Source organism: Mixophyes fleayi, chromosome 3 (assembly GCF_038048845.1).
Source record: "Mixophyes fleayi isolate aMixFle1 chromosome 3, aMixFle1.hap1, whole genome shotgun sequence".
NCBI lineage: Eukaryota > Metazoa > Chordata > Amphibia > Anura > Limnodynastidae > Mixophyes > Mixophyes fleayi.
In genome coordinates this window covers 179,050,367-179,194,545 of record NC_134404.1, presented here as the reverse complement: position 1 = coordinate 179,194,545, position 144,179 = coordinate 179,050,367, and the positions used below count along the sequence as shown (strand labels likewise).

General features: G+C 39.9%; 1 protein-coding gene across 1 annotated transcript; it reads left to right on the top strand.

Annotated features, from left to right (window-relative positions):
• Positions 1-41,920: 41,920 nt before the first annotated feature.
• On the top strand, positions 41,921-139,914 carry MCHR2 (melanin concentrating hormone receptor 2). The gene is made up of 5 exons (XM_075200633.1): positions 41,921-42,123; positions 59,487-59,696; positions 100,791-100,985; positions 113,840-113,959; positions 139,360-139,914. The coding sequence occupies exons 1-5, from the start codon at positions 41,942-41,944 to the stop codon at positions 139,682-139,684; spliced, it is 1,032 nt and encodes a 343-aa protein (XP_075056734.1). The 5' UTR covers positions 41,921-41,941; the 3' UTR covers positions 139,685-139,914.
• The last annotated feature ends 4,265 nt before the right edge of the window (positions 139,915-144,179 follow it).

The following is a 144,179-nucleotide window of genomic DNA, read 5'->3' as shown; positions in this document are numbered from 1 at the left end:
TAAAAAGCAGCTATTAGCCAGTCCAGAATTTTGGCAACCCAAATGTATTTGGACACTTCTAGGTGGTGGAGATTGACCCTGTTTTGGCTCCATAGTTGGGGCCCGCTTGGAAAGTCAATGTCCTATAATTACCCAAGGGAAGTGTTACTAAATGAACCTCCCTCTTAAGGGAGAGTGCCCAGCCTCCACCCGATATGTCATTATGGTTGCTGATTGGCATGCTTTGCCAGCAAAAATAGGTTCCTAATGAAGGAATCGAAGCCTGTCACCCACAGTGATCTCTCAAAGACAAACAAGAACCGGAAAAAGCTGTTTCACAAAGCTAACTAAACCTTCATTCGCAAGCAGCATTCCATCAAACCTGTACAAATTAAGAAAATTAAACTTACTGCCTGGATGGCCCACCACCGAACTCCTTATTCCCATCATAAATTTCCCAAACGCCAGGTTCACCCTAGAACGGGCCCTATCGTGGCGAACCTCTCGACATCCTCCTGGGGTAATATCTGACCAAACTAAAATGTATTCCAGGCCAGTAACACAGAATCAAGTCAAAATACTGATGAACACCAAACCCTTCAATTTTCCCAGGTCATTAGCACCCATCTGAGCCACCACTATTCCAGGGCACCAAAACTATTCTTCATTCAGGGACAGGGTATTTAATAAAGAAGCCCAACAAAGCCCCCTATCTTATCAACCGAACTTGCTAACATATTCTTTATAACACCCAAACTTTGATATACCCAATACCATAGTGGAACAACCCTCCTCAGCTTCCACCTCCATCTTAACTCTGAGGCCACTCGTGTTATTGACACAATCCCAAGCCTAAAGGCCTCCCTGTACTTTTACAAAGTCGTTGGGCCACATATTGTATGCCAGCCTGATAATCTGCCAAAAATAAGCGGGTAATGACATACCCAGATCATTAGCTGCAGGCACAAAAGCACAATCAAAAAGTAACAATGAATCAGCAGTGTATCAAGGATATCCCGAGTTATTAAAACAATATTGGGGCACAAGCATCTGAGGACCAGATTTCTAAACAATATAAGTACAGGAGGGGCTGAGTCCCTCTGATTATTAAAGTCCTGTACCACCCACACAATTCAACAGGCACAATGATCGGAAATTACTCTAAAAGAAGCAGATTGCTTGTGATTCCCTTCTCATGCCCGTCAAAGGGCTAGGGCACAGCTCACCACTCACCATCCAGGTAAGCCCCAAAGCTGCGTCAGTGAACAGCTGTCCCCATTAGCTGCGAGAGGAGGAACCCACAAATAAAAAATGTTGTAAGAAAATACCCCACATCTCCAGAGCATCCCTGATCTCGCTAGAAAGACTAACAAAATAATGACCAGCCGAGCCCTTTTAAGATTACTACAAAAATCTGCCCCATCGGGATCACCTGACTTCCAAAAGTCAACAGCCACCTTGGCTCACTTTTTCAGCGTGACTTTACTAACCGTATCAAATTAAATTAGCATGCCCTTAAATTTAGCCACCTTGGCTGCTCCAAACTGTGACAACCCACCAATGTATCAATCTCAGTGCCCAATGCAACAACTTGACCATCAGCCCCTCAGTTTTTTCAACGGCAACCAGTACCCCTAGCTCCTCAAACAAGGCATGTGCTGGAAAGTTGACAACCAGGAAACCTGGACCTACAACAACAAATCATGCAAATAATGCGCCACACCACAGTGGCCCATCCCAGCAGTGAAGGAATGAACAAAAGACTCAAAAAAGGCACATGACACCACACAAGCCATGGGCAAGCATTTATTCACATAAAGCCTGTCATCCAACTTCAAACCCATATACTGAATAGAATCGTGGTGTAGAAGGGGGAGACTGAAAAATCAATTTTACATCTAGCTGCACCAGCAACGTATCTGACCTATGTTTTTGAACTAAAGCCAATACTCAAATGATTGATATACCAGCGTGCAAACATCCCCAGCAATTGCGTCATTCACCGACAGCCTAGGAGGGTGGGACAATTGTTACATTAAACAGAACTTAACCAGTCCCTTTTTGGGTACTACCAACCACTGGGGACAAAATCAAACCAGGTATGGAAGAGGAAGGGAAAAGACAACACATTCTCCCCAAACACAATTCTCTGGCCACGTTCTCTTGCACAACTTGAGGCATCTCCCGAACAGACTTTAAATTACAGGGAGAACCACCCCAAACAGTCCCATTAATATATAGCCGGAACCAGAACAGAGCAAAATGACTATGGGGGTACCAGCCCAACCATTTATGCAAATCACCCAAAACCACTGAGCTAAAAGACATAGCCTGACCTGGAACTCTCAGAGAATGGTTGACCCAGGTATCTAGTACACTCTCTGTCTGCCATTGGTCAATTAATGAGTTTAAAGTACAGTAGCAGAAGATAGTTGTGCATTTTCTAAACATACTGTACTTTGCAGCTGTGCTGTAATCATTTAATGTCGTAAAGACTTTTACCTCACAAGGGAATTCTGTCATTGGTCAGTTTACATGACAGAAATCTGAGTGTAAAGAGGAGCAGTAGAAGATAATTGTGCAGTGAATAAGCATGCTGTACTAGTAAGCTGTGCTGGAATCATTTGATGTCATCAAGATTTAAACCTCACAATGGATTTCTGCCATTGGTCAATTTACATGACAAAAATATGTGTCTCAGTTATGGTAGTAGAAGATAGCTGTGAAATCTATAAGCATACTGCACTTGGACGCTTTGCTGGAACCATATGGTGTCAAAAGGACTTATACCTCACAAGGGAATTCTGTTGTTGTTCAATTTACAGTAGTAGAAGATAGTTGTGCAGTTTATAAGCATATTGTACTTGGAAGCTGTGCTGAAATCAGTTGATGTCATAAAGACTTATACCTCAGAAGAGAATTCTGTCATTGGTCAATTTACATGACAGAAATCTGTGTTTCAAGTATAGTGGCAGAAGATAATTGTGCAGACCATAACATATTGTGCTTGGCAGCTTTGCTGGGACTATATGATGTCAAAAAAATTCTACCTCACAAGGGAATTCTGTCATTGTTCAATTTATTTGACAGAAATATGAGTTTAAAGTAGAATAGTAGAGTAGTAGTAAATAGATTTTAAAGCTATAAGCATACAATTGTACATCTGTCATTGGTAAGTTTACATGACATAAATCTGAGATTAAAGAGTAGTAGTAGAAGACTGTTGTGCAGTAAATAGGCATAGTGTACTAGAATCATTTGACATCATAAAGACTTAAACCTCACAAGGGAATTCTGTCATTAGTCAATTTACATGACTGAAAGATGAGTTTAAAGTATAGTAGTAGTATATGTTTGTGCAGTCTTCAAGCATACTGTGCATGGCAGCTTCTCTGAAACCATATGATGTCATAAAAACTTATACAAAACAAGGCACATCTGTCATTGGTTAGTTTACATGACATAAAATCTGAGTTTAATGAGTAGTAGTAGAACATAGTTGTGCTGTATTTGGAAGTTGTGATGGAATCATTTGATGTCAAAAAGACTTATACAGTACCTCACAAGGGAATTCTGACATTGGGAATATGTCATTGGTCAATTTACATGACAGAAATATAAGTTTAAGGTAGAGTAGCAGAAGATAGTTGTGCAGTCTATAACATACTTGCCAACTCTCCCGGAATGTCCGGGAGACTCCCGAAATTCGGTTCAGTCTCCCAGGCTCGTTGGCATTTATCCCGCGTCCTGGATTTCACCGAGAATCGCGTCAAATGACGCGATTCTTGGTGATTGACGCCATTTTGGAGCGCAGGAGGGGGCGGGACGAGGCCAATCACGTAATTTTGGCCCCGCCCCCTGCAACGTAAATTATATTTTCGCGGGGGGTGGGACCAAAATGACACGTTTGGCCTCATCCCACCCCCTCCCGCTCTCCAGTCACGCCCCCTCTCCCGGAAACTTGTTTCCGAGAGTTGGCAAGTATGGTCTATAAGCATTACTGTACTTGGCAGCTTTTCTGTAACCATATGATGTGAAAAAGACTTATATCTCAGTTACAGTTCTGCATATCATGAGCAGTTTATTGAAAAGACATTTAACCTGCCTGTATGTTTCTGGACCATGGGAGAAAAGCACCTGGAAGAAACCCACATTAACACAGGGAGAAAGTATAAACTTCAAGGTCCCAACATTTTGAGGCAACAACGCTCACCACGGTGCAACCATGCTGCTCCTAAATACCTCTCATTAAAATTAATAGGGGAGAAACTGTATAAAATGAGTCTGTTGGCCAAAATATTGCAACATAAAAAACATAATACATAAAAAAGGTGCATTATACAGACTAATGAATCTTACATCTCATTAGTCAGTGACTTAAATTCTCCAGATTAAAATCAGAAAAACCTTCCAGGTGTTAATAACATTATGAATATGGCCCCCACAAGGTGCCTTATGTTGTAAGTGGGACCAAATTGTTAGTAGGTGGGGCAAAGCAACAAAGGGCAGGGCAATGCATGTGCCATTGTGTAACAGTGATGCACCAATGTTGTGGATGCCACCATACAGCAGTAGTGGGTGTGCTTATTACTTTAGATAGTGTTAGCCTGTGTGCACCACTAGAAAAGCTGCATAAAGATGGACAGTAAGGTGAACCCATTACCCATAATTAGACATTACCCATAAATTATGTGTATGCTTTTTTTTTTAAGTATATAAAACAATAAAGTAAGGTAGCATAACCTTGTTGGTTTATGCATAATTCACTATAAGTAAATTTATAAAAACACAAAAATAATGCCTGAAAACATTGCATGCATTATGAAATCTGCATTATGCTCCTAGTGAATTATTTGCTATATAAACTAAAAATAATACGCAATAACATTCTGTTAGGAAAGGAAACACCTGCTACTCATCAAGCTCAAGTAAATCATCTGCACATACTTCAGTAAACTGCACATATTATTATAATCAAAATCAATCAAGCCTACACATGAAGGAAGGCAGGAATTGGTTGGTGAATAAATGTGTGTATAAATCCAAATTCACTTATTTATAGGTTGTATGAAGCCCCAGAAATTCTATTTCTTCCGATCCAACTGAATTTTGACTTTTTTCATTTTTCAAATGTTTTGCTTTTTGAAAACTGATTATGCAGCAGGTACAGGTCCGGCCTGTCCCATGCAAATCCTATCAGCCACTTACAACTAGGGATGAGCGCACTCGGATTTTTGAAATCCGAGCCCACCCGAACGTTGCGGATCCGAGTCGGATCCGAGACAGATCCGGGTATTGGCGCCAAATTCAAAAGTGAAACTGAGGCTCTGACTCATAATCCCGTTGTCGGATCTCGCGATACTCGGATCCTATAAATTCCCCGCTAGTCGCCGCCATCTTCACTCGGGCATTGATCAGGGTAGAGGGAGGGTGTGTTAGGTGGTCCTCTGTGCTGTTTAGTTCTGTGCTGTTTAGTTCTGTGCTGTTTAGTTCTGTGCTGTTTAGTTCTGTGCTGTTTAGTTCTGTGCTGTTTAGTTCTGTGCTGTGCTGTGCTGTGCTGTGCTGTGCTGTGCTGTGTTCTGCGTTCTGCAGTATCAGTCCAGTGGTGCTGTGTGCTGTGCTCTGTCCTTCTGAGGTCAGTGGTGCTGCTGGGTCCTGTGCTGTGTCCTGTTCAGTCCAGTGGTGCTGTGTCCTGTGCTCTGTGCTTCTAAGGGCATAGTTATTTCCCAAATATTCCCCTGTGTTTAAAAAAATAAAAAAAAGTTTTTTAAAAAAATACCAAAAACTACTTTAATTTTTTTTAATTACCACAAAATTTGCACAACCAATCCTGCAGTATAAGCCCATTGGTACTGCAATATTACCAAGTTCACACATTCAGCAGTAAAAGTCCAGTGGTATTGCAATATTACAAAGTTTACACATTCTGCAGTATCAGTCCAGTGGTGCTGTGTCCTGTGCTCTGTCCTGCTGAGTTCCGTAGTGCTGCTGGGTCCTGTGCCGTGTCCTGTTCAGTCCAGTGGTGCTGTGTCCTGTGCTCTGTGCTTCTAAGGGCATAGTTATTTCCCCACTATTCCCAAGTTTTTAAAAAATAAAAAAAAAGTAAAAAAAAATAAAAAATTTAAAAAAAAAAAAAAATATATAATAATTATAACCAAATTTGCAAAACCAATCCAGCAGTATAAGTCCATTGGTACTGCAATATTACCAAGTTCACACATTCTGCAGTATCAGTCCAGTGGTGCTGTGTCCTGTGCTCTGTCCTGCTGAGTTCCGTAGTGCTGCTGGGTCCTGTGCCGTGTCCTGTTCAGTCCAGTGGTGCTGTGTCCTGTGCTCTGTGCTTCTAAGGGCATAGTTATTTCCCCACTATTCCCAAGTTTTTTAAAAATAAAAAAAAAGTAAAAAAAATAAAAAAAAAAAAAAAAAAAATATATATAATAATTATAACCAAATTTGCAAAACCAATCCAGCAGTATAAGTCCAGGCAAGTGGCAAGGAACGGCTTAGGCCCTGGCCCGTGTTCATGACTAGTGGTTCAGCTTCACCCACGGATCTTAGCCCTCCTCCTCCTCCCCCCCCTACAAAAAATTGAAGAGAGTTATGCTGTCAGCAACAAAACAGCAAACAACTCTGCCTTCTAAAGAGAAATTATCACAAATCCCCAAGGCGAGTCCAAGGGTGTTGGTGGTTGTCAAGCCTGACCTTCCCATCACTGTACGGGAAGAGGTGGCTCGGGAGGAGGCTATTGATGATGTAGCTGGCGCTGTGGAGGAACTTGATGATGAGGATGGTGATGTGGTTATTGTAAATGAGGCACCAGGGGGGGAAACAGCTGATGTCCATGGGATGAAAAAGCCCATCGTCATGCCTGGTCAGAAGACCAAAAAATGCACCTCTTCGGTCTGGAGTTATTTTTATCCAAATCCAGACAACCAATGTATGGCCATATGTAGCTTATGTAAAGCTCAAATAAGCAGTGGTAAGGATCTTGCCCACCTAGGAACATCCTCCCTTATACGTCACCTGAATAACCTTCATAGTTCAGTGGTTAGTTCAGGAACTGGGGCTAGGACCCTCATCGGTACAGGGACACCTAAATCCCGTGGTCCAGTTGGATACACACCAGCAACACCCTCCTCGTCAACTTCCTCCACAATCTCCATCAGATTCAGTCCTGCAGCCCAAGTCAGCAGCCAGACTGAGTCCTCCTCAATACGGGATTCATCCGAGGAATCCTGCAGCGGTACGCCTACTACTGCCACTGCTGCTGTTGCTGCTGTTAGTCGGTCATCTTCCCAGAGGGGAAGTCGTAAGACCGCTAAGTCTTTCACAAAACAATTGACCGTCCAACAGTCGTTTGCCATGACCACAAAATACGATAGTAGTCACCCTATTGCAAAGCGTATAACTGCGGCTGTAACTGCAATGTTGGTGTTAGACGTGCGCCCGGTGTCCGCCATCAGTGGAGTGGGATTTAGAGGGTTGATGGAGGTATTGTGGCCCCGGCACCAAATTTACTACCGGGGCCACTCCACTGTGCAGTCCATATTTAGGTGTATCAGATATTAAACAACGGTGACAGTTGATGCCCAATTTTTAAATTATATTGTGGCCTCGGTACCAAATTGTGTACCGGGGCCACCACACTACGCAGTCCAGATACTTGTTTGGTGGAATTCAGACCAGTTGAGGGTTTTATTATTATTATATTGTGTGGACCACTCTATCTATACCACACTACAACTCTATACCACTCTATTTCATACTTTAATTCTATTTCATACTTTAATTCTATTTCATACTTTAATTCTATTTCATACTTTAATTCTATTTCATACTTTAATTCTATTTCATACTTTAATTCTATTACTAATTACCATAAAGAGGAACAAAATAAACCAATTTTACCAAAAGTATAATATGACTTAGACTTACAAACACTACACTTGAAAGATCGTGCCTTTAAATGAAAAAGTCAGTCTTCATTGCACGACTATGTGCAACAGGGACAGTTTTTTGGGTTTACAAAGTCAAACAATAACACTTTGACCCTGTCTGTCTGGGATCTCAATGACGAATTGTCTGTACCATGTTTGGAGGTGGTATTGTGGCCCCGGTATCAAATTGGGTACCGGGGCCACCCCACTATGCAGTCCAGATACTTGTTTGGTGGAATTCTAACACGTGGAGGGTTTTTTAATTATATTGTGGCCTCGGTACCAAATTGTGTACCGGGGCCACCACACTACGCAGTCAAGATAGATAGATGCGTATTGCGTATCATAGATAAAGTACATTCAGTGGTGTGGGGCAAATTGAAAAATATTCAAAATGCACTGACATTATCAAAAACAAGAGGTTGTCACACGCTAAAACTCCAACATGTATATGATGGAGAGGATGGAGGAGCAGCCGTATGTGTAGTGTAATACAGATCTGTTGAAGGTTTTTTATATATTTTATTGTGGTGCCCAGTGCCCACTCCTCTACGCAGTCCAGGTACATTTATTGGTGCGAATCATAAAAGTTCAGGGTGTCACGACTGATAGTGGGTGTATGACTGGTAGAAAGTACCTGCTGTTGTTGGCGCAACTCAGAGGAAGGCGCGGAGTCTAACGTGCCCCTGGTATTCACCAGGAACCCCCGCAAGGAAGTATGCAGGGACACGCAGGTCGCGGTCCTTCCTAGAGTCCACAGCGAGATACAAGGGGTTGTCAGACAGGCCGGTTCAGCAACGTTCAGGTAGAGGAGGTACAAAGGGAAATCCAGAAGAATGGTGAGGCAAGCCGGGTCGGTAACGTTCAGGGAGTGCAGTACAAAGGCAGAATCCAGATAGGGGTGGTCAAACGGTCCGGGTCAAAAGGGTCACAAGCAGCACGAGGAATGTCAGGGACAAATACAGCAACTGGAACACACAAACGCTGGAGACAGGAAGACCTGATACTCTGGCACTGATTAGAGGGCAGGAAGAGGTTTAAATAGTGTGGAGGTCCAATCAGCATCAGCGCTGCAGCGCTGTCATACCTGCCGCCGGGAATCCTACATAGCGTCCTGTTGCCTAGCAACGGGGCGCGTCATACAGCAAGGGGTCAGGCAGGGGGAATCCGGAAGTGATGCGTCTGGTTGCATAGCAACCAGACGCGCGGTCAGGCAGTCAGGCGGCCGTGCGGACGGCGCCTGACAGTATACCCTCCTCTTCTTCCTCCTGTTTGAAGGAACTTTTTGAGAATTCTAGGAGCGTGAAGGTCCTGCTTGTCCACCCATGATCTCTCCTCTGGGCAAAATCCTTTCCAATGGACAAGAAATTGCTGTTTGCCACGAAGAATGCGAGAGGCCAAGATCCGATTGACTTCGAATTCAGTTCCAGAAGAGGTTTGTATTGGTGGGGGACGACAGGGAGGTCGATAGAATTTATTGAGTACCACTGGTCGTAGTAATGAGACATGAAAAGTATTATGACATCTCAGAGAAGGAGGAAGTTTCAATTTAAAGCATACAGGATTAATGACTTGCATGATGGTGTACGGGCCAATAAATCGAGGAGCCATCTTCATAGAAGGAACCTTTAGTCTTAGGTCCCGGGTGGATAGCCATACTTGGTCTCCCACCTTTAAGAGAGGAGTGGCCCTCCGATGACGATCTGCAAAGATTTTGTGATGCTGAGTAGCCTTGAGTAAAGCCATCTTAGTCTTAGCCCAAATGAGAGAAAACTCCCGATAAAGAGTATCTACGGCTGGAACCGGTGAAGAGGACACTGGAAAAGGATCCGGAAACACAGGATGACTTCCATATACAATAAAGAAAGGGGAGAATCCGGTAGACTCATGAATGTGTTGATTATGGGAGAACTCCGCCCAAGGAAGGAATTGAGACCATTTATTCTGGTTGTCGGAGGTAAAACAGCGGAGGAATGTCTCGAGATCTTGATTGATTCGCTCCGTCTGTCCGTTGGTTTGCGGATGATATCCCGAAGAGAATTTCAATTCTATGTTCAATCTCTTACAAAAGGTTCTCCAGAAATGGGATGTGAATTGGACTCCACGGTCCGAAATGATCTCCTTCGGGCAACCATGTAATCTGAATATCTCTTTGATGAAGATATCTGCCAAACGACTGGCCGTGGGCAGTCCAGTTAGAGGAATAAAATGTGCCATCTTCGAAAATCGATCAATAACCACCCAGATAGTGGTAAACCCTGCACTGAGGGGTAGGTCCGTGATAAAATCCATGGCCACACTTTCCCAAGGAGCATCGGGGATAGGGAGTGGACGAAGAAGGCCTGCCGGAACTCTTCTACAAGTTTTGTGTTGAGCACAAGTAGTGCAGGAAGCAATAAATTTACCAATATCGGCACGTACATTAGGCCACCAGAAGCGTCGGCAAAGCAGCGATGTTGTCTTCTTTATTCCAGCATGGCCGGCAATGCGGGATGAATGAGCCCACTGCAGGGTCTTGAGCCGGAGATGGGGTTCCACGAATGACCGGCCTGGAGGAGGAGAGGACGTTTTGGTCCTAGTAAGGGCTACGATATTAGCAGGATCAATAATATGCTGAGGAACCAACGGTCTTAAACGATGGGAATCGTCAAATGAGCGAGATAATGCATCGGCACGTCCGTTCTTGGCTCCCGGGCAGAATGTGAGCTTCATGTTAAATCGAGCGAAGAAGGATGCCCAGCGGGCTTGCCGAGGATTAAGGCAACGAGCCTCTTGAATGAACACTAGGTTCCGATGGTCGGTAAACACAGTAACAGGAAATATAGCCCCCTCCAACAGATGTCGCCATTCCTCCAGAGCCGCCTTGATGGCCAGTAACTCCTTGTCCCCTATTCCATAATTACATTTACTAGGAAGAAATCGTCTGGAGAAAAACCCACACGGGTTGTGTGAGCCAGCCGGAGACTCTTGAAAAAGCACCGCCCCAATGCCTACAGAGGATGCATCTACCTCTAAGAAGAAAGGTCGTTCTTGGTCTGGCTGGGACAGAACTGGGGCTGAAGAAAATGCTTTCTTTAACATTATGAAGGCAGACATGGCTTCCGAGGACCAAACCCTGGGGTTGGCAGTCTTCCTGGTTAAAGCTGTAATGGGGGCTATAATGGTGGAGAATCCCTGAATAAATTGGCGATAATAGTTTGCAAAGCCGATGAACCTTTGAATAGCTTTAAGGCCTTGTGGCTGAGGCCAGTCCAGAATAGCTGACACCTTGGTGGGATCCATACAAAGACCTTGACCCGACACAATGAAACCAAGAAAAGGTACCTGGCTAATCTCAAACACACATTTCTCCAGCTTGCAGTAGAGGTGATGTTTCCGGAGTCTACGTAAGACCTCCTTTACTTGTTCCCGATGAGTCTTCAGATCTTTAGAAAATATTAATATATCGTCTAAATACACTACCACAGAAGTGTACAACAGGTCATGGAAGATATCGTTAACAAAGGTTTGGAAGATGGCTGGGGCGTTGCAGAGGCCGAAGGGCATCACCAGGTACTCGAAATGTCCATCTCTGGTGTTAAAGGCCGTTTTCCATTCGTCTCCTTCTTTGATGCGAATCAAATTATAGGCCCCACGGAGATCTAGTTTGGAAAAGATTTGAGATCCACTGAGTTTGTCAAAGAGGTCGGAGATGAGGGGTAGTGGATATCGATTCTTGACAGTGATGCGGTTGAGAGGACGATAATCAATACAAGGCCGAAGAGACCCATCCTTCTTCTTAACAAAAAAAAACCCTGCACCCGCTGGGGAAGTGGATTTGCGGATAAATCCCCGTCTCAGGTTTTCTGAAATATATTGAGACATGGCTGACGTCTCTGGACGAGATAAAGGGTAGGTCCTTCCTTTGGGGATGGGTTGGTCAGGAGATAAAACAATAGCACAATCCCAGGGACGATGAGGAGGCAAGATCTCCGCTTCCACTTTACTGAATACATCTTGGAAGTCTATATAGGCCTCAGGAAGGTGGGTTAGCTCGGAATGAGCCATTACTTGACATTTTGGAGGCAAGACTCTAGACAGACATTCAAAGCGACATCCTGAACCCCACGACATGACTTGAGCGTGGTCCCAATCCATCTGAGGAGAATGTTTTCTCAGCCACGGTAGCCCCAAGATGAGGGTATTTATGGACCTCGGCAACACCAAAAGTTGGATCATTTCGCTATGAAGTACTCCTACCCTCAACCGAACAGGAGACGTCACGGAGGAGATGGAGCCGTGAGTGACACGACTTCCGTCGACTGCCATCAGAGATAACGGTTGGGGCAATGGGTTTAGAGGTATTTGGAGCTGCGAAGCTAGATCTGCCGAAATGAAGTTCCCGGAGGAGCCGGAGTCCACAAAGGCCGTGGTGGAAAAGGTACCCTTGGGGGTGCTCAGGATGACAGCCATCTGAAATTCTGGGGAATTTTCTTTAGAATAGGGAGCAACTGTGGATTCTCCTAAAACGGCCTCCCCGCCACCGTTTAGGAGGAAGAGTTTCCCGGTTTCTTGGGACAAACTCTTAGCAGGTGTCCCGGATCTCCGCAATACAGACACAGGCGTTGTTTGAAGCGTCTCTCCCTCTCTTCAAGGGATAATTTAGAGCGGCCTACTTGCATTGGCTCGTCCACTGGCAGGATGGGATTTTGGAACTGGGGTGCTAGCCGTGGTATGAACCGTTTGCCAGGAGAGCGTTCTTGCGTGCGCTCTTGGTAGCGCAAATCCACCTTGATGCACATGGAGATGAGAGAATCTAACTCAGCCGGGAGTTCTCTGGAAATTAGCTCATCCTTAATCCGGTCCACCAGACCTTGCCAAAAGGTTGCCACCAGTGCTTCGTTATTCCATTTTAACTCGGAAGCCAGGGTTCGAAATTGAACTGCGTATTGCCCCACGGACAGGTCACCTTGGCGGAGGTTTAACAAGCTGGTAGCTGCAGAAGCAACTCTTCCGGGATCATCGAAGACTTTCCTGAAAGCTTCAATGAAAGAGTTGGAGTTATTAAGAAGTGGACCCCCTTGTTCCCATAAAGGTGAGGCCCAGGCAAGGGCTTGACCACTGAGGAGGGAGATGAGAAAGGCTACTTTGGTGCGTTCTGAAGAAAAGGCCCCTGGGTTGCACTCAAATTGAATGGCACATTGGTTCAAAAAGCCCCTGCACTTCTTGGGATCACCGTCAAACTTTTCGGGTGTCGGGATGCGTACACCGGAGGCCGCTGTAGAGACCGTAACCACACTGGATGCTGTGGATGCCGCAGAGGTTATGGCTGGTGTAGCGGGTGCAGCATTCTGAAATGTATCGAAGCGGGAAGCAATCCCTTGGACACATTGTAGAAGATGCGCTTGGGCTGCTTCTTGTTGCTCCACTCGTTGAGCCAAATGCAGGAGTAGGTCACGAGCAGACGGTTCACCAGACCCCTCCGTTGTCATGGCCAGAGTATACTGTCACGACTGATAGTGGGTGTATGACTGGTAGAAAGTACCTGCTGTTGTTGGCGCAACTCAGAGGAAGGCGCGGAGTCTAACGTGCCCCTGGTATTCACCAGGAACCCCCGCAAGGAAGTATGGACTCCGCTGCAGGGACACGCAGGTCGCGGTCCTTCCTAGAGTCCACAGCGAGATACAAGGGGTTGTCAGACAGGCCGGTTCAGCAACGTTCAGGTAGAGGAGGTACAAAGGGAAATCCAGAAGAATGGTGAGGCAAGCCGGGTCGGTAACGTTCAGGGAGTGCAGTACAAAGGCAGAATCCAGATAGGGGTGGTCAAACGGTCCGGGTCAAAAGGGTCACAAGCAGCACGAGGAATGTCAGGGACAAATACAGCAACTGGAACACACAAACGCTGGAGACAGGAAGACCTGATACTCTGGCACTGATTAGAGGGCAGGAAGAGGTTTAAATAGTGTGGAGGTCCAATCAGCATCAGCGCTGCAGCGCTGTCATACCTGCCGCCGGGAATCCTACATAGCGTCCCGTTGCCTAGCAACGGGGCGCGTCATACAGCAAGGGGTCAGGCAGGGGGAATCCGGAAGTGATGCGTCTGGTTGCATAGCAACCAGACGCGCGGTCAGGCAGTCAGGCGGCCGTGCGGACGGCGCCTGACACAGGGTTTTTAATATATTGTGGTGACCCACTCCTCTACGCAGTCCAGGTACAATTATTGGTGCGAATCATAAAAGTTCAGGGTTTTTAATATATTGTGGTGACCCACTCCTCTACGCAGTCCAGGTACATTTATTGGTGCGATTCATAAAAGTTCGGGGTTTTTAAGATATTGTGGTGACCCACTCCTCTACGCAGTCCAGGTACATTTATTGGTGCGATTCATAAAAGTTCGGGGTTTTTAAGATATTGTGGTGACCCACTCCTCTACGCAGTCCAGGTACATTTATTGGTGCGAATCATAAAAGTTCATGGTTTTTAATATATTGTGGTGACCCACTCCTCTACGCAGTCCAGGTACATTTATTGGTGCGATTCATAAAAGTTCGGGGTTTTTAAGATATTGTGGTGACCCACTCCTCTACGCAGTCCAGGTACATTTATTGGTGCGAATCATAAAAGTTCAGGGTTTTTAATATATATTGTGGTGACCCACTCCTCTACGCAGTCCAGGTACATTTATTGGTGCGAATCATAAAAGTTCAGGGTTTTTAATATATATTGTGGTGACCCACTCCTCTACGCAGTCCAGAAAGATACCTTGTTGCAACGTTTTGGACTAATAACTATATTGTGAGGTGTTCAGAATACACTGTAAATTAGTGGAAATGCTTGTTATTGAATGTTATTGAGGTTAATAATAGCCTAGGAGTGAAAATAAGCCCAAAAACTTGATTTTTAAACTTTTTATGTTTTTTTCAAAAAAAATCCGAATCCAAAACCTTAAATCCGAACCGAGACCTTTCGTCAAGTGTTTTGCGAGACAAATCCGAACCTCAAAAATAACGAAAATCCGGATCCAAAACACAAAACACGAGACCTCAAAAGTCGCCGGTGCACATCCCTACTTACAACCCCTGCGGGAGAATTTTGTAACACAACACAGTGAGTTAAAATTAAAATGTAGGGATTTTTTTTAAGTGTCATAGCATAAAGCACATAGAGCTTTGTTTGAAATTTTATAGTGCCTAGGCAGTTGCCTTCTTGGTTCTGCACAAACCATCAATTCCTGAACTGACTCAGATGCAGCAAACTTAAATGTAAATATCTAAAGCTATCATTTTTGCTAAGTGCATAATTATGGTGAGTGATCTAGTATGTGTCCTGGTGTATTTTTTCCTTCTCTCTAATACTTATAAAAGGTGGTTAACGGCAATAACTATGGTTGGTTTGGAATTTTCACATGAATTTTACAAATGTTGCGTGCAGTTGACTGAGAATTTACTATTTGTACTTCACAACTGTCATCAGCTTAGTTCCAAGAATGATCAACATGTACATAGTATTCATTTATACTGCTAATAAACGTTAAACATGTTCTTAAAATAGGTTGTCTAATGTCATTTCATTTTGTGAGGCTGTGTCACCAGAACCTGCAATAACAGATAGCTCTGCACTGTGTACAACTATTAAATGTATGTCATCCGTTACATCTATTCTTTATTTATGCTTTGGATGAGGATGAGTGTGCATCTTTGCTTCATTACCACTGGCACTAGCGTTGCTTCAGTCTTATACAGTCCAATGTACCAAATGATTTTGAGCAGTCTAACCACATTTGCTGCTTTTTACCTGTAACAGACTTAGGAGGAGATTTACTAAAGAGCTGTTTTGCCAAACCACATGTATTTTGGCGCTTTGATGTGTGGTTTGTAAGCTGTGCGATTTACTAAAGCCTAAACCGCATCATTTGAAATCACCAGATCTGAAACCAACATCCAGATTTCTTTACATGGAAAGAATATAAATTTTGTTATGTATGAGGGTGCGATTTTTTTTAGACGCCAAGATTGCTCAAACCACATATCATTTCAGTATGCTACAAGAAGCCAGAAACCTTTCTACTACTGAGGGACTTTAAAAATGATAATGATTAGCTTAATTGCTCTGCAACATGTAGAGGAGGAAAGGGTTAGAAGGAGGAAAGTGGAGTAGGAGGAGCAGCAGCTGCAGCATGCGCTGCTGAGGTTCCGCAGAGTGAGGCACTTTAGACCACGGTTGGCCCTGGATTCTTTCTCAGATCTGGAGGTTATTCAAATGTTTTGACTCGATTGAAGGAACCTTTCATTGCACGCTATAATACAATTTCTGGCCTGCACAAACTATTATGTGCTTTATACTTACCTATGACCACTGTATCATGGGCCTGATGAATGGAGCCCGCCCTTTCCCTCCATTCATAACATCAGGGATCCTTACCATATTGTCCTACAGCTGAGAAACACACTTAGGAAGCGTTTTCCACACACATAAAGAATCTCCCTGGGGTTTCAATGTACCCAAAGCAGAAAGCTTGGGACATAGACCACTGCCGTTCACATCTTTCCCAGTACTTCTGTTGCTTAGCATACAATGTAATTAATCAGAACACAGTTCTCATCATGTGACAGCTAATATTGTGCCCACACTGGATTATAGGCACCTGGTCATTGTTATCAGGATCTGCCTCCTCTCTATCCACTTGCGCCTCATCTGTCACTTCCTGGCCTACTTCTCTTCCTTCCTCCCCCAGACTCTCACTGTCAGCACCACCACTCCTTTGTCACTGCATAGCCTCCCACCAACACAAAACACAAATAAACCCCCAAAAGCAACCACACACACCCCTCTCACACAAATAAAAATACAACAAAGCCATTAATTTACACTAATGATTTAAATTTCATGTATTTGACTAATATCTACATAACCAGTAGCTTAATGAATTTTATTAATTATTTAGAGGGTGCTCTTCTCTTCATGCAAGTCATGTTCAGTAATGAATATAATAAACAGGGGTGACGTGATCTAAAATATAGTTATCTTTTCTGTGAGTAAATGATCCAATGGCATGTTAATTCAACAATCAAACTAAGGGGTAAATGTATGAACATGCGGGTTCTTCAACACCCGCGTGTTCAGCGTGTTCGGCGATTAAATTTCAAGCGGCGCTGCATTGTAAAGGGAAGTTTCCCTTTACAATGCAGCGCCGCTTGAAATTTAATCGCCGAACACGCTGAACGCGCGGGTGTTAAAGAACCCGCATGTTCATACATTTACCCCTAAATGACCAAATTGCATTGCATGTGACCAGCTTTTTCCACAGACAGGTAGCCCGACAATCAGTATCCTGGTTCCCCTGCTTCTTTGTGTTTACTAACTTGTCATCACACAGCCGTGGGAAATAAAAAGCACATGGTCTTAAAAACATGCTTTGGGCTAGTCAAAGGATTAATGACTTAGTGTATCTCTAATGTATTCCCAGACATAGCAATCAATATAAAAGGATAGGTTGCATGCCCACTAAAATGAATGAAATAACACAACAAACAGTGCGCCTGGAAATACAGCTGAAATACTACATGGTTGAGCAAAATGTGTCCTATTAAAATAGGATAAATCCCAGACTGCTAGCTCTAAGCTGTTGTAAAACTCAAGCCTTTTTGTAGAGATTGTTGCATGGAGCACTGGGGGAAGATTATTGCCGACAGCTGAAGCTAGGGAAAGATCATTGCAGGGAGCAAAGAGAGACAGGGTAATCTGTACATACTCTGGTGAATCGGGTGGTGAAAGTAGGAGAAACATACAGACTGTGGTGTATGTGATGGACAGTGCAGACTCCAGAGTAAGATGAATTACAGCTGGGGTATAGTGTTGAATTATTTTTATGATCAGAAGGGTTGTTTTGAATTAGTGACCTGTCCATCAAACTGCTGCAATTATGCTTTAGCTTATTTAGTTTTTTGAGCTTTGTGTTATGTTATCATATATATTTTAAATATTAAATGGACTTTTCATATTGGATGTTAATTTCCCTGTGTCTTCAAAAGAAAAGCAAGAAACTCATTCAGAGTTAGGAGCACAGAAAAAAAAGAGTAAATTTGCTCCTGCACAAACCATGGTGCAATGTAAGAAGTGCAAATAAATGTACTTATTTTTTGCATGCATGCAAAATACTCTATGCTTTTGCATGTAGCACACAAATATTGGACAGCTTTATTTTTGAGCACACAGTAATCCAGGCAGAATGTTTTCTGAGGGCTCTCTGAGGCAGTGGTGGCCTCAAGAATACAGACATCCTACATATCTCAGCCTGCAGTTTAGCTATCTCCTCCCGCAACAATGACAAAATGTTTACAGACTGGACAGTAGCTGAGTTTCCAGAATGTCACCAGCAAAACAAAAAGCATTACATCCACTGCATTTCACTAGACCAGACTTCAGTCTCATTACAGTGAATGTGAGCATTTGGATGGACACCACCCGTCTTTCCGGTCTTCTGTGTTTAAAACACCGTTGGCATCAGGTCAAGAATGGTCATGCATAGAGCACATCTGGGCAATGACGCATCACCGCTAGTATCTGAACCACTCTCCTATGAAGTGTCAGAGGCATAATCATCTCCACTGCTATAGTCGGAGCCACCAATGGGTTCTGTCATGCTCCACTGTCCCCACTTTACTTTCAGCAGGAGATGGATGCGACCATGTCTTATTCCTGCCCTTTTACACCAATGTCCTCCTCTTCCTGCTTGTAGTAATACCTACATATGTATGTTCCACTGACATCTAGTGGTGGCGTGCACACACACTGCCCTCCATGTCAGACATTTGCATACCTTTGATCTGACAAAAGTGACTTGCTGAGACATGCCAGATTTTCATGCTGAGTATGTTAGCAAGGTCCCCTACATTGACTTGCATTGCTAAGCTTCATAGGGACCTCCTTTTTTGTCCCCGTGTGTAAAAGGTCAATGTCCCCACAAGTACAGGAATGCAGGTACGCACACACATATATAATTTTACATAATTGAAAAGTATAATATGATGTAAGGCCACCCACAATCCCTTAAATGAGTTGAAAAAAATGCCTGAGTTTTGTGTTGTGAGTCATTGCTATATTGTAGCAGAGAAATAAATATCTTCTGTTTTAAGAATGCTTTGGCTTTAGGTTTCTTTTAGCCTACCTCACCCTTATCTTATGGATGTTGCTATTATAAGCTTTCTTGACAGCACATTGCATTCTACAGTATAATGCATGATACTGACATGACATTTATGCCCTGTGCCATACTATATTTCCTGCGCAGGCTGTTATTTCCATTTCCTTTTGCCCAGAGATACCATGTAATATTATATTTTTATGTTAGCAATGTTTTTTCATTTATATATTTGACTTACTAAATACTTATTTTTATAATCCTGTTTAGTTAACTACATGTTTGTTTGGGGGGAGGGAGTTTAATGTCAGCTACAGCTGAACATGACCAGCTAACAAATAGAATTACCATGATAGAAAAGGGAAAATCAATACTTTTGGGGCATATTCAATTGGTTTTTTTTCCGCGCCGCAGAAAAACTATTATCGTTAATACGGTAATAGTTAGCTGGATTTCAGCTCGCGGCTCAGGGAGCCGCGAGCTGAAATTCAGCGAGAAAATTACTGTATTAACGGTTTTTCCGCGCACAATTACCGTTTCCGCCGAGAATTGAATATGCCCCTTTGTGTACTAAAAAAACCTTATGCCTGGTGACCTAATTGTGTGTTTCTGTTGTAGTCGGTATAAGTAGCAGGATTAGAGAGGGATATATGCCCTGCTCTCCTGTGGAGAACTGAAACTGAGAGGATCCCAAGTTATACTAGTAAGGACTCTGGTTGGGGGGAATAATGTAATTAGACTACTGTTCTCTCAATGTTGTGAGGTTTGGAAATATAGGAGTTAAAAGCTTAATGCAGTTGCATCCCTTAGGGTTCATTGACAAATAGCTATTCAGTTCAAGCCTGCACAATGAACTTTTCCTGGCAGTTTCAGATTTTACCACTACTATTTTCAGAGGGCACTGATTAAAGAACAGTGGTGGAGGCTAAGAGCTCAGTGTTCCCTACAGGATCACAAACTACTGGAATAAATGCAGTCAAGGTATAGTTGGAAGGCAATTCAACATCCTATTAAAATTATTGGTTTTCCCTTCACAGGAATGTTCTATTGTGGGCAGAAAACACACGCCATGATCTTGGTTGATAGGCGGTTGATTGAATAGAACGCATAATAAATGGGATTTTATTAAACAGAGAAGGTAGACTGAACATTCATGGTAGTTGCAGTAGATTATTGGCAGATGTATAGAACAAACATTTTACAGACCCATAATAATTATTGTAATTATTTTATTTTAATGAACCAGTTTTGAAAGGAAAACTACGGTTTCTGCCCACTAGACAGTCACTGAAATTATTTGATAAACAAAAAGATTACAGCTTTCACTGCATATTATTATATTAGTATTTCTCTCTCTGAATGGTTGTTCTGTGCTGGTATAAGGATCAATTAGAGAAAAGTCAAATTACACCTTCACTGTGTATACAAAAGACATGAAAATCCTTCACTCTTTTGTGTAAGCTATAATTAATCCTTTATGTATAGAGCACATTCTTTTGATTAGGTCAAACTATAATTAAAGGGAGAAAAGTACATTAGAACATGTTACATTTCAGACATATTGATCTTTTAATATATCTTTGTCCATTTGACATAAGCGGAGCTGTAAAGGAATCTTGAACCTACTTGGCCGCTACTTGGGGCGTGTCAAAGCTGTGTGTGCAGCATTTGCAGAAGCCAGTGCTGCAGGAGCAGCCCTTAAGTTGTGACCATGTGGACTATGGTTGTCACGGTTCAAATACAAATGCAGCTCAGGAGCCAGGAATGAAGTGAAAACACACAAAGTTTATTGATGAATATACAGGAACATGCAGGAATAAATACCGGGTAGATGGCTGATGAAGGTAAGTGGTAATATGGAGAGATCCAGGCAGCATGAAACCATACGCACAGCAGAGGAAAGGAACAACAGGATGGGACAACAATTACCAGCAATGTGTGCTGGGAGTGACAGGTATATATAAGGGAAATGAGAACACACCCAGGTACATGAGATAATTGGAGAACGGGTTAACCCCTAATGCAAACATGAAAGGCACGATAACAGCACCTCTGGTGATCAGAGGTACTGCAGCAAATACACACTAATAAAGTCAAATAGTCCAGGAGGCAGGAGCTGCCAGGCAAAGCAGTATGCACTGCAAGGGGCTTGCAGGCAGATCCTGACAATGGTCTAGCACCTGTACTGAGTACGAGGCATAAGTGAAAAATATATGCTACTAATGATGGTCATCACTTAATCGCCTTTTTTTACTATTTCTAGTCACTCAAACTTGCATACATATACATTTCAGGTAACCACAAGTAAAATGTATTTAGACATATGTAATTAACTTCCATAAATTTGATCTTTCGATTGAAATATGGCTGTGTATCTTCAGCACCCATTCAGCTTGGTACATTTGTTTGTTGCATCCTCCTTGAAATTGGATGTCAAATCACCCTTCAGTTTGGATCACCTCACCCTTCACATCACCCTTCACATCACCCTTCAGAGCTTAAAGCTCTGTGGTGTTTTGGAATAATCAATCAAAGCTTTCCTTAACTATTTATCTTCAACCCTTAAGAAAGACCTAGCCACATCATATAGACTGAGAAAACATGTTAATGGTTCTATTAGTCTAATCAGTGTATGAAACAAATGTATCCCTTTGTTCAGGTCTACAGAATATATTTATATTTATATAATTTACTTATTTTCTATTAAAAATGTTTCCAAGCCAGTTTGCAGAGTTCATAATTCTGTATATGACCATTATATTTCTTTCTGTGTCATAATCCTCTTATCTCCTCCAAGGGCCCCACTGTCAGTTTCATTCACATCTGATAATTTTTGTACCGTCCTGTAGCTGGGGGTGTGACTAGTGGAGTTACATTTGACAGAGATTATGCAAATAGGTGGAAGACACAGTCAGCCTGGGCCAAGAGATAGCATAAATCTATGTCTGGCATGTAATTACCCTTGTATCAAAGCAGGGACAAACACAGGATTTCCAGATGGGGGGTTCCAAATGTTTGATTTTGGAACAAAGCAAAAACAAAATAAAAACAAACTTGCTGCAATAAACCAGCAACAGAACCTTTTTTTTGTCAAACAGTTTAACTGTAAATAAGAAGCTTGGATGAGTCACAGAGTGTAAAACGTAATCTAATAACAACTGGTGCAGAAGCAACAATTGAAAGGTGTTTGCTCCACTGTTTCCTCTTGCCGGTTTTATTCCTGGTTTTATGGAAATTTGATCCTGATATGGAAATTTTCATGAAACCTTGGTAATTCTAACTTATATTAATATTTTATGCTTAACCTTCATTTTTTATTTTTTTTAAAAAACATGGCAACTGCCGGGCTTCCAAGACTTTTGGCGGTGCACGATCAGCATGAGAATGACATAAAGAGAAGTGGTACTGTGCATTGTCCATATATTCAGTATAGCGAAACAGTTCACAATTGCATACAAAACAGAAAATAGACAGTACTGTTGCATTCAGATTTGAAAACTAGAATTAGAACAGATACATGTATATAAATGTAATATACTGTTATATAAAAAAGAACGAGGCATAAAGTAAGCTGTACATTAATGTGAACTCTACTTTAAACAATTCTGACAATCTAACCAAATTTATATTACACTACAAAACTAATATGAATCTCCTCACACCCAATTAAAATAAAAACTATTAATTAGTGTAATAGTTACTAACAGCGTACAGTCTAAATTCCCTAACACACACGCTGACTAAGTACAATTTAATAGCAGCCAATTAACCTACTAGTATGTTCTTGGAGGGTGTGAGGAAAACCACACACACTCCACACAGATAAGGCCATAGTTGGGAATCAAACTCATGACCGTAGCACTGTGAGGCAGAAGTGCTAACCACTAAGCCACTGCGCTACCCTTTGTTGAGGCCAGTGTTCATGAAAACATATGCTCATGAAAATATTTGCTAGGCTGCAGACAATGTAAAATCATTAATTTAATATACCAACTAACTGGTAGGTTCTATGATTAGAGTAAGGGGGTGTCTGGGTAGCACCCCTGCATAGAATATAGAAACATTTGGGGTATGCAAAGGCTTTAACAGATCAATTTTTTCCCAACTCAGTGGTTTAAAGTATTATTATTATTATTATGTAAAACTTGTATCCTAAATGATTGTAGACAACCATTCACATTAATGCACAATACTCTGTTTCTGTATATGGCATACTTACCAACTTTCTCATCTTGAAATCCGGGAGCCTGCGGAGGAGGTGGGCGTAACGGGGGCAGGGCTCCAAAATGCACGTAATTTTGGACCCGCCCCATGACGTGATGACGCAAAACGCGTCATTTGACAGCGGGGGCGGGGCCAAACGCTGCGATTCCCGGTGAATCGCGGCGTTCGGGACTTAATTCTGCCCACTTCACTAGGAAGTGGGCAGAATAATCCAGATGCGGGAGATTGCCACACTCACCCGGGAGTCCGGGAGACTCTTGCAAAATGCGGGAGTCTCCCGGACATTCCGGGAGAGTTGGCAAGTATGCTATATGGTCTATAAGACAATGTTAGTTTAATGTGCATTGCAATCTTCATGTTTTCTTTGCAACCACATTTCTAAACGCTATAAATTGCTGTTTTGTATTACAAATCTGCATGTTACATGCCACAATTCTTAAATACAGTTACATTTAACTGAGATTTTGTTAGGTTAAAAAAAAACTACTCTTATCTGAAATAACGTATGTACTGAATTTAAAGTAATGACTTCAAGTGATTTTTAGAATTTTATATCTATAAAATGCTAAATGTGCTTAGAATATATTATCTATATTTTTGTAGTGGTAAAATATATATAATACATTGTTCATTAGTCTCCACAGAAGTGTACTACATATAGCGCTACGTATTATATGTAAATGTAAACAGCTACTTATTCTGATACATTCACAGTGAAACACATAAGCCAATCACATTGTGTCATTCAGGTCAGCAGTGTTGACAACCACCATAAGAAAGATTGATTGCACTATCATGTTGGTAGGTTTACTAAATAACATAAGAGATAAGAGATACCAATCCATCCCTTATAGTAATCTCAAATCTGGAAATGAATATATCAAAGCCTCTATAAAGCATATATAACTTAACCGGTGGTAATCGGTATTCCGATGCTTGGGATACCGATAACTACTATTCTTACAAAAAAAACCTGAATTGTTAAATAACAACATGATGACAATATACACTTACCTTCACTGCGTCAGTGCTGGATTGGGACTTCACCCAACATATTTAAAAAGATATGTTAATCAAAACTGTTAGGGTTAGTGTGCGGCCCAAACGTGCGATACTTACCTGACGTCACAATCCCACGCCGGCATGCAGCATCTTTGGATTTACCAGCTGTCGCACACCAGACTCTTTGGAAAGCAACGCCGTCGCTGTGAAGGTAAGTGTATATTTTTATCATGACGGTTTTTTAACTCTTCGGGTTTTTTTGTAGGAATAGTGGTTGTCGGTATCCCAAGCATCGGGATACCGTACCCCACCCAACTTAACATATCCAATATAATTTCCCATTACAGTAGCATAAATAATATGTACGTGAATTCAGAGTATTCCATCTTCCATCACTCCGGCCTAGCTAAGAAGCCGTGATTGAGTAACAGCCTACTAGGTAAATTCTCTGTACAGATTAGTGGAATCCTTGACAACAATATATATTGTCATTATATTTTTTACCCCTAAATTAGGTTTTGGTCAGTGGCTAGGAAATGAGGACACATGTCTTCTACTGCAGGAATGAATGCTGTTTTATATACATTTTTTTTAAGATTATTTGCCTTCTAAGCTGCTGGTTTTAGTTTTACTTTCCTGTTTAATACATTTTTATAATGCATAAATAAAAGGTTAAGCAAACAAGGTGAGTCAGTTTGTTTTAAGAAAATTGTCAGGAAAAGAGGTTTTCAGGTGTTGGCAAACACTGACCTCTGTGCTTAACAGTTGCATCAATACGTATCATGCTGCTATGTGACAGACTTTCATATTTTTAGATAACTCTGAGAATAACCTTTATATTTCATAGTCTTTTTAGAATTGATTTTCCTCTCTCAAGAAACATGACATTCTTTTGGCAGGTCTTTGGAATAAATAGCTGCTTTTCTGAGAAAATACATGAAGAAAAATAAAAGAAAATTATACAAATACCTTTTGCGCCATTTTGCCAACTGTAAAATAAATAGTGAAACTCTAGACATACCCTAAAACTTACTTAGCCACTCCTGGTAATTGGGATTCCACATATCGATATTTTACTAATATGCAATTATTGAGTTCATAAACACAGGCATGCATTTTAATGTCATTTTCCTTGCATGACATGCTGCGATTCCAAATAAAAATATATATAGTTTTAGACACAGGTTAGACAAAGAAACAATATCAGTGTTGGCTAACCTGTGATGTTCCAGGTGTTGTGAAACTACTTGTCAACACTAGCCAACACTGCAATAGGTAAAGTCAGACACAAAGAGCAGAGCCGTAACTGACATTTTAGTGCCCTGGGTAGGACAGAGCACAGTTACTGAGACCTCCCCAGCACGGATGTGCCCATGGGAACGCATTGCCAGCGGGGACATGCCTAGCCTTGCCATCCACCAACACTGTGCTGCACTCTCCTACCTCCTCCTGTAGCTTTGACTACCTGGTGCTGCTCACAGTGTTTTAAGCTCAGTTGCTGCTTGGCCAGATCCTGGAATGTTGACGCCCTGTTTAAAAAGAGATAGTCACTATTCAACTCCTGGAAAGTTGAGCAGTGAGTGAACAATCTAGGCCTCCCTCCCCCCAACCAGCTGCACATTAAATCAATAGTCTGTTTTTGTTTAATAGGCCTCGTTCCACCCAATCAACCGCAGAAATTAACTCATTGAATTCACGTTTAATAAATATGCCTATTTACCGCCCTTATAGCCCCAACATTGAATTAAATTAATAACACCAACATTTAATAATTAGACTTTGTGCCCCCAAACTAGCCCGACATTAGTGTTTACATTTAAAAATAAACCTCCTTACCATCTACCAGCTCCATCATTAATAGCATTCCCATGTAATAAACCGACCAATTTTAACTCACCACATGGCAAATAATGGCAGATGCACACACACACACACACACACACACACACACACACACACACTGCTTAATTTGGGATATGGTAACACTGTACGGATTATTGTATATCGTGATGATTGTAATTAGATGTGATAGAGGTTGAGGTTGACGTGATGTATGTATTATTAGGAGCAGTGTGATATGATTACTGGGAGAAGTGTTGTTATATGGATAAGGATATTACTGGGAACGACTAAATAGGAGCAAGGCAGCAGTAATTTGTTATGGTAGCAGAGTAAAAAAAGAAGATTTTATTCATTATCATCATCATCATCATCATCATAGTTTATGTATAAGGCATTTACAAGGTATCTTAAGACACCACTCCTAGTTAAGCAGACCCATAATGCCTCCCACTGTCTATTATGAAACTAGTAGTAGGGATTCTAAATAATACTGCAGTATCACACTCAGGCGTCTGACTGTGGGGACATGAATTTATTTTGTTTTTCTTTCATACAGAGAATTACATTTCATTAGGTTGTGCTGCTGTCAGTTCTGCAGTACAAAGAGGTGTTTCATTCGAACCAATGTTATCTGGAGATGTGCTGAAGTGAAGTTTGTGTTATGATTGTTTGTGGGTAATGTTAGGGTGGTGATTGTTCATGGACTTGCTAATGTGTCCATGGACATTCTGCCCATATTACTTTTCTACTTGCTTTTGTATATAGATTTAAGTCTTGTAAAAATTAAATAATATGTAAGTCTTTTTTACTTGTTTTTCCAGAATTTAGAGAAGTGTTTTGTGCTGACAAATGTTTAAAATATGCTGGATGAATGAACTTTTGTTTTTATATGTAGATATATTTGAAACACCAATCTTCCCATACTAATCTGACAGTAAAATCAAATTACTATTTGGTGCTGCTGTTCCCTCCACTATTTAACTCTTGGGGCTATATTTACTACGCTGCAGGTTTTAAAAAGTGGAGATGTTGCCTATAGCACCCAATCAGATTCCAGCTGTCATTTTGTAGAATGTACTAAATAAATGATAACTAGAATCTGATTGGTTGCTATAGGCAACATCTCCACTTTTTCAAATCCCTCAGTTTAGTAAATATACCCCTCAGTCTCTTGACTTCCTGCTTGTCTCTATTTCCCTCCCCACATCATGACACTACCCCTGTCAAATGTAGCTCTGTTCTTGCACAATCAAACAAGCGGAGAGGTCATTGTCACCCACAAAATCAACACAATCTTCTCCTGAAAAATATTGTGCTGAACATTCCTATAATATGATTTATTAGGACACCCACTTCAGAACTGGAGACATGTAGATAAGTAATAAATGAAGAATACATGCAACAGATGCTTTAACCATATTAAATTAAAACTCACATAAAAATATATATTATTTGTTGAATGAGCATAAACCTAAGCTTCATTCATGTGGGCAAGTAGAATAACATATATATACTTATTATCTACACAAAAGTGCAAAAAATAAAGTACAACCTTTTTTAGATCAGTGTTAAAGTCCTAAAATGTGATAATTGGTTATAAATCTAAAACCATGTGACAAATAACATTTAACTTTGTTATTATTATTTAATTATTTAGGAAAAATAAGCCAATATGTATAAGCCACGTGTGAAAATATTTGTACACTCCATGATTTAGTAGGTTGTAGAGCTGTCTTTAGCATCATTAACTTAAAACAATCCTTTTCTGAAGGGGGCTCAGGTTCTGGTCCTGCTCCTATTTCTCTGGTTTGAGTCTGCTTATCTGTCCACAGCAGTGTTTTGGAAAATTGTCACAGTGTTTAAGTCATGATGGATGAATGGATAAATAGGAAAATGTGCAAATTAATACTTAAATATAGAGAGAAGGAAACATGACAACAAATATACTGTATGTAGGCAAATTAATATTCTTTCACCAAGGAACTGGAAAAAGAATAATGTAAAGAAATTTTACCTTAAGTAGTTTAATTTACTTTGTAGTAAAGTCTACAATACTTTTCCACATAAAGAAAAAGTAATAATACAATAGAAATACTAAATAAATAGAGTAAGGCAATCTACTTAAAGTGATAACAAGCTAGATCCTTTTTCTTAAGAAAAACAAATGTGATATATTGTTAAAATAAAAATTATTAATGAAAATGATATGTTGCTATATATAAATAGGTCAAATGGTTAGAAGTAAAATGCTTTACGCCAAAGTTAATAAGCCGTAATCCTTTCTCCAATTAAGGAAAATCATCTAAAAGACTATAATAAATGAATAAAAACTAGATGAACTAGATATATTGTAGAACTGGCACACCTGGGCTTGAAAAGATTCTTGCTGGCGCACTGATAGGAAAACGTTGCAGGCCCCTTGTCAAACCTTTACTTGGCCATTCCAAAACCTTGATCCTGTTCATTTTCAGCTATTCAGTTTTAGATTTGCTGATGTATCATTGTCCTGTTGCACAATACATTTTAGTTAAAAAGAAAAGTGAAAAGAGGGTGGTTCAAACACGATGCACTATTCACTCCATATAAGCAATATATGTTGGGGAATGAGAAAATAATAATAAAACTTAGCCTTTATTGTTGTATCCTAAAATATCTGTTAAAATTTTCAGCGAAATATAACCAACAAAATAAACACTGGGGGTGCATTCCCTAGTACATCACGCAAAGTATGTGTGCTTTAAGACACAATACTCTAAACTTCTTGTGACCAGTAAAAGAAATATCTTTAGTATCACATTGGTTTAGTACGCAGTAATCCTAACAAGGAGCTGTGTTTTTTCTTTTTCTATTGTGAATTGTTATTAAATGCGATAGTAAAAATATTTCTTTTACTGGTCAGAAGAAGTTTAGAGGTTTTTGATTGATTATAAAGTGAGCGTTAGATTTATTTATAAGTTACTCACTTATTTGAGATAATTCCTTCAGATTCAAGTGTTATGATAATTTTTGTCTGTTTTTTTCATCCCTCAGTATCGAGGTAAGATGACAAAACACAGGACCCTTAAGCATATCTGTCCTTTATCAAAATTCAATAACCCTTTGTTTTTTTACCTACAGTGATTTGTTGGGAACCATTATGTCTGAAGTAAATTCAGATATTAGGATAGATCTTAAAAAGATAAACATTTTATTTTCATTTTTATCATAAGGCTATAATCATGGCAATATATATTTAATATGAAGCTGGGGACACAGCAGCTGCACCTAATCAGGAGCTGTCAGTTTCAAGAGTTTGCCTGTTTTTATAGATAAAAGTTACATGCACAAGTTATTAGGTGATGCACAACATCACCTAATAATTTAAGTACTGTAAAAATACTGTGACTACACAGCCCTCCACATTGACTACACTCCTTTGTGATCTTTCATTTAATTTGAATTATCAAGCCAAATAGAAATAAACTATTTACACTCCATAACACAACACTAACATATCAATATATTGGAAAATATCAGGGGCAGGAGAGCACATTCTAACTTTTTTTTTACTGTGAGCCTTATTGTCTAGAAACTACACTAACTGTATCTAATCAATAAAGGATTGATGTATTTTATGACTGTACAAAAGATAGATTTGCATATAGTGTGCTTGTTTACCACTGTGATTGATGCATACTATATGTGTAGCTACAATTATACCAATGATGATCATAATTATAATATTCATAGGGCCTCATTTACAGTTTGGAGCAAATACAGCTAAATTTACACCTGGACAAGCCACATTGCAGTCCAAATGTATTTTTTTTTTTTACAAATACTGCCTACTTTTGAATGTTTAAAGCACACTAATACCAGGCTACTTTATTTTTATATTGGGATTTATCATTGCACTAGGACATGCCCACTCTGTTGGAACATTTTACATCCCCACTCCCTTGCAGAGTAACATGGCTTTGCCATGGTGCAAATTTGCACCACTGGGCGTCATTTAGAGTTAGGCAATGGAAGGTGTACACATTTTTATTTTGCTTGCTGGGAAAATGGTGCTACTTTTGCATGTTGCACACTAATAGTGGACAGCTTTTTATTCCCAAGACATTTGTTGTGTTGACCTAGGTTGTAAAGTATAAGATGAGTACAGTAAGGTCATGTTTATGTAAGTTTGACATAATTAGATGTGGATGCATCCTAAAATACCTCTATGGATGCGTATTTCTTGGCGCTACTGGAGAGCAGGTGGTATGTGATGGTCATGACCTTTAGTAGCACTATCTAGCCATTTCTGATTGGCTGTTTGCTTGTTGACCTTTTCAGTCTATAGTACCTAAGTCATTAAGATAACTTGAATCAAGGCTCAGATTACTTATTTGTCATTTCCTTATGGACTACTACAGAAAAGAATATTCCCATTGGATTTTAACAGGTAAACAACGGATGTGGGGTGTTTACAGTTAATTATATTTAATATGGAAAATGGGATTTTCGCATTTATTAACAATAATCAACATTATTTTCTTTTCTATAGCTTGCACTTAATTACCTTATTATATTGTGCACAAATTGGATCATTTAAATTTTAGCACTTTCTACTAACACTGTCAAGCAGCATCTCTACATCATCATTAGGCGTAAGCATACATATTTTAATGTCTGACGCAAATACATGCCTTTTTGCCTATGTCTTTTTCTGAATATTTGTTTTTGATTATTTGTATAGTGCCAGAGTATTAAATCATTCACATCAGTTTCTTTGATGTTGCAGCTTATAGTATAAATAATAGAGGAAATTAGAGTACTTGGAGGAAACCCATGCAAACATGTGGAGAACATAAACGCACTGTCAATTTCAATTGTGGAGGCTTGCTTTGAATGCACTCAAGTGAAACGTGCAGTGTCGGACTGGGACATGAAGGCCCACCGAGGGGATACAATGAAAGGGGTCACCAGAGGGGGTGTGGCCAGCCAATAGAGAGGTGTAACCAAACTACTAGAGGGAGTGTGGCAAGCCCACGAAGGACAGCTAACACCGTAGTGTAGTATATAAAGAAGGCAGTGTGTATATAAAGTGTACACAGTCTAGGCCTGCCCCTTAAATTGGACAGAACAGTCACCAACAATTTGGATTGTCATCATCATCATCATCATCAGTTATTTATATAGCGCCACTAATTCCGCAGCGCTGTACAGAGAACTCGCTCACATCAGTCCCTGCCCCATTGGAGCTTACAGTCTAAATTCCCTAACACACACAGACACACACAGACAGACACACAGACTAGGGTCAATTTGTTAGCAGCCAATTAACCTACCAGTATGTTTTTGGAGTGTGGGAGGAAACCAGAGCACCCGGAGGAAACCCACGCAAACACGGGGAGGACATACAAACTCCACACAGATAAGGCCATGGTCGGGAATTGAACTCATGACCCCAGCGCTGTGAGGCAGAAGTGCTAACCACTAGAATCAGAACAGTTGGCAGACTGTCCTGCTCTCTACTACCTGTTCTTGTCACTTTCATCACTTGAGGCTGCTGGTTTATTTTGTTGCGGTTTGTCTGGATCCTGGAATGTTGGGATCCCTATTTGGGGAAAAAATAGGCACATTTAGAAAATGCCAATGGATCACCAAAATGTCGGCGATGTGTGGCGGTTTCAAACCCCCACCAAACTCGATTTTTACTAAATTTAGCCCCTAATCTTTCCAACTAGCCAGATATTGTCTAAAGTAGAAAAAACAAAACAAAGAGCCAAGCAAGGCTACAGAGTACAAAAGGGGCCATGGAAAATGGGATGAGAAATGATGCAGCAGAGATGAATGGGACCTGTTTGTCATGTTGTTTGTACATGTGTAAGGAGTAGTTTCAAGTATTTCTGGTGGATTACATCTCCATTATCAATATTGTTTTTTTTTGTTTTTTTTTTACTACTTGCAGCATTTTCTACATTTTCATAAATATTTTTAAGTGATTGGACATGATTGACAAATAAATGATTTCATCACTTCTGAGAAGCTGTACCATATGGTAGCATTCCATTAAAGTGTCAGGAAATAACTGTGAACCTTCTGTTATAATACAAAATCCTGTCATCAGCTATATGGAGACTTTGTTGTTTGCGAGAAATGCAGCAGACATATCTTGTAATGTATGTATAAGTACATAATAACATGTCACAGTCGACTGTTCTCTGATGCTCTGGTGGATTTGAAATCCCTCATCTGCACTTTTTAATAGTGCAGATTGCACATAAAAGAAATGTCTCAAAGTATGTGACTTGTATTCCAGGCTAAATATTTTCATAGGACCATTATATAAGTGTTTAGTAAAACAAAATAACATACTTTAATGTGTTAAATATACAGTACGAATACACAGTCACTTAAATATTTTGTTCCTCAATATTGTACTCTGTATTCCTTTGCTTCATGTGAATATGTCAATAATAAAAACAATTTGAAATAAAAAAAATACAGTACAGATCAGAACAGTAGCTAGAAATTTTAGCGCCTGGGGCAAGATGGAAAACTGGCGCTCTCTAACCCTCAACAATAATCAGACTCACTTAATATATTAATTTACCTGTGCCCCCTTCAGATTTGCACCCTAGGCAGTTGCCCTTCTTGCTAGGTTTTTTTTTTATTGATAGTTTGTCCCCGAAATCTTTTACAATGCTTTTACTTATAAGGACCAAGTGCTTAGTACTACTTACCTTGTGTGGCTGCTGAATATAATTCTTAGTAATTGTTCTGATGCTGTAGAAATGACATTTTAAATTACATTAAGATGAGTGACATTGGTCAAATCAAATACAATCAATAACTATTTGTAATATCATTAAAGATATTTTGTTTTTACTGACAATGTATTATAAAACAGTATAATTTGACATAAATAAAATGTAAGCAATCAACTTTGCCTCCTATGCAGGACTTTGTATTTAAAAATACGACTGAATTGAATGGTGTAGCCAAAGCCACCCAAACCATAGAAGGCATACCATATTTTGTTATTAAAAATAATTTTCTGTATATAAATTTTATTGGGGGAAAGGTAGAACAGTTAATGTTTTTTTGGGTCCATGTACCTCTAGCGTTAAAAGCTGGACATACACATGTCTGTGGGGGACACCTGGGAGACAATAAAATACGGGAACAAGTTCTGCTCAGGTTTTACTGGACCAATACACATATGGCTGTGAAAAGGTATTGTCATGTTCCTTTTGTCAGAGAACCTGTCCCAACACATGTATATGGCACCTCTCATTCCAATACCAATAGTTCAAGTCCCCTTTGAACATATAGCCATGGAATTTGTGGGGCCACTGAAGACGTCCACTTGTGGGCACCAATATATACTAGTGGTGAAGTTCCACTGCAAAATATAAATTCCAGCATAATAGCTAAAGAGCCTGTATGCCCAAGGAAATTCTCACTGACCAGGGCAACCCGCTCATCTCCAGGTTAAAAGGAAATGTTTCAGTTGGTAGGGATGGCGGCTCTTCACACTTCCATGTACCATCCACAAACGGACGGCTTGGTAAGCACTTTACGTGCGTATTAAAGCACATGCTGAGGAAAGCCATGGCTGTTATGGCTAACGGCTGATTATCATAAGCTTGCAGAACAGGGTATAGAGGTTTTCACCTATAGTAGCCACCTTTCCGGTAGAGCTTGTTATGCTCACAGGTACTCAGACGCTCCCAGGTGTTTAAACTCAGTGTAGTGCAAGCTTATGAATATCACCACAGCCTGGAATAGAGGTGATGACAGGAGATAACTGTTTTCAGGAACAAGCTAGGGTACAAGGAGAAAAGTAGGCAGAGAGTTCAGGTTCAGGCAGGGGCGGATTGGAAAAAATTATTGAAGTGGCCTCATGTGAGTGGGACCAAATCAAATGTAGGTGGGGCCAACTCAATAGTAGGCGGGATTCAGAAGTACTGAAATTTGGCTATAGTAACATTTAAGGAAACCTAGATGTGCTGACTTAATACATAGTGGGTCATCTCTAAAGCAATGCAGGGAAAAAGCTGCCAGGCCTGTGTTATAAAATTACATGAATCCTTTTGCATTATCTGCGACTGGTTTATACCTCTGTGCTCCAACTTGTTTAGTTGCCTACTAACACATCCTTCCAATATTCCCTTCATAGAAACATATCTGACTTTAGTTAATAAGTTTAACTATCATGAAACTTGTTGGCACAATAGCTTTTGATCAGTCTGCCAGAGCAGCATATGAGGACCTCACTGTTGCATCTGTTGCATTCTTCTCTTGCTTTGCTTGCCAGTCTATGCCCATGGTTGTGTGTAAAATTCTCACAACTGGTTTTTGGGAGGATCATAATAAAATGCCCATCCTTAACTGTTATTTAATGGGACCAATGCTTAATAAAATACTAAAAAACTTCTCAGGAAGCGTTCGTTGTGGCTTTAACCCGAGGCGTGTGGTTAGGGCCATAATTACCTACCCCCTCTGATTCTTGGTAGGAGTAGGGCTACTGGGAAGCAAAAAAATTGGTGCTGTGGAAGAGGGTTATTTTTTTAAGTAAGCTGTTCTGTTTTAGCAACTAGACAGAAAATATGTATGATAGGTTAATAAGAGGTTTTCTTTAGAGTATCCAAAGCAACAGTTTATCTTGCCAATCTTCATCATAGGCAAGCACAGAGGCTAGAGGTGGACTACAGGGGCCCAAGCATTTGCACTGCCCTTTTTTTTGAAGGGCAGTATGCTCTGTAGCCTCTACCAAAGCAGGATGTGTATATAATGTTTGCTAGTTATACTGTTTGTAGACTACATACATAACTATAATTTTAATATTTTATTCAAAGACAAAGTAGGACCTCATCATCCCCCCACGCCATCATATATTTGACCATTCCTACTTGAATATATTTTCAAGAAGCCTCTCCCAAATATTGATAGATAAATAATATTATTGTTTAGCTTAATTCATGTATCCTATATTTTCAAATTGATTATATCTGAAAGAGGTGACAGTATACTTTTTATAAATAATTCATATTCTTTTATGAAATGGATACACTTATCCAGATATAGCAGCCCAAGGGCAACGGATGGAAATGCATGCAATGAATACTTCTAATGCTAGCTTGTCCTTATGAATTATAGGGACAGCAATGTTATTCCAATGGGTTTGAGGATTTTTAAGATGCCAACCCATGGGTTCATCAAAAAGTGTTTTATGGCTAAATGGATGGATGTCCTTGATGAATGCTCTTTTCAGCTTATTAATATTTTGATTGAGCACTAAAGTGCTCAGTTGTGTTGAAAGGAATTAGAGGAGATCTGCAATATCTTGAAACCCCATTCCTCATCGGAGAAATATCTCAAGGTAAAAACTGAATTAACTGAACATTTATTGCAGTTGGATAATGAGATCAGCCAGCAGAAAAAGGGTAAATTGGATAGAGATATGGATGATTATAGAAATTGCAGTAATAAGAAGTAGCTTTTGTGACACTGATACTTTCCATGATATTTCATTTCCTGACACATCCTCTTATAGTGAGGATTTATAGGCTTCTGAAAGAAAGGTTTCACATTTTAGCTCCAATAAACAAAAGGATTTGCCAAAAATAGAGGAGTAATGAGATTGCTACAAAAGTAGAGGGGATTCAATTGGTTGAGTGAAAAAATGAAACCAGTAACCATTAATTTCCACATATACCCAAAATTACTGATACAGTGATTATGAAGCCACATTCCAAAGTATGTTATGATAATGATGGTCAGAGTATCTCTTCACTATCGGTGAAGGAGAAAAACAGTACTATGTCACTTAGAAAACTAATTCACTCCCTCTTTAACAGCAGGCCCCAATTTGTCATCTTCTAATGCAAGTGATGATCGGGTTCACGTAATATAACAGTCACAAGCTGTTTCAAATTTGTCTGTTCTGGATTCTACTAAAGATGGAGGCAGTCTTGTTTTATAGCAGCAGTTCTCCCAAAAGAAGAGCTTTGGTAAGAAAAGAGGTTGAGGGGAGCATTCTACCGCGAAAAAAGAAGCAATTTAGTGACAAGAAATTAATTAGTATGGGTAATTTTAATATTTCTTCCCTGGCTTTGATCAAATCCTGTGTTTAGCTCCAACTAAAAGATTTGAGAAAATATAAAACTTCATCAATTTATTTAATTCGAATAAGAATCATGGCTGTTATGAGCTTATTAAGGGTGCCCTGAGTGAAAGAACCTCTGATCATAATTCTGATTTTAATCCAGCTTCTACATTCAACCACAAATATGCCAGATGTCTTTACATTGACACCTTTTATAAGGCATCTGTACAAGATCTGCATCAACTTGAATTTCAAATAACCTTGAAAGATAATCTTAGTGGTGATGAGAAAAAGGCTCTAAGGCGATTTAGATTTATGTAAAGATTCTCAGATTGTGATTAAAGAAGCAGATAAGGGAAAAGGCATTGTTATTTTAGCTACTGATGCCACACAGAGAATGCATTTTGAATTGATTTTGAAACCAGACTCCAGAGAAAACTACAATGGAGATTTGAAAATGATGTTAGAGAATGATTTACAGGAGCAAGCTGTGTTTACTTTTTTTTGTATATTAAGTGAGCAGTAATTCCGACTTTCCAACAATTACCCAAGATACATAAGAGCTTAGCAGACCTGCCTAGGAGACTGATTATATTGGTGATCAACTCTTTTTTCCCATTTATCCAAATATCTAAACTCGTTTTTTGGAATCTCTGGTGTATCTGTTATCGACTTTCACTAAGGATTCTACAGCAATTATCAGGGAATTTCAGAACATAACTTGGGAACCTAATTCTGTTGTAACTTGTGATATAAAATGACTGTATTCAGTTATGAAGATACTGGGCTTAGTATCTTGTAGTGGTCCTTTAATACACTTTAATACACTCAGGCAAATGGAGAATTGTACAAAGAAACTACTGTTTATTGAAGGATACAGAATTGCTTTGGATCACATCAATAATACAGTCAGAAACAGTGACCAAATCCCCAGCTGCAATGTCCACCAATTACCATCCAGATTCAGGTGCACAGCTGTTAATAGAAAGATAGTAGATAGTTATAATCCACTCAGCGGAAAATATGTTTGCAGGGGATAATTCCATGACATTCCAAGCAACTGGACACTCTGGGACCAGGAAAACCCTTGCTTGTCTTCTCTGTAATTTATTCTGGTCCTGAGCCTCCAAAGAGGTGAGGTGAAACACTATAGAGCATCCTGTGGCACTTGCCAAAGATTGGGAGGGGGGGCACCTTTACATACAGTGGCCATCATTATGTAACCTTTCCAGAGGGTGGCAATATATTGAGTAGGGCCCCTCAAGATACCCAGCACAACAGGGAAATGGTCTGGTTGATTTTGTCACCAGATATCCTGAAGCTGTAGCTCTATCATCCATAGATGCAGAACATGTAGCATAGGTTCTGGTGGATATCTTCAGCAGAGGGGGATATCCCCAAGTGGTAGTCACAGATCAGGGGACCCAATTTCAGGTGGAATTATTAGATACCCTACTGGAAAAATCAGGCATTAGGCCCATCAGGACCACTCCCTATGACCCCCAAACCAATGGGTTATGTGAATGTGTCAATGAGACCTTGAAAACCTCTTGATGTACAATCCGAGGGGAGGAAAATACCCTTCAGCAGTTCCTGTTTTCATACAGGAAGATGCCCCAGGAGTCCACCTGATACTCCCCCTTTGACTTGTTATATAAGCGAAGAGTGAGAGAGCCTTTAGACTTATTGAAAGAAACTTAGGAAGAAACTTTTCAAGATAATGAGAAGCCCAAACTACAGTATGTGGAATAGGATTTTTAGACTTATGTAATTGTCCCAATGCCATTTTTCAGGCGCCCAGCAATCATAAAAAGGATGGTATGTGTCACGACTATGCTTTGCGTACCTGATATCGTTGGCACTACTCGGAAGAAGGTGAGGAATCTAACGTGCCCTTGGTATTCACCAGGGAACCCCGCAAGGAGGTATGGACTCAGCCACAGGAGACACGCAGGTCGCGGTCCTTCCACGAGTCAGATAGCGAGGCACGTGAGCAGAGTTGTCAGACAAGCCGGGTCGGTAACTGTGCTGGCAATGGAGGTACACAAGGAGTATCCGGAGGGATGGTGAGACAAGCTGGGTCGGTAACATTCAGGAAGCGCAGTACAACAGGGAGATCCAAAGGGGTAGCCAAACACGGTCCAGGTCAAAAGGTCACAGGCAGGCAGAAGAGTCAGAAACAGGCTAGGAACTGGAATACTGGAACGCTGGAGGGAGGTAAGTGGACCTGATACTCTGGCACAGAAGGTAGCCAGGAAGTGCTTTAAATAGAATGGCTGACCAATGGGGAGCTGGAGAGCGGCGGTGCTGTAATCAGCTATCGCCAGGAGCAGAGGGTAGCGTACCGTTGCCTAGCAACAGACGACCATCCCGGGGAGGTCGCGGGACGGCTCCTGACAGTATGGCCTTCATTCCCAGGATAGAGAGTTGGGAGAGGGGCAAAAAGTGGTGGTCCTTATTCCCATATGTAAAAATATATTTCAAGCAACCTGGGATGGACCATAATAAGAAAGGCAGGCCCCACTAAATACATAGTGGTACTGGACAAAGGAGCAAAACACCTGAGAATATTCCATATTAATTGCCTAAAAGCTTACCTGGAAAAGCAGATAGAGGCCATGATGTTATACTATCCCTCCATGGATGGGTCAGAATTAGATCCTCTTTCAGACCTGTTAAATGTGACCAAACAAGATAAGGGGGTATAATCCATTCAAACTGGGAAACGGCTTAATGTATCATCATCATCATCATCATTTATTTATATAGCGCCACTGATTCCGCAGCGCTGTAACCCAAGTTAAAAAGATGAGGGAGGTTCTAGGAGTCCAAAAGCAACAGTTCACCTGTATGTTGGGTCAAACTCATCTAGCTATCCATCATTTTGATACTGAAGATTCCAGACCAATAAGGCAGTGGCATATAAGGTGACCCTGAAGGTTTTGAAACACATTAAAAATGAAATCAATGAGATGCTGTCCCTAGAGGTGATTGTGTCCTCTAAAAGGAGTGGTAGTGAACATCCAATGAAAGACCAAACTACCTGATTCTGCACAGACTGTAGAAAACTGAACATTGTAACTGTCATGGAAGACTTATCTCACGCCTAGGATAGATGAACTATTGGACAAGGGACAAGCTATGTGTCTACCTTTAAGTAAGGGGTACTGGAAGATACCATTGACCAAGAGGGCACCTTATTTGAATTTACAACTGGGCCATTTGGGATGAAAAATGCTCCAGCTACCTTCCAAACGATTGTGCATCATCTTCTGGAAGGGTGTCAGGAATATGCACAAGCCTACCTGGACAATATAGCTATCTTTAGCAACAGCTGGAAAGAAAAGTTGGTCCACGTAGGAGGACCAGAATGTGGGAAAAAGTATTAGAACTATTAACTTGGGATATAGCTTGCAAGGTTGATTTTATACAACTTGGACCGGGCCAAAGAAATACTGTTTTAACATATGACGTTAGCTAATATCTTTATCTTGGGATGTATTGGGAAGGCTTTTTAGATGTTGGTGATTGCTCTGGGCGTTTTTTAATTGCACTGTTCATTATAGTTTTTGAATTACAATAGTTATTGTTTTTTTGTATTTACACCTTCTGTAATAAGGATAACTTATATATCTTCTACTCCTCTTTGTCTCTGTGAGTGTTGACTCACAGAGACACCCTGGCATTTTGACAGATTAAATGTTCTTTCTTTACTGTATTCTTTTGTTTTGTCATATAAATTGTCACTTTTCTCAGCTGTAACAACCATACTAAGCATACACTATGTTATCATTAAGTAGAAATATAGAGGCAAGCAATTGAATTGAAGGATGCAATTATTGCCATTTGATCACAGTATGTGTCATTTTTAGAGTATGGATATGAAATGTTAAGATGGAACAAGTTTATTTTAGACAAACTCAGTGGTGGAATTACAATGGATGCAGAGGGTGAGGTTGCTATGGGGCCCCAAATTTTGTTATGGGGCACGGCGATGCACAGTACCCTGCATTGCATTACATAACGTTTGAAAAAAATGTGTTACACTTTGCTGTATTAGCTTCACCCATTCATGAACATTTTGCATATGAGTACAACATACTAGAGTCATATGGGCATGCAATACGCAATACATGCTATGCAACTTGTTCTGCTTTATGGTGTATGTCGCAAACTTGCTAGATATATGTATGTGTTCTGATTACAATCCAAACAGACAACTAAAAGTGTGAAAATGTTTTTTTCATGTTCTTTGGCATTGTAACTTGGTAATTATATCTTTGTTTTCTTAATTTCTCTGCTTCACTCTCACCATTTAACTGCTCAACTCCTGTGCTCTCTCTAACCCCTACACTTTCTCTACCTTATACTTAATCCTGGATGTTGCCCAAATAAGCCTCTGCACTATTTGGGTACTCAAGGACTATGTACCACCTAGACCCCTGCACCATAATAGCCCTATCTATGCCTCTTTACATCATGGCCTCAGTATTTGTTTTTATATGCCATGAAATTTGTTCTGTTAATTGCATCCATGCTTTTATTATTATGCTTGTCTGTACCCATCAGGCCTGATTCATTAAGGAACTTAGGCAAGAATTTGAGTAAGTTTTCTTACTTAAGTTTTCTGGACAAAACCATGTTACAGTTCAAGGGGTGCAAATGAGTTTATTATTTTGCACATAAGGAAAATACTGTCTGTTTTTTTCATGTCAAATATTTGTTAGCTTATTTAAACACAGAGGTGATATTTGTGTGCTACATGAAAAAGCATCTAGGGACTTATTCATTAAGGAAAGTTAAGCTAAAGTAAGTAAATAAGGCAAAACCATGTTGCATTGGAGGGGGAGGTAAATATAAAATGTGATGGCAGATTTATATTTGGGATAGGGCATGTACTAGATCAACTTTAAATTTTAGTGTACAAATAAGCTTTCAAGTTTGTGTGCTACATGAAAAAACTGCCAGTAATTTCCTCATGTGCAAAATAATAAACTCATTTGCACACCTTGCATTGCAACAAGGATTTGTCCAGAAAACTTGAGTAAGAAAACTTACTCAAATTCTTGCCTAAGTTTCTTTATGAATCAGGCCCATTGTTCTTATCTGTATGTACTTATGTAGTGATGTAATTTTGTTTTATGTTCTAACCCATTATGTATGGCCTTGTGGAAGCCTTGTGGCGCTTTATAAATAAAAGATGATAATAATAATAATGGTACAGGCCACATTCACAGAAATTATACTCACATTCACAGAAATTATACTCAAGGTTGAAAGGGTTAAACACATTAAATACAAATATGTGTGTTTGAGGCCTTAGTTTACAATTTGCATATTAACAGTTTTTGGGTGGCTTTGCTCTAACCGTGTTATAATACTGTTTTTAAATCATTTTTACTATCGTTATGCTCTTTTAGTACATTCATGGATTCCTATTGACAATAATAGGGAATAGGTGATGATAAGCAAATGTGAATGTACATATTATTATTGTTTGTTCTTTTGTTTTAAGTTAAAGTGATTTACAGCTTTTTATAGGGCTCCCTAATGATTTGTGTTTAGAAGACGTTGCACGGGAATTTCTGTAATGGGCAAACCACATCCTATTATTTTCCTTCTCGATTAACAAGTCTTTTCCTTTGGTGACTGATATTGGCCCTGGGAATACTGTAGAGAGCTTGTTATGTAAAGGACATCAGTATATGAACTAAATATGTCTTTTCTTGTTGCAGATTAAAACAGAGGAAGTGTATAATAATGAATGAAATCCAGATCACCTCCTGGAATAGTACTGGTGACTTTCTCAATAAATCATGGAGTATGAGAAATGAATATCGTCTTATTAATACTGCAGAAACAGTTATTCTTCCCTCTTTCATTGGAATCATCTGTTCCACTGGATTAGTTGGAAATATCCTAGTATTGGTCACTATTATAAGGTATGGAAAAATTAATACAAATGAACAGAAGAAAAACATATATTTTACATGCAATATTAGAGTACACCTTTTTAAGAAATGGTATAATGTTGCACATTCTGTATTTTAAATTGACTCAGCTATTTATTATAGTAATTAAAATAAATAGGTGGACATCATTTTTCATCTTCAGAACTTGAGACATTCTGTCATTCCAGTGTTTTTATTTTGAGCTGAAATGAACAGTTCCTGCACAATTTAGCACAGCCAGTTGAGTAGCATTATTGTCAGCCACTTGTAGTTATTACTACCACACGTATACTATTTATCCATCTGCTAGAGGGATTGGACCTAGATCCTAACTGAGGAAAAAATGGACAGTTATGACATTGACTTGCTGCAGAATGTTGATACGTCAGAAGATCCTGCCCAGAAGGGACACAGATTAAAAGCTGTTAAACATAGTGTAAACTAGAGATGCTCAGGGCTTTGGAACTGAAAACAAGGCAAAACGTCATTGCTGCAAAGTCGAATCTCGCGAGTTTTGGATTCTATAAGTACCGCCCTCCACGTAGATCTGGTGCCATTTCACAGAGAGACACAGAAGGGGTAGCAGCGTTCTTGGCAGTCTCCAGTGCAGTTGGGCAGCATGATTAATGAAAGAGAAAGAGGAGGGCTGGGAGTGTTCTTAAAAGTCTCCAGTGACATTCTACTGTGCCATAGATCACCCAGAGACAGGAGAAGTGGCAGAATAATAATAGGGCTGGAAGTGTTCCTAAAGTCTCCAGTTATATTCTACTGTGCCATAGCTCACCAAGAAACAGGAGGGGTGGCAGTGTTCCTGCCAGTCTACAGTGTATGTGCCATTGCTCACTGTCAGTGCTGAAACAGAAATAATAGAGCTGGCAGTGTTCTTAAAAGTCTCCAGTCACATTGCTCTGTGCCATTGATATGGATTCACATCAGTTCACAGAAGATCAGGAGCACCAAGCAGCTGCTGGTACCAGTCATGATGATAGTAATCCCTCTACGTCATCTGCTAAAGTGCATAGTGTGTTTAAGTCAGGCAAAGTTAACTGCAGAAAAGCATAAAATTGCCAACATGCCATTCTGCACATGCAGTGGCAAGGAAAGAATCAAGCCTTCGCCTTTCTGTATGAGTGCTAGTTCTGCAACTGTCAGTGAGGCATCATCTTGTAGGGTCAGTCATGACGATGCAAGAATTTGTCATTCAGACTCAAAAAGTGGTGGCAAATTACTTTTATGTGTAAAAGCTGAGCTGGAAAAAGTCAGTAAGGCAGAAAAAAACGTATGTTCAGATTCAGAAATGACACAAATCCCTGAGGAGTGTCCATGAGTGCTATATGTAAGCCTGACCTTTCTGATACTGTACTCATAAAGAAGCCTCCTTTCAGCATTTCTGCAGATGTGTGGACGAGCAATCCAAGTGTAGCCAGTGATGCACAAATCGAGGAAGCCACTTTGGAATTGCAACAAGATGAGAGGGATATTTGTGTAGCTGACAACGGCGCTAATGAGGATTTTGATGACGATGATGATGTTTGTGTAAGTCCTGCACCAGTGGAAGCAGTTTTTGCACGTGATAAGAATAAGACGATTGTCATGCCTGGGCATTATTTCAAAAAAATCCACCTCTTATGTGTGGAATTATTTTTACCCAAATCCTGACAACAGTTGTCTAGCCTTTTGTAGCGTTTGTAAAGCCACAGTCAGTAGAGGAAGGGAACTTAACCATCTAGGAACCTTATCCATGTTACACCATTTGAAGAAAGCTCTTTAGAAGCTTTTGGGAAAATCAGAAACTTATGCTAAAAAAAAAACAACAAGCAGTCCAGCATCAGATAGCTCCTTACTCTCACCTAGATCCCGGCACCTGCAGTCTACACCCACAACACCGTCCTCATAAATATCCTCACTAGCAATCGGAGTTAGTCCTGCATCCAACTTGCTAAGGCTAAATGGCTCCTCCATTATCCGGGATCCCTCAGAAGAATTCTTTATCGTTAGTTCTCATGCTGCTGCTGCTGCTGCTGCTGGGGGTGAATCTTCAGAAGCAAACCAAGAAGAAGACTACTAGTAGTTTACAACAATTGACTGTTTAACAATCCTTTGCAAGAGGAAGCAAATATGACAGCTGTCACCAAGGCACAAAGCGGATTACAGACGCCATGGCGACTAAACTAGTATTAGATCTGCATCCAATATCCACTATTAATGCAGCTGGTGTTAGACAATTACTTGAGGTCTTGTGTCCCCGTTACCAAATTCCAACACATCACCATTGTACTAGAAAAGCTATTACTCACCTTTACCAGAAGATTCATAAAAATGTCATTATTGGGCTACAAAATGCCATTCTACCTACTGTACACTTAACCACAGATATGTGGACAAGCGGAACTGGACAAACTAAAGATTATATGACTGTGACAGCCCACTGGGTTGGTGATTCACCTTCACCAGCAGGAACAGCAGCAGCATGTACCCAGCTACGTCACATTTTTCTGAAGCAGGCTACTCTGTGTATCACTGGCTTCACTAAGAGGCATACAGCTGACAATCTGTTACAAAAACTGAGAGATTTCATTGTTACATGACTTATCCCGTTTGGACTCTCCTCAGGATATGTCATTTCTGATAATGCCACCCATATTGTGAGAACATTACAGCTGGGTGAATTTCATCACATTCCCTGTTTTGCTCACACAATCAACTTGGTGGTGCAGAGATTTTTAAAAATGACAGGGATGTGCAGGAGATGCTGTCTGTGGCCTGTGAAATTTCGGAACATTTCTGGCATTCTGCAACAGCATGTAGGAGATTGCAGCAGCTACAAGAACAATTTAATTTTCCCTGCCACCAACTAAAGCAAGAGGTGGTAACAAGGTGGAATTCCATTCTTTATATGCTTCTGAGGATGGACGAACAGAGAAAAGCTATCTACGCTTACTCCACAAGCCATGACATTGGGAAAGGAGGGGGAATGTATTTTAGTCCAGCGCAGTGGATAATACTTTCCGTGTTGTGCAAGGTGCTGAAACCATTCAAAGTAGTCACCTGTGAAGTGAGTTCAGACACTGCTAGCTTGAGCCAAGTGATTCCCTTATTTAGACTTTTGAAAAAGCAACTTGAGAAACTGAAGCAGGAGATGAAACAAAGCAATCACGCTAAGCATGTCGAAATTGTAGATCAAGTACTTGATTCGCTTCGCCAGGATCCAAGAGTTATTAAAATCTTGAAATCGTATCACTACATCTTGGCGACTGTGCTTGATCCTAGGTTTAAAAGCTATGTGTTCTCTTTGCTTCCAACTGACCTAGATCTCAAGAGACTTAAGGAGCTCCTGGTGAGCAGGTTGACAGCTCAAGTGGTACGTGACACAACGGTGTCTCCTCCTTCAGTTTCTCAGGCAACTGCTGCTAAGAAAAAACTTTCCCAAGAGACCCAGGGATGATGCAGATGACTCAGCACAACATTTTGACATCTGGTCTGGTCTAAAAGAATTGACCAAAAACCATGACGCCGTAACTACACTGATCCTACTATTAACATCCAAAGGATGGTGGAGGATTATTTTAACAAGCATTGATATAAACATGTCAGACAGTCCCTTTACATACTGTGAGGAAAAAAATGAAATTTGGAGACCCGTGTACACACTCGCTTTAAGCTGTCCACCCTCCAGTGTGTACTCAGGAAGAGTTTTCAGTACAGCCGGGAACCTTGTCAGTGATCGGCAAAGGAGGCTACTTCCTAAAAATGTGGAAAAGATGATGTTCCTCAAAATGAACTACAAATTCCACGAGAAAGACCTTAACCAGCAATTACATCAAAGTATAGAGACTTGTGTAACGGTGGATTCCAGTGGTGATGAATTAATATTGTGTGAGGATGATGCACATTGTTAGCTTGTTTTGTGGGGGCCCCAATAAACAAAGCACTTCAGCCACAAAAGTGGCACTCCTTGTTGCTGGAGTGCTTGGTTTGTTAAACTGTACATGTCCTTTTCAATATCAATGGGTGGGAAGGCCCAAGGACAAGTCCATCTTGCACAACTTTTCTTTTATTGCCACTGCTGTGTGGCAATGTTTCCTAGATGTGCTATGAACTGCCGTGTGTTTGTGTCGTTGCTCTTTCTCTTAGCATCCAGCCAGGTCGCTGCAGTTTTTGTCTGAAAGTGTATAAAAATAATATTGTGACCTGTGTGGTAGTCAAAATTGACTGGAAATGGCTGGAAATTAGTGTTATTGAGGTTAATAATATTGTAGGAACAAAAAAGGAGCAACATTATGTGATTTTAGCATATTTTAGTAATTTTTCTAAAATATACAGATCCAAAACCAAAACCAAAACCAAAATATGAGAACAGTTTTGCCAAAACCAAAACACAAACTTTATACAGATCCAAAACCAATACCAAAACCAAAACACGGGCGTCAGTGAACATCTCTAGTGTATACCATTAAAAAAAAGTGGAAATATAGAGATCTATCCACTCAGCGCACTCACATATATTAAGATTTTTTCGCCAGTGTGCGATATGTGAAAGAAGATAAAGACAATAGTAAAGAACAAATCTCACTCATCTACTTAATCTATAGGTGAAAAAAACCCCTTCAAATGGCTTGGGGCCTGATTCATCAAGGCACGCATACTGAGCACAACATGCATTTGTTTTATATGTACATCATTCATCTCTGCGTACTCTCAAATTCAACAAGGAACAGATCTGAAGATACATGCGCTAATTTAATCCGGCGCAGGTCTGCTCTACTACATAAGACACTGCAGGATGCATCCAGTGGCAGAAAAGGGCCTTTATGAATCAGGTTTTTGATGTTTTCTATTGAGCCATATGCATCTTAAAATCCATGCAGCTTGGCAATAGTTGCATATGTGCCTAGCTTATGCTAAACACACGTCACAGGCACTTATTAATGTCGCCCATCTTAATATCCATTTGTTTTCTGTGCAACAAACATATTCATTATTAAGCATCAATAAAGCCTCTCTATTACAGCAGAAACAATACCCCTGTCTCGTGTATCAAAAAAAGTTTTGCTTACACACAAAAGCATAAATTATGCCCGAGTGATAAAAAAAGCAAAAATCAGAGTAAGTGGTACAATCACAAACAGCTAATCACAAGCAGTTCTTTGCTGCCAATGACCTTCATCATCAGCCACTATTTGCACTTACCCCTGACCACCTGCAAATAATGTGGCTTTCTCAGGCATATATGTATATGCATATGCATCCATTCGCAATTGTTGTATTCAGCTTACACTCGAATGCCCAATCCTGTCCCTTCAGGATGTACAGGATGGGGGCCAGCCTGGCGTAAGTGGTAGAATCACACAAATCTGCTTGGGCACTTATGCATACCCACTTTCTGGGCGTTTTCACGTATTATACGCTACGCGAACTGGCGTGGTACTCACTATTTATCAGCACAGGTACAAACGTGAGCCGAGATGAAATTACACTCATCTAATTTACACTTAAATAGACCCTTCTGCTTTGCAAATTGAAGATCCATTCTTTTCAGGACAAAATTATTTATTATAAAATAGGTAATAGAATCATGCTGCAATAATCTCCTTATAATACAACGTTTTACAGAAGATTGCTCTCACATTTGGTGAAATATCAGTCAACATTTTGTCATCAATCCCTATGATAGTAGCATCACTTGTATAGCAACTTCTAGGAAGGCAATTCAGGATTTGTTTCTCATACTGACAGCACATTAGGCTTTTTGCAGAGTTGCACCCGGGGCTGGCTGGGCTGGGGGGCAGTGGGGCATCTGCCCCCGGGCCAGTCCCATTGTGGGGTACTTTGGGCTGGATCACTGGGCCACCTGAACTTTTTCCCTTTAAAATGTTCCTATTAGGCTGCTGAGTCGAGTCTTGCCCCTCGGGCTAAAATTTGCCAGTCCTCCCCTGATCGCCCCTAAATTGATCAATCAGAAAAGTTGTGTGTATATGCACAATTTTGAGTCAAGTTTATATTGATATAAGTTATGTAGTGAGGTCTTAGTATTATTATTATTAGTAGTAGTAGTAGTAGTAGTAGTAGTAGTAGTACTATTATTATTATTATTATTATTATTATTATTATTATTATTATTTTTGGTAATGCTAATTAATGATGTCACTTTGAATTCAAAGATTCAGAATCCATAGCCAGAGAATCATTTGATCCTTTAAATAACATGCTAGTTCACTTACACCACTTAGCTAAAATGCACATTGACAGCAGACGGGTGTGAACAACCCTTAACATTGGTCTGTGTCTTTAACTAAACTTAAATAGTGTTTGCACAGTAAGAATATTCATAAGTATAATCTAATTACCTGACTTACAAAGTCCTATAGCAAAAGTTAATATATTTCTGCCACCTGCATCCTAAAAATAGGACAGTTTCTATTTCAAATGCAAAACCTTTTTAAACTAACAGTAGGATGACATTTTATTGGAGTCTAGAAATAGAGATAGCATGAGACTGTGACAGCAGCAATCTCTAAGCTTTATTTTACTCACTGTTGATTATATATTTCTATGCATATATGAGACTAAGGTACTAATCTGAAATTTTAAATAGCATCATCATAAATCTTTTTTGTAAGCAGTAGATAGCATAATGTCATCTGCAGAATTTCATTTCAATTTTTTTTATATGTTTGTTTAGTGTAAATGAATAGCTCTTCATGAGCATCTTAAAATATTACATTCATATGAGATGGAGTTGTCAAACGTATTTAAATCAGATATGTTGTGAAGATCTGGCTGTATCCTAGGTCTTTTGAGAATTTAGCATGCGCTCAATTCTTTCTTCAAAGCTTGTATTCAGCTTCTACCTCCCAGGGACTTGCTGGGCAGGGAATCATCTGCTCCCCAGGCCAGTCCCATAGTAGGCTATCTTGGGCTGGGTCTCTGGGCTACCTGCTTTGTCTTCCCTTTAAAATGTCCCTAGTAAGCTGCTGAGCTGAGTCTCGCCCCCCTGGGCTTAAAGTTGCCAGTCAGTCCATACTCCAACGCCAATGCTTCTGTTCTAAGGTTACCAAATTTTGAAAATATTTTTAAAATCTTATTTTTAATAATCTCATTTTAGAGTTAATTCTGTGTAACATATTTTTTGTTATGCAGAAAACTGAATTTTTCATGCAGAGTACAGTAGGTATTACTCATATACTATAGCCTGTGAACCTTTCTACAGCACACGCTTTGTTTGTTTATTACCTAATTAAATCAGGGCATAGTGTTTTGTGATTGTATTTGGATGTCACATACGTTCAGTTGTGTTTAGCTTTTTCATGGGCTGAAGTAGGTGTGAGGCAAATTGTAACTAATGTGTCTAGCATCTTGCTTAACAATTGATCTCAGGCAGTAAGATGTTATTCTAGCGCAGTCCCACTAAATGTTTATAAAAGTCCACCTTTCACCACCATTTCCATGCAGTCAGGGTTTTTATTTTCATAGATGCGTGGGGTATAATGAGCACAGAGTAACATCTAATTGTTTATTAACATTTGTACTGGCATAGCTATTGACCATGTATTTTGGTACAAGTGCATTGTTTAATTTTTGTCAGGAGCAGTGGGCTCAGACAAGATCTACCACAAGATGCTTCTCTAACTGCTTGCCACTCTGTTGCTATGGACGCCTATAAGCAGTTGAGTGGGTGTTTAAGTGTGATAACATGATTGGACTGCACCCGATCTGGCAGTGGAGACTTGGCTCCAAGGGAGCATTCTGATTCACTGCCTGCAATTCTACATTGCAGGCAACGCTACTCCTCACTGCCCTTTATAGGTGCAGTGTGCTTAATCTGTGTGGGTTGCTGTTTGATGCCTGCTTTGACCCAGCACTCTGATTACACTGATCCCTGTCTGGTTCTGATGCTTTGGATGGCTGCCTGCCCTGATCTTTGACTTGATGTTGACAACTCGTTGGATTGCTGCCTACCCTGACCTTTACCTTGACATTGACCACTCTTAGGGGTAAATATATGAACATGCGGGTTCTTCAACACCCGCGTGTTCAGTGTGTTCGGCGATTAAATTTCAAGCGGCGCTGCATTGTAAAGGGAAGTTTCCCTTTACAATACAGCGCCACTTGAAATTTAATCGCTGAACACGCGGGTGTTGAAGAACCCACATGTTCATACATTTACCCCTTAGTTTGCAATGATAGTGAGAGTGTCAGTCTTGGCTCTCATGAGCTGGGCAATCTTTCTACTTGTCCTCTTGTCTGTTCTCACCTCGTCCACCTGTGTGTCCTTGTTTGTTTCCCCCTGCATGTCCTTTATGACACTTATCATATACCTTGCCTATTATGCCTTATACACAGTATTATGATTTTTTTATGACCAGTACTTTTTCCTGCTGGTCTTTTTGTTATATGCTTAACTTCCCAATTGTAAAGTGCTGCAGATTTTTGTGTCCTCTTATAAATCAAGGATAACAATAATAATAATAATAATAATAATAATAATAATAACAATAATTAAATAAAATATAGAGCCGGGTTGTGAATGTAAAGTACAGAGCCAGTCTACTAGCTTGAGCCCATTCCCCTTGTAATGAAGACACCATCACTACAGTATTATTTGAACAGGACTCACAAACAGTTCAATAAAAACAACTTTTAGGAAGGTGGTGAAAAAGAGCAAATAATTAGAATTGGTAGAAACAAGGTAAAACACACCATCAGGGAATGTAAACTTGAGGAAAAGAAGAAACAGTGAAGTTGAAGGAGTTAATGGAAAGAGAATTGAGGGATGGAAAAGGAAAGAAATGTGGATGAATATTTAGGTTCTATCTAGAAAGGGCATATTGGGTGATAGTAGGACAGTGGCTTGGGGGATTATTGCTGTCATTTTATATGATAAGCAATTTAATAGTATAAAACTGCATACATTTGGCTAACTTTTGGCACTATCTTGCTTTGTTTTATTATACTTTGTGATTTCTTTGATATGTTTTCCATTCTGCTACAACAGAACACCGTAACAGAGCTGTGAATTGTGTTGAAGCAGCTAAAGTGTAAATAAATGATTAAGAAGCCAAGAATTGCAGTGAAAGATGTATAGGAGTTACAAACCTACAGCCAAAACTGTATTGCTTTCTGACCACCCAAAATCTCACGGGATAAGCATGTTCATTCCTCTTAGTGTACAGTTTGAAATGACATGTCCTGGAGTTGATTAACCAAAGATACCAACATTGATTGAAAAGGAAACTAATTCAAAAGGATTTTGTAAAAAATACTTTTATTGAGAATTTTTACTTGCAAAGAAAGAGGTGAGAGGGAAGGGAAACATAAGTAAACAGAGGGTTGAAAAATATTAATACCAAAATAGGAAGTGAAGAACATACAACTTCCAGGCATTAAGTTGATGAAGAGAATGCAATAACAATATAGACCACTGTATTGATAATTAGAAGTTTTAAAATCAAACAATCAAAGGGAAGGATTGGAGGAAAATGGATGAAATGATAGTTAGTAATAGGCAGAGAAGAGGTAGGAGAATAATAATAAATAAAAATTCAAGCAAAGTTGTCAGGAGTCTTCACACAGTATTAACAACATTTTATTGAAAATAGTAAAGCTTCATAGTATCACCTATGATATGGCCTCAAATTTATACCGGTAGGCAATCCTAATGTTCTAACTAAATAACTAGGCCATGTTTTATTTCTTAACAATCTACCAATGATATAAAGGAGATTACAGTAAATTAGGCGATACCTATTTGGTTTTTAGATTTGATGGCATCTAGAATTATTTAGAATACCCTGTTCCGTTTGTGAAATCATTGATTACACGTAAACATTATTATGTAGGAGCAAAGCAGATCAGCAATAAGTGGTACATATAGAAGAGTCATTTATATAGACTATATGGGAAATTGTAAGACAATAAAGTACATGACTCCAACTTGTTGAAACCACAAATCCAGATATATTAGTAAATATATTGCTGGGTTTTCCAGAGTTATTTTATGGCAACCTGTGTTTGGAACTGTAGTAACATTGCCACAAGGTGTAATGAGAGAGGTGCACCCATGATGACATGGTCACATGCCAGGGCTCACTTTAGCCCTCCTATCCTTACCCCCTGTGTGCTATTAAACTTATACCACATGTGGGTACTATTATATTACTGTGATCTTCTCATACTGACATCTGCCCCCCAATTGATACTATATTTCTGTTTGGTTTTGAGATAGCCCAGTTGATTATGGCTATCCCTGTGTCTTTAGCTTACTACACCTGCAACAACAGTTATTTCACACTGTCAGATGTGGTGAAGTTCTGGCAGCTAGGTACACATAACTAAAATACTTATTCTACAGGGTACAATAGGCATTATATTTAGACTTTTAGCAGTCTATTTGTTTCCAGGGCAAGTACAATGTCATTTGAAGGTAATTGCACTTTGGAAACTTTCTGACGACTTCAAATATCTGTTATGTTCTATTATTTTCCATATCATGTACTGCTTGGCTGTTTTCATGTTACATCCTTTTTGGATCATGTCTAGGAGTAAAGGAAGATGAGAGGTGGGTAAGAAGCTGAAAAGGGGACCCCAATCAACTTTATTAGTTCTGTCATTAGTTGGGATGAGGTTACTGTGACATCTGGCACTTCCACTAATACTGCTAGTAGCAGCATTTTATTTTTTTATCTTCTGCTTCTGTAATGCTGAGTCCCATTTAGACAAAGACATAATGTGGAGGCACTTGTGCCTATGGCTACTGCTACTGCCCTTTTTCTTTTGTGAAGGAACTAGGGAAGGTACAATACAGTTTCTGTCACAAATTAGTAGCCCATTATTGGTAAATTTCTGGAATTCAGTGCTATCAGGCTATACCTCAACTGACTTATTTGTAGTGATTTTTATGATGGAGCGATATGGGTCATAGAGTAACCATGCCTCACCCTAACAATGCAATTTTTGCCCTGGTACCTGCCATGTTGCTGCTGTTTTTCAAGGAAGACGAGAAAGCAGAACTGAAGGGCAAAGATAAACACTGCCAGTGCCTCAGTGATAAGCTACAACAAGAACTTGCATTGCATTGCAATTTGTTTATGTGGTGACTACTTCTACATTGCGGGAATTCAGTATCTTCAACTGTTATTCACGTCTTAAATAATCTGTGAAAGAGGAGAAATCAGAGTCGTCAATACATGAACAGCCAATTGGAATGATTTTCCCACGTTACAACCATTCAGATATAAGCTGCTTTGATTAACTCCTTTCATTCATTCTTGTTGCAGCTGTGCTAGGAGCAGGTCCTGATCATTCTTTTTATTTTTATTCAAGTTGGTCTACTTATGGACAGAAGAAAGAAGATTCCCCTTAGAAACTAATAAACATACAATAGTGATTTTTGGGAGCTTTAATGTTAAATAAAATAATACATAATTTGTGTTGGGTTTTTCAGTGCTTTTCTTGAACTACTTATTCCAGCAGGCACTGGCTTCTAAGGCATGCTGGAAATCTCAATCTCCAGCACGCCCAAGCACTTAATGGTTGCCAGGCATGCTGGGACATGTAGTATCTCAAAAATATTTAATGATTTTTTTCCTTATCACTATTACCCTGGCATTATTCAGCACAGAGTGGGCTTGCGGCATGCCATGTAAGCGACAATGTTTTTTGTGGGCTTTATTCCCTAGGAGAATCCACCCCATACTGACTAAGTTAGGTCTGGTTTTACATTATGACAGTGGAACACCATTCTGCAGATCTCCTTGATATAGTGTGATCAGCCTGGCCTGACATGGCCTAGTGCGAGTTGCTGCTTTTGCAGGATAAGCCCACACTTGTTATCCACCCGCCTTAGTAGTAACTCTTTGAAAAAGCAGTTGACGAAACATACGTCAGGGTCAAAAACGTACAAAGTGATTTCACAAATCCGGAAGTGGGTGCTGGCAGCAGTTGTATGCCGCACGCCTCCCATACTAATTCTGTCCCCCATTTATATATGTGTGAATTGGAAATGATTATAATCATTATTAATGAATGGTGACAAAGAAGGGAGTTATTAAAAGCCATCAGGGAGTTATATTAAACCCATAATGAAATTACATTGCTTTATATCACAGGACATTAGTGTCAGTGTAAGGGGTTCAGGCAATAAATGTGGCTGAACTTTTATTCAGCAACGATGCATTTTGACTTGTCTTGGTACAGATGATATCTGTATAAATTTACATATTATCCCTTAACACAGACGCCATCCAATATGTTTAAATACAAATTTCAGCTATGTGTATGTGTGAAATACTCCTCAGTATAGATTTCTAGATTTCTAGTCTCTCTAAAGTACAAGTGATAACTGTGTGAATATGAGACAATGTTTCTTACAACCTAAGTGATTGTACTAATAATATAATGTTAGCCTGATGTTGTAATGAAAGGCGAAATTTTCAACTTAATTTTAAATTTAAGCTTGGTAACCTGTTTTTCATTTGTAACCCTAGTGCTATTATGTGTACACTAGAGCTAGTGGGGGCTATGTGTAGTGAATCTCACCGGATCACTCAGATATAGTGATACAGTGATATCCACAAAGTTTTTATTAAATTCTGAATCTTTGTTGGACACTGGAGGTTTATTCTACCAGTAAAAATTTCCTAGCTTTTGTAAAAAATAAATATATCTTGGCACATATTGGATTGGATTCTTGTTCTCCGATAAACCAATATGGAGGACAGCTGAACAGCAGTTAAGAATAATAACATCATAGCAGCTACAAAATAATTACATGTACATTAATAAATTAATGGGAGATAGGTCTGAATGTGGTATAGATTAAATATAATGTGATCCTTAATTGTAGTATGAAATACCTCAGGTTGGGGAATACATGAATAGGAAATACTGATAATAAATTATAAAGCCTTTTTGTTATGATGTCTGATGATTAATCTTGAACAAATGAATCTATACTCTATAGAGTCTATATTTTGGTCTATGACTAAACTACTATATCATTGATATACTATATATTAATAAAAAAAAGACTTATCATTGTGATCAACCATGGCTTTTTTTTTATTCTAAACCATATCATAAGAAGTTGTAATCAACATCAATAATATATAAATGTAACATAGGGATACAAAGAATTGATATTACAATTGCCAAGAAGCTTATTGTCGCGGAAATAGGGTTTATGGGATCCGTCTCGGGACCCTTGGGACCAGCTGTGGCAGGGATGAAGTGGAAACTAGGAGGCCCGATGAAGGTCTTGCTCATGGAGGATGTGCTCTATTCCTGTACACCAGATCTTGGGAGGAAGAGTGCTGGACTGGACTTTGTGAAATCTGGACCTGGTGGATTGGAACCTGAATGCAGGAGCAGTCGGACTGAACCCACGGCCAGAGACTCAGTACTTCCAAAAATCCAGAAACTCAGATGAATATAGCACCAAAACTGGGACAGGGAAGGCTCAGAACTCAGGAGCTGATTATCAGGAGTGACTACCTCCTGAGCAGTATAAGCCTGGAACTAGCCCAAGCCAAGCCAGAACTCAGAACCTGAGTCAAGCCTGGAAGACTCAGAGCAGTAACCTACTACCCCAAATAGCCTGTAGGTGAGACAGGAATAGGCTGAAGAGAGCTGGATCCACACGAGGGTTGACAGCTGGAATCTGTACAGCAGCAAATAGAATGAATCTGAATCCACATGAAGGGTTAATAGCCAAAGTCTGTATTACAGCAGGCTGAATGACGCTGAATTCACACAAAGGCTTGATGGCTGAAATCTGTATTACAGCAGGCACAATGAAGCAGAATTCACACAAAGGGTTAACGTCCGAAGTCTGTATTACAGCAGGCAGAATGATGCAGCAAACAAACAGCAACAGTGGTAAGCTGGAACCAGGAACTAGGAAAATGTTGCACTGGCAATTAGCTGAGTGTACGAAGTGACTTTTATAGTTTGCAGAGGTAGCTAACTGGTGGATGAAGATGCTCAGAATAAGCAGGATGTAGCAAAATGTCTCATCCAAGATGACAGCCTCCAGTACAGCAGACAGAAGTCATGCTTTGCCCCAGGATTTAGATTGCTGCACTCTGACAAGAGGGAGATGCAGGGCAATATGATACCGCCCAGTTTCGTAAACAGGGTTAAGACCCCGATTCATGACACTTCTGAGATTGGGGTAAAAATTAATAGAATAATAAAAGAATATATACACAAATTAATATATACATATAACAACACAGTACAAATTTATTATAGTACTCATGGGACCCCAACCTGTCAGATCTTATAATTTTGCCCCACCCAAGGGTTTTCTCTCTAACTCTCTAACGAACATATAAGACCATTTATGGGAGAAGAACCGACAGGGACGCCATTGAGCAGTGGGAAGTTGCTTGTGTAGTTATGTGATCACACCCAGTGGTCAAAGTGAAAATTTAGAAGAGGCATTATGGAAAATGTAAGTAAATGGAGTTTGGTAGATTTACTATGAAATTAGCAGCAGAAGTGGCAGTATGACATATCACCATATACTAGCCCACTTCAACCACTGTCAACACCTTGATTGATGGTCTGGTACAAATAATTGGGTTCTTTGTGTAATCTAGCCACAGCTATATGTATGCCTACTTGCTTAAATCACTAGAATAAGCTTTTTATAACCACACAACATTTTATAATGAGTTAAAAAGCTTAATCTGAAGGCATGCATGCGTTTAAAGGCCATTGTGAAGCTTTTTTACTGCATAAGTGGACTTTATTATAACACATGACTTATCAGTCGAGTTACTCACAATGTACCAGATTTAGAATTGGACGAAACTTGCATGTAAGTCCACAAACATGTGCTTTGTTTTGCAAGGCAGACTTTAAGTTAAGAGTAACTTGCACTTGCGCCCCCTAAGCTTGGGAAGGCACACTGGGGCTGTGCAAGTTCAAGCTATGTGCAGTAGGAGAGTGTGCTCTCTGAGCTTTGATGTAAATATATGTACTGATTGTGGTGACCATTAGCACATATTTTCACTACATTTTAAAAATAAAATTTAGTTAATTCATTTAAAAAATATGCCAACCTTCAACCAAATAAGTAACAATCACCAACCATATAACCTGACCTGGTTACCAATAACTAGAGAGAAAGGAGTATTCTATACCGCCATCCAGAGGTGGGATTCAGCCGCTTCTCACCGGTTCGCCAGAATCGATACCTAATTTAAGGTTCAGTTTGGCAAACCGGTGACTACAGGCTGAGTCCACCATCTTTGTTGGTGGGGGAGCCGGGTCCTTTAAAAAAAATACTCACCTGTTTGCGTCGGCACTCCTCCTCTCTGCTCCATCCACATTGAATGTTGGGCGTGACATCATCACGCCCGTTCAGTAAGGAGCGGCGCAGAGAGGAGTCTGCAATCAAGTAGCAAGAAGACAGAGAAGAAGAAAAGAGAAGAAAGAAGCCGATAGAAAAGGTATGTGAAGGAACGGAAGCCAGGGGGAGCAAAGGCAGCATGGCAGAGTGAAAAGGGAGCACAGGCAGCATGGCAGAGTGTGAAGGGGAGCAAAGGCAGAATGGCAGAGTGAAGGGGGAGCAAAAGCAACATGGCAGAGTGTGAAGGGGGAGCAAAGGCAGCATGGCAGAGTGTGAAGGGGGAGCAAAGGCAGTATGGCAGAGTGAAGGGAGAGCAAAGGCAACATGGCAAAGTGTTTTGAGGGGCAAAAGCAGCATGGCAGAGTGTGATGAAGAGGGGCATTACTGTGGCATAATTTGAAATGAGGGCACTACTGTGTGGCATAGCATGACTCATTACTATTATTATCTTGATATTAGCAGCATAAAATATTATTTGAGTATTACATTTTTTATTATTTGAATATTAATATGCATTAAATGCGTATTAATTTGAGTATGAAATATTAAACTACCTTTCGGTATATCTTTTTGTATACTTAAAACGATCATTAGGGCAGAGATCCGGTTGTTAATTTATTTGAATCCCACCACTGCAGCTATCTATTACTGTTTTATATTCCCACTAAGGTAGTGCTCTTCCAACTTAATAGAAACATGTTTTCCCAAAAGACAAGAGTTGAAAAAGAAGGCACTCCAGTCCAAAGAAAAAAGAAAACTATTCTCTTTATAATGTTAAAATCACTTTTATTGGTAATACAAAATATGAAATATTTATTCACATTTCAACTTTCAAACAGTTGTTTTATGGCAAAATATTTGAAAATATAGATGAATAAAGTGAAAATAGAGAAAATGTGCTCTATGAAAAATATTTTAAGACCAAATTCCGCCAGAGAAACATACATAATTTCATGCCAAAACAATGAACTAGGTGAATATCCACAGAACAGTTTTGGAAATTCCACTCTTTCTATTTATGAAGAGTAAAATGATTGCTTCATGGTGCAAAACCAGCTTTGGATGCCTAGATGCTAGCTAACATGTACTGGTTTGTTGAGCAACATGGTGGCAGCGGAGTTGGGTGCAGTAAAGTTCCTTGCAAAGTACGGAGTAGACCATGTGGTTTTGCTGAGTAGTGCAGAAACAAAATTTTATTTTGCAGAGCATAATTATTGAAATGAGATAATGGGTGGAGAGGACACATATTTCTTGCTAAACGGAGTAGAGAACGGCTATTTCCACTTGACAAATGCCCTGATTCATTAAAAAAAGTAAGTAAAAAAAATAAGTACTTTTTCTCCTAGACAAAACCTTGTTACAATGCAAGGGGTGCAAATTAATTTATTATTTTGAATATTTAAATTTACCTCTCCCTCCAATACAACATGGTTTTGCCAAGGTTCAAAGTTACTAATTTTTTTGGCTTTCATTGCCTTAATGAATCAGGCCGATTGACTTTTGCAGTAGCTCACAGCTGATGGATTTTGTGTCTCATCATTTACTTTTAATATGACTCATTTGCATCTCTATGTTGTACTTTAGCTGAAAAATGCATTTCCAAACACTTCAATTAATGTAAGAAAAGCCATCACATACAGAACATTGCCAAGTGTAATTAAAACAATCTTTAAGTCACTTCACTCTCATGGGTAATTTAAACCATAGCTGAACTTACACCAAAAAGTATTTTAGGAGAAAAACAGAAAAGTGTATTTCCCAGAAAGGGTTGACCGTAAAGTGGTAGCGGCATGAACTAAGATGTGAGCTTTAAAAATTGGGCAGTGTCTCTTTGTAGTTTTTCTCCCTCAAAATCCAGTGCTAATTGACCACTCCTGCCACTATTCCTCTCTGGGAGCCAAATGTTTTTTTTTGTAGTCTGCCTGTAAGTGTAAATGTCATGTTGATAAATGACACTGGAGCATTTATGTTTCAAATATTTCTGATTTTCTTATACCAGATCTAGGAGAAAAACAATACCTGACATCTACATCTGTAATCTGGCAGTGGCAGATCTTGTTCACATCATAGGAATGCCATTTCTAATACATCAGTGGGCTCGAGGAGGAGAATGGGTGTTTGGGAGCCCTCTTTGTACTATAATTACATCTCTGGATACCTGCAATCAATTTGCGTGTACAGCCATTATGACAGCAATGAGTCTGGACAGGTAAAAAAACAAATGTACTTTTTGACATGTACAATATTCTAAAATATGTAACTGCAGATGCATTTGTCTCATCAATGTGTTTACATATAACAACATCCAAAAAAGCAAACATTCTGAACAGTTTTCTAAGGACTATAAGAACATTAATGTTTAGTGCAAAAAAAATTTTTTTTAATGTTATATGTTTATGTTTTATGCTATTATTGTTCAAATGTGCCCATTTTTACACAGAGCACATGTACTACAGGTCGAGGTGGTGCCATGTGTAAGGAGTGCAGAAAACGTATCTTCTGATGGGAGTAGCTGTTAATATCACAGTATTCCTAGTGAAACACTGGATAGCCACACTCATACTCTTGATATTGTATTCAAGTGCAAAAACAAGATTTCCTGTTGTGAAATGAGACATTAAATGAGCAGCACCGTGGCTTAGTGGTTAGCACTCCTGCCTCACAGCGCAGGGGTCATGAGTTCAATTCCCATCCATGACATTATCTGTGTGTAATTTGTATGTTCTCCCTGTGTTTACGTGGGTTTCCTCCAGGTGCTCCGGTTTCCTCCCACACTCCAAAAACATACTGGTAGGTTAATTGGCTGCTATCAAAATTGACTTGTGTGTGTATGCTAGGGAATTTAGACTGTAAGCTCCAATGGGGCAGGGACTGATGTGAATGAGTACAGCGCTGCAGAATCAGTGGCGCTATATAAATAAATGATGATGATGAATGATAAATAAATGTTGATGATCATGATCATGTGTATTTCACACTGGATTCACAATCCCAGAAAAGGTTATGAAGTACAGTACATATGAGGTACACTACATGGTCAAAAGAATGTGGACACCCAAACATCACATCCATGTGGGCTTGAAGAACTTCTCATTCCAATATGCACCCTATGTGAGCATTCCTTCCACCATATAGATACCAGAATAGTGAAATCTCCAAGTTTCCAAACCACTAAGACCACAGAATTGGATAGTGGTCTTCAGTGGTGTGGAAACCTGGAAAATGATACACTATTATTGTTTCCATTTATATTTGAGGATATCAGCTACTGCTACCCTAACATCACTCCAGGTTATCATCTAACAACACCAACTATACCATTGAACTTTTTTTTGAAGATTCAATGGAGTATAATCTGTGGGACTATTATATGTAAGGTTGTTATTTTTCATTCTTTGTATGATAACGCTTCATTGGAATTGACATACTTCCCAAAAATTTCCCTATGCAATATTATCTCTGTATGTAAGAGATCAGCGCCGTATTGCCATATCTGTAATTTATTGTACATGTTGTGCAGGGTATTTGGTGAAACCCTTATTGATATTGGTATTGACTGCATATTTATGTTGCACGGCTAGTCACTACTTCATTTATTCATACATTAATATGGAGTTGGTCCAACCTTTGCTGCTAAAACAGCCTCCGCTCTTCTTTGAAGACTTTCCACTAGATATTGGAACATGGCTTCCATTCAGCCACAAGAGCAGCAGCCTGGCTTGCAGCCTGCATTCAAATTCATCCTAAGAGTGTTTCATGGGGTTGAAGTCAGGGCTCTTGCAGGCCAGTCATATCCTTCCACATCAAACACTGGAAATTTTCCCATTGTCATGCTAAAATAAGAAAGGGCCCCCTCCAAACTGTTGCCACAAAGTTGGAACACACCATTCTCTAGAATTTCATTGTATAATGTAGCATTAAGATTTCCCTTCAGTGAAACTAAGGGGCCCAGACCAAAGCAAAAAACAGGCTCAGACCATTATTCCTCCTTCCTACTCTACTAAACTTTACAGTTGGCAGTAAACAATCAAGAAGGAAGTATTCTCCTGGTATCTGCCAAACACAGATTCACCAGTCAGATTGCCAGATGGTGAAGAGTGATTTGTTTCTCCAGAAAATTATTTCTAGTGCTCCAGAGTCCAATGGTAGTCTACTTTAAACCACTCCAGTCAAATTTGACATTGAGCATGTTGATCTGAGGCTTGATTGCTGCTGCTCGGCAATATAAACCCAATCCATCAAGCTTCTGACGAGCAGTTATTGTGATGATGCTGCTCCAGGGGAAGTTTGGAACTCTGTAGTGAGTTTTGCAACCAAGGACAGATGATCTGTAAGCACAACATGCTTCAGCACTTCAAACCTGTTCTCTTGTGTTGCCCACTGCTTCACAACTGAGTTGTTGTTGCTCCTAGACATTTCTACTTCACAATAACAGCACTTACTGTTGACTGAAGCAGTTTTAGCAGAGCAGAATTTTGACACACTGACTTGTTGAAAAGGTGGCATCCTATGACAGTGCCACATTCAAAGTTACTGGGGTCTTCAGCCCAAACCATTATACTGCTAATGTTTGACTTTGGAAATTGCACACCTGTATGCCTTTATATAATGCACCTGCTAGCAATGGATGAGGCTGAAATGGCCAAACACACTTATTAGTAGGTGTTTCCACATACTTTTAGCCAGGGCCATCTTAACAACATTATGGGCCCCCGGGCAAAGCAGTGCACCGGGGGCCCCTATATATAGATATAGATATAGATATATAGATGTATACAGATACAGATATAGATAGATAGAGAGATAGATAGATGTACTTGCTCAGTGACCCTTGAAGGTTTTTTTTTGCAGGTTTTTTCTTTTGCAGGATTAATTATTCTCATTAAGAGCCATGCCTATGGGGCCCCCTTGCCCGTGGGGCCCCTGGGCACCTGCCCATCGTGCCCAATGTAAAAGATGGCCCTCCTTTTAGCCATGCAGTGTACTTCCCAAACTGGAAGCAGGCAGACACCATGGTATTGACAATGTGGACATATATGTGTATTTCATACTTGCCTACTTTTTTAAACCTGTATTCGAGATATCGGAATACAGATCATGACAGAGGGTAGGAGGGGGCATGGCGACGTCATTACGTCACTATAGCCCCACCCATACCATAAAATACAGAAATTCAAGGTATTGAATGGGGGGGGGGGGGTGAGGCTTAAAGACACGATTAAGCCCCACCCCCGCTAATCAATGTCGTTAATTTTGGCATTTCACAGGGTCCGGTGGTTTTCCTACTCTTCCGGGAGTCCGGGAGGACTCCCCGAAATTCGGGAGCCTCCCGTAAATTCCTGGAGAGTAGGCAAGTATGGTGTATTTGTGCATAATGAAATGCACTGTGCATCTGAATATTTTGAACTTTTATGATGGTAAACTGTAAATATATAAATGCTATCCTAATATGACAAACATTCAATATCATAGGAAATAATTTTATTAACACATTATTATTATAGCTCTGTATTAATCAAGCTGTATTGTGATATTTACTATGTTAGTTATATGTATTGCTTTATTTTCTGTATGCTAATATTATTGTGTCTATATATATTTGTTTTGTTTTGTTATATCCTTGCTGGATGGTGCTGCGCAATTTGTAGTGCCATAAATAAGTGGCAGTGATGATGATTATTAAAATATTACATTGTTGTGCACTAAAGTATTTTATTGGACGCTTTTATAGAATATTTAGATGAAGGAAGTGTTCCAGCAAATTTTAATTTTCTATGAATTTCAGTGATTTGTAATGGACTGTCTCTTTATGAAGTTCATGTGCAAATAAAAAAATATATATATTTTAATATTTTGTGTTTGAACAAAATTGGCTTTTTAAACAACATAGCCTGCATAAAAATCTTTATTATAGTATCAAAATGAACTCATTTACATCATGAACAATAACTTGTACCCATTATAGCATTTTTTAAACTATTTTTTGAAGCAATAACAGAATGTTAGTGGCTCAATTTCTCAAAAATATAACTTTTTGTCCTATGTTGTAAATTATTCCAAACTAAGGGAGATTTGTGTATGCCTAATAGAAATCGCATAAATGTCATCATGCCTCATAGAATCATCTACAAATAAGTAAAGATTAAGGGCTCTGTTCTAAAACAAATATTTAGAAAGAGAAGGAGTCATGGAAGGCTAGGGGCTAGATTTACTAAGCTGCGGGTTTGAAGAAGTGGAGATGTTGCCTATAGCAACCAATCAGATTATAGCTGTCATTTTGTAAAATGTACTAAATAAATGAAAGCTAGAATCTGATTGGCTGCCATAGGCAACATCTCCACTTCTTCAAACCTGCCGCTTAGTAAATCTAGCCCTAGGACTCACATATATGGTAATACATAAATAATTACTATGTAGTGTGTGCACTGATCTATTTCCTCCTCCATGTGTCAACATTCTCAGCTAGTGCAGTGTTTTTGAACAGAGCTGTATCGCATGTAATAAATATTACATATATTATCAATCTGCTACGGCTCTGTTTTTGTGAGCACATGGAGCCCTAAAGCTGCATTAATTGGTTTTGTAAATTAAAGTAGCTACAGTTTATGGTTTGGTGGAGCCCAATATCATGTGTGGTAATAATAATTCCATAAAGAAATTGCCAAATGGGATAAAAATCAGTAAATGCATCTACTGTGGAGGGCACTTGCGGAGTGCAGCTGAAATGCAAAAATATAGAAACATAGAATTTGACGGCAGATAAGAACCGCTTGGCCCATCTAGTCTGCCCATTGTTTTATTAATCTATGGTAACCTTAAACCTTATTTGATCACTTATTCTTTATAACAATATTCTTATGTCTATCCCAAGCATGTTTAAACTGCTCTACTGTATTAGCCTCTACCAGCTCTGATGGGAGGCTATTCCACATATTCACTACCCTCTCTGTGAAGTAGTTTTTCCTCAAATTTCCTCTGAACCTACTTCCCTCCAGTTTCAGTACATGCCCACGTGTTCTAGTACTTCTCTTCCTTTGAAGAATGTTTCCCTCATGTACCTTGTTCAAACACTTGATATATTTGAAAGTTTCTATCATGTCCCCCCTTTCCCTTCTCTGCTCCAAACTTTACATATTCAAGTTCTTTTATTCTTTCCGGATAAGTTTTGTGCTGTAGGCCATGCACCATTTTAGTTGCCCTTCTTTGTACAGTTTCTAATGTGTTTATATCCTTTTAGAGATATGGCCTCCAGAATTGAACACAGTATTCTAGATGAGGCCTTACCAACAGTGGCATTATTATTTCTTTATTTCTGCTACTGATTCCTTTCCCTATGCAACCAAGCATCTGACTTGCCTTCCTCATTGCTTTGTTGCATTTCTTACCTGCCTTTAAGTAACCTGAAATAGTAACTCCTAGATACCTTTCCTCCTCAGTAGTTACCATTATAGTGCTATTAATACTATATTTAGCCTTTGGGTTTTTGAGACCCAAGTGCATGATTTTGCATTTTTTGGCATTAAACTGTAGTTGCCACTCTCTTGACCATTCCAATAGTCTACCTAGATCATCAGTCATTTGTTTTATCCCTCCTGGTGTATCTACTATGTTGCATATCTTTGTGTCATCTGCAAAAAGGCATACTTTCCCTTCAATACCATTTGCAATGTCTCCAATAAAGATATTAAAAAGCACTGGTCCAAGTACAGATCCTTGGGGTACTCCACTGGTAACCTTTCCCTCCTGTGAGTGTCCTCCATTTACTATAACTCTTTGTTTTCTATCCTGCAACAAAGATCTTATCCATTGCAACATCTTGGAATCTATTCCCAAGCTTTCAAGTTTATTTAAAGGTCTGCGATGTCGGACAGTGTCAAAAGCCTTACGAAAACCTAGATAAGCTATATCTACAGCCCCTCCTTGATCTATTACTTTAGTCACACAGTCAAAAAAGTCAATAAGATTTGTTTGACATGATCTCCCCAAGTAAATCCATGCTGTTTGGGATCCTGGAAATTACTGGATTTGAGATATTCTACAACTCTTTCTTTTAAAAGTGTATGTTATGTACATACATATGTCCATAGTACAGAAATTTGTATATTTTGCTATCTGAGTTTGCAACCTGTTTGAAATCACTCCCTATGCCATCCTCTATGCCATTGGGGCAATGTCAACTCTACGTGATATATACCTGTGTAGCTTATAGCACTCTCTGTTTACTTGTGTACTTTATAGCACTCCTCTGTCATTAAAGCAACTTATATATATTATACATATCTGACAGATTATAGTTTATAGAAAAAAAGGAGGTTGACTAATCCACTCCAAGGTAAGGACTAACCTCAATGTAAATAAGGTTGGCTATAACATGTAATATGAGGGGGTGCTCTCAAAACTAGATGAATCTAGGAAAGGAAAGAGATACATTTGATGATAACCATCAGCTGCAAGAAAGTATTATATATATATATATATATATATATATATATATATACTATATAATAATCCATTATATTCATCCACCCCAAAATCGGGAGAATTACATGTCAGGGGATATATTGAATTTTTACTCTGTACACTCTCATTGGCTACTTTGGATGCCAATCATAAATGGAATAAAATTATTGGTTGCCTGGAGTTTATTAACCTCTAGCCCATACCAAACGAGTAATTTCCCATGAATAAGCCTATACGGCGAAACGTACGTTGAGTAACGCGACGCATGACATCACAGACCCGGATGTAGGGAGCCAGTCAGCGGGATTTCACCACGATCGTGTCTCAGTCTGAAGGTTATCATATTGTTTATTACTAACAGCCCTATATTATTATGCAGGACAACTTCTGAAGGAACCTAGAACAGGAACATTAGGTTTCACTATCGGTGAATTCCGATTTCATGACTTAGCAGGCAATAGGTGATTGGGACAGATTAATCTGCTTATTAATACCTCCGCTGAGAAACGCTGCAGAGGGGCCATTTATATTTACCGGCATTCATAAATGCTTATAGTGCCCTCAACAGAGTATTATCTGATATTAGATACTTCCGCTGTAATCACTCTGCAGCAAGTCTACCTTCCGTGTTCAGTAGGTTACAGAATTAGCAGTGATTTATATATATATATATATATATATATATATATATATATATATATATATATCACCTATGTTTAAAAGACTATTGGCCTATATGAAGGATGCATTGATAGTGCATACTATTGAAAGGATATTCTTATATGCACATCCTACAACATTCAGTACCCTATGGGGTTAATGGAACCTTCCATCAGCCCAATTGATATTCAAAATAGTTGCTGCACACGTTATAAAGTACCATCTTTAATATGATACTGTCACGGGCACTAGGAGTCTTTGCCCAGGATATCACCAGATGTAGTCTTACCAGAGTAGTGTATACACACAGCGGTCCTCTGATAGCAGGGTGACTAGCGGAACAGGAGAATCAGCAGATGGTGAGAGGATGCTAAAGGAAAGTCTATGACTAGCAGCAACTGGTTATGGATTAGACGATATGAACACGAGGATCTTGATGGACGTGAAGACGTGAGGAAAGTCAGTGGTCTGCGTACAGCAAGTTGTACCACTGCTATAGTGAGAGGAATTGTCCAGGAGTAGATAGGAGGTAGTGAAGTCAGTGGTCTGCGTACAGCAAGTTGTACCACTGCTTGTAGTGATGGGACTGGTTCCAGGTGCAAGTAGGTAACGGGGAAGTCAGTGGTCTGCATACAGAAGGTTGTACCACTGCTTATAGAGAGGAAACTAGTAACTGGTGCCAATAGGAAACTGGGAATCAGTGGTCTGCGTTCAGCAAGTTGTACCACTGCTATAGGTGAGGATAGGCGCTAGTGTAGATGAGTGGAACATAGAAGGTAACACGGAGAGCACAAGGAACTTGATCCCAAATGGTATATATAATACAATAGCAAATGACAAGCGCTGCTTGAGAGATACAAAGTCACTACTGAGATCCAGGTCAAATGAGACAAAGTCAATAGCATCAATATCTTCTGAAGATAAAGGACTCCGTAGATGAGCAGGACACAGTCCAAGCGGATAGTAAAGTCAATAGAAGGTTAGCATACAGCGATTCAGTTGAGCAGGCTGTCACGAGAGAAACACAGGGATAGCTGAGCGGCTGAACGCCGACACGGGTAGAGGTCACAGGAGAGTGGTAGCGGTAATCAGTGTCTGTGTAGCACACAGGCAGAGAACTTGACACGAGTGGAGCAATGATGATTCATGCAATAATCAGCAGGAACTGAAGACACGATGAAACACAGGAGAGTTGAAGCGGTCTGGAAACCAGCAATGCAATAGTCAGGAATCAGCTGGGACTGAAGACACGATGAAACACAGGAGAGTTGAAGCGGTCTGAAAACCGGCAATGCAATAGTCAGGAATCAGCTGGAACTGAAGACACGATGAAACACAGGAGAGTTGAAGCGGTCTGGAAACCGGCAATGCAATAGTCAGGAATCAGCTGGAACTGAAGACACGATGAAACACAGGAGAGTTGAAGCGGTCTGCAAACCGGCAATACAAAAGAGAGGAATCAGCTGGAACTGAAGACACGAGGAGAAACACAGGAACACCTTCAGAGACTCACAGGGAATGAGACTCCAAGATCAGACAACGAGGTAATGACCCCAGGTGCTTTAAATAGGGAGTGTTGCCTGATCAGCCAATTAACTAAAAGCAACAGGTCTGAAGGGTTCATAGAGGCTGCGCATGCGCAGACCATCAGGATGGCGGATGGCCACGGTTCCTAATAACAGCAGAAGAGGCACTCACGGTCCGGTGAGTGACAGATACATACCTCAGAATTAGTACACTAGAGACACAATATGATGAGCTATTATTGGTCTTGTTATATGGTAATTCACAACCAATTGATTATAATATAAGACCAATATTTATTGAATTGTTATACACAATCATTTCTACTTCATTTCAGAATATCCAATTTGATAAAAATTTGTTTGTGTGTTACGGCTCACACCCCAGGTATCAACTCCTAGAACCGCTTCAGAGGTCTTCGCCTATAGGAAACGCTTTTCCTGTAGAGCTAGATACGCTTACAGGTACTCTGATGCCCCCAGGTCTTGTACTTTAGTAGTAGGAGCTGATAACCTGAGAATGTAGCGCAGGTGTTCACACAGAGGTGGAGTGAAGATCCCGGCAAAGGTTTTGAGGTCGCCGGCAATACAGTAGCGTCTAGGTCCAGGCCAGGGGTCAAACAGGTCACTGGCAATACTGCAGCATCATTATCTGAGCAATGGGTCAGGGTCACAGGAAAATAAGAGGCGTCAGTATCCAGGCAAGAAGTCAAGGGTCACAGGCAAAACAACGCTGTAATCAAGGGGTCAGCAACGATAATAGAAATAACAGGAGCAAAAACAGAGCAGGAAAAGTATGCAGGGTAGCAGGGACTATAACCGGCAGGGAAGCATTGCCCCTTCCTGCCTTAAATACAAGTATGGACTAATGAAAATGTTTGGCTACAGGAGGGATAATTAGCCACCTGAGGCTATTTCTTAATTTGCACGCGCGCCCAGCTGTCCTGGATGCCAGGGCGCGGCGCTACAGACTGAGAGCGTCCTGACCGTTGCCTTGGCAACAGCTGGGACAAACCGGAAGTGACGTCCCGGTCATCATGACGACGCCGGGACGCTGGGGCAGAAAGTCGCGTCGGTGACCGGCTTTTCCTATGGGTCTATTTTTATCTCTTTAACACTTTTACTTCTATCTTTATCACCATACTATATTTTTTCATTCGCCAACCTCAATGATACCTGGTCATTTATCCATTTTTAAAGGAACTAATTAATAAAATTGTTTTTACATTAGATTATAGGTTATATCAGGTAGTTATAGGATTGTTTGACATTGACTGTAAATATTTGTGTAACTTATCATTTATATATTATTCATATATAGTACATTTTTTGGAAAGAATTGGTGCCAACTTAATACAGTAGTGGAACCTAGTGCAAAGTTGTTGTTTCTTGGCTTTGGCTGGAAAGCTGCATAATATGTTATTTCACCTAATTTAGGAAAAGATTTGTGAGTCATGAAAAACCATTAGTATTCTTTGGACAAACCAGTTCTTCTGACAAATACTGGAGCTGCCAGATTGCCAGTTCGCACTTGCACACTCAATTCCCTGTAAGTCTGTATAATATACAGATACTGTTCCCTGACAGATAGTTTGAGATAGAGACATATTTTGTTAAATGCTGAGCCATACCCTGCAAAACAGTATACTATGCAAAGTCCATTCCCTAGCTGCCAATGTAATGTATAGAGGCCATTCCCTGGTTTCCAGTATAACATACAGGGATAAGTTACTGGTAGACATTATGTAATATACAGATTTCATTCCCTGGTGTTTAGTGTAATAAACATAGTCCAGTCCAATGTAATATACATAGTACAGTCCCCGCTGTCAGTTTTAAAATAGAAAGCCAAGTTCCTTGGGGCCATTGTAATATAGTACCTTGTAAGTAAGGGACACAATTTTACATCAGACCTCATAGGTTTTCACATAGGGCAATGGATTATATACCAGCAGCTTGACAGGAATTTACCTCCAGTCTTTGATGCATGTTTGCTGATACATCACCTTTGTTGTTAGTTAAGTTGTTGTCACCAGGGAATGGGTTCTGCAAATTACACTTATCATCAGGGACATTACACTGGCCAATCTCAAAAAACACCTGCACACACATTATAGAAAATACCAGAAACATACAGTATATTGAAAAACTTTAAACCACTTCATCCAGGATAATGTAATATGTAGAGATCACTCCCCGTTGATTAGTGTAACTTACAGAACCCATTACCTGCTGGTCAAAATAACATACAGGGACCAGTCCTTGACAGTCAGCATAATATTATTGTTATTATCTTTATTTTAAAAGGCACCACAAAGGGTCCGCAGCGCCGTACATAACATACATAAGATAACAAAAACAGTGAGCCATGACACATCATGACACAGAAAGAACAAAAATGAACAAAAATATATACACAGACACAGGTAACATGGTAATGCAAATCAAATTATTACTGGGACAATGAGTGAAAGTGATGGTAGAAATCAGCGAGAAGTAGGCCGAAGCTTAAGAAAATAGGGCAAGGGAAGCAGACCAAGAGGTACAGAGGGTGATGGAATAGTAAAAGGAGCACACTAGGAAAGAGGGCCCTGCTCCTGAGAGCTTACATCCTAAAGGAAAGGGGAGACACAAATAGGGTGGTACTAACTGGGGGAGAGAGTTAGGAGGAGGACTGATAGACTTGAATAAAGAAATGAGTCTTAAGGGCACGCTTGAAGCCTTTGAGAGTAGATGCTAACCTGATGGAACGTGGAAGATCGTTCCACAGCTGTAGAGCAGCCCGGGCAAAGTCCTGGAGACGGGAGTGAGAAGAGGTGATCAGTGAAGCAGTGGTCAGAGGCAGAGCGGAGGGGGCGGCTAGGAGTGTGGGTAGAGATGAGATTGGAGATGTAGGGAGGGGAGGATTGATTAAGAGCTTTAAAGGTGAGGGTGAGAAGTTTAAATTTAAGAGAGAGAAAAATGAGGCGGGCAGCAGCATTGAGGATAGACTTAAGAGGATCAAGGTGAGAATCAGGTAGGCCACAGAGAAGCAGGTTACAGTAGTCAATGCGAGAGATTACAAGCGAGTGAACAAGGGTTTTCGCAGCTTCCGTGGTGAGAAAGGGGCGAATTTTGGATATATTCCGAAGGTGGAAGTAGCAGGATTTTGAGAGGGACATAATGTGAGGCTTGAAGGAGAGGGAGGAATCAAGGATGACCCCAAGGCATCGGACTTGAGGGATAGAAACAACGGTAGTGTTATTAACAGAAATAGAAAGTAGGGGAGGTGGGAGAGTCCTGGAAGGAGGGAAGATGATAAGTTCAGTCTTGGAAATATTGAGTTTAAGGAAGCGTCGGGACATCCAAGATGAGATGGTTGAAAGACAGCAGGAGACACGAGACAGAAGGAAAGGGGAAAGGTCAGGGGATGAAAGATAGATTTGGGTATCATCAGCATAGAGGTGGTACTGGAAGCCAAAGGAGCGGATGAGGACACATGTAGAGATTACTCGCTGGTAGTGCAATATACAGAGCTCATTCCTCTTTCGCCAACATAATATATAGAAATAATCTCTGGTGAGCAGTGTATTACACATAGTCCATTTCTTAGTAGTAAATGTAACATACACATGCCATTCCCTGGTGACCAGTGTAATATATAGAACACTAAATAAATACATTGTACTATAAGGATACTAATTAAAAATTGATATTCTTGGTTGACCAAAATAATACACTTTATTCAGGTACTGGAATCCCTCTTGACCAATACCATATACAGAGTCCATTCCATAGTGGCCAAAGAACCATTACCCTGGGACCAATTCTTAATGGCCAACATAGTATACATAGTCTAGTCCCTGGTGGCTAATATAATATACATAAACCAGTTCTTGGTGGTCATTGTAATATGGAAAGCTCAGTTCCAGGTGGAAAGTGTAATAAACAGACGCAAGACCTCAACAGCCAATTTAATATTCATAACCTATTATTTGAAGGCTAATTATATGGTATTGATCCCATTGTAATATATCATGTTCATTCACTGTTAGTCAATACAATATACACAGTTCAGTCACTGGAATCTCTTGTAACCAATGTAACATACAGAAAAGATTTCCAGTGCAATTTACGGAGCCAATTACATGGTCCTTAGAGTAATATAAAGAACCCAATCCTGGTGACTAATGTAACATATAGAGACCAACCCCTAATGACTAGTGTAATAAGCAAAGACAAGTCTCATGTGTATAGTATAATATAGAGAACTCATTCCCTTTCAGCCAGTGTAATATACAGGGATCAGTTGTCAGTGTAACAAACATAGCCCAGTTTCTGGATAACAGTATAATACAGCGCCTAGTCCCTGGCTGTCATTATAATATACAGAACCAAGAATCTGGTGTCCATTATAATATATATACTCCAGAAATTGGTTGATTAGTGTTATAGAGAGGGAAAATTTCCATAGTGCCACCACCACTACACCATTTTCAAACTGATACATAAATAATAGATGGGTGCAAAAAATGGTAATGGCTTTGCTGTCCCTCCTTTATTAAAGCTCAGATTAGGTTTATAATTTGTAGGCTGGAGACAAAAGGGATGCTGTCGTGCTCTGTGAGTAAGGTGGTGGAGCAAGAGAGGAGGTGTAGAGGAGAACCGAATTTGGGTGCCTGTCAAAATGTCCTTGAGTGCCACCTTTTGGCGCATGTGTCAAGGGTTGCCAACTCCTGGACTATTCCTTAGTGGCAAGTGTATAATACAAATCGCAATCTCTGCAGCTCTTGGTGGCCGTTATAATATATTTAACCCTGCCAATGGTAACTAGTTAATAATATTAAGCTAATATTAACTTTCATCCATCGATGATCTATTCATTTCTAAATCCCTCATCCTCATTGCCATTACAGAAACTTGGCTCAACTTCTCTGACACTACATCCCCTGCAGCTCTCTCCTATGGGGAACTCTCCCTCAGCCACACTCCCAGTCCTGGAAACAGACAAGGTGGTGGAGTAGGCATTTTACTCTCTCCAAGCTGCACCTTCCAAGTCATACCCTCTGAACCCTCCCTTTCATTCTTTTCCTTTGAAGTCCACACTATCTGTCTATTTTTTCCTCTCCACCTTCGTGTTGCTGTCATTTATCGCCCCCAAGTCCAGTTTCTTGACAACTTTGTGGCCTGGCTCACTTATTTCCTATCCTTTCACCTGCCTACACTCATACTAGGCAATTTCAACATAATCCCACTGCCTCTTCTACCACTAAACTTATTTCACTTGCTTCCCCTCCAGCTACTGCTCCATCTCTAGTTTCTTCAATTTAGCCTTCCCAACCCCCGACCACAACCTCCTTTCCTTCAGCCTCAACATCATGCCCTTTCCTCTGCACCCGAATACACACATAGACAACAAACCTAAGTGCTCTTAACCCAATCCACTTCTCATTTTCACTAAAACAGCTATTTTTTCCAGTGACTGCATTGTCCTGTCCTAATCAGGCTGCCTCTTTCTGAAACAAAACACTCACTTCAACACTGGACAATGCAGCTCCAGCTACTACATGTAGGCTCTATTCTTGGGCCTTACTTTTTCATTGTACACCTTTTCTTTTGGGGCACTAATTCGCTCATTTTGCCTCCAATACCACTTCTACGCTGATGACACCCAAATCTATATCTTTTCCCCTGACCTCTGTCCTTCTGTAATATCTCGTGTAAACAACTGTCTTTCTGCTATCTCCACATGGATTTCCCAGCTCTTCCTATAGCGTAACATGTCCGAAACTGAGCTTATTATCTTCCCTCCTGGTCACCACCTGCACTCAGATGTCCCTCACTGTCAATACCACCACAATTTCCTCGGTCTCCCAAGCCCGCTGGCTTGGTGTCACACTTGACTCCACCCTCTGCTTTTTTCCTCACATCCAGACTTTCTGCCAGTCCTGTCGACTCCACCTTAAAAACATTTCCAGAATACACCCTTTTCTTACTCAGCATGCTACCAAAACTCATATACATTCTCTCATCAACTCCCGTCTTGACTATTGCAACCTCCTGCAATCTGGCATTCCTGACACCTATATATCCATACTTCAATACATCCTAAATGCTGTTGCAAGACTGATCTTCCTCTCTCACCGCTCCACATCTGTTGCACCACTTTGCAAATCTCTACACTGGTTCTCTGTATCCTTCAGAACCAAATTCAAATTACTCACCCTTACCTACAAAGCCCTCAACAACACTACCCCTGCATACTTCTCAAATCTCATATCAAAATACTCTCCCGCCCGCACTCTTAGATCTACCTGTGACCTGCGCCTTGTCTCATCTCTGGTAACCACCTCTCACTCCCGCCTCAGCTCCCGTGCAGCTCTCCACTTATGGAATTCTCTACCACACTCAATCAGACTTTCCCACAGCCTTCAAATCTTTAGAAGCTCTTTGAAAACACATCTCTTTTTTAGAGATGACCTTATCCTCGATAACACTATTCACACTAGTGTACCCTCACAACTGTCCCAATATCCACTCTAAGCCACACTCACTCTAATGAGCCCGGTCCTCCATGCTTTATTTTCATGTTGACATTTATTTGTCTACCTTGTATGTCCCTGTTTTTTGTATGTACTGTTTTTCCTACTGTACGGCCTGCGGAGCACTGTGGCACCTTACAAATCTACGATAATAATAATAATGATAATAATATTTACTTTCTCCTACCGGGTGTCTGAACTATTATGAACCTGTGCTTTTAATTTATAGAAACTCTGTTTCCTCTCCTTCAAGTGATTTGGGATCTAGAGGCATTCTGGGCAGAGTACTGTATTACAACAAAACTGAAGACAGCTTGGGGGATCCATGAAGACCTTTCCCAGGCCTCAGGTAAGTGGGTGGTTGGTGGACTAGCAATTTAGGGGATATCTGTACAATATATGGCTATCAATTTGTGGGATCTACAGTATGGCAACTGAGAAATGCACTCTGTAGTCTGTACAATATATGGATGGCAACTGAGGGGCGATCTCTGTGCAAAATGTGGCTGGCAATGGGACATGTCATCTGCAATGATTAAATTGAGAACTAGAGAATGATCCATGCTATTGCATACATTTATCATGCTAAATGTTTACTTTTATGCTACAATAAGTACATGATTTCTTCCCCAAACTAAGCATGTTTGTTACATAATTTTTCAAACGACTGTACAACAGTTATGACATCTGCTGTATTGACACGTCAACTTAGAATTTTGGTGGGCATTGTACTTCACACTAATTTAATGTATTCATTTTAAAGTTTCTTTTTGTGTACTTAACTGTGACAGCTGTTGTGAATGAGCCGAAAAGGGTGTGTAGCCAAATTACAGTTTTAGTGTTCTCGGGGCCACTTGTCAGAATGTGGAAAACTTAATCTAATAGTGCTGTATGAGAAAGAATTAATAAACTATGTTACCAACTATATGTTTTCTGTTTTATGTTATGCAGGACAACTTAAGGTGACTAGTTAATATTATAGTAAATTAAGAATTATTGCTCTTGATAGCAAAATATGTAATTGCATTATAACCACCTGCTATCTCAACCACTAGACTGATAAATACACACTACAGTTTAGCTTCATAGACTAAACTAAAGTATGTTATGTGAGAAAACAGCTGTATTGCATAGAAAGCAATGGAAAAATAACACGCCTACACATGCTATGAAGTAACAAATTGTGCATCAGACTGTTATTATCTTGTTTAATCTTGTAATTTATAACAATAATTCTCTTAAGTAAATTCTCAACATGATTACAGTAATTACATTTTAGACATTTTTGCTATAGATGTAGCAGGCATTAATCTAACACCCGAATCATCATGCTGCCATTACTGAAACTTTCAGTGGAAACTCATGAAAGCAATTTGTATTGCATTGCAGAGGTTTCACAAAGAGTTACCTTTTTTAATTAAATAGTTTAACATACAGCACCGTTAGTCTACCACTAGATATCATATTAAAGAAATTAATACACACATGCACCAATAGCCTCATTCATGAATGAGATAGCTTCTTAAATAAATATTTTTATTCCAAAAATGGCAACATACCATCACCATACAATCTGTAGCTAGAACAAGCTTGTTATTGTCAGGCGCCGTCCTGCTTCTACTTCTAGACGGGTGCCTGCCTCCTTGCGATGCCCGCATCCCGTTGCATAGCGACGGGATATTCTCTCCTGATGCGCACACATGCTCAGAGCATCGCATTCCGTCACACATCGATGAGACTTTCTCCATTCCTGATCTGCACGCATGCGCAGAGTATCGCATTCAGTCGCATTGCGACAAGAGACACTCTCTGCTTAGCGGTTGGTTGCGTTCTTACCGCTAAAAACCGCAGCATCAATCATGGAGTACTTCCCTCTATTTAAAGATAACTCTGACACCATTAGGGTGCCAGAGTATTTGGTCTTTTGCCTTGCTCCAGCGTTTGTTCCTGTTTCCTGTATGCTCATTTGGATTCTGACCTCAGTTTGTTCCTGACTTCTCATCTGGTTCCTGATTCTGGCTTAGAGTGATTTCCTGGTTCTGACTTGGCTTCCTGACCATTCTCCTGCTTCTGATCTTGGCTGTGACTGTCTGTCTGGTTTTGACCCGGTTCTGCTGACTATCCTTCGTGAGTGCATTGCTGCATCCAGGCCTCCATCCTGTATTCTGCTGCACCATCACTGCTGCCTCGCTGGTCACCTCTCTAGCTAACTAATACTGAGGGCCACGACCTGCATTCCGCTTGCAGCGAAGTCCATAGCTCCTTGCCGGGGCCTGTGGTAAAAACTAGAGAAGTGTTAGACTCCACGCCTCAGTACTCAGTAGCGCCAACTGCTGGTAGGTGTCACCATCTTCATTCTCGTGGTTGTGACAGTTATAGCCTCCATCCTAGTCCCTGACTTGTAAACAACACTTCTAATTGGCTTCAAAACCCCAGGCTGAAAAGTTCTGGTGCTTCTCCCAGCACTAATTTGCTGCAGTGTCACACTCTGGGTTCTTAGCTGCTTTTCTGTGTACGCCGCTGTCATAGCCCGGCTATCTGGGCCCCTCCTGTCTCGCCCCCAGCATTCCTGTCCATCACATCTTTCTTTGTAAACACATACTGTTTGTTCTACTGCATGGATGCGGCCATCTTGGATGCAGTCAGGTGATCACTCCAGAACCACTAGAATCAGCAGCTGTGACCACATAAACTGTTCAACCAATGGCTATTTGGAAAACCCTATTTAAACATGGTACTGAGATATGTTCTTTGCCAGAACTACACTCCTGAGGATAGTTCTTGACTCCAGGTTCCATTTTGTTCATGATTACCCTGCATTTACAAAGTGATCATCTTTTCTGTGAACATCCTGTATTACCAACTAATCATCACTTTGCAAGTATCCTGCATTTTCAAGTGCACATTTTTATTAAAATACCTGCACTCCCAAAGTGCATATCTTTCTACAAGTATCCTGCATTACCCTGAGTTTATCACTCTGCAAGTACTCTGCACTTCCAAGCTGCTCATTATCTTGCAAATAGTTTGTTTTCATCAAGAGTGCTTTCCTCAGTAAGAAGTTTGCTCTATCCAGTGTCTATTCTGCAGTACCTGTGGTTTTACAGTTATCATCAGTTCTATTCCTGGGACTGCTTATGAGTCTATAGGGCTTATTTACAGTTCTGTGTATCTGTGTGTGGGTTCCAGGTCTGTGGCTGTCTCACAGTCCTGAGTTCACATTTCTGTGTCACGTTTCTGGGGTTCTTGTCTCCAGTTCCAACTCAGTATGTGCTGAGTTTCCGTGTGTTTACATTCTAAATTCTTAATAGGCTCCAGTCCCGTGTGCCTGGTAGCAGATGATAAGATGGAGTCCCCACGAACAGTTTCAGAGTGTCATTACAGCGTATTCCAGTTCCATACTCTGGCGCAGAGCAGAGAGTTCATTAACGCATCCATGTTCCATTTCACTCCTGCTTCAGCCAGACCCAAGTGTCCGAATTGGATCAAGAAATACAGACGACCGTGACATGTGGATACCAAAGATCTAGTATACTATAGGTAACTCTGCCTTTCCAGACATGGCAGTACTCTTCTCTGCCACCCCAAATGTACTCCTTCCCCCTTAATACTAGTGTGTGGCTTATGATATCTGCATGCTATGACTTGTAGCTGGTCTTCCTATACTTTACTGTATGTGTATACTACATTGTGTACTTACTGTAAGTTAACCATTTAATGTTTGAATATAAACTATATCTATCCACTGTATAGTAGGAGTGTACTATTTCAGAAGTAGCACATTATAGTATGTGTATTTACACCTGTTTGTATATTTGACTGTACCTGATACTAAATTACAATATATTAATATAAAAGACACAGTTTAAGTGAAATAAATAAACAATTTACAAGTATTTTTTTTCTTAAATAACATTAACTGATGGTGCTTAGTGGCATGGAAACAGCATCTACAGGCTAGGCCTGATGTGGTGTGAAGCCTTATGCTAAGGACAGTAGACTACTTTTGCAGCTTACTACCACCTGGCTGACATGATGTATCCTCTGCATGAATCTGGTAGTGGAAGATTTGAAAACAGCTTTGAGAAAAGATAGCATTTAATCTGAATCACAGCTTCAGGGTCATTTTCAAATATCCCACTGCCTGGCTCAGTACAGTAAAAATATTATGATGTCAGCCAGGAAGTGGGAGTTTTTAAAAGAGCTATTCAATCAAATTTGCTTGAATAGCAGCAAAATAAGAAGCTTTGCAACAAAAATTAAAAAAAAAATATATTTGATATAACTGTTGCTACTTTATTAAAACTGCTCTACCATTTCCAGCTACAGTAACTAGCTATGCCACACTATAATTAATTGTTCCAGAGAGAATAGCTTCACCTACACATAAAAGCTGTTTGACAAAATACAGGTAGCAATTTACATCACTCACACATTTCACAGTAAGTTATTTCTGTGTTTCAGAAAATATAAATGTTTATCATTATGGGGGTTTTCACGATATAAAACATATTACTTATTACAAGATCTTACAACTTCTCCAATATTTTCTATTTTTAAAGTTATGAGCAACAAAGTAACTCTTCTACTCTCCCCCCCTTCCATCTAAGCACTTTTATGATTTTCAATAAAATGAATGTTTGGATCAGAAGATCTGGCGTATAGCTGAAAGGAGAAAAGTTATGACAGCTATCATCTACAACTTGATGGTGATGACTGCTGTATTTTTATAATTTTAAAATAAGATATACTTTATTTATTTTAAAACAGAGTGCCACTCCAACTCCTACATGAATAACCGGCATCAGTGCTATGGTGTAGGTTGGTTATCCTTATAACAGGTTGACAATATGTGTGGGGTCTTCCTGGAAAAGCAGTAACCAGCACTAGGCTATAGACCTATGCCATATCCCCTGCTGTACTCATCTTACTCGCACATGCCGCAAACCCTTCTCCAGGTGTAAGGAGCTTCAAGTGCAAATTATTTTAAACTTACATATATGAGGACAATTTTCTAAGAATGCGTGATACAGCAAAGCACATCTTTATGTGCCACAGTTGGACTTACATAAGCCCAATATAAAGTCTTTAATTGTATTATTTGGTCTCAGGCAACAGAATGGTCTGACCACTCCAGGATAATCTTGTGCAGTCTGTGACAATTAGAAGGTATGCATCAATTACAGAAATCAACAAACAACACGGTCCCTATGGAACCCCCTCGGCGCTTGTAGTCTCACAATTAACCCTCAATATAGGAATACTTTCTGGGTAACCCTGCAAAAGACCCTCTATCTCTATATAGCAAATGTTTCTTTATAAACTCCAATATATGCCTTTATGTCCGGATTTTTTTCTCTTTTTTCATGCATGCATTTTTGAAAGTATTTGAAAAAATTTGCTTGTTCATTTATGGAAACATAGAATATTCATGTTCCATAGAGTCCCGATTAGTTGTATACTATTTATCTGGATCCCACGTTTCATGAATTATATGGAGGTACACACACTATAAGTATTCTTTAGCCTCATATTGAACAAATGTGTTCACTATATACCATTGTATAAACTTGTATGAATTTTGGGTATGTGTATTTTAATATAGGAATCTATGGTTCCAATAAACGTGTGTTTTTTACCAAATTGCATATATTGGAGTTTATAAAGAAACGTTTTCTATATAGAGATAGAGGGTCTTTTCCCAGCGCTGGTCATTTGTGTTTTTTATGCATCAATTACAGGACACACAAGCTTCTGATTAGCTGCTTGCATATTGACCCCTCCAGTACTTCATTCATTAGTGTCCCAACTATATTATGTCTTTAATTCAGATTCCATTTCGACTACTACAGGAAAGAAGATTCTCTTTGGATTTATAAAGTGGTACATGGTGGGCGTGGAGGTGTTTCTATTTCATTACATTTTATATGAAAAATTAAACTTTTGCAATTATTAATAACACTGTCAAGTAACATATCTACACTGCATTTTACACGTGACACAGAAATATTTGTGTTTTATTTGTCTTGAGATACATGCTACTCAAAACACACACATAAGACTACAATTTTTGTGACAGAATTTTTAAACATATGTTCATGGTGCAAAATGTGTCAAATTCTAAATTCTAAGTCAGGGTCCTATATGTGTATAATTATTCTGAAATATAAGCTGTACTTTTTTGAATTAGATAAGTAGATATTTCAAAGAAAGCAAAGGACTAGAAGTCTGAAAAGGTGCAATTTAAATGTTGCCTTTCTGTCCCTTGAGACATGGCAGAATAGAAAGCTTAATTGTTTTAAAGTTAAGACATTTACATTATTTTATTTGTCATAGCATTTTGAAATAGGAAAAATAACAAGGATGGAAACATCAGGGGGTAAATGTATCAATATGCAGGTTCTTCAACACCCGCGTGTTCAGCCTCTTCCGCGATTAAATTTCAAGCGGCGCTGCATTGTAAAGGGTTAACTTCGCTTTACAATGCAGCGCCGCTTGAAATTGAATCGCGGAAGAGGCTGAACACGCGGGTGTTGAAGAACCCGCATATTGATACATTTACCCCCAGATGTATAAATCGTAATATGGATTCATGCAGCAGAGTACTAATATGGTTACAAGCTGCTCCTAAGACTCAAGATAAAGATGAATGGATTATATATTTGACTAAGAGTAAATGAATCATTGATCCACTGTTGCTGTCTGAGATTAGTTCCTGTTATTCTGAACAGAATGAAGTAATTCATGAAAGTAAACAATACAACTAATTCAACTAGTTAAATATTTGAAGTGCAGTAATAACTTTCTGAAAAGGACAAATGGAGAGAAAATGCTTAAAGGCTCACAAAGAGATATTAATAATAGTTTAGTATTTATATAATAAATCTTTGATATACACTTTTAAAACTTTTTTCCATTGAAAGAATATAGCTATAACTCGTATAACCCAAAACAGTCTAGTTAATTATACACTGTATCAATGTAAACTGTTTTTTGAAAAAATACATCAATTATTTCACCAGTTTTCAATATAGACTTTAATCTAGCTTTATGATTAAGAGACCTTCAAAGAACATGTTTAAAACTTGAATCACTCTAGACTTAGGCAGACACAATGACTACTTTAATCCCACAGCAACAATGCAGATGAAATAGCACAACATCCAAAGAACAATTTACATGGGCAGCATGCTACCCAAGGTGTGTCTAGTTGCTATAGTTATTATTATTAGGATTATTATTATTATTAATAATAATAATAATAATAATAATAATAATAATAATCTTTATTAATAGGGCCCCACATGAGATCAGCAATGCCATACAGAGGGAAAACAACAAGACAGTTATTGGTATAATAGTACAATACAGTAAACAAATAACAATACAACGCTCAACACAGCTACTGGGGTGCAAGGAGTATATTCAGCGCAGGCTAAAATCTGTGCCCATTAGTGTGGGCGCAACTAACAGATTTAGAGCCATTAAAAGAGGTGCAAAGACAATAGAGGAATGTAGTCAATGAGCTGAAATCCCGAGATGCTTAGTGTAGCTGGTGAGTAAAAGTTATAGGTAATGAGAACAGGAGGAAAGAGGGCCCTGCTCACTAGAGCTTACAACTGCGGTTCCCAAACTGTGCGCCGCGGCTCCCAGGGGTGCCGCGGCGCTGTCACTGGGGTGCCGCGGTCCAGCCAAAAAAAAAAAAAGAACACAGAATCTTACCAATCCGTCGGGCGCCGGGACCCAGCAGCCTCCTCTCTCCCGCAGCTTGTTACTGACGTCGATATTCAGTGACAGCTGCGGGAGAGAGGAGGCTGCTGGGTCCCGGCGCCCGATGGATTGGTAAGTTTCTGTGTTCTTTTTTTTTTTATGGCTGGCGCCTGGCGGGGGGCAGAGTGAGAGGGACAGAGAGCAGAGGATGGGGACAGAGAGCAGAGGATGGGGACAGAGAGCAGAGGATGGTGACAGCGGGGCAGAGGAGGGGGACAGAGAGCAGAGGATGGTGACAGCGGGGCAGAGGAGGGGGACATAGAGCAGAAGATGGTGACAGTGGGGCAGAGGAGGGGGCCAGAGAGCAGAGGATGGGGACAGGAGGGGGACAGAGAGCAGAGGAGGGGGACAGAAAGCAGAGGAGGGGGACAGAGAGCAGAGGATGGTGACAGCGGAGCAGAGGATGGTGACAGCGGAGCAGAGGAGGGGGACAGAGAGCAGAGGATGGTGACAGCGGGGCAGAGGAGGGGCACAACAGGGCAGAGGAGGGGCACAGCGGGGCAGAGGAGGGGGGCACAGCGTGAGAGGGGCAGTGGTGAGGGACACAGCGTGAGAGGGGCAGTGGAGGGGGACACAGCGTGAGAGGGCAGATGAGGCGACAGCGTGTGAGAGGGCAGAGGAGGGGGACAGCGTGAGAGAGGGCAGAGGAGGAGGACAGCGTGTGAGAGGGCAGAGGAGGAGGACAGCGTGTGAGAGGGCAGAGGAGGGGACAGCGTGTGAGAGGGCAGAGGAGGGGGGGCAGCATGACAGAGGGCAGAGGGGGCAGTGTGAGAGAGGGCAGTGTGTCTGGATGCAGAGGGGGCAGTGTGTCTGGATGCAGAGGGGGCAGAGTGCCTAAGGGCAGAGTGTCTGGAAGCAGAAGGGGCATTTTTGCATACAACTATGTAAGTATTTCTGTCCTGACCTAAATACTTATTACAATTTTTTGACCCAACTACTTCTAAAACAGGACTGCTCAATAATTATTTTGGAGGTGTGCCTTGAAAAAATTTGGAGACTCTAAGGGTGCCGCGAACTGCAAAAGTTTGGGAACCTCTGGCTTACAATATAAAGAGAAGGGGGCAGATAAACAGTTGACACAATGGGGATCTGGGAGCATGAGACAAGAGTGGGAGAGATGGAGGATGAAAGAAGATGAGGTATACTACATGGTGAAATGGCAAAGTGGAGCACTAGTAGGCCTTTCTAAACAGGTGGGTTTTCAATGACCATTTAAAGCTATACAGACTAGGGCATAGTTTGATAGAACAAGGGAGATCAGTCCAGTGGTTAGGTGCAGCACAGGAGAAATCTTGGCTAAGGGATTGAGATGTGGTTACCAGAGGGGAGGAAAGGCGACGGTCATTGGCTGACCGAAGAGTGCAAGAAGGAGTGTGTTTGGAGATGAGGTTGGAGATGCAGGGGAGTTGGAGAGGGTCTTGTATATAAGGGTAAGTAGCTTTAAGATGATTCTGTAAAGGAAGGAGAGCCAGTGTAAGGTTTGGCAGAGAGGGGAGGCAAATATGAAATGACTAGAGAGGAAAATAAGTCTAGCTGCAGCATTAAATATAGATCGAAGGAGAGTGAGACGGGAGCTGGGGAGGCCAGTAAGATGAAGTTTGAGGTAGTCGAGATGAGAAATGATCAATGAGTGAATAAGAGTTTTGGTGGCATGCTGAGAAAGGAAGGGTCTGATATGGACGATGTCGCAGGGATAGAAGCGAGGGGTTTAGGCAAGAGATTGAATGTAAGGGGCGGTTGGAGTCAGGAATGACACCCAGGCAGCAGAGTAGGGGAACAAAAGAGATAGTGGTGTTGTCATTATATACTGAATGCATGGGGCAGCACGGTGGCTTAGCGGTTAGCACTTCTGCCTCACAGCGTTGGGGTCATGTGTTCAATTCCCGTCCATGGCCTTATCTGTGTGGAGTTTGTATGTTCTCCCTATGTTTGCTTGGGTTTTCTCCGGGTGCTCCGGTTTCCTCCCACATACCAAAAACATACTGGTAGGTTAATTGGCTGCTATCAAAACTGACCCTAGTGTGTGTGTGCATGTTAGGGAATTTTGACTGTAAGCTCCAATGGGGCAGGGACTGATGTGAATGAGTTCTCTGTACAGCGCTGCGGAATCAGTGGCGCTATATAAATAAATGGTGATGATGATGATGATATTAAGTGAAAAATAACTAATCTGCAGTGAAAATCCATTAGACCTTCTATGTACCTCGTTTTGTGCAAGTGCACCAAGATTTCTGCAAGGATTGCAGAGTAAAACAGATGCATTTTCAGAGGAGCAACTGTTTTCATGACAAATCTTAGGCTGTAGTAAGTGCCCTTTGCTCTCAAAGGTGAACTGAACGTTGCTGCGTTCACTGACATATGGTTCTTGGCATGCGCAGAATAATAAAGTGGATTATATGCAGAAACATGCAGTTTACATGCCTTAATTAATGTTTACATTTTAACAGTGCCGACAATATGAACATGTAGGCATTATCACTGTCGACATTTTGAATGTTGCCATTTCATATCCAACCCGTGTATAGTACAATTCATCTCCAAGAAATTGGCCACCGCAAAAGGAATCTGGAGATTTGAGGAAACAAGTTTATCCAGTATCCCTCCACAAACATCAGTTTGTTACTTACCACAGATCTACTAACTTATCCAAATACATGGGCCCCATTTTCCTCTACCACTTATATTCCCACGATGGCAGCCCTGTGCACAGTACTTCCTCTTGTCCTGTATGCTCATAAATGTTTCAGTATGGGTTCTTGTCTTGTTTAGAATGCTGTAGCATTTTGTTGATGTCCACTGGTCAAGTTGGGAACTGCAGTGCTCTACGTCTGCTTACAGTTCTTACTCTATAGATACATTCATAGACATAAGTCAGTTTCTGATGTCATGATGTCAGTTTTCATGACTGCACATTTATGAGGCTGTCTAGATACCTGACTTTTTATACTCTTTACCCTCACTGGGCAAGGGCATGATGATGCAGCTAGCATTGTCATGCACATTGTCATGACTGTTTAATGATGCAAGTTGCTTCACCAAGTCGCATTTACTTCTTCTTATTATATCTTCGCTATGCAACTATTGTAAAGCAGGTATGAAAAGTAGGCAAATTAAGCATTAAACACCCTTCAGTCTTAGATCCACTTAGCTGCTATTTTTCCCTTCTGTATCTTCTCTGCATAGATACTTGCACTCTTTGACCAAGTTTGAAATTCAATGGAATCTGGTCAGTTCGAAGTCCTCAAACTTGTCAGTTTGGGCTGGTTAGTTTGCAGTTTGATCCAAATTATGGAACTGACCTAAAGACCATTAAGGGTATTTGAACTACATATAGAATTAAACAATTCATTTTAGTATTATTACTTAAGTACTAAACTATATATTATGTTGGTTTCTGTTTGGTACAAGGCCAATTCACCATTCTACTGAGCACTATGGGTCTGATTCAGAGTGGAACAAAAGCGTAAACATGACTTATGATTGGAAAACGTTGCATACGTGAATAGGCATGTGCACGGGATGTGCCTTAAGGAAGCGGTGGCTAGCACATGCAATTTAAAATGTGGGTCTACGAGAACATCGCCGCAGCAGGGACCCAAGTTGGCTGCTCCCATTTTGACAGCAGCCGACTTCCATGTCACACAAGGGGAGGAGGAAAAGATCGTATTGTGCTCTTCCTCCTTTCTCTGCACGGGCTCCAACGATAATAGTAAGTCGGGAGGTGTGATAGGTCTGTAATGGGCATATGAAGAGGTTTGGAGAAGGGATGTGGAGAGGTCTGTAAAGAACATATGGAAAGGTCTGTAAGGGACATTTGGAAAGGTCTATAAGGGGCATGTTCAGAGATACAATGGACTTGGAAGTGACAGCTGATGGACATGTGGGGTGATCTGATGGCATGTAGGGTTGCTGATGGGTATATAAGGGGCATGTGGGGAGGCCTGCTGGGCATGTGGCGAGATCTGATGGGCATGTGAAGAGGTCTGAAGGGTATGTGAAAGATTTAAGGGGCATGTTTGCCATTTATGACTTTTTTTATCCCCACTTCAACAGTTCCCTACACAGCGACTGTGGATGCAGTAGCAGCGTGACTATTAATAGTCGTCTGAACCCTTCTGCCCCCACACACAGCAGAAAGGTAAGAGCTGTGCTTATTTGAAGATTATTGTGAACATTTTGGCAATGTTCAATGGCCAAAACTTTTACTGCAGCTAGGTGGTGCTATACACACCTTCACCTTTTAAGTTTTCTCTGGGTGCATACCCTAATGAAATGTGCTGTGCATGCCCATCTAAGTAAGTGTATGCATATGTACACTGTATTCAGAATTAAAAGATGCATCCAAGTCTGAATGTGTAGCAGATTTGTCTGCTTGACAACAGACAGAACCCTCAGACTCTTACGTCCATGTACAAAAACCTTCTATTTTATATGTTACAGATGCAATTGCTATGAAGTGTCAATTAAACTTGAATAACCTTGCTAATAGAGCAGGAACAAGTTCTTGATTTGTACAAAAAGTGAAATTATCTTTGCTACAGCACGCTCAGCATATCCTAATCTATGTCAACTATTAAAGTCTTAATAGGCATCTGCAAACCATTTGCAAACCTCTAATTACAAGCGATTTGGTTGTTCATCACTATCATCACCATCATCTGCTATTTACACCGGCCCATGACTACCCACAAATAAAAACACTTTTTAAGCCATAACTGTGATTACACCCAATCTGAATCCATACACAGTTGCTCGAACACACCCTTACTGTTCATTGCCTACGTTAGAACACTCCTTAACATCTCTCCAGGAGTAAGGAGTAATAGGTGGCAAACAGTTACAGTTCTGACTAGCTGCACCTGCATGTGTTCAATTTTGGAACATGCGCAAAATGCAAAGATACACTTCGCTAACGGGTGTACATGTCACCCTGAATCAGCCCCCATAGCAATATAAAAATATAATATATATATAATTTAAATTTATTTATTTCACCATAAGGTGCGCCTTATTTATACACTTAATTTTACATAAGTTATTAATTTTCTAATATTTCTATTAATATAAACATCTATCAGCTACAACATTAAAACCACTGAGAAGTGAACTGAATTACATTGATTTTCTTATTACAATGATATCTGTCAAGGTGTGGGATATATTAAGCACCCAGTTAACAGTCAGTTCTTGAAGTTGATGTGTTGTAAGCAGGAAAAATGGGCAAGCGTAAAGATCTGAGCGTTTTTGCCAAGGGCCAAATTGTGATTGCTTAGACGACTGGGTCAGAGCTTCTTCAAAACATCAGTTTTTGTACAGTCATCTCGGTATGCAGTGAGGAATATCTTTGAAAAGTGGTCCAAGGAAGGACAACCATTGAACTGGCATCAGGGTCATGGAAGACCAAGGCTCATTGATGTGCATAGTGAAGCCTAGCCCATCTGGTCTAATCCCACAGAAAAGCTACTGCAGCACAAATTGCTGAAAAAGTTAATGCTCGCTATGATAAAAAGGGGTCAGAACACACAGTGCCTCGCAGCTTGCTGCATATGGGGCTGCATAGCCGCAGACCAGACAGAATGCCTATGCTGACCCCTGTCCACTGCCGAAAGTGTCAACAATGGGTACGTAAGCACCAGAACTGGACCATGGACCAATGGAAGAAGGTGGCTTGGTCTGATAATTAACGTCAAGTGGATGACTGGGTGCATATGCATCATTTACTTGGGGAAGAGATGTCACCGGGATGCACTATGAGAAGAAGGCAAGTCGGCGGAGGCAGTGTGATGATCTGGGCACTGTTAAGCTGGGGAACCTTGGGTCCTGGCATTCATGTGGATGTTACTTTGACACGTACCACCTATCAAGACATTGTTGCAGATCAAGTACAGCCCTTTATGACAACAGTATTCCATGATGGCAGTGGCCTCTTTCAGCAGGATAATGCGCCCTGCCATACTACAAAAATTGTTCAGGACTGGTTTGAGGAATAGAGTTCAAGGCGTTGACATGGCCTCCAAATTCACCAAATCTCAATCCAGTTTAGGATCTGTGGAATGTGCTGGAAAAACTAATCAGTGCCAGGTCCCACGTCGCAACTTACAGGACGTGCCAGATACCACAGGGCACCTTTATGTCACCAGAAAACCCCACGCGGAGGTTTGGTCTTAGCTGCTAGGGACGCGCAGGTCGCGACGAAGAGTAGGTGAATGGTCAGACGAACCAGGGTCAGTACCAGCCGAAGAATGCAGAACCAAAGCAGAACCAGAGGATAGTCAGATGGCCAGAGTCAAACCAGAGAGCAGGATAGAGCCAAATCAGTATCAAAAAGCGAAGTCAGACAATGCAAGATAAAAAACAGGAACTAGCAGGAACAAGAGCAATCCAGGAGGAGGAGTAGTACAGCAAGCCGGATCAGAACCAAAAGGAGCAGGAATACAGAGGAAGTGTTGGAGTAGAGGAGACCTGATACTCTGGCACCATAATGGTGTTAGAGCAAGTTTAAATAGTGGCAGGCAGGAACTGATTGGATCCCCCCCTGGCGGTCAGTGATGTCACTGTCCGCCGATAGCTGCTCTGGAGTGATCTCCGCTGCCTAGCAACGGAGACGCAAGGAGATCGGCAGGCACATGCACCATAGAGGAGAAGCCGGCCGGATGAAATGTGTGTCGAACCTAAGCCACGAATTCCCGGCGGAAGAGACAGGCGGCCGTCCCCGAGCAGGAAGTGAACCGCGGGGAAGATGTCTGACACTTTAGAGGCCTTGGAGCTCATTCCTCAATGGGTCAGAGCCATATATATATATATATATATATATATATATAGTCATGGATAGAATATTTGAGAATGACACAAGTATTGATTTTTCCAAAGTCTGCTGCTTCAGTGTTTATAGACTTTTGTCAGATGGTGCTACGTCATACTGAAGTAAAATTACAAGCATTTCATAAGTGTCAAAGGCTTTTATTGAAAATTACATTAAGTTTATGCAAAGAGTCAATATTTGCAGTGTTGACCCTTCTTTTTGAAGACCTCTGCAAGTCGCCCTGGCATGCTATCAATCAACTTCTGGGCCACATACTGACTGATAGCCATCCATTCTTGCCTATTCAATGATTGGAGTTTGTCAGAATCTGTGGGTTTTTGTTTGTCCACCTGCCTCTTTCTGATTGACCACAAGTTCTCAATGGAATTAAGGTCTGGGTAGTTTCCTGGCCATGGACCAAATATTTTGCTGTTTTTATCTCTGAGCCACTTAGTTATCACTTTTGCCTTATGGCAATGTGCTCCATCATGCTGGAAAAAGCATTGATAGTCACCAAACTGTCCTTGGATGGTTGGGAGAAATTGCTCTTAGAGGATGTTTTTTGGTACCATTTTTTAATCATGGCTATGCTCTTAGGCAAAATTGTGAGTGAGCCCACTCCCTTGGCTGAGAAGCAACCCCACACATAAATGGTCTCAGGATGCTTTACTGCTGGCTTAACACAGAACTGATGGTAGCACTAACCTTTCCTTCTCCAGACAAGCGTTTTTCCAGATGCCCCAAACAATCTGAAATGGGATTCATCAGAGAAAATGACTTTACCCCAGTCATCAGCAGTCCAATATCTGTACCTTTTGCAGTATATCAGTCTGTCCCTGATGTTTTTCCTGGAGAGAAGTGATTTCTTTGCTGGCCTTCTTGACACCAGGCCATCCTCCAAAAGTCATTGCCTCACTGTGCATACAGATGCACTGACACCTGCCTGCTGCCATTCCTGAGCAAGTTCTGCACTGGTGGTGCCCCGATCCCGCAGCTTAATCAACTTTAGAAGACGGGTCTGGCGCTTGCTGGACGTTCTTTGGTACCCTGAAGCCTTCTTCACAACTATTGAACCTCTCTCCTTGAAGTTCTTGATGATCCGATAAATGGTTGATTTAGGTGCAATCTTACTACCAGTAATTTTCTTGCCCGTGAAGCCATTTTTGTGCAAAGCAATGATTGATTGCACGTGTTTCTTTGCAGGTAACCATGATTAACAGAGAAAGAACAATGATTTCAAGCACCACCCTCCTTTTAAAGCTTCCGGTCTGTTATTCTAACTCAATCAGCATGACAGAGTGATCTCCAGCCTTGTTCTCGTCAATACTCTCACCTGTGTTAACGAGAGACTCACTCACCTGATATCAGCTGGTCCTTTTGTGGCAGTGCTGAAATAGAGTGAAAATGTTGTTTTGGGGATAAAGGTTACTGACATAGCAAAGAGGGACTTTGTAATTAATTGCAAGTCATCTGATCACTCTTCATGACATTCTGGAGTATATGCAAATTGCCATATACATATATATATATCGTGACATAAGCACTGGGTAAGTGGTGAATGTCAGAGGTATATGTCCCAGACAGTCTGTCTTGTATGCATTTAAACCTCAGGGAGATTGTTTGTAAACTTTCCAAAGACTGTGTGGCTATAGGAAGAGCCGGTGTAAGGGTTCCTGGGGTACAAATGGAGAGAGAAGGGTGGGCTGCATTTATAAGGCCATTTTTGGTTTTCAACCAGCTAGCGAGTGCTGGTAATCAGGAGTTGTATTTGAAAAGTGCTGACAAAAAGCTGCTAGGCAGTGCTTCTCTGCTGCTGTACTCATTTCCAGTCTGTTTCCTAATGATCTCTTCACAACTATCCAAATTTTCACTAATTGTGGCCAAAGTCTGCAGTGAGCTGGCTGGCGAAAATTAGTGACAGAATAGCGGCAAAAATGTATGGCAGTTTACTAAAAGATTTAATCACCATTTCTGGAGGGGAGGGGACTACAGTAAACATATTTAATCTGAAAACACTGGTCCGCCCTCTCTCTCTCTCTCTCTGACCCCCTTGGGTTTAAATATTGACTTTGAGTTAAGTCAATTTTTATGATCTCCTCATTAGTTCCAGAATAACTTCATTCACCACACCTTTCAGTTCCTGCAGCAATAACTATCAAGGGCCATTTGAATTTTTATATTAATTTTCCCTCATCTGAAAAGCCTTTATAATTAAGTTGTTCATACTCATAATTCCACTTCATGTGGAGAAGCCGCAATATGAATATATTTATTGTTGGAATCCATTCTTATCACTATATATCACAACAATGTCTATTACATTTTATATTTATATATTTTTTATCCTCTATAATATCTGGTACACCATTTTCATTAAGGGTCATGTGAATTCTCTCACTTGAGAAACTGTGTGGATACCATCTACCCTTACAGTATTTATGAGCAAGTTGCTTACAGTGGAGTTCATTTGATTTAATTTGAGCTTCTGAAATGCATTCTCTCATATATTCTATGAATTGCTGTCCCCTGTGTTATTTACCATCTTTATGAATGAATGGATTTATCTACTATTTACTACCAGCGAAACCACCTGTGCAACCAATCAGCTATGGCTGAGACCAATCAGAGGCAACTTTCCCATCAACCAATCACGGAAGAGTCCAACACTCTGGGCGCCTTTAAATACCCTTCTCATTCCCACTCATCTCATTATCCCAGAGGAAGCTACTGGCGAAACGCGTAGGGTAAGCTACACAAACTCTGCTGCCAATACTTGCTCCTGATCGGAGCTAAGAAAGGACAATTCATTTCTAATTGCCACATGTGCATTTTGTATAGTCGCGGCCGCGGCTTGTTCTGCATCTCCACTTATCACCATGTCTACAGAGAGAATTCGTTTGGAAGGAATGTTAGAAGAGAATACACAACAGCCCTAAAGGGTAGGTCTCCTTCAGTACAGCACCATATCGCTCCAAAAATCAGATTGGACTGTTTCTTCTGTTTTTGATCTGAGGAGAATCTCTACTACACACCACCATATAGGACTTTGTTTCCAGTAGTTGCATCTGGTTGCATGAGAATCCATTTCCCTTGGTTTATATACAAGACTGCATATTTGTGAATTTATTTCAGCTGTATGAGGAACTTATTATATGACAGAGACTGATATTGTTCACTCGTCTTTCTGCTCATGGTACTCGAGTGATTCTGAGTCCCGTCCTCCACCAATATTCCTTTGAAGGATTACATCTACTGTTTTTATTATAGAAGATTAATATATTGGGCCTGAGAGCTCTAATTTGCTTCTGTCTAATATGCTGTTATGGTAATTTGTGTACATGCTAATATATCAAATGTTTATGTAGATTTGTCTATCTACATCTATTATAGGTTGCAACCAATGCTGCAAATATATGCAAATAATTTGTGTGTTAACCTACTAGCAATTAAACTAAAGGTTCTATTTCACACTTTTCCCTATCTCTCATTTGTGCGTCAAGGGGACCCCCACTTATTTAAGAGTTGCTACTCATGATTTATCAGAAGGTGGGAGTCTGCATATCATTGCAAAATACATGAGACAATAACTCACTTGTATTCTCTATGAGGAACTCCAAACACTATGCATTCCACACTGGAACCCATAAACCAAAAGTGCCAAAACCGGAAGTACACAAGTGGGTTTTCACTATAACAACCAAACACAACGATTCCTAGGTGAGTCACTGAGAAACCTGCCTAGCAGGTGTGTGTTCCCCATGAGTACCTAAGACATGTGTCAAGGAGGTGTAATAAAGCACCTCCGCTATAAAATGCACACTCCAGCGGTATGCATTCTAGTTTGGAATGCATTAATGATGCACTTCCTGTACAACACACGTTTTGGTTCCATATTTTCCTGGAAATGGAATTTTGCCTTATTGCTTTAGATCCTACAGGTGTTCTTGTGGTGAAATATGCTTTCAGTCGACAACAACCAAAAGTTTTGTTGCGTGATATGCAGCATTGTTTCATGTGTTGTATGATATGCAGCATTGTTGGTTGGATCTCTAAAATGTTGCTACACATCATGCATCACAATTTTTGATTGCTGCTGTATATATATATATATATATATATATATATATATACTGTATATACATAATAAAAGGGAGCGGTTTTCCACAGGCCTCTAACAGAGGAACTAGGTATTCTGCTGGCAGTCTGCAGGGCAGGGCTGTAGACATTACACATATTTGTACAGCAGTTCTCCTAGTTCAAGGATACACAGGTGGAGGACATATGTGTGACAATATAATAGTTTAGAGTGTGACAGGGTGTGTCTGCAGTGAGAATAATCAAACAGAACACATGAAGAAATTGTGTGTGCATCACCAGAAGGGTGCCCAATATATAAATATTACGTTATATACATGTCAGGCCATGATCTTTCATCTGGAAGTGGGTTACTAGACAAGCAAGATGCAGAGTCACTAGGCTTTCAGCAGTCAAATGAACATGAACACATTTAATGTGTCTGCCTGGGGCTTATTCCCAGGAAGTCTTCTGATTGGACAGGGAGATTCATGCCTCCTTACTGGTGATAGCATTGTCTTACTGCGGCCCATAGTTAGTGTATTGTTTCTGTGTACCTTTGTTGTCTGTTGTTGACCCTTTCTTGATTTCTGGATTGCTCTCTGTCTGCTGATTGTATCGACCCTTGGCTTGTTTACTGTAAGACACTGGGTCGGCTACCTGCACTGACCCTTGGCACATCTACTGAAATTCTCTCTGCCAGAAGTGTCCCTTGACCTGCTTACTGATACACCCTTTGTCTGTCACCAAAAGATTCTTATTCTGTCTTATTCCATAGCCCAGTGAGTTCTTCAAGAGTGATCCCTTTTCCCCCTTTCAGCGTTATCAACTTCCCTTGTTTCTGCCTTCCAGCATCCAACTCTTATTGCTATTTCATTTATACATTCCAGTCTGCATCTAGTAGTCTGGTCTGGTATGGGAGTGTACTATTGCACTTGGCTGACACAGGCTGCAGACATGGGTTCCTCCTCCACCTAGTATAGTAGGTTTAGAAAAAATTTATACTGATCATTAGATTGCCATGGAGCCCTGTCTGTAGCGAGTTGCTGTGGTGTTCTGTCTCGGTTATGGTCCGTTGGGGATAACTATTATTTATAATACTAAATAAGAGAAAATAGGAAGAATAGAAAAATGTAAATAAGAAGAAAGGTGTAGAAAGGAAAATAAGCAAACAGGAAGAGTAAAAATGAAACACATATAAAACAATTTAATATTAATAAAAAAAAAATTTTAAACAGTTTTAAAATAAACTGATAACATCACCCACAAACAAACAATACAGGGGAGAGTGAAGTTGATATTTTGGTATCATCCACAGCCCAACAAGAGAACAGCAGTTACAACAGGAGAAATGAAGGCACATTTCCAGAAGTAGGCATATGAAAAATAGGGGATAGAATGAGTAAAGTAAGTAAGGGGTTGTGTATGATTCAATATAGCATATATTATACTACTGGTATATAATGATAGATAAGCATCGTGCTACAATCCCAAGCTTAAATAAACACCAGCGGTCAGATTTGGCAGTTGAAATGGTACTGCACTTATATATATTACACTGCTTCCAATAGTATTACAGTCCATTACAGACAACCAGATATATGGATGTAAGGGAAGTAAAGACTTTCTTAGGGTCTAGTTGAATATGACTCAAACCAATGGCCAGGATTAATGTGGTGCCCTGCTGATAGGAATGTCCTCATAGAGTGCTATGGGGATGGTAGTATTGATCCTGTAATGTAGTGAATGCCAGAGATATCTGTGATATCTTTGATAGTAGAGTGTAGAAAGATAACCAATATACTTAACTGCCGTTGTCGCAAGATTTCAGGCATACAATGGTTTCATAAATAGACCCCTAAACATTAGAATGAAAGAGACCATAAGTTATGTCTGAGTAAGCCCTTGATATAAGTACATTGTGTCTTTTCAGATTTGAAACATTTAGCACATTTCCCATTTTAAAGGTAAATATTAAAAAAAATAAAGCTTTCAATAGGTCAATGTCAAATTAAGCTTTTCAAGTTGTATATGCTGATTTTCTTTTCTCCTGACAGCATCCATTCCTGGATATTGAACTAATATTGAGACCACCAGATATTTTCACTTTAAGTGATCAATCTGGTGTCCTAGACAGATAAATTACTTTTTGGCAATGGTATGAGTTAATACTTTAATGTACTTATTTTTGGGTTCTCCCTTTAGGAGGCAACCTTAAAACTTGGTACTCTCACCTGGATACAATCAACCTACATGCTCTAATTTCATTGACTTGTTCCTATATTGGTACATGTGTAGACAAAATAAAGCCAATTCACATCCAAAAATATTTGTTAAATTGTTTGATACACCAATATCCAGCTATCGCCTTAACTGGAGGCATGTATGTTGATACCTGGCAATACACCTGCTCAGATTGTTTGGCAGATAGATATCTTTGTGAGTTTAGACTCTGGAAAGAGTAGCTAATGTGGTGCTACTTACCATGCTAATCTGAAAGCATGAAGGTCCAATGATAATATACTAAAGACCATTTAATGCCTACATTCATTATTACTCACAAAGGGTAGGTACAATTGTATATGTGTATGTATGTTAATGTGAGTGTGCACATGAGAAGAGCATGCACATGAGAAGAGTGTGCACGAGAGAGTATAGACCACACTGCATATTAAGATGGTGAGCAGACAAAGACAGCATTACAAAATGGAGACCAGACCGCATGGCTCTGAACAAAGCATGACACATGTGTCATACATGGCTCACACAGGAGCCATTTTGTCCACTCAATTTATCCTGCACTAAACTGCATAGCAAAATTCCCAATATATTCATGTACAGCACTGTTTTAGTACAAATCTCCTTTATCTCAAATATTTCACTTTCTCATTTACTATGTTTAACAGCCTTTCCAATCTATGTCATGATCTCACCTATATTTTTTAACAAACAGTATATGCACTTACACTGCTTACAATTTCCATGCAATCTGCAAAACAACCCATTTTATTACTATCCTATCACTTACTATGTAATAATCCTTTTCTTCATTTTCCAATCCCTTAATACACAATGTATAACATGTACACTACATAATGTCTTTGCCTATTAGGTATTACAACACCAAAATTGCAATACTTCATCAAAGTCAGTATATTTCCCGTCTAGGTAACAATTATCACAATCTTCACTTAATAATGTAATCACATTTTAATTACACTCATACAAGTCATCTAAAAACTAACACAACACATTATATTAAGTCAATTCCATTCACACTTTACATCTCAATTATTTTCTAATCTAGTCCCATCTAAGTGTCAATCACTTTCTAAGTACACTACCCATATCACATACAAACAACTAAAGAACTAAAACAACACAAATACCTAGGTCACATGTTACAACAATTACAGTTTTATCTACTCAGTCTTAACTTGAAACTCCATGTCTTTATAGCAGGGACGATGGAGAGAGGTTTCTTTGTGACTTCTATCTCAGAGAAAAGAGAGCAGTTTACCCCCAAAAGTGGTTGGAGTCTTAGTACAGGAAGTTTTGGTCTTAAGATATTAACATTTTCATATTTTACAGTCTTTATAACCTATATTTTATTCTGATACATAATCTTATTATGTACCATTTCAACTTGCTTGGAATTATATACAAAAACATGGAACTTTTTAGGTATGCTTTTTCTATAGCCGTGTAGCAGACCCTAGATATCTGTGTTGACACAGTCCAGACACAAATGGATTACTTACATTTTCTGCAGTCCCAGCATGCAGGGAATGATGCTTGGCTGTGCTGAAAAAAACAGTCATACCCAGTAGACAGCTCTTAGTACTCTGGTGAATAGTTCTGGCCATTCACTAACCTGTATTCAGAGACTTATCATCTGATTGGTGAATGGGCAGCATATCCCCTAATAAACACAATTGGAATAGCTGGTAAGCATTTTCTGCCTGCTTCTTGGTCTAGCTTGTTTTCCATTCAGATAATGATCTGTGCAGGCACAGTTGGCATAGCCTAAGATGGTCCAATATGGGACTGATCTGGGGAGCAGATGCCCTGAGTCCTCTAGTACAGTCTATCCTTTTCACCTATTATATCCTTTTCCTGGTCTCCTTCACTTCCCCTTACTCACTTTCCATTTTCACTTTAGATCTCTTTTCTTGCTTGCTTCAGCTCTTTGATGTAGAGTAGTGGTGACCTCAGCTATCCAAACTCTCTGCCAACTGGCTCCAGCTGATAATTATGTTAACTTATAAGGCCTTTCACACTTAGAGAAGATTCAAGATTTCTGTTCCTCAAACCAATTTTGCAATGGCATACAGTCGTGTCACTGGAGACTGATAAGAACACTGTCACCCCTTCTGTTTCGGTATGAGCAATGACGCTGACTAATTGCACTGGAGAATAACAAGAACGATCCTACCCCTTCTGTGTCTGTCTTTGAAATCACGCCGGATCTCTGTGGAGGGCGGTACTTATGGAATCCAAAACTCACGAGATCCGACGAAGCGCCAATGATGTTTTGCCTTGCTTTCAGTTTCAAGGATGCGCGAAAGATAAATTTAGTTGATGAATAAATAAATGTTTTTTTGCCAATAATAGGTAATCAAGGTTAATATTGTTGAAATACATCTTCTATTGTTGCATCTTTAAGCATTTAAAGTATGGCATGATTAAGAGTTTACCTAGAATTTGAACTGGATTTGGCTCACTCTCCAACAACAAAGATTATACAAGGCCTCAAGCACTACACCTCCTGTGTTCTAATATCTCATCAGTTAAACCCTCATGCAACTACATCTGCACTCCAACTCATCTCCTTGCTTATACAGCTCCCCTACACTGTTCTCAAGCTCTCTCTCCTTAACATCATCCCCTATCCTTTCTCTTTCTCACCCCTGCCTTTACTGTCCTACCCCCTCTATCTCCTCTTCTTCTACTTGACAGGGCACTCCACACCATCCTGCCAAGATATCTACTCTCCCTCATTCCCTCATTATATATTTCTCACAATGTGCTTCATAATATGCCCATACTCAACCTCTCTGGTTCTTTCCCCCATCTTCATTATTCCTACCCACATCCTCTTCCTTATGTGACAACCCCAAACCTGGCCCTCACCTTATTCCCAGGATTACTTCCAGCTCCACTGTTCATACTACAACTTCCCATCCAACACACACCTCTAACCAGGGGCAGACTGGGCTAGGGGGCAGGGGGGCATCTCCACCCTAGACCAGTCCCCTAGTGGGCTATCTTGGGCTGGGTCACTGGGCCACTTGCATTTTTTTCCTTTAAAATGTTGCGCATAGGTTGCTGAGTCGAGTCTTGCCCCTTGGGCTAAAATATGCCAGCCCTCTCGTGCCTCTAACCTAGCCAAACACATTCCCATGCCCAGCTGCACCCACTTTCCTTTATTTTGTACATTCTGTGCTCATTCCACCAGTAACAAACTCACATCCATTCATGATCTTTTCATTTTTCACTCATTCATATTCCTTTCTGTCAATGAAACCTGTCTCTCTCTCTCTCTCTACGACACTGTTTCTCCTGCCACTGTTATGCTGTACTGTGCTATTGTGTAGTTGGTTTATGCTAATTTGCACCTAGCTATTATCTGGTTTATATATTATGCAGAATTTGTAGTGGCTTTTAAATAAATATTGATGATTATGATGATAATGATGATGATGTTCAAAATATATGTGTTTATAAAGGAATAACTACAACAAGCTAAGGATTGGTATATTCACTAATCGCCTGGTCTAGATGAAAAGCTAAATACCTTAATTCCCAAAATAGTAATTAATATTACAATCAACTAATTTATTTGCAGACCTTATGTAATATCTAAGCTATAGTTATAATTGATTATAATTTGCCCATAATTTCATTGCTTGATTCTTCACCAGAAAGATATGTACGATTTTCCTAAATTTCCCTGATATTGTAACAGATCATGCTTAAAGGCAATAGGTTCTATTTACAATGCATAAACTGTCCAAATGATACGCTATACCCTTTTAAAAGCACTATGTGCCTTAATTTGTGTTGGTGCTTCTATATTTAGAGCAAAATAGTGGTAATTACAGAGAAGTAATGGTTTGCACTGGTAAATGGGAATGGGAAGAGTTGAGTGGAGTATTTCTTGCTAAGTATATAGTAGGAACATTTGTGTATATTGTTTTACAGGGCAGAACTTGATTTTTGTACTAGTTCTGATCCAGTGGAGACAAAGTCTCATCCTATATTTATAATGGTAAGAATTTTGCACCTCTCAGTTACATTTGAAGTGTACATTGTAAATGAAAACGTTCAAACACACATGCAGCTGGTACCATATATATAATATGGCATATTTCAAATGCGGGCTTATTGCCATGCAGCTGGTACCATATATATAATATGGGATATACCGAGCGCAAGCTTATTTTTTCTCTGGTTTTGTTTAAAAATATTGCCTTACATTGTCTTAGCAGCTGTCCATCAAGCCTATTTAGGCTCATTTGGGTGTGGCTCACAAGCCATCCCTTGCTAAATGTAAACCCCTATACCTGGAAGGTGAGTGTATCTGATTTTAACTGCAGTATAGGGCCTGCATATAACGAGGTGTCTTTGACGCTGGGATGCAGGCTTAAATGTTTTGATCAAAATATGAACAAATACCTCATGTTTTCATTTTGCAAGACACATACAGATATGCTATGTGGAGAATAAGAGCTGACAAAATGTACTTTTTGTTTTGGAAGCACACAAATGTGCTATATGTAATGAAGACAGTCCCAATGTTCCCACATGATTAATATTAGGCCATAAATGAGGCTAAACTAAGCAATATTTTAATGGAAAATGTGGCAAAAAGATGTGGGTCAAAAGTGATAGGAGATTGGACTACAATGTGATATTTGAGATTTTACTCTTTTTGCCAAACCTCATTGCACTTCTAGATTGTATTGGCATATCTCAAGAGCACATAGTAGGTGTGCACCTTGTAATGCACTGGGAGGACCATTTAGGCACTCAAGGGTAGACATTAGCTTATTGCTAATGTTTAATTTCTTCTATGAAATAGCCTTTTTCATAACCTACAATTAATTACAATCCTGGTTGTATTCTTTAACAATGTAAATCAAGTTATGTAAAGTGGAGACAAATAGAGTTTTAGGAGCCAAAATAAGTTTATTTATTCAGATCTATACATCACACCTAAAGGAGTGACAATTTGCAAGGTCAGAAGGGCAAGGGGATTTTCGCTCACATCGGAGCCGGTCTCTTCCAAGGAGGGATAGTTGGGAGGTAAGTACAAACAGTTCTAGGCTGATGTAATGTATGTAAAAAGTCTTTGTCACATGATTTTGGAGGGGGCTCAGCTGTTTCAGACTATGAATAATTCAATTAAGAAGAGCACAGACACATGCTATGTATAAGACAAAATGTCCTATTTTATTTATATTTAGAAACATTATTGTTTTATCTTACAGGTATATGGCTCTTGTGCAGCCATTTCGTCTTACAAGCTTGAGGACAATATCAAAGACTATCCGTGTGAATATATTTCTGTGGGCAGCATCTTTTGTTGTTGTGTTCCCTGTCTGGGTCTATTCCAAGGTCATCCAGTTCAAAGATGGACTTGAAAGTTGTGCGTTTGATCTAACTACGCCTAATGATGTTCTCTGGTAAGTTAAGATAAAAATTTAATGAGCTCATTTCCTTTCAATTACATGATACTTAAATAAAAGCTCCTTAAAAGGTTTAAAGGTTTTAATTTTTTTCAATATGCAATATCCTTAAGCATTGCTTTTCTGTAAACAGAGACCATATATATGAACCAATTTATTTTCAATCTGAGCTGGCTACAGGAGAAGTAATGTATCACTGTCAGTATAAACTAAATATCTGTTCAGTACCACATGTACACACACTAAGGGTGTGCACCGGGCACTTTTAGTGTTTTGGGTTTTGGGTTCTGATTAGCTTGAGGTTTTGGGTTCTGATTTGTTTTGCCAAAACACCTGACGAAAGGTTTTGGTTCTGATTTCGGGTTTTGGGTTCTGATTTATATCTAAAAAAGCATAAAAAGCACTAAAATCCAGTTTTTTGTTTTTTTTCCACTCCTACGCTATTATTAACCTCAAAAACATTCAATAACAATCATTTCCACTAATTTCCAGTCTATTCTGAACACCTCACACCTCACAATATTTTTTTTAGTCCAAAACGTTGCACCGAGGTAGCTTTCTGGACTGCGTAGTGGAGTGGCCCCACTACCCAATTTGGTACCGGGGCCACAATACCTCCTGCAACTGGTCTCAATTCCACTGCACATATGGCTGCTCCTCCATCCTCTGCAGCATATAGAGGGTGGAGTTCTAGCGTGTCAATACCTCTTGTTTTCGATCATGACAGTGCATTTTAATTAACACTGAATGTAGTTTAATATATGATACGCATCTATCTGGACTGCGTAGTGGAGTGGCCCCGGTACCCAATTTGGTACTGGGGCCACAATATATCACCCTCAACAGGTCTGAATTCCACTGCACAGATGGCGGACACCGGATGGACGTCTAAAACCAACATAGATGTTAAGACCGCAGTTCCTCTTTTTTGGGACTGCACAATCAATTAACGTAGTAATATAAATGGAAGTTACTATTTTTTTGAACTACATAAAGAAAGAACGTAGTAATAAAAATCGCAGTACTCTTTTTGGGAACTACATAAAGAAAGAACGTAGTAATAAAAATGGCAGTTCCTCTTTTTTGTAACTACAAAAACAAAGAACGTAGTAATATAAATGGAAGTTACTATTTTTTGGAACTACTGAAATAAAGAAAGTATTAATAGAATCGGCAGTTACTCCTTTTTTGAACTACAGAAAGAAAGAACGTAGTAATAAAAATGGCAGTTCCTCTTTTTTGGAACTTAACAAGAATTATATAATTTTGTTTATTCAGAAATGATGAGTCTCTCTATTAGAGTGTAATGCCCCTTAAAACTCCTTTAAATAAAATAGTACGTATTCTAGGAGACCCTGTTTATATATTTAACTTGGTTCTGCAAAAATATGCATGATGATCACTGGACAGAGATCTGTAATAGAGCAGCGATTAAAGTGGCCTGATTAAAGGTCATGTAAGATCTTAAAGCACTCACAATTATATAGAGACTGTATTCTCATTAAAGACGCTGCCTAACGTGTCTAAAAGTTGGCACTTATATAGCGCTTGCTTCACTGGGTGATGTGAGCAAGCGGAGTGTGTTAATATGGAGAGACCCTATCTAAACATTAATATGATAGAACAAATTGCAGCGCTGTATACGCTGTGTGTAGGTAAGGTAGGGATCTCAAATACCATGACACTCTGTTTAGCCTAATCCCTGACAATGTAGTATCACGGAAAGCCTATTTGCTTATCAAGGGCAATGCCTAGCTTCTGCTAAATCAGACAGAGTATGCAGCGCACGTCTAACACTAACATAGCTGTGCCGGTGACATGGCCTGCAGGAATATCTCTGATGGAGATAGAACTAGGCCCCAAAGAGCACATAATGCCAAAAAAAGAGTTGCAAGATGCCCTCCCACCCACCCTGATGTTGCTGAAATAGTACATGCACACTTTAACAAACCAATCATTTCAGCGACAGGGCCTACCAAACTACTGTGGCTGAAATGATTGGTTTGTTTGGGCCCCCACACAAAAAAAGCTATTCATCTCTCCCTGTACAAACTAAACTGGCTCTACTGAGGCAAGATGTCATCCTCATCCTCTGATTCCTGGCCCCCTTCAGTGTGTACTTCCTCATCCTCACACATTATCAATTCGTACCCGCTGGACTCCACAACCACAGGTCCCTCTGTATTATCTGGAGGGCAGTGCTGTACTTGATTGAGGAATTGATAATTCATTTTTATGAACATAATTTTTTCAACGTTCTGAGGAAGCAACCTCCTTCGCCGCTCACTGACCAGGTTCCCCGCTGCACTAAAAACTCTTTCCGAGTACACACTGGAGGGGGGACAACTCAGGTAAAATAGAGCCAGTTTGTACAGGGGCTTCCAAACTGCCTTTTTTTCTTGGCAGTAACAATATGGACTGTCTGACATGTCTATTTGGATGGTGTCAGAAAAATAATCCTCCACCATTTTTTCTATTGTGACAGCATCCAATGCAGCAACAGTAGACATGTCTGCAATGGTTGGCAGGTCCTTCAGTCCGGACCAGATGTTGTCTGCATCCCCGCTAGTGGGTCTTTTAGGAAAACTGAGTTTTTTCCTCGCAGCCTTAGGTGTGGAAGAAAATGAAGGTGGAGCTGTTGGCATGTCACGGTCCTCTTCAGAGGACAATTTCCTGACCAGCAGGTCTTTGCACCTCTGTAGACTTGTGTCTGCCGGAAACAGAGACACAACATACGCTTTAAACCGAGGATCGAGCACAGTGGCCAGAATGTATTCCTCTGACTTTAAAAGAGTGACCACCCTCGGATCCTGGCAAAGCGTACGAAGGGCTTCATCCACAAGAGCTACATGCTTGGTGGAATCGCAATGGTTTACCAGCTCCTCCCTCACTTTCTCTTGTAATATAGATTGCAGTACCTATTCTCTGGAACTGCTTAAAGATTGAACGTAGTAAATGTAATATAGATTGCAGTACCTATTCTCTGGAACTGCTTAAAGAATGAACGTAGTAAATGTAATATAGATTGCAGTACCTATTCTCTTGCACTGCTTAAAAATTGAACGTATTAAATGTAATATAGATTGCAGTACCTATTTTCTGGAACTGCTTAAAGAATGAACGTAGTAAATGTAATATAGATTGCAGTACCTATTCTCTGGAACTGCTTAAAAATTGAACGTATTAAATGTAATATAGATTACAGTACCTATTCTCTGGAACTGCTTAAAGAATGAACGTAGTAAATGTAATATAGATTGCACTACCTATTCTCTGGAACTGCTTAAAAATTGAACGTATTAAATGTAATATAGATTGCAGTACCTATTCTCTGGAACTGCTTAAAGAATGAACGTAGTAAATGTAATATAGATTGCAGTACCTATTCTCTGGAACTGCTTAAAGAATGAACGTAGTAAATGTAATATAGATTGCAGTACCTATTCTCTTGCATTGCTTAAAAATTGAACGTATTAAATGTAATATAGATTGCAGTACCTATTCTCTGGAACTGCTTAAAGAATGAACGTAGTAAATGTAATATAGATTGCAGTACCTATTCTCTGAAACTGCTTAAAAATTGAACGTATTAAATGTAATATAGATTACAGTACCTATTCTCTGGAACTGCTTAAAGAATGAACGTAGTAAATGTAATATAGATTGCACTACCTATTCTCTGGAACTGCTTAAAAATTGAACGTATTAAATGTAATATAGATTGCAGTACCTATTCTCTGGAACTGCTTAAAGAATGAACGTAGTAAATGTAATATAGATTGCAGTACCTATTCTCTGGAACTGCTTAAAAATTGAACGTATTAAATGTAATATAGATTGCAGTACCTATTCTCTGGAACTGCTTAAAAATTGAACGTATTAAATGTAATATAGATTGCAGTACTTATTCTCTGGAACTGCTTAAAAATTGAACGTATTAAATGTAATATAGATTGCAGTACCTATTCTCTGGAACTGCTTAAAGAATGAACGTAGTAAATGTAATATAGATTGCAGTACCTATTCTCTTGCACTGCTTAAAAATTGAACGTATTAAATGTAATATAGGTTGCAGTACCTACTCTCTGGAACTGCTTAAAGAATGAACGTAGTAAATGTAATATAGATTGCAGTACCTATTCTCTGGAACTGCTTAAAAATTGAACGTATTAAATGTAATATAGATTGCAGTACCTATTCTCTGGAACTGCTTAAAAATTGAACGTATTAAATGTAATATAGATTGCAGTACCTATTCTCTGGAACTGCTTAAAGAATGACCGTAGTAATAGAACTGGCAGTTCCTATTTTTTGGAACTACAGAAATAATGAACATAGTAATAGAAATGGCAGGTCCTCTATTTTGGGACTGCAAGAATATATTGCTCTATAATATTTTTTATACTTTTTCAATTGTTTTTTAAAAAAAATTTTTTTTTTTTTTTTTAGAGATTTTTTTTACATTTTTTAAAAGATTTTTGGCTAATTAACAAATTGATATGGACTTATCAGAAACAAATACAGGACAAAAGCACCACTGGACTCAACAGCACAGACACTGGCCAAAGCACCACTGGAATCAGCAGGACAGAGCACTGGGAAAAGTACTACTGCACTCAGCAGGACAAAGCACCACTAGACTAAATAAATCAGCAGGACAGAGCACTGGACTAATTCACTCAGCAGGACAAAGCACCACGTTTGTAAAGTTATCAGCAGGACAGAGCACATCAACCTCCCTCTTCAGTAACCACAGGGAGAATAAAGATGACGGCCGCGAGCGGGGCATTTATGAGATCCGAGTCTCGCGAGATCCGACGCGAGACTTGGATGTCATAGCCTCGGATCCGCACTGTTTGGGTGGGCTCGGATTTGCGAAATCCGAGCCCCCTCATCTCTAACACACACTGAGTCTGATTCAGAGTGTAACACAAGCATAAGCTTAAGTAGAGATTGATGAAGTTGCATGCAAGTATACGCGTATGCACACCGTATTGAGAGTTGAAGATGCGGCCAGGTCTGAATGAGTAGTAGATATGTCCACTTGACAACTGACACATTCTTCAGTATATGTCACAACGCGATTGCTACGAAGCACCATTTAAACTTGAATAACATTGCTCTTACAACAAGAACAACTTCCCTACATGCCTACAAAAAAAAAATATATATCTTTGCTACACTCTTGGCAAATCCTAAATTATGGGCAAGGAATTATTACATTCCTGCAAATCATTCTCAAACTTCTAATTACAAGGGCTTCACAAGTTTTAGTGTTTGTCATCATCATTTGCTACTTACACCTGCCCCCGATCAGCCACAAATGAAACTGTGTTTTCAGTCGTATCAAACTACTTCCCAGTCTGAATCTGAAACATTCCTTTACTGAACATTGCCTATGTTAAAAGACCTCTTCCTTCCCCTCTCACAACCCATCAGATGTAAGGAGTCATAAGTCACAAGTGCCAAAAACTCCCTGGTCTGAATAGATGCGGTTGCATATATTCATTTCTAAGCATGCACAATGCGAAAAACACAAAGGCACACTACACAAAAATATGTCTCATTTTGAGTCCATACCACTGTGTTTAATTTGTGCTATTTTTTTAATGGAGTTTGACACACAGTAAGGCCTCATACTCACTGACAATTTTGCATTTAAAAATGCAATTTTGCATACGTTTGTTACTAGAATTGTTATTAGTGTTCAGAGCTCACTGTGAACTTCCCCAATTTGTTTACTAATGGTAAAGTAAAAAAAATAGAACAAAATGCATTCCAAAACATGATGCACTCTGAAAGCCAAAACACAAACCGAATGCTACAGCAATCATATTGAATGCTAATAAAATAGCAATGGGTATGGTTAATATGTCATTACTGTGCAGCATTAATTCCTGTACAATGACTTACCTTAAACTCACATAGAAACTCACAGGACACCAACATTTGAGTGGATGCAAATAATCCACAGTATTTATTTATGACATAAATTGAGAAAAGCCGTTTGCATCCTATCATCATTACCATAACATACTGTGACAGAAGCATTGGGTGTTTTGTTGATGGCAGATATATATGTCCCAGGTTTCTCTCCTATATGATTTAAAACCCAAGGGAGATTGTGTTTGGGAAAGAACTTCCCAAAGATTGCTTTCAGCTGCAGGAAAAGTCAGTGTTGGGTCCCGTGGGGTATGAATGGCGAGAGAAGGATGCGTTTCATTCATTAGGCCCATTTCAGGTCTTCCAACTTGCTAGACACTTGCTGGCTAATTATGAGTTGCACCTGTGAGGTGTAGTTAAAAGGCTGGAGGCTGCTCCCTCAGTCTCTCACTGCCTTGGGAACAGGTCAGAAGCCTGCTGAGAGACACTGTAATTGTTACTTGAACGTTCTGTTATTTTGTGTGATAGGAACATTAGGTCTTTCCACCTTAGCGAGGGAATTCTTTATTATGTTAGCTAGAGCTGGACAGGTTAAATAAAACTAGCTGTAGCTACTTGTACCGAGGCACTGGACTGGTGTGCTATTACTTAGATAATACATGAGAAGTGTTGCTATTTTACACCGGGAAACGGCACTGCTAACCTGTGACAATACATAGTACATTGTAAGCTTGAGAGCAGGTCCCTCTTACCTCTCTGTCTGTACTACCCAGTATTGTCTATTACTATGTTTGCCCCGGGACTTGCTATATAAATAAATGATGATGATTAATACATAGAGCCTTCTCTATAAATCCTTGATAACTATCTATAACTCACATATATACTATATATGTATATATATATACACACACACATATATATATATATATATATATATATATATTATACATATACATACACACACATATACGCACACACACACATATATATATATATATATATATATATATATATATATATATATATATATAATCTCTTGGCTAACCAGCCCTGAAATGTGTGGAGGACTGTATCAACATGCATCATGAAAAACTATGCTTGGGTTGGGTTACCTTTTCCATACAACCAGGCTCCCTTCCAAAGAAGGGGTAACGAACATAACCAAGACCAGTGTTGCTTCTGTAATATATAAAACACCACATCAACAAATTAACCCCCACCACCACCATCACCACCAAGCTATTTCAAGTGGGAGGACAGTTTATTTTTCACTTCCAAGCTTCTGTCTAACTCAACCAACTTTATACACCATCATACCCAAAATATCACCACAAGCTCCTTTGACCAATCACCAGATTCTACCTCCATAGTTAGCTTTCACATTATTACATTTAATCTTAAACCAGCTCATTCTTTGCCCAGTAATGTCCCCTTCTTCAGATCTTGTTCCATGATCCTCTATATACTAATACTCTGTTAGTTAGAGCGTCAAAATACAAATCAACAGCAGAAATTCAGTGATTATTTAAACTAGAGATATTCACTGACCTGTTTTGGTTTTGGAGTTGGTTTCTGGGTCTGGATTACTTTCCTGTTTTGGGTTTGGTTTTGGCAAAACCGCCCTCGTGTTTTTGGTTTTGGATCTGTATTTTTTTAGAAAAATAGCTAACATATGCTAAAATCACATAATTTTGCTTCTTTTTTTTTTTGTTTCTACATTATTATTAACCTCAATAACACTAATTCCCAGACATTTTCTGTCAATTTTGACCACCTCACAGGTCACAATATTATTTTCATCCACTATCGGACAAAGACTGCAATGACCTGGCTTGATACTAAGCAACAGAGCAACGACACAAACACATGGCAGTTCATAGCACATCTAGGAAACAGTGCCACACAACAGTGGCAGAAAAGAAAAGTCGTGCAAGATGGAATTGTCCTTGGGCCCTCCCACCCAACCTCTTGTAAGATATTGAAAAGGACATGTATAGTTTAACAAAGCAAACACTCCAGCGACAAGGAATGCCACTTTTGTCGCTGAAGTGCTTGGTTTGTTTGGGCCCCCACAAAACAAGCTACAAGCCCAACCTTAAGCCCAACAGTGTTTTCAATGAACTCTACATTATTAAACCATATCTTCTCATGCAGCATCTTTTATCTCCTTCTCTTCTCTGGATACCTCTCTCATCCCTAAAGAACTGCCAATCTTATGTAGACACAGGAATGGATATTACAACTGGAGTGGCATTACATCTGCTTCAGACAGACTGTGACACGGAACATGTGGGCAGCATGAAATCCGTCATGTTGGAATACGCTGCATTGAACAGAGATTTAAACCAATATATAGATGCAGTTTAGGAAACCGTACTTAAATTAAAACGTGACCCACCGGATGAGATCCCGGATTTAAGAAAGATTGTACACAAGAGATACACTGTGTTTCAGAAAAATAATACAGACACCAGAGAAAACAAATGGCTGTGTTATCGGCCCCTGCAGACGAAGTTTTGGAAAATGAAGATGAGGAGATCGCCGTCACCCAGCGCACTCCTACAACACAGTTGGAGATTGTGAACCCAGTAAAAAACAAAGTTTGTGGTCACACATACGAGAGAGAAGCTATTGAAATGATAATTGAAAATAAACTTCAGAAAGGTAAATCCGCCAGGTGTCCAAAAATTGGCTTGTGATCACTCTGACATGAGTATATCGAATCTTGTTCCAGACAATGCACTAAAAAGAGCAATTGACATTCATAGAAAAAGCAAGGTCATCACTGAACTTTGAATCGGCCCCAATCCTAAAAAAATTTAAATATAGCTAGGTACCTTTGACGTAAAGTACAGATTACAAACACTTCGTGCAATACTGATGAAAGAACAGCAAAGAGTAAGGTTTGAGTAATACGTATACATGTCTATTCAAAAGATCCATGCTTACATTACTTCTGCAAGCAACGCTGTTCTTTGTTAATAAAGCTGTTGTCTTTATACTGTTAAAAAAATAATAATCCTTCAGCATTCTTTGGATGTTGATAGCAGGATCAGGTGGAGTTACAATGTGACTGAAGACTGGAGAGGGACAAGAACAATGTGACTGGAGAGTGACAAGAACACTGCCACTCCTCCTGTTTCTGTATGAGCTATGGCACAGTACAATGTGACTGTAGACTTTTAAGAACACTGCCAGTCCTATTATTTCTCTTTCAGCACTGACAATGAGCAATGGCATGTATACTGTAGATTGGCAAGACCACTGCCACTTCTCCTGTTTCTGGGTGAGCTATGGCACAGTAGAATGTGACTGGAGACCGTTAAGAAGACTACCAGCCCTATTATTTGAATTTCTGTTTCAGCACTGAACACTGCCACCTATTCTGTTTCTGGGTGAGCTATAGCACAGTAGAAGGTCACTGGAGACTTTTAAGAACACTGCCAGCCCTATTATTTGAATTTCTGTTTCAGAACTCAACACTGCCACTTCTGTTTCTGGGTGAGCTATGGCAAAGTAGAATGTCACTGGAGACATTGAAAAACACTGCCATCCCTTCCTTTTCTGTTTTAGCTATGACACTGCCCAACTGAACTGGAGACTGCCAACAACCATGCTACCCCTTCTGTGTCTCTCTATGAAATGGTGCAGCATCTCCGTGAATGGTGGTACTTATAGAATCCAAAACTTGTGAGATCCGACGATGACGTTTTACCTCGTTTTCAGATCCAAAGGCGTACCAAAGTACCGAGCCAGCTCGACTCGTTACTCGGATCGGCTATGTTCAGGTGGGCTCAGTTTTCCGAAAATCAAGCCCGAGCATCTCTAGTTTAAATGCACCTGGAGCAAATATATGGCAAATAGCATCATCAACTAGAGAGCTACACTCATCTTGTGTAGGCACAAAATTTACACATGCTAAGGAATATATTTCAAAGATATGTGTGACCCAAAATAAGATGCATCTCCAGGAGATGCTTAAGTTGCATCTGCACTCCCTTACTGTAGTGCATTTGCATGAGAACACAACTATAAATCAGAAACTCAATGTTCGGGTCCCACAAAAAGCAGGAGGCTCTTAGCACAACATGAAAATATTGTCTTTTTTCCCACAATGTCCTGTTTTATGATGTGTGTCTATATACTTTTGAATGTTTGTATTATTACAATAAATCGTGTAATAAGAACTTTAAATTGGATTATAATTATGAGCACTATATATGTTTCTTCTTATTTTATTCATTTAATTGTCATTATTTGGATTAGCATCACATATATTTTGTGGGTAATAAATCATATAATAAATAATAATACAATATAATAATATATACTATTTGGACTGAATGGTCCCTTTTCTTTCTTATATCCTTCTAAATCCATATTATAACTGCTTTCTAAAAATAGTGAAAATAAGCAGGCAAGAATAGAGATTCAGCATATGGATGGGCAGCAGATTTAATGAATGTGTGCATCCAAGATTTATTTAATTTTTTAAACCCTTTTTTCTTAACCAATTCAAACATTCAAAAAATGAGACAGAAAATGCCACATTTTGGCTGTAGTGATAACCAGGTGGTTTCTTGGTCTTCCTGTTCTAGAGATGAAAGACTGCTGGTCAGGTGTTAGGAATTGAAAATTCTAAATCACAGTATTGTAATGATCTGGCAAAGCCAATTTCTGGACAATTAATAAAAATCTGAATACTGGCTGGCAGGCAATTTTTAGCCTGGGGGGGGGGGGGGTGGTTGCTCAGCAGCCTATTAAAGGATTTTAAAGGGGAAAAAAGCTCAGGTAAAGACCCAGCCCAAGGCAGCCACACTAGGACTAGGGAAAATGCCCCCCCCTGCTCAGCCAACCCCTGAATAGAGGTGTTGTTTAAACATTGTACTTCCTAGTTAGTTTTTTTACATGCAGTGCTTTTGAAAAGGTTCTTTCAGATGAATGGCTTGTAAGTAAGTAAGACTTTAAAGTATTAAATAGATTTCTAAAAGTCCTGAACATGGAAGACCCTTCTGAATCCTTTAGACGATTAAGCCACTGTCTGGTTGTGTTCATAGTGCTAACTTAAGGAACCAATCTATCATAATTCTAAATCAAGAAGAATATAGCTTTCAAGTAATCTGAGGATGGTATAACTTTGCTGGCAACTATCATATCATTGCTAATATCTAAGCTCAGCAGTCCAGAAGTCTAAGAATAGGCGCATTTAAGTTATTCTCTCCTGCTCCTCTGTTGAATCAAAATGATGCTGGGACGAATCGCTGCAGGTGAACATTTTTCTCCTCTTAACTGGTGGAATTAATAAATCAGTAACTACACACAGTTTCAAAGTCATTGAAAATAGATTGAAAATGTTCTGGGTCACCTGTTATTGCACGGAAATAGTTCCACAAGCTTTTCACCCCTGTTGTTATTGACGTAAGTTGAGATCTGGAACTTGAAGGACCTAACTCACTTTTACCACAATCTGGAGAATAGGGCACATGAAATTCAATGAATTTAATTCATGGATAAGGCTACAATTTTGTCAGCCACTGCTTTTACTCCTCATGTCCATTTTGTATTTGATTGTGAATAACACCAACAAAATTAAAAAACCTAAGAGCCCAAGGTGTTTGCACTACTATTTTACTATTCATTTATTTATTATGGTATATTTATATAGCGCTAATGATATTATGCAGAGTGGTATAGAGGATATGTACTATCAGCACATCCATTATAATTCAGTTTGTCCCCTGCTTTACTTATTTTAATAACAAAACAATCCCTATTCTAAAATTAAAAGGGGTAGGTTATCATAGGATTGAATTAAAACATAACAGCTTTGTATGCTATTTATGTAGCTGTTGCAAAGCTGTTATGTTTTTTAATTTTTTTATACCTTCAATGATGATCAAGATAGCTGTTTTAATTGGCGGCTGTTGGAGTAATCCGTTAATATCCCTATACTCTCTTCCCTCTAACATATCTTGTTCTTTCTCACCACCATCCTCCTACTTACCTCCAACTCCACTCTCTTGAGCATCTCAACTCAACCCTTCCATTACTTACCCACAATACCCCCTTTTTTCTGTCTGGATCTTTGAAATGGTCTGCTCCTTGCACCCTCATCACTTACCATTCTATACAAGTTGGAACAACCCTCACACTTAACCCAGTGGCTGTTAGGGTGGTGGAATAGGTTTCCTACTCATTCTTTGTTGCACCTTCAAAGTCATTCACCCAGACCTCTCATCCTTTGAAATACATATCATCAGTCTCTTCTCTCCATTCCATCTGAGCATCGCAGTCATCTCTGCCCCCTCTCCCCCAAACCAAGTCCCCAAATGTATTTACAATTTTGCATCTCTCATTTCCTATCCACTGAATTAACCACTTTAAAAATCCTCATCAACAACCCTACCAACAATTTCACCTATAAATTAATTTCCTGTTTTATACGATTACTGTATTGCTCCTATTATGTCACCCTACACTGTGTGCCCCATATTACCACCACTTTCTATGTGCCCTCCATTGTACACCACTAATTATTACCCCCACATTATGATAGCACTTGTGCCTGCACCTATGCAATCAAACACATTCACAGTGTTATGTGGCCCCATTCCATAGTCTAAGCAAAATTTCTTGCCTATATATGCTAATGTGTCATCTAATTGTCCAATGTACCCATATGCCATACCCTGTGCCAGTTAGTTTCACATGCCATCTACTGTACAATGTGTCACTACCAACACAAGGCAGCCATTCACTATATATTTAGGGAACATTGTGCAGGACATGAGCAATGTATATAAGATTAATGATGCAAACATAAGAGCTAGCATTGGCTCTGTTGTTGTGCTCCATAATTTCTGTAAATGTCTAGTTTTAGATGTTTTGGACAATTAGTTGAGTTTAAAATATAGACTAATACAAATGAATTTAATTCTGTGTTTTTCTACTATTTTGTTTTATAGGTATACACTTTACTTGACAATCACAACCTTCTTCTTTCCCTTACCACTAATAGTGGCCTGCTACATTTTAATTTTATGCTACACGTGGGAAATGTATCATCAAAATAAAACTGCAGGACGGTAAGTGAATAAATGTTATCCAGTCATCTCCTTTCTCAACTAAATAAAAGAGGTAACATACAGAGGGCTAGATTTATCAAACCTTCTAAAAAGGGAAAATGGAGATATTGCCTATAGCAACCAATCAGATTGTAGCTATCATTTATTTTGTACATTCTAGAAAATCATTGCTAGAATATGATTGGTTGTTATGGGCAACACCTCCACATTTGGGCAACATCTCCACATTTGCTTTTTGCAAGGTTTGATAAACTACCACAGTGTACTATGATGAGTATTTCTTGGCAATTAAACAATAAACCTGCTCACTGCTAACATGATTTCATATGGGGGTCATATTGAGTTGGATGCAAATAGAATTATTAGCATATAATTTGCTTTTTCTAATTCTGCAGAAGTGCACAAAGCTGTAAAACTAGTGCTTTATGTGCATGTCAGAAGCAAAAAAGTGAAATTTGTGTCCATGTCAACATTACCCTCATAGGTGGGAGCATTCAGGATGCTTCTAAAACTAAGTTAGTAACAGTGGCGGATCCAGGGGGGCGGATCTAGACTATTGATATACCCGGGGCGATTTTAGGGGGGCGATTTAGGCCCCGCCCCCTTTCTGATTTCTAAGGCTGCTGGCGGCTGCACAGTATGTGCAGGTCCGTTCGGTAGTGACAGTGTGCTGCCCGGCTGCTCTGATTGTGTTTTAAACAGCAGAGCTGCAACACTATAAAATGCAAATTACATTTATATCCCATACCACTCATATAGGTACTTAAATAATTTATTCTCATTTCATTATTTCATTCCGGGTATATATACTACATATATTCAAATATAAACCATATATTCTCTATATCCACATTGTCATCATATATACTGCATATGTAAATCATAGTTGCCTACTCTCCTGGAATTTCCGGGAAGCTCATGAACTTTAGGGAGTCCTCCCGGACTCTCAGAAGAGCAGACAATCTCCTTGATCCTTGTGGACGGGGGTGTGGTGACGTCATCGCATCACCATAGCCCTGCCCCCCTACTATACAATGCTGAAATTCGCGGCATTGAATAGCGGGGCCGGGGATTAATGGCGTGATCGCGTCACTAGTCCCTGCGATGATGGTGACGATTTCTACGATTTCACCATGCACCCTTCTACCCCTTGTCACATGACCTGTCCTCCTGTATCGTCCGGAGGACAGGTTATAAAAGTTGGCAAGCATGATATAAAGATATAAATCCTATATATTCACAATATTTCATTCTAGTTATCTCACATAGATACGTCAGCTATTTCAAACACAAATATATCTATTTATATATGTGTATGTGTACATATATACACTATATGGACAAAAGTATTCGGACGCTTGACCATTACACCAACAGGGACTGTAATGGCAAATACATATATTTCAATATGGAGTGTGTCCCACTTTTGCAGTGATAACAGCTTCCACTCTTCTTGGAAGGCTTTCTACATGATGTTGGAGTGTTTCTGTAGGAATTTGTGCCCATTTAATCTGTAGAGCATTTATGAGGTCAGGCACTGATGTTGGCCTGGCTCGCATATCTCCATTCCAGTTCATCCCAAAGGTGTTCGATAGGGTTGTGGTCAGGGATCTGTGCGGGCCAGTCAAGTTCTTTAAAACTGAACTCATCAAACCATGTTATTGTAGTCCTTGATTTGTGCACTGGGGCACAGTCATGTTGCAATAGAAAAGGGCCTTCCACAAACTGTTGCCAGAAAGTTGGAAGTATAGCATTGTCCAAAATGACTTGGTATGCTGAAGCATTAAGTTTGCCCTTCACTGGAGATAAGGGGCCTAGCCCAAACCCTGAAAAACAGCCCCATACCATTATCCCTCCTCCGCCAAAACTTCACAGTCCGCATAATGCAGTCAGGCAGGTAGTGTTCTCCCAGCATCCGCAGAACCCAGACTCGTTGATCTGACTGCCAAGCAGAGAAGTGTGATTCGTAACTCCAGAAAACACGTTTCCACTGCTTCACAGTCCAGTGTCAGTGTGCTTTACACAACTCCATCAGACGCTTGGCATTGGTCTTGGTGATGTGAGGCTTGAATGCAGCTGCTTGGCCATGGAAACCCATTCCATTAATTTCCCACTGCACAGTTTTTGTGCTTACATTAATGCCAGTGGAAGTTCAGAACTCTTCAGCTATGGAATCAGTAGAGCATTGGCGTTGACTTTTACGCACCAAGCGCCTTAGCAGTCATTGACCCCGCTCTGTGATTTTACATGGACTTCCGCTTAGTAGTTGTTGTTCCTAATTGCTTCCACTTCCTAATAATATCACTTACAGTTGACCATGGAATATCCAGTGAGGATAATATTTTTACAAACTGCCTTATTGCAAAGGTGGCATCCTATCACAGTACCACACTTGAAGTAACTGAGCTCTTCAGAACCACCCATTTTGCTTCACTAATGTTTGCAAATGGAGACTGCATGGCTAGGTGCTTGATTTTATTGACCTTTGACAACGGGTCTGATTGAAACACCTCAATTTACTAATTAACAGGTGTGGCCAAATACTTTTGTTCATATAGTGTGTGTGTGTGTGTGTGTGTGTGTGTACAATATATATATATATATATATATATATATATATATATATATATAAATATAGATAGATAGATTAAATTTATTATTGGGAAAAACTGCACTCACATCATCAAGCAAATCCTCCTTTCATCATCATTTCATCATTTATTTTATATAGCGCCACTAATTCTGCAGCGCTGTACAGAGAACTCACCCACATCAGTCCCTGCCCCATTGGAGCTTACAGTCTAAATTCCCTAATATACACACACAGACAGACAGAGAGGGAAACAGACAGAGAGGGAGAGACTAGGGTCAATTTTGATAGCAGCCAATTAACCTACTAGTATGTTTTTGGAGTGTGGGAGGAAACCGGAGGACCGGAGGAAACCCACGCAAACACGGGGAGAACATACAAACTCCACACAGATAAGGCCATGGTCGGGAATCGAACTCATAACCCCAGTGCTGTGAGGCAGAAGTGCTAACCACTAGGCCACTGTGCCGCTGGGATCCTTTGGGATTGCTCCAGAGTAACTCCCACCTCCATAGTAGCTAGTGCACAGTAGTAGAGTATAGAGGGCACTCACAATTTAAAACAGATTTTCTTCATTTTATAGTTCCTTTGCTTTGTAGTCGACTTTTCGGTCTCAAGTCCAGATCTTTTTCAAGACAAATTTACACAGAACAGCAGACAAGACAAGTATAGACAAGAGAACATTATAATTACCTGACTATATATAGTGACAAAAGGTTATCAGCTGTAGTTCATTTCAGAGAATTACCAGTTCTAGTGCATATATTAACCCCACAGTGTTACAAACATTATGCACTCCATCCTAGAACACACATGAAGGTCACATAGATTCAGACTTCCGTTTATAAACTATTACTAGGTGCTACAATTTACCACTATGCAGAAAATAGCATCTCCTATTACGCCACCAACGAACATGTCATGTTCTCCAGGCTCCATTTCTGCCAACATAACTACTTAGCTATGCATGGATTTAAAATAAAGAAAATATATTTGCTTTAAAAAGTGTGACTGTCCTCTCTACTCTTTGAATATATATAGATCGATATGCACACCACACAAATCACACTTCACATGCATGCATGTAGGGGAAGATGCAGGGGCAGGTTGGGCTGGGGGGTATCTGCCCCCCGGGCCAGTCCCATAATTGGCTACCTTGGGCTAGATCACTGGGCTAAGTGCATTTTCTTCCTTTAAAAAGGTCCTAATAGGCAGCTGAGTCGAATTTTGCCCATTGGGCTAAAATTTGCCAGGTTTCCCCTGGGAAGATGTTTTACAATGGCATTATAGATTCAGATTCCAACATGGCATCCATCATCTTGTTTTCTACCATTCTCAGATATATTACCAGTTAAAACATTTCTCTTAACCATAATTGCCTACTCTCCTGGAATGTCTGGGAGACTCCCGAATTTCTGGACTTCCAGGAGAGCAGGCTAATCTCCTGGTTCCTATCCACCTAAAGTTGTGGGGAGGGGCTTAGGACGCGAATCGCGCATCATCATGGCCTCGCCCCCTGCTGCAGTTGGTCAGAAATGGTGATTGATGTTTAGGGTGCGGAGCCAAATGACGCGATCCGATGGGCCCTGCCCCCAACATGTTACATCCCCTGATCTCCTAGAACAGGCCTTGCAAGTATGGTCTTAACACTATTAAATCCATATCATGCACAGAAAATAGGCTTACTCTTTTGTTGTAATGTAGTACACACAATCCTATATCAATGCCTATAATTTCATACATATCTCATACAGTCACAAACTATACATACTCCATTCAAGTACAGCACTGTAAGCTACTAAACTCCATTAATTAGTTTAACATTCCAGCCAAACTCCATTACTTATTTCCATATTATAGGTATCTGCTAACTCTGTAATCTCAACCATACACTAATACAAACTGCCTCACACACACAAAACCCCATTACTTACAATAACTCCATTCTATTCAATCCCTTCAATTTAAAGTCTCCATAGCATTATTATACTTGCCAACATGTTCAGCTGTGTCCCCCAATGAGTGTGCAAGAGAGAGGTATAGCCTTGTGTAATACAAAAATCTTGCCTGTGGGTGGAGCATGCCCTGTCATATCCAGTAATTAATTTGTGTAGCTCACAGCATTTGATATGTAAATTGTAAATGCAGGCTGTCCTTTTCCTGCTAAACAATAATAGTTCCAATATCACAAAAGAAAGAAAATGAGAAAATTATATTATATTTGTTTTCACAAGAATAGTAATACTTTTGTTTTTATTATACCATTTTCCAATTGTGGAATATGGTGTTGTAAAATGTGACGTAATATGGTTCTTAAATTATATATATATATATATATATATATATATATATATATATATATATGTATATATATATTTATTTATAGCCAGTTAAAAGTGTGATCAAGGTAGAAAATTGTTCATTTCTGTGATCTCTTTATCTGAATTCCTTATTCATCCTTGCAAAAGGGGTCAGGTAAAGGCAAATTGAAAAGCTTAATAGGGAAAGGCCATATTAAATTTGTTTGCAACAAAGTCTTCAGGTTTAATCTTGTAGAATATGGTAAAGGATCATGTCAAAGCCATTTTTAAATTCATCTCAAGAGGCATGAAACAGCACTGGGCCTAAATTTGCTGTTTAAAAGCCTTGGGGCTGTTCCCTTGCAGTTGACAGATCTTGCTGACATGATGATTGAACCATTCACATTAAAATACATTTGTCTTTAATTGAAAAGGCATTTAAGTTAATTTATTCTGAAACTACAAATGAGTAGCTAAAGTTGAAGCCTTCACATTAACAATACATTTCTCTTCTAAGGGTTTAGCTAACTAAAATATTCATTTTGCAACAAAAACTAACTAAAGTTAATAACGTGAATACAGTGTGATGGAAAAATATTGTTTACCTACATTTGCATCAAAATTGAAAACAAGCAACGAAATAACAAAAGAAAACAGCACAAACAAATCGTAACTTGTGAAATGCACGTAGAAAAATATCTGGATTTTGTGAGTTTTGTGGTGTTGTCAATATAGAGCATATGCAGTAATGGAATGATGTGAGAAAAATAATAAGACATTAAAAGATGTGCAGCACGGTGGCTAAGTAGTTAGCACTTCTGCATCACAGCACTGGGGTCATGAGTTCAATTCCCGACCATGGCCTTATCTGTGTGGAGCTTGTATGTTCTCCCCGTGTTTGCGTGGGTTTCCTCCGGGTGCTCCGGTTTCCTCCCACACTCCAAAAACATACTAGTAGGTTAATTGGCTGCTATCAAAATTGACCCAAATCTCTCTCCCTCTCTATCTGTGTGTGTGTATGTTATGGGGCAGGGACTGATGGGAACGAGTTCTTTGCACAGCGCTGCAGAATTAGGGCCGCTATATAAATAAATGGTGATGATGATGAAAAGATAAATATACACCTATGTTTCTAAAACAAATCTATATTTCTGGACCATATCATTTTGTCATATATATTGGGTGCCCCTTGTAACCAGGAAAACTAGAAAATTACATGATTTTTAGGAACATTTATGTAATACCACTACTTATTTAAAATAGATGTGGGTTTAATCAAGAAACTGTTGGTTTTCATTTGTAAATGTTTTCACATTGAAAATGTTTTTTTCATTTGGGCTATTTTTCCATTTTTGGATATTTATTCTGTAAACTGAAAAAGAAACAAATGAAAAGGTAATTGTATACATTACTCATCCAACTTTGCTTTGTACTAATTCAGACGAAACAAAATGTGCAAATAATAGCGAAATTCTTATTTATTTATTTTTATTCCAACCAATGAATCAAACCGATTCTCTCTGATTCATTGGATCCCAACGCTGGTTTGCTATTACCACTCCTTGTCTGTCATTTTACAATCTTTGCTGCAGTCAGTGAGTTGTAAAACATGCAGAAGTTGATATTTATTTGCTATTTATATAGCTATACAACTAATAGCGCTTATGGCGCTGCGGACGCCTTGTGGCGGCTTATAAATAAAAATTAATAATAATAATAATAATAATAATAATATGGCAAGTATAGGAAAGATATTGGGATTTTATGCTAGTCAATGTGGTGTAAAAAATACACCAAGTGATATCACAAAGTATTGCCTGAGTATGTGTACATGTACATACCTAATGGCGGTTTCCCCTAATGTAATCCAGGAAGAATTCAGAGAGGCTGGAAGCATAATTTTAAAGGCTATAGATATGTGACATTTGTTGATGTCACAATGTAAAAATTACTTAACCGCCAAAGGTACAATAGTAATTTAATACATTGCCCCATCAATACAATTCAGCTTGTCAGGTACTGATCATTTTAAATTGAACTAATATACTTTTCACATTCTCCTTATGCTCAGAATAAGGCACCATTAGCAATGGCATATAGCAATAATAATAAAATAATTTTGTTACTAAGTGATTCAATATGGCCACACACATGGTCACAGAGAGAGATAATGGTCATTAGTAGAGATGGTCACTGACCCCCGTGTTTTGGTTTTGGATTCGGTTTTGTATTCGGTTTTGGATCTGGATTACCGTTGTGTTTTGGTTTTGGTTTTGGTTTTATTTGGTTTGGTTTTGCTATTTTGTTGGAAAATCAATGTTTTTGGGCCTTAAATAACTCAATTTAGTGCTCCAACTGTTTTAGAGATAAGTAATCTAATTGTAGAGGTAATAAATCATCCAAAAAACAGTTTAATTCTTCGTTGGTAGGCCTTCATTTATTCTACACACAAAACAGATTGTCTTCTCCATCTATGCATATTGGCAATGCAGCCATCTTCTTTGGATGTATATTACACCCTACACTTATAGTTAAATATGTAAAGAAATGGAAAAAGGCAGTTTGCTTTCTGTCTCTATAGGCCCCCCTCCACTTGTTTAAAAAACCAAAAAATTCAGCCGTTATAGACTGTACAATAATAATTGAAATGGACAAAGCCAGTTTGGTTTCTGCCTCTATAGGCCCCACTCCACTTGTCGAAAATACAAAAAAATTCAGCCGTTATAGACTGTATAATATTAATTGACATGGAGAAAGCCAGTTTGGTTTCTGCCTCTATAGGCCCCACTCCACTTGTTGAAAATACAAAAAAATTCAGCCGTTATAGACTGTACAATATTAAGAGAAATGGACAAAGGCAGTTTGAGGTCACTCTGTCTATGACACCCTACCCTTAAGGATAAATTGCCCAAACAGCAGCCTTTCAAGACGGTACGTGATATGGAAATGCCACAAGTCCCTTTCCTCTTTGGGGGTAGATTGCACCCTACACTTACATAGAAAGTTTTAAAAAGATGTTATCGTCATCATCTTCAGCTTCATCCTCACCGTCATCAGTGTGTACGTCATCATCACAGACTATCAATTCATCGCCGCTTGAATCCGCCATTAGAGAACAGTCAGTGATTGGATGTCTTGGATGGTGAAGGCCTTCCTCGTGGAAGATGTAGTTCATTTTTATAAACATCATTTTCTCCACATTTTTCGGAAGTAACCTTCTACGGCGATCACTGACTAAGTTCCCTGCTGTGCTGAACACTCGTTCAGAGTACACACTGGGGGGTGGACAGCTTAGGTATTGTAAAGCAAGCTTGTACATGGGTTTCCAAATGGCCTGCTTTTCTTCCCAGTAAGGAAAGGGACTGTCTGACATTTCCATATCAACTACCTCTTGAAAGTAATCCTCCACCATCCTTTGCATGTTTATACTTGTATTGGATGGAGTTATGGGCAAAGTGACACATTTTTTTGAAAAATCCTTCAAACCAGCCCAGATGTTAAATTGTTCTGGTCTGCCCCTGCGTCTTCCCTGCTTCTTTTTGGGAAATTTAATTTTTTACGAGCAGCAGCAGCTTGAGAAAGTGAAGGAGGACACGTTGTCAAGCCGAGGCCCAGTTCAGCGGCCAACTTGCTGAGCAATAGCTCCTTGCAAAAGGTCACATCTCGCTCATTTACAAGTAAAGACTCAATGTAGATCCTTGGATCAAGCACAGTGGCCAAAACGTAGTGATCCGAGTTCAAGATCTTAATAACTCGAGGATTATTGTGAAGCGAATTAAGAACTTGATCGACAAGGCCAACATACTTGGCTGAATTGCTTATTTCAGCTCCTCCTTCATTTTCTTAAGCTGCTTTTCCTATAGTCTAATTAAAGGAATGACTTGGCTTAAACTAGCAGAGTCTGCACTCACCTCACACGTCACAACTTCAAATGGTTTCAGCACCTTGCACAGGACTGAAAGGATTCCCCACTGTGCAAGAGTGAAATACATCCCCCCCTCCTTTCCCAATGTCATGGCTTGTGCAATACGCTTGGATGGTTTTGCGCTGTTCCTCCATCCTCTGAAGCATGTACAGGGTGGAATTCCACCTAGTTACCACCTATTGCTTATGTTGGTGGCAGGACAAGTTAAACTGCTCTTGGAGCTGCTGTAATCTCTTACATGCTGTGGCTGAATGCCTGAAATGGCCTGAAATTTTATGGGCCACCGAAAGCATCTCCTGCACCTCACGGTTATTTCGTAGGAAGCTCTGCACCACCAAGTTGATGGTGTGAGCAAAACAGGGAATATGTTGGAAATCACCCAGCTGTAATGCTCGCACTATATTGTTGGCGTTATCAGAAATGACATACCCTGGAAAGAGTCCGAGTGGTATAAGCCATGCATCAATCACATCTCTCAGTTTGCGTAACAAATTGTCAGCCGTATGCCTGTTAGTGAAGCCGGTGATACAAAGAGTGGCCTGCCTGTGACAAATGTTACGTAGTGGTGTACATGCTGCTGCTGTTCCTGCTGGTGAAGGTGAATGACCAACCCAGTGGTCTGTCACAGTCATATAGTCTTTGGTTTGGCCACTTCCACTTGTCCACATATCCGTAGTTAAGTGGACAGTGGGCAGAATGGCATTTTTCAGCACAATCTCTACATTTTTACACACTTTTTGGTATAGTTGTGGAATTGCTTTACGGGAGAAATAGTGTCGCGATGGAATTCTGTAACGCAGACACAAAACCTCAATTAATTGTGAAAAACCAGCTGCGTTTATTGTGGAGATTGGACGCAGATCTAACACTAACATTGCAGCCATGGCGTCTGTGATTCGCTTGGCGACTGGGTGACTGCTGTCATATTTGCTTCCCCTCGCAAATGATTGTTTCACAGTTAATTGCTGAAATGTTGGACTGCTCATTTTCTTGACCTGCCTCTGGGATGACGATTCACCCCCAGCAGCAGCAACAGCAGCAGCAGTGGGACTAACGCTTTCTTCAGAGGAATCAATAATAGTGCAGGAGTCATCCAGCCTTAAGTGGGATGCCGGGCTAACTCCGAGCGCTACTGAGGATATTGATGAGGATGGTGTGGTGGGCGTATTTTGTAGCCGTCTGGATGTCGGTGAGCGGAGGGTCTTAGCTGGTGATGGAGTGATTGTATTTTTTTGGGAAGAACTTTCAGCTTTTCCCAACACTTTGCCATGAACTCTCGTTAAATGGCGTAACATAGACGAGGTTCCAAGATGGTTAAGGTCCCTCCCTCGACTGACTGTGGCTTGACATACACTACAAATGGCTATACAATTGTTGTCTGGATTTGGGTAGAAATAATTCCACACATAAGAAGTGGATTTTTTTGTTTTATGCCCAGGCATGACAATGGCCTTTTTCTTGTCACGTGCCAGAACTGCAGCCACTGGTGCAGGACTTACACAAACAACCTCATCCTCATCAACTTCCTCATTAGCGCCCTCGTCGCCTACACAAATCTCCCCCTCATCCTCTTCTAATTCCAAAGTGGCATCCTCAATTTGGCTATCACCGGCTACACTCGGGCTATTAAGGCACACATCAGCAGAATGCTCACGATTAGACATCCCACTGTTGGATGGACTCTCCACAGGGATTGTTGTCATTTGTGAATCAGAGCAAACATTCTCCTCTAATGCCTTACTGTTATCTTGCAGCTCGGCTTTGACGCGTAACAGTAGTTGTGCACCAATTGTAGGCTGGGTAACTTTTAGGGATCTGCCACTAATAGCCAAAGGTGAAGGCCTTATTCTCTCTTTGCCACTGCGTGTGTAGAATGGCATATTTGCAAATTTTTTTATCGGCACTTAATTTTTGCTCAGTAACACTTCTTTTTCGCTTCAATACAGTATTTTTTTTTTTGTTTTTTGTTTTTTGCACTGATTTGGAAACACTCTGTTGTTTGACATCGCCTTGGCCAGATGACGTACTGGGAACACTAACATCAGGACTGGTGACAGAACCTGGTTCATATGTGGACTGCTTTGAATCCATTCTGAGCGCAAAGCACTTGTAGTGGTAAAAATTATTTGGTAGATACTGCTGACAGATATGACTTTTGACAGCCAGAAAGATTTATGCACAATTATGGGGGACACCCCAAAAGCACTGAGGAGTGCTAAAAATTAGTTGGTAGATACTGCTAACAGATATGACTTTTGACAGCCAGAAATATGTATGCACAATTATGGGGGACACCCCAAAAGCACTGTGGAGTGCCAAATATTAAAGAAAAAAAAAATAAACCTCTATCCTCCTCTCTTCTCTAGCGATTTTTGTTAGAGCAATTGCAAGAAGAATATTGGATTCTCTGTCCCTGCTCTAATCAGCCTGTGACTACACCCTGCTCTCTACCTCTGTCAAATGGCGTTGGATTGCTGTGGAGGCGTGTATTTATAATCTTGAAGTATCGCGAGATCCGAGCCCCGAGATCCGTCGACGTCACAATGACGTTCGGCCTCGATTTGGATTCGGAGCGGGCGAGAGAGTACTGAGCTACTCAGCTCGGTACTCGGATAGGCAAAGTTCGGGTGGGTTCGGTTCTCGGGAAACCGGACCCGCCCATCTCTAGTCATTAGTGACAAAAATGTGCTAGGCTCTTGGCTGCATTTTTCTAATGTTTCACTAGTGGTAATACTAAAAAGTGCAGTGTGCAGTGAAAAAGTGTAGAGCAGATACTGAATGTGGTAATGCTAAATACAGATAGGGGAAAATCTAGTGACGGAACTACTATTGGTGCACTGTGGCCCATGGAGATAATGGAGCCTGCTACACAGGAAACTAGCGAGCTGTGAGGGGCCCCGGTTCCCTCCTCCACGCTAGTTCTGACCTCTGGGAAAATCACAAGTAAAAGAGAAAGTAAATAATTGCTCTTGATGGTAAAATCATAAACACAGAAATGATCACCAAGTGCAACACTCTTTGTTACACAATGTAATCTGATTGTGGATGCCAGGAATAGTAGTACAGAAAGTCAGGGATCAATTTTAAGTGTCTTTAGTTTAAAAACCTTATCCAGAAAACCCTATGGGCTTGTCACATGAATGGAATGCTTGCACTGCTTTCTAAACAGAACATAACGTGAGTATACCACCAGCAAGGGGTCAATTGAAATACATGGCATAGAAGTAACCAGGTGACAATTATACAGACACTATTTTCTCACAGTCCCTTCTTTGCCACGTACTTTATTGATGCTTGTGGATGCAGGAAATTATAAAGGACATAGAGAAAATGTTCACAGTTTAAATATTGTTTTATCATGTATTTGAGCATACAGAAAAAGACATCATGCATTTGTTAACACATACAAAATAAGAAGCAGAATGAGTGCAACAAAATGTGCAGCCTCACAGGGCAAAGTTATCATTTTAGTGACCAACAAATTATAACAATTATACTATAGCCAGCATAACATGAACATTAATGCACAGTATATTTTACTCAGTAGTTCTCATCTTATACAAAGCAGTACCCATCATAAAATTTGCAATAGATATACGTAGCAGTGACCAGCATTTTATACTTACCAATGGTCACCCAAAAGAAGATTTTTAAATACAGAATTGAAAGTTCTATATATAAAATATGCACAAAAATAAAAAGATATAGCTCTATTATGGTTTTAATAAAAACGTGAGTATAATGCATATATTTAGAACCCAGAACCTCTTCCTCCGTTGACTTATTCCATATGAAAGGACATAATTAATGGTTAAAGATGGCAATATGCAAAACTCTATACTTATGTCATAATAGTACCCAAGAGATATAATCTAATATAAGGCAGCCACATGTAACCATTATATAGTTCAGCCACTTCTGATATCCTATGGTGTAGATCCATATCTGATGGCTAGTATGCAGTGCAGAGCTCCAATCTGATAGCACATATACCAGTCCAAATTTAACAGGGATTCAGAACACTAATTATAGCCCTTATTGGTGGCCACTATATTTAGCAAAGCCCAATCTAGTGACCAGAATGATAGGCAGACAGGGTCAGACTGGGCCACAGGGGGATCGGGCTATCCCCCGGTAGGCCCCGACCCTGATCAGCATGGCACAGGGTGAAGGGGGTCCAAAGCAGCACGGCACAAGGTGATGAAGGGGGGCCAGGAGAAAGGGTGGGGCAAAAGCAGCATGGAGGGTGTGATCATAAGGAGGCACAGCATGGTGATGAAGGGGCACAGTAATGTGTGTGTGATGGCACAGCGGGCTTGTGGCAATGTAATGTGTGTGGTAGGTGGTGGCTAAATAATGGGTGCTATTTTGTTTGTAGGATGAAGGTGGGGCAATTTAATTTTATAGTGGGGACTATTAATTTAAGATGGGGTGGTTTGGGGGCTATTAATTGAATGTGGGGCTGAGTTTGAGGAGCATGAGGTCTATTTAGTAAATGTGAAAATGAATTATTTAATGGCATTGATGGTCGGGGGAAATAGGTATATTTGTTAAACGTAAATGCGATTAATTTATTGCAGGGGCTGTATGGAGAGAGGGAAACAGGTTTATTAAATGGGAATACTATTACTTTAATGTTGGGACTGGAGGAAGGCCTAATTATTAATTGTGGGTGCTATTGATTTAACGACGGGGCTGGTTGGAATTTTCTAAATGTACCCATTATTTTTTCCAAGTAGGACCCTCAACATTCCAGGATCCAGACAAGCCGCAACTAAAGAAACCAGCAGCTACAGGTGGTAAAAGTGACAAGAACAGGTAGGACAGTCTGTCAAATGTTCTGAGTGTAGTGCAGGCTTGGCTAACCTGTGGCACTCTAGGTGTTGTGAAAGTCCCAGCATACCCTTCCAGCAATCAGCTGCTATATATTGGCAAAGCATGCTGTGGCTTGTAGTTTCACAACACTTGGAGTGCCACAGGTTAGCCAAGCCTGGTCTAGTGGGACAATCCCAATTTTTGGTGACTGTTCTGCCCAATCAAGGGGCAGGTCAAGACTGTGTACTCTTTATATACACACTGTATTCTTTATATACTACACTATTGTGCTAGCTGTCCTATGTGGGCTGACCACTGTCCCTCTAGTGTCTGGTCTCACCTCTATGATATCTGGCCACACCCCCTCTGGTGGACCCCTAGCGTTGCAGTCCCCTAGTGGGCCCTTCATGCCCCAGTCCGACACTGTAAGCAGATAGCCCTTCTGGTGACCAGTTTCCTAACAACAGGGCCGCCGAGAGGGGAAGGGAGCGGATACTAATTACCCGGGCTCGGGCATGCCAGGGGGGCCGGCCCGGGCCCTCGTGCCAAGGTTTTTTTTTTGGGGTTTTTTTCAAAACTATTTTTTGGGGGGTTTTTTTGTGGCGGGGGGGGGAGGTTCGGTCATTGGTGGGGGTAGCAGGGTAGTAAAAAAAAAAAATATTTATACTCACGTGATCCCGGCGCCGGCGTCCCTCCTCTCTGCTGCTCTGTGCGCCACTCAGACTGTCTGAATGCCGGGTGTGACGTCATCATGTCACGCCCAGCAATCAGTCAGTCTGGTGCAATGGAGCACAGAGCAGCAGAGAAGACCAAGAGAGAAGAAAAGGAAAAGGGTAAGTAAAGGGAGGAAAATGGGGGGGACTGTCATAGAGGGGTTAAGAAACGAGGGAGGGCCTGTCATGGAGGGGTTAAAAAAACGAGGGGGGGGCCTGTCATAGAGGGGTTAAAAAATGAGAGGGGGGGCCTGTCATAGAGGGGTTAAAAAACGAGGCGGTGGACTGTCATAGAGGGGTTAAAAAAGCGAGGGGGGGGCTGTCATAGAGAGGTTAAAAAAATGGGGGAGGGGCCTGTCATAGAGGGGTTAAAAAAACGAGGGGGGCCTGTCATAGAGGGGTTAAAAACGAGGGGGGTGGCCTGGCACAGAGGGGTTAAAAAAAACGAGATGGGGTCTGTCATAGAGATGTTAAAAAAGAGCCTATTGATTTTTATGTGTTAGCCCCGCCCCAATGGCGCATTTGCCACGCCCCCAAATGCATGACCACACCCCAAAAAATTTGCGTCGCCGTTATTCAAATTTTTTTACCATACTCAACTATAAGGGGGGCCCCATTAATTTGTTGTACCAGGGCCCTGAATTCCTTTTGGCAGCCCTGCCTAACAAAGCTTAATTTTAATCACCAGTACACTGAGCAGAGCCACGGTTTGTGACCCATATATTAGACTGTGCCTTATATGGTGACTAGTATATTAATGAAATCTTATCTGGTGAATAGTATACTAAACACAGCTCCAGCTATGGCTGGATACTAGTCAGAGCTTCCCCGGTGACTAGTGTACTATACATACCCTGTATCACCACCTGCTGGCACAGAATACAAGCTGGTCCAACAGGTGCCCACACTAACCACCTGCTTGCAAACTCTACTGCTTTCCTACATTGAATTCTGATTGGTCCTAGAATTGTCTGAAGCTAATGATTGTACAGGTTAGTTGAAGCTTTGTCATCTGGATTGCTGAATTTTTTCCTGTGGTAGTTTGGAAGGGTAGATCTACATGGGCCACAGTGCACCAATAGTAGTTCCGCCACGGGATTTTCCCCTATCTGTATTTAGCATTACCACATTCAGTATCTGCTCTCCACTTTTTCACTGCACACTGCACTTTTTAGTATTACCACTAGAGAAACATTAGAAAAATGCAGCCAAGAGCCTAGCACATTTTTGTCACTAATGACTAGAGATGGGCGGGTCCGGTTTCCCAAGAACCGAACCCACCCGAACTTTGCCTATCCAAGTACCGAGCTGAGTAGCTCGGTACTTTCCCGCCCGCTCCGAATCCAAATCGAGGCCGAACGTCATCGTGACGTCGTCGGATCTCGGGGCTTGGTTCTCGCGATACTTCAAGATTATAAATACACGCCTCCACAGCAATCCATCACCATTTGACAGAGGGAGAGAGCAGGGTGTAGTCACAGGCTGATTAGAGCAGGGACAGATAATCCAATATTCTTCTTGTAATTTGTTGAACATATTTTTTTAGCTTTTTTTTTTAATTGACATCTCTGTAACCTATTTGTTTAGGTATTGTTATTATTTGTATAGAACCAGTAGAATAGTAGTTAGTAGCACCTTTTATTGACAAGCAACTCCCGTGACAGGCAAATGTTATACTATATATTTTGCAACAAGTAGAAACTAGATTCCCATGAGTTAGTCTATCACTGGGTGAAACGTATGTCAGGGCTAAGCGTCATTAATGACACCACAGACCAGGAAGTAAGAGCTGGAAGCAGTAAAACACCATGTCTCCTCCAGAAAGTAATAATTCAAATATTCTATTAAATTATGAGCATATAGCACTCCAAAAACATACTGATAGGTTAATTGGCTGCTAACAAATTGACCCTAGTCTGTGTATGTTAGGCAGATTAGACTGTAAACTCCAATGGGGCAGGGACTGATGTGAGTGAGTTCTCTGTACAGCGCTGCAGAATTAGTGGCACTATATAAATAAATGGTGATGATGATATAGAATATAGAATTAAGATCAGTAATTTCTCATAAGATTTGAGGGTGAAGGAAGGATAAGGAGCCAATACCAATTCACATGCAATGCCTATAACTAATGTAATATCTTACTATCAGGGCTGAATGCAATGCAGTGAGTCTTAGAACCCTGCACGCAATCAATTGGAAGACAGGCAGATAGCGATTTCTCATAACAATTGGGGGTGAAGAAAGGACAGAGAACTGATACTAATCCGCATATAATGCCTGAAATTAAGTAATATTTGATCATCAAGGGTGAATACAATGTAGTGAGTCTTTGAACCGTGCATGCAATCATTTGGATTACTGCTGATCCACTAACTATCAGATAAGCATTTGCTTTCTGAATCACCTATACAGATATTTAGACATGGATATGAGAGTATACCTTATATAAATCTACATCTAAACCCCATATGGCAAGTCTCCAGTTGGATAGAGAGGAATTAAAGAAATACCAGTAATATAGCTCCATTCCTGATACATTGAAACAAAAGGGAATTAAAAAATAACCCAGTTTAGGCTGAAAGAAATTATATCAATCAAAGGAAATAGTAATGTTTGATTAATATATTTCATACAATTAATTTACATGCTGGAAAAAGTTTGGAAAATTGAATAATAATATGAGGCTCTGAAAAAATTAAAGGTATATGTCCATTACATGTGACCAAACAATATAAGACCAAAGTGTACAAAGACCAGTATATAGTAAGCAGCCAAAAATACACAATGGGCAAAATCCTGAAAAAGGATCATGTATGTTGAAAGAAATAATGGTTACAATTTTCAAATAAAACTATATAGTGGTTAATAGGTCGAAAAAGATATCTACTGTGCATTCTGTGAAAAACATATATACTGTGTATTCTTTAAAATAGCAAATAATAAGTACTAAAACAGAAATAAACGAAAACACAAGTTCAAATAATGCTTTATTCAATGAACAATTATTAAAAAGAACATTTGAACAATTGGTGTATACATAATAGCATAAGATCAGCCAAGACACAAAAGTCATTAACAATCACAATATGTAATTAGTAATTCCAGCTCCTGCAAAGGGTCTGATTTTAATAACACATTTTCTGTCTTTATCACCTATCAATTAGTTTTAATATTTTCGCCTATTATTCGGACCTGGCTGAGGAAAAACCTTGTTTCCAAAAAAAATTTAATTGCAATAAATAATAAAAGTGTTCATTAATATCTAACTTTAAGTGATAATTAGTGCCTACTTAGCTAGCTCTAATCTTTTTTTGGTGAATTAGAAACTTGATTCCATGATATATCAAACTGCAATTACACATTTTTTCTGTAGTTGTTTAATGTTTTAGCAGAACAATTTGAAGGTATGTTTACTTGAAAAGGAGGTAATTTATGAAATGCAAAACTGCTGAGAATCAGCACAAAATCTCCTTTGTGACATCACACACTTTCATTTTCACCTAGTTGTCTGCCAGAGTGCATGGGTTTGCTAGGCAAAGTTAGGTGGAATGAACACACTCCTTTTTAAGTTCATAATGCACCTAGTTTTTCACACCCATGTGAAAAAAAATATTAATTTTTGTGGTATAAATGTATTAAAAAGAATAAATTGGTAAAATTTGCACATTTTTATGTGTTTTCCTTGCTTCGCAGATTGGTGCACAGTGATTACCACTCTGCAAAAATACTTGAATACTTAAAACTAGGCGAGGCAAATCCTAATTATTTAATTCAGATTTGTGAAAATAAGTGAATTACAGATTCGCTGGTAGCAATAATGATTCATAGAATTCTCAAATTGACAACCGAATTCACACAGAAATTACATTGTTTGAGCATTTTTATAGGAATAACTAGAAATAATTGGCTGTGAAAGCAACAATTTGCAAGATCCTAGAGGCACCAAACCATTTGAGCTGTTAGTACTCTCAGCACTCTGACAGATCCAGATTTAACTTATTTCTCCCACCCTCAAAACTCCACCGCAATGTTATAGGATAAAAATGCTGCTGGGGGTGGGGGGCATTTTCCCCGATTACCCCACTCTGGGTCCGACAGTTGCTTTAAGAGGGCTAGAGCAATATATAAAACAAGCTTGCTGTGATGGCTTTTCTGTATATGCTATTGAACTTGGGAGGATGTCCTTTCTATGTATTGAGATGCTAGGAATGTCAACTATCTGCTATTATTAAAAAACTGAGGGGCTATTAAAGAGTTGTAACATTTTTCAGTGGGCTATTGTAAATAAATGAAAGTGCAGGACCATGTCGGTTTAAGCTTTAATCTGCCACAGCCTCGATTGCTCACTGCAGCAGAGCACTATGACCTCAGCACACATGCATATGTTTTATATATACACACATATATATACGGTATATATATATATATATATACACACACACATATATATATATATATATATATATATATATATATATATATATATATATATATATATCATACACAATCCAAGATGTAGATGAACTCTTTAAATACTAAGACCAAATTTATACATAATTGAAGAGATATATATGTTAAACTCAATAATATAAACTTTATAATAGAACTAGAATAAACACAAGGTTCTTAGTGCACATTTTGTCAAACTGTGGATGTCCATCTACCATGTTGAACTATATATATGTCCAGTGGTGGAAGTGGGCTGGTTTACGGTGGTATGCCATACCACCACTTCTGCTACTGCCTTCATTGTACTATTAAATTACATTTACTTACATTTTACATTCTGTTACTTCTAAATTTCCACTTTGACCACTATCTGTCTATCTGTCTATCTATCTATCTATCCAGTACATATGTGTGTGATTGAACATTCATAGACAGCCAGACCAGTGCTGTTTTAAGAACTTTATTTATAATATCCATCACACAGTGTACAAAGACAGATGAGAGCCAGAGTAGTTAATATCTTACATGTCAGGCAGAGAAAATATAACCAGAAATGCCAGTAATGGTACAATTATACAACATAAGAGAATAAGCAGGTTATACATTCAGACAGCTTACCAAAGTAACCCTTAGATGGAGCTATAACATCAGAGGAGATGCAGGAGTATGGTGTTTTTATATTTAAAGGGGGGGGGGGAGGCGGGGGATAACTGAGAACTGGCCCCCAACACAATTTGATATTAGCTAACAAATCAGTCTACTGGATATATTTAGAAAAAGAGGGCAGAGACATCCTGGGTATGATTGTTTGGGGAATTGGAAGCAGGAGGGCTACTATATATAAACCAATCACACCAAATTTGGGAAAACTTGTGAGACTTATTATTCAAGTACGCAGAAATTTTTCTATGGATGCCAGATACAAAATTTTAAGAGTCGCTGTCTAGAGGGGAATCTGGGTTTTTCCCAGTTCTTGACTACCAAGCATCTCTCTGCATTATCTGTATGGATAATTTCTCAGAGTGCTTGTCAAGAGCATCTAGCAGAGAACCCAGGAGAAAAGACCAGGGACATTTAGGGATCGGGATTTTAGTGATATCGTAGATAAGTGTAGCCACATCATCCCAAAACAGATAAATTTATGGGCAGGACTACCATATGTGGATGAAGGACCCCGGTTCCCCACAACCCCTCCAACATAAATCTGAGGTGGTACCAGATATTGTATTTCCGGTGTTGAGGCTGCCTGTAACATCAATGTGAGTACATGATCAAAGCGTGCCTAATGTACTGACTCAGGAGACACAAGACAAATAACGAATGATAAAGGCTAAGAGGAAGAAAGAGTCACTGTAGTTAATGATCAGTATATAACCAATGAAAGTAGGGTTAGTGTTAGGATATTGGGGCTGTCTCTTTAACTCTGATGAGCATATTTCACTGACTGTGTATGTTTTCAATACCTCTTCATCTGTGGTGAGCCATTGCACACATGTCTCATTAATTTAGGGTGTGTTTCACTTCGGGTCTGATTGGTCCCTTGGAGTTTAAAGCCCCCTCCTGTTCTATGCATTCTTTGTCAGTGATAGAAGTTCCCCTACATTCCTGAACAGCCTAATCATAAAACAAAAAGTATAGCCTGCTGTTGACCCTTATCTTGATTCCCCATTGCCTGTCTGTAACTCACTCATTCCTTCCATTCTGATTTATATACTTCCATGGTAGATGATAGATGGATCAAGCATTTTCCTTGCTGAACCATCTCCAATTAAATATAGAAAAAGCATCCAATATGGAATTCTCAAACCCTTAAAAAACTAATTCAAATTCAGGCACTAACACAAACAAATGACTGGTGAAGGAGATACATGCTGCTTATGCTGATTTATAATGCTGAACTACCCCTGCATTGTCATACCAAAATACAATGGCCTTATCCGTCAACTTACTCACAATAATGAGAAATAGCTCTAGTAAGAGGAGGTTTTTAGTTAAGCACCCTGCAACCCATTCCCAGGGCCCACAAGCACAGCACACCATCAACCCACTGCATCAGTACATCAGTAAAGAGCTAGACAACAAATGGGTGGGACCAGAAATGGACCCCATCAAAATCTGTAGTCAGTCAACCTTCACCACACCTGCTGTTGCTCTATCTACCAATAGGGGTGACCGGTGACATGCCAAATTATACATTCACATCAGGGCATCAGGGGTTGAATCTGCTTCAAAGTTAGCTTGTGTGCGTTATGTTATAAACTAAACCAATCATATCATGCAATCTCGGAAGTCTATCACTGGGTAGCCTGCAACAACCCTATCCTCAAAACAAGACCCATTGTTTTCTTCACTGCTACAGAGCTAAATAAAACTTAATACAAAAATAACAATTCTTCAAATTTTGTTGAACCGTCCAGTCCCTAAAAAGTCATCCAAATAATTTGCTACCTCTTGCACACCTGCCTAAATGCTCAAATGAAGAGTAGTGCTAAATCTTTTTTTAAAAAAAAAAGCAACTGAAACAGCACAACCCATAGGCAAACAACAATTTACATAGTATTCAACATTAATCTTCACCATCAGAGTCCATACCCTTTGTCATGTAACCGACTGAAGAGGGACTGATAGACTGCCCTGCAATTTTGCTCATTAATCACATCATTATGGACCCCCCATTGGACAAATTTTTAATCACACTAAATTTCCCCAGGAAATTTACAGTTAACACCCTGATTAGTGATATAACCAATGTGTCCTAACTAAACCTCTTTATTAACTTTCTCCCTCACCACCTGCGGTAAGTCCAAGGCGGATTTTAAATTCTAAAGACCTTCCAGCACCTTTAACAAAAATTATGCATACTCATATGCATGCCTTACTTGCCACTTGGCACCCCCCCCCCTTCCCTAGCCACATTACCCTTTCACCTTTCGCAATCTTTTGCTGGATGTCCTAACTCACATTGCATATACATATGCTTAAATCTGCAATGCATGCCCCTACTGCACTGCCCATTATTGAATGCAAAACATCTCTCCCCATTCTGGCCCTGCATGTTAGGCCTCCTTTATCTCAAAAATTAAAATTCCTCCAAAGCAAATCCATCATAAAAGTTCCTCTTTGGCTGTGTACCTCAAATTTAAGATATGAAGTGTGGGGACAGGAGCACATAAAAAGTCAGGCAAAGGAAAATAAGCATGGTAGAGGTGGCGGTACTGGGGAGGTGGGTGCTGGGTGATGAAGCCCCTGATGCACTGAAGGCGGCCTGGGAATGTGCATAAAAAAGGATGCGAGGGGTAAATAGGGGTGGCTTGAGAAATGGAGGTTGACAACTGGGGGGTGAGAGGAAGGGTTAAACTGTTGATTGGGAGCAGCAGAAAGGAATAGAAGATAGATGGACAGCAGAGAATTAATGCATAAACCTGCTTGAAGTTGAAGAAATATGGGAAACAGAATCAGGATCCATGATATGGCTGGCTGTGAAGGGAGGATGGGTTGACAGGAATCATTGTGTGGGGTACCTTGCAGCAGACACCCAAATGTAAAATAGGGTTGAAACTGTGAAAAGGGTCAGACAGCAAGCAGAGCTCCTGCATCGCAAATTGGCCACCTGAAAGTGGTATTGGGCAGGACGGCTAAAATGGCAGCAACTGAGTAATGGGAATGAGACCCCAACTCAGCCTGCTCACCTTGGGAAGTAACATACAGATGCTAGAGGGAAAGTTAGACTACACAGAGCTCAACAGGGTCGTCCAAGGAATACATATAAAAGATGCATGGTGGGCACAGTGGGATTGGAGGGATAGCTGTAGGGAGTTTAACGCTAAAGATAGCCCCAGCAGCTCTGGTGGCAAAACAAGCCGAGGGAGCAGAGGAGTGCTTTGGACAGCACATGGTGACAAAAATAAGGAAAGGAAGAGCATAAAATAAAGGAAAGAAAATAAGAAATAAAGAATAAAAGGAAGGGGGAAAAAAAGGAAAAAATAAAACCAAGAACAAGCTGAAACAACTAAACACAGCAATAAACAATGACGTTCAAGAAATCAATTCAAAGTAATTCAAATGCCCTGAAAGAATTACATATACTCCAAATGCAATTGTAAAACTGCCTAAACCACTACTAACACTTGTTGTAGCCGGGAAATTCCCAAATCCAATAGGAAGTGGTCACGAACTGACGAAAATAAATAGAATCCTGAATTATAAAGACTCTTCCTACTTCACACCCATTGGTAATTTCCCCTAAACGAGCTGGACAGCCCTCAGTTATCATATTGGGCAATTTGTTTTAACACTTTGATGAAGAGTTGAACTAGGACGCTCTGCCCTCAACTCAATTTGTCAGCATATTTTAGACATCTCCCCTTTTGCAGGCAACATGTTTTTGCCAATGGGCAAAGCTACACTTTCTAGCTTGATTTACTTCTAACTCTAAATAAGGACAAGTGTATAAAAAATAAGGGTAAGTGCAATAAAATGCAACACGTTTGCTTAATATAAAATCTGAATTTGGGTTGCAATTTAAAAATATTTTAGTGCAGAATTATATAATAGACAACTTATTTTTTATTGCTGTGGATATATATGAACATCTCTTTAGTTGTTGACAATAGAGGCTTGAAGTTTTTATTATAAAACACTGATTTACTTTAGATTGTACTGTTAAAATTGTGGTCTTACATTTCGAGAACCAAGCTTGAGTATTTGATACAGAACTGTTTACTAGACAAGAAATACTGTTCCACGCTGTTTTTATTTATACCACATTAAAAGTTTTATGCAGCATAGTGAGTCTCTTTAAATAGACTCACTATGCTGCCAAGCTCCATAACTACTTCTAAGCTTGCTAAAATTTGCTAGCTACAAAACTGAGACATTTTGATACATTACCTGTTGTTTATTTTTGATTATATTTACTTACTTCATTTTCACTGTAACACAATCAAATCACCAAGCAGGGGGAAACCCTGCACTTGATACCTGAGTTCCCCTCCGGGATACAGCATGATTTTAGTTTAAAAGTCCTGCGAACATTATTGCCTGAGAAAATTATGGTTATTCACTTTTGGTGAAACATAGTAAAGTTTGTAAAAAATAAGATCTAGTTTAATTTCACTCTTGGAAGGTATCTAACGTTTCCCAATTTACTCATTAGTTTTATACAATATGGGGCAGATTCAATTAAGAATATATTCGTTCGAGGTGCCACCAGAACGGGTGCGGATATTTTCTGACAGAAGTAACGCTGATTTCTGCTTGCACCCCATAGAGGTGCGAGCAAAAATCTGCATTACTTTTTACCAAAGTAACAGTAATGAGGAACATCATGGCCAATTGAATCTACCCCTTAGTGGTGTATTATAGCAGCAACAGTTAAGACTCTGCACTGTCCCCATTTAAACCAAACGATGCAAATACACTCTTCAGCAGAAAAAAGCTTTCGTATTATAAGTGTGCTTTGTTTTAGAATAAGTTTTCCTGTGATTGTTTTGCACACTGCATAAAGTAAATATAGAAGGGAATATATTATTTTGAAACTATTTAAATAAAAACAGGCAGTGAAAGAGTTAAAAGTAATGAAATGTCCCTATTATAGGGTTAGGTATTTCAGATCCACTACTACAATGTCATTTCTTGGGCATTGCCAAGAAACACCTACACAATATATTCAGTCATTCACACAGCAAGAATGGATTTATATCAGAGATAAAATGCGTCACTGCATTCATATCAGCCTCATGTCGGTGGTGATGAATGTAATAATGAAATTCAAATGGAATTCAGCAAAGTGTTACCAAAACTCCCTCCCAGGGGAAGAGAAAATTTAATAACAATCCAAACAAATCTATTTTCATGAAAATGCTGCTTTTAAGGAGGTTGAACAGCTACCCAATTCTGCAACTTATGGAGAGAGAATGTGAAGGCATATATTTTATAAGCAAAATAATTAAAAAAGTAGGTGGAGGATCAAGAATATTAACAGAAAAAGCTTGTCTTGTGGCCAGAATTATCACAACTTACATTTACATGTGTATTCACTGCTGCTGAAGGAATTGCAACCGAAAATTAAGAATGATGATGACTGGTGTCAGCCATAGCCCGTTCAGCATCAGTGAATTCCCTAGGGCAATCAGACCCAGAACAGCATGAAAAAATCATCCCCCTGTGTGGTGATTGTTGGGGTGATAAATTTGTAAGAGAGATATTAGCATTTTTTGCTGGTGCACCACTGGTCCCAGCAAACCCTGGCTGCCTTAAATAGGCACGGATGCCAGAGCATGCTGGCTTTTGTATAACTATAAGCGCTACCATGCCCAGACTTTCAGGACCGCTGGGAACTTTAGAGTATCTCAAAAAGTATTATCAAATAAATATATTGACAGCATAAAAAAAAATTCATTATAAAAATACAAAATACATTATTTATGAAAAAAAATCCCCACACACCCTTATTTACCATTCTATTGCTCACCTAAAGTCCTCTACTTTCTTGTGTAGGTGACAGAAATGCGCAATTTCCTTTTGGCATAGCAAAAAAAGGAACAGCATGTGAATATGTTGTATGTACCTTTTTTAATTCAATTGTCTTTTACTTTTTTTTTCAGTTACAATAACAGCTTACCAAGGCAGAGAGTTCTACGACTGACCAAGATGGTTCTTGTATTGGTGGGAGTTTTCATTGTCAGTGCAGCACCTTATCATGTGATACAAATTGTGAACATTCAGATTTCTAAGCCCACATTAATTTTTTACGTCAGCTATTACTGCTCTATTTGCCTCAGCTATGCCAGCAGCAGCATCAATCCTTTCCTATACGTACTTCTTAGTGGAAACTTCCGCAAAAGACTTTCTGAATGTACAAAAACGAAAATGAAAATGTCAGAGCGTGAGCTGAACAATTTTGATAACACTTTGAAATCCAGCTTTTAATTTTTTTTTGTGTAAACAGAATTTGTATTTAATGTTTTATGTGCAGGGTGCTTATCTATCGCTTAGCATGTGTAGTAGCATTCTGTCACTTTATTATATTTCTACCCAAAAAATTAAAAATGTAAAACTATTAAAATTAAAAAAGAAAACAAATAAAATAATGTGGAAAAACCTTGTAAAGCAATTTACAGCTTAGTTATGTTAATGTTAAGATAATATGCCTGGTTACAATTGATGCTTTTATTTAAATAATAAAATTAATTTCATTTTGATAAATCTACTGTACTCTGATATCCAACATGCTTTCCTTCTGTAAAAATGTTTTCCATATGAATGTAGTACCCAGATGTGAGGACACCAGGTTTAGGACGTAAGTTCACTAGATACCTGGCCCTCTAGGTTCACAGAATCACACAGGTAAGGAGGCAATAAAGATAATTTTCTCCTTATTCACACAAGTTACATTGCACATAGAGTAAAAGCAAAACAGTGCTCCACAAAGGAGTAATACTCCCCCCACCAAATATACAAGAATGTTAGTTAATAACCAATGACAATAAAACACACAAACAGCACATAGGAGAGGTCTCACCAGTTAGAAAGTTTCACAGAGTCCCAGTCAGGCCACAAATGAGTCCCAAAGTTATTCCATAGGATGGCCAGTTGACCAGTCTCAAGTAGTTGTCCTACAATCTTGCTGATACTGGCCACTTGGCCAACTCTCCACTATTTCAAGTAAGTTCACCAGTTCCCTCTGGATCACGAGTGACTCCCGATGGAGTAAGGGTCCAACAAACTTCCTCACTCTGATAGCAATGTCCAATCAGTATTTGTCCCCCGGATGTTACAGCTCACGCCCCACGTATCAACTCCTAGAACCGCTTCAGGGGTCTTCGCCTTTAGCAGCCACCTTTCCTGTAGAGCAAGACACGCTCACAGGTACTCAGATGCCCCCAGGTCTTGTTCTCTAGTAGTATGAGCTGATAACCTGAGATCGTAGCGCAGGTGATTACAAAGAGGAGGAATGAAGTATCCAGGCAAAGGTTTCAGGGTCACGAGCAAATCAGCAGTCAATATTCAAGCAAGAGGTCAAGGTCACAGGCAAATCAGCAGCGTCATTATCCGAGCAAGGGGTCAGGGTCACAGGTAAATCAGCAATGTCAAAATCCAGGCCAGGGGTTAGTAACAGAAATACGGAAGACAGCAGAAACACAAGCAGCAGGAGAAGTATGCTTGGAAGCAGGGACTATAACCGGCAGTGAGGCCCAGTCCTCACTGCCTTAAATACTTTGATGGATAAATCAGTAAGGAGGAGGACAGGGCTGACAATCAGCCTCAGGAGGCTGCTAATTAATTACTAGCTTAGAACTAGCATAGGTCATATCATAAACCAGGAACATGTATAAATATATAAATGAACAAATAGAATCATTTGAGAGCTCCCCCTGGAGTTGGAGGATGTCCCTACATCCTCCTACTCTATGCCACAAAGATAACAGTGCATTGTAACTAATGCACATGCTTGGCTGCTACATTACGCCAGGATGCGGCGTACCGCCACGGCTGGTGACAGTACCCCCCCTTTTTGAGGAGGGGGTCAAAGAACCCCGACATACAGGCTTTCCAGGAAAATTTTTAAAGAATCAACAAGTAACTTATCTGAATGTAAATTTCTTTGTGGCACCCAGGAACATTCTTCGGGGCTGTAGCCCTTCCAATGGACAAGGAATGAACCTGACCCTGAACTTTCTTTGAGTCAAGGATCCATTCAACTGAGACAGGCTGAGGTCTAAAGGATTGTCGCGGTCCGAATTTTCTGAAAGACAGGGCAGGTTTCAACAAAGAGCAGTGGGACATATTGGGAATTCTTAGAGATTCAGGAAGCTTCAGTCTGAAAGCTACTGGGTTGACTTGTTTTGAGATGGTAAAAGGTCTAATAAATTTTGGTCCCAACTTCTTACAAGGTTGACGGAGTCTTATATTTTGAGTAGAAAGCCAAACTGAATCTCCTACCTTGAAGGAGCAGGCACAACGATGTAAATCAGCAAAGACCTTGGACCTGAAAGAGGCTCAGAGTAATGACTGATGTACCGATCTCCAGATCCTCCTAAGCCAGGTGGCCATAGCCCTGGTTTCGAGTGACCTATCAGTAGACAAAGAGGACAATGAATTAGCTCTGGGATGGTACCCAAGGTTGTAGTAAAAGGGAGAGTACCGGGAAGAAGTATTGCATGCGCTGTTGTATGCAAATTTGACCCATGGAAAATGGGCCGCCCAGTCGTCATGATTTTTGGATATATATAACCGTAAATATTACTCCAGGGATTGGTTCACCATTTCAGTCTGTCCGTTTGACTGCCGATGGTAGGCAGATGATAGACTGAGACTGATACCTAAGAGGGAGCAGAAGGCCTTCCAGAAAGCTGCTATAAACTGTGATCCCCGGTCAGACACTATATCCTCCGAAATACCATGAAACCGAAACACATGTTTAACAAACAATGAGGCCAGAGAGCATGCTGAAGGTAATAAATAAAGGAAAAAGGAATAAAATGGGCCATCTTACTGAATCGATCCATGGTTACCCAGATGGTGTTGCACCCAGAAGATGGAGGTAAGTCAACAATGAAATCCATGGACAAATGGGTCCAGAGTCTGACCGGGGCTGGTAATGGCAATAATAGGCCAGGAGCGGACTTTCGAGAAATCTTGCTCTTGGAACAAAGATCACAGGATAATACGTATTCTATGACATCTGCAGGTAAACATGGCCACCAGACAACAGGAGAGATAATTTTGATGGTCTTGGCAATACCGGGATGTCCAGAAGTTTTGTTGTCATGACACCGAGAGAACAGACTTCCTGAGATGAACAGGCACCAAGAGTTTGTCCGCTGGAGTTTCAGGAGGTGCCTGTGGTTGGAACTGTTGAAGGGTTTTACCAGTTCCTGCATGAAGGCAACCAAAATAGAGGAAGCAGGGACAATGGAACAAGGCTCTGAGACAGGGGTTTGATAAGAGACAAAACTACGAGATAGGACATCAGCCCTGAGATTCTTTGAACCTGGCCGGTAGGTTATGATGAAGTGGAAATGGGAGAAGAAGAGGGACCACCACGCTTGTCTGGAATTTAACCTCTTAGCCGATTCAATATAAGACAAGTTCTTGTGCTCGGTGTATATCGTGAAAACATGTTTTGAACTATCAAGCCAGTGGCGCCATTCTTCCAATGCCAACTTGACGGCCAACAACTCCCGTTTGCCTACGTCATAATGTTCCTCAGCGGAAGAAAATCTTCGAGATAAGTAGGCACAGGGTTGAAGGCAACGGTCTTCCAAGTCTTTTTGGGATAGCACAGCTCCCACACCTACATCCGAGGCATCAACTTGGATGATAAATGAAAGGTCTGGATTGGGATGTCTCAGAACTGGGGCAGATACAAAGTCACGTTTCAAAGCTTCGAAGGCAATAATAGCAACAGAAGGCCAGATTTTTGTGTCAGCGCCCTTGCGCGTTAGAGCCGTAATAGGAGCAACAAGAATAGAAAAAGAACTGATAAATTTCCTGTAGTAGTTAGCGAACCCCAGGAATCTTTGTATAGCTTTAAGATTCGAGGGTCACACCCAGTCGAGAATGGCCTGTACCTTTTCGGGGTCCATAGCGAAACCTTCCAGGGAAATAACATACCCCCAAAATGTGACTTTAGAAACTTCAAACTCACACTTTTACAAATTAAGATAGAGGTGGTGATGGCGGAGTTTCAGAAGAACTTGTCATACATGCTCTCGATGTTGTTTTAATGAGTGGGAGTAGATCAAGATGTCATCTAAGTAGACTACTACAAAGGAGTACAGAAATTCACGAAGGACGTCGTTAATCAAGACTTGAAAGATGGCTGGGGCGTTACTGAAACCAAAAGGCATGACGAGGTATTTGTAGTGGCCTGTTTGGGTATTAAGGGCCGTTTTCCATTTGTCACTTTTCCGGATACGAATGAAGTTGTATGCTCCATGAAGATCACTCTTTGAGTATATTTTAGCTCCTTTAAGATGATCAAAATGACCGAAATAAGTGGCAAGAGGTCTGTATTCTTTATGGTTATTTTATTTAACCCCCTGTAGTCAATACAAGGCCTCAGACTGACATCTTTCTTAGCCACAAAGAAGAAGCCTGCCCCAGCAGGTGATTTGGAAGGCATAATAAAGCCTTTCTGCAGATTCTCCTCTACATACGATTCCATGGCTTGAGTCTCCGGAATAGACAGAGCATATAATATTCCCTTGGGTAATCTGGAACCTGGGATTATATCAATAGCACAGTCATACTCCCAGTGAGGAGGGAGAATGTCTGCTTCCTTCTTGGAAAAAACTTCATGAAATTACCGATAAGGAAAGGGTAGCTGCTCTGGGCAAGTATGGGTAACCCTAAGCGGCAAAGATAAACAAGAGGAAGAGCACAGAGTGCTCCACTGAGTTATCTCACCCTTAGTTCAGTC

Excerpts from the sequence above, each read along its gene's own strand:
- MCHR2 (XM_075200633.1), top strand. The coding sequence starts at position 41,942 with ATGAATGAAATCCAGATCACCTCCTGGAATAGTACTGGTGACTTTCTC. Across the intron at positions 42,124-59,486 it reads GTATTGGTCACTATTATAAG|ATCTAGGAGAAAAACAATAC; the intron begins GTATGGAAAAAT and ends TTCTTATACCAG. Across the intron at positions 59,697-100,790 it reads ACAGCAATGAGTCTGGACAG|GTATATGGCTCTTGTGCAGC; the intron begins GTAAAAAAACAA and ends TTTATCTTACAG.